General features: G+C 36.6%; 5 protein-coding genes and 1 long non-coding RNA gene across 17 annotated transcripts; 3 read left to right on the top strand and 3 right to left on the bottom strand.

The window, feature by feature from the left end:
- The first annotated feature begins 17,092 nt into the window (after nucleotides 1-17,092).
- On the top strand, nucleotides 17,093-17,881 carry LOC130048106 (uncharacterized). Its single transcript, XM_056144279.1, has one exon. The coding sequence runs from the start codon at nucleotides 17,093-17,095 to the stop codon at nucleotides 17,879-17,881; it is 789 nt and encodes a 262-aa protein (XP_056000254.1).
- A 1,921-nt stretch (nucleotides 17,882-19,802) lies between these two features.
- LOC125663389 (uncharacterized protein F54H12.2-like) lies at nucleotides 19,803-21,206 on the bottom strand. The gene is made up of 2 exons (XM_056144274.1): nucleotides 20,172-21,206; nucleotides 19,803-20,042 (listed from the first exon to the last, which is right to left on the bottom strand). The coding sequence occupies exons 1-2, from the start codon at nucleotides 21,204-21,206 to the stop codon at nucleotides 19,803-19,805; spliced, it is 1,275 nt and encodes a 424-aa protein (XP_056000249.1).
- Nucleotides 21,207-33,779: 12,573 nt separating this feature from the next.
- On the bottom strand, nucleotides 33,780-90,632 carry LOC125682827 (uncharacterized). 10 transcript variants are annotated; one of them, XM_056159321.1, is made up of 3 exons: nucleotides 90,548-90,632; nucleotides 84,267-84,349; nucleotides 33,780-44,844 (listed from the first exon to the last, which is right to left on the bottom strand). In XM_056159321.1, the coding sequence occupies exon 3, from the start codon at nucleotides 44,832-44,834 to the stop codon at nucleotides 36,951-36,953; it is 7,884 nt and encodes a 2,627-aa protein (XP_056015296.1). In that variant the 5' UTR covers nucleotides 44,835-44,844; nucleotides 84,267-84,349; nucleotides 90,548-90,632; the 3' UTR covers nucleotides 33,780-36,950. The 10 variants fall into 10 exon arrangements, 3 of the variants coding, with proteins under 3 accessions (XP_056015296.1, XP_056015301.1, XP_048779374.2); XM_056159326.1 differs by lacking the exon at nucleotides 90,548-90,632 and adding an exon at nucleotides 86,407-86,800; XR_008801386.1 differs by lacking the exon at nucleotides 33,780-44,844 and adding an exon at nucleotides 69,513-71,071 and having other exon boundaries at nucleotides 90,519-90,601.
- LOC130052973 (uncharacterized) lies at nucleotides 75,109-80,950 on the top strand. Its single transcript, XR_008801391.1, has 2 exons — nucleotides 75,109-79,777; nucleotides 80,434-80,950. It is a non-coding gene; the product is annotated as an uncharacterized LOC130052973 (long non-coding RNA).
- Nucleotides 90,633-98,444: 7,812 nt separating the features above from the next.
- LOC125676206 (uncharacterized protein K02A2.6-like) lies at nucleotides 98,445-103,352 on the top strand. Its single transcript, XM_056144255.1, has 4 exons — nucleotides 98,445-99,210; nucleotides 100,551-101,506; nucleotides 101,642-101,957; nucleotides 102,127-103,352. The coding sequence occupies exons 1-4, from the start codon at nucleotides 98,445-98,447 to the stop codon at nucleotides 103,350-103,352; spliced, it is 3,264 nt and encodes a 1,087-aa protein (XP_056000230.1).
- A 5,942-nt stretch (nucleotides 103,353-109,294) lies between these two features.
- On the bottom strand, nucleotides 109,295-136,343 carry LOC125676304 (uncharacterized). 3 transcript variants are annotated; one of them, XM_056159313.1, is made up of 3 exons: nucleotides 132,657-136,343; nucleotides 126,215-126,297; nucleotides 109,295-120,516 (listed from the first exon to the last, which is right to left on the bottom strand). In XM_056159313.1, exon 3 carries the CDS (start codon nucleotides 120,504-120,506, stop codon nucleotides 112,185-112,187), a length of 8,322 nt encoding a protein of 2,773 aa, XP_056015288.1. In that variant the 5' UTR covers nucleotides 120,507-120,516; nucleotides 126,215-126,297; nucleotides 132,657-136,343; the 3' UTR covers nucleotides 109,295-112,184. The 3 variants fall into 3 exon arrangements, with proteins under 3 accessions (XP_056015288.1, XP_056015286.1, XP_056015289.1); XM_056159311.1 differs by having other exon boundaries at nucleotides 132,717-136,343; XM_056159314.1 differs by lacking the exons at nucleotides 126,215-126,297; nucleotides 132,657-136,343 and having other exon boundaries at nucleotides 109,295-117,524; nucleotides 118,493-119,864.
- Nucleotides 136,344-136,677: the final 334 nt, after the last annotated feature.

Genomic DNA, 136,677 nt, shown 5'->3' with positions numbered 1-136,677 from the left:
ATCGAGCCGAGAACCCACAACAAAAGGACAAATATCAAACTTAAGAATTGAAACTCTTCAGAAAAAGAAAAATACTGCATTCTAGTTAAAACAATCAATCCATAGTTTCCAAAAATGCTTTTTTTATGTGTTCAATTCAAAGGAACATTGGAAAAAGTCCTATTTAAAATTACGTATACGTGAAAAACGCACAAAATAACAGTGAATTCGACTTTTCTAAGCAGATTTTCATATGGAGTGGGCCAAGTCTCCATTGTGGACTGAGCAAAATATGTTAGTACATGTTCAGATGTAAAACGTTTTGTAAATAAAAGTAAGGAGACTTGACCCACACTATGAAAAAAACTTACTTTTTGTGTATAACTTTTGTTGTATTATCAAGAAAATTTCTAAGTCCATGTCTGGTGGCTTTAGATAGCTTAAAATTAGAAACATTTACATGGGATGGATGGCCGGGGTGATAGAGCGACAGTCTCGTTAAGGCCCGAATGCATATCTGTGGTTCGAATACCAATTTTCCCACAATTTTTTTTTCCCGAATTACTAGACTTTCCATTTTTATTTGTCTTTGGCATTTTATGCTAAGTTTTACTCATAGCATGTAGTCTAAGTGACGATCACAAGTATAATTGATTCGAACATGCGGCTAGTGCATAAATGTAAACAAGTATGGGGCCTCCTGTGAAGTATGGATGTTGTGTATGTAAACGACAACTTAAAGGAAAGTTAAAGAGAACTATTTCAAAAACGCTAAAGGAGTTACTTGAAGAGAAAGGTATCGAAGTGCATGATAAAAGCCAAATATGCAATCAGTGTAGACTGTCTAAAAGGCATAACGAACTACAGTTCAGTTCAAAAACAAATCAACTGTCTGTTTCTGTTCGATTTGTATCTGTGGGAAAATCGAACAGCAAATGTGCGTTCTGTAGCTGTAAAACCGGCCTCAGAATTGTACCAAAAGAGGCGAGAACTGATGCCTTCATTATATTTGGTATTTTAGTACCGGTAGGTTGTAAATGCTGTCCAAAACATTTGTTGGGTAAACAAAATTAAACCAAATCAAAGCATCAATACTACATCGTACGGAAAACAATACTCCACTTTAACATCAGAGGAAATTCTAGACTTACGTCCAAGGCAATATTCAGTCCTACGCGTAGCAAAATTGACTTTGATGTGATGTGCGATGAGGATTATCACTGTTTATTAGGAATTTCTAAAGAAAGTTTTGAAGACATTGCCTCATCAATCATCTCGTTGAAAAAAACCAACAACAACAAAAAACCACAGATCAATAAAAAATGCAATGGGCATACTACTATTCAAGTTGAAATCGGGACTCTCGAATGGTGTGCTTGCAACGCTATGTGGATTGTCCAGCAGACGTCGGGTGTCCGAAATCGTCAAACCTGCTCGTGTAGCAATGGTTAAAGATTGTGCACCCCTAAATATTGGATTCGATCATTTGACAAGAGAGTATATAATCGATTGCCAACTGATATATCAAAACAACTGTTCTCCGACCCAATCTCTGATACTGTCATTCTTGTATTAGATGGCACGTACATCTATATTCAGAAGAGCTCCTCGTACAAGTTTCAAAGACTGACTTACTCAGTATATAAAGGTAGACCACTTGTGAAACCTTTTATCATAACGACGACCAGTGGTTACATTGTCGATGCTATTGGACCCTTCTTTTCCAATGGTCGTAATTTTAATTTAAACATATTTTATTGAGAAACTCAACGGGATTGGGCAACAGGCAGAGCCTATGTAGGCCCTCTCCCAAATACAAAGGTCAAGTACAAAGGTGTGATATAAATCGTAATAACGATGCATCTATTCTTTCGTATATTGTCAAAACAAATAACGGCAATTTTACACATTTTTGAAAGAACAAGATATTCTGATTGTGGATAGGGGTTTTTGGATTTTCTAAAGGATTGCGGATTTAAGGTTGAAATGCCTGCATACCTTCCAAAGTCAACAAAACAACATACTACGGAAGTGGCAAATGCTTCACGACTGGTCACTAAGGTACGATGGATAGTCGAAGCAGCCAACGGCAGAATAAAGAAATGGAAGTATCTCGATATTGTTGTTCACAATAGTCAAGTCCCATGTATTGGTGATTATGTCAGAATGGTGAGTAGCATAATAAACAAATACAGACCACCACTGAAATCAGGCTAATGATCGAAGCATTGGCTATCAAATGCTACTCAAATCCAAAGCTACAGCATTGCAACAACTATGTTTAGATGATGTATAGCCTCTCTAAAATACCGTACAAACTCTAAAACATGGAGGCGTATGGATGCCAAAAACACTGTTGTAGGATTTCCTGTTCTCACCGAGGACGGTGTCAGGCAAATAACATTTGGTGTTTATCAAGTGAAACAAGCAAATTCATACGTTGCAGAGCATCTTGAAAATGGACAGTACCACATAGACGTGTCCGAGATAGAGTCTAATTTACTTCATGCAAAAATCCAATCTCGGCACACAAGCAAAACTCTTTACAATTTGTGGATAAAATATTCATCTACAAATATTTGTGGTTGGTGTTGTCTATGCAAATGCGGAGCGTGTACTGTTGGATGTTGCACGTATATATGCAGTGTCATTTGGTACCTTGGGTACTCCAGCCATCAGTGTAATTATGTGTGTGTTAAAAACCACTTAATGTCTGATATACATGATGCTGCTAGTAAAAAAAAATTCTGATGATAATTCTGATTAAATATTTTTCTTTGAAGTATGATCTATATATTTGTTTTTATTCTTAAATATTTTGGACTGCATTTTAGTACAGTACTGTATCTATGCGGATTTTAAACTCCCGATTCACAATCGGTGCCCAGTCATGAATAGGTTTATTGTTCGCCAAGCTCACCCATCTTCAAATTTGAAAATTTAAGGGGGGGGGGGGGCGCCACACATGTAATCTCCGTTTTCTCTGATGGAGGACGAGGAGAAAAATACTCTCATGTCTGTTTGAGGAAAACAACTAAAGTTTGCAAGATTGTTTAATGAAAAAAGTTTGGCTCGTGTGCTTGTATACTTGAAGATATAACGATGGAACATAGGCTAATATTATTGCATCAGTTAGACTAGAAAATAAAACATATAATTCAAGCAGGTATTGTCATCATATCGTAATTTACATGTGATAAATACCGTAAGCATATTACTGAATTTTACAAATGTCAATCGTTGTTCTCAAGTACTCTATCTCTTCGGACAAATCCAGCTACAGCCTGATAAAACCTTTCGATGCAGCGGAAAGGCCATGTTAATACGGACTGTAAAGCAGCGATCGGGCGACCTGGTGGAACATCTATTGTTTCAGGAATAGGTTCATATTCAGGACCCTCTTCTTTCTTTTCTGCCCATTGTTTGACTGAAATAGAAATGTTCAGTATTTTAGTAAAGACAAATCTACTGAAAAACTAAAGATACCCAAAACATAAAACACTTCATTGCAGTTTTTGTCCCGAATTGTCCAGCGCTGCAGCTAGACTTCACCAACTCATGCAGGATAACGACTATAATAATAGGGAATATCATAACAGGATATAACGGTGTATAAATGTGTTTTACATACCTAGAAACTTATACAAGAGTTTATACTCTGCATCGTAGTTCCAGGGGGCGTGGCATATCCAGCTGGTTTTGTCCTTGAGATATGTAAACCTGTTATGTCTTTCCTCCCATCGGACGACATTGAAGGTTTTGCGGGAAATGGCAATCCATTTCCATTCAAAATTCACATTTGCATGAGGTTCTAGCGGAAGGATCCATTTTCCGGGTTGGTAGGGAGCTTTAACTGTAAAATTGAAAGATATTTGAATGAGAAATATCCAAGTGTCTGACATGAATCATCGGTTTCACAAAGGTTTTGCATTTGATTAATTGATTTACACTATATAGAATGATAATGAACTGAGAAGAGATTAAAACTCACAAAGTAATCATTAATGATGTGAGCGGAAGTGTTGCATATACATTGTGAACTAATACTAGTATAGATTTAATTAATCTGGTCGTCATACTACAGTGCAGTTCTGAATATAATCCACTAACTTCCTCGTTTTTTATTATTCGTAAAAGTAGGTAATATCAACCTTCTACGGAAGCATATTTGGGCCGCAGCAGTATCTTTTTTTAGTTTGTTATAATAAATTAGTAATTTGTTATAACAGATTAATAATTTGTTGTAACAGATTATTAATTTGTTATAACAAATTAGTAATCTGTTATAACAAATTGATAATTTGTTAAACAAATTAGTAATTTGTTATAACAATTGATAATTTGTTACAACAAATTAGTAATCTGTTATAACAGATTACTAATCTGTTATAACAGATTACTAATCTGTTATAACAAATTAATAATCTGTTATAACAAATTAGTAATATGTTATAACAAATTGATAATTTGTTAAACAAATTATTAATCTGGTATAACAAATTGATAATTTGTTAAACAAATTAGTAATTTGTTAAACAAATTAGTAATTTGTTATAACAATTGATAATTTGTTATTGATGATTTGTTATAACAAATTAGTAATTTGTTATTACAGATTACTAATCTGTTATAACAAATTAATAATCTGTTATAACAAATTAGTAATTTGTCATAACAAATTACTAATTTGTTATATGGCAAACTAAAAAAAGATACTGCTGCGGCCCTAATATGCTTCCGTAACCTTCAGATACCACCTATTAGAAATGCTGAATTTATATTCATTTTAGAGTGGTGATATCTCATGCTCGAATAAATGATATGATCAATTTGGTGATATTACAATATATGGCTTTACTTAATCGAATTGGAGAGATACAAAATTCGATTAAGGTTTACATTTTGTAAATAGGATATCATCATCGGAAACCCACGGTCGGTCGCACTTTTACCTCTAAAGTTACCTTTAAAAAGAAGTACGATTCTGACGATGCCATAATTAGGAGGCATGGGTATTTCCAATCTCTACCCAGAGTTATCGTTCTTTACACTAACATATCTCAAAATAAGCAATGCCAGTTATTCCACATGTAAATCCACTTCTTTTTTTTACGGCTAATAAACTACATGTACTTTATAAAATATTGGAAAAATGTAGGACATGAAACTATTTGTAGATTTTTTTTGCATTACTATATATTCTTCATGTACTATGTATAAGCCTGGTGCAATAGAACAACCCAATATCCACGTTTCAACCCAAATCAATGCTTCTTGTGTCACAAAAAGACTTGCCATCTGCTCAGTATTTATTTATTTACGTATATTTTTTGAACTGAAGTCAAAACCATACTTTATTTGAGCATACGTGCCATTTTACAAAAATCTTGTAAAACCCTTGAGACATTGACAGAGGTGCAAGTGAGAGCAAGGAACGACAACTCTGGGCAGATATTGGGGTATTTCTTGCTTACTTTAAAATCATCGGACCAATGTCTTTTCTTTTTTCTTTTTTTATCCATTTCAACTTAATTTTCTTTTGGGCTTTATTCGATTTAGTGTAGAAAGATAGTGGTGTTTCTATCGTTTTGTTTTATTTCAAATTTAATGAACTTTGAGCATTTGTCCTGAAGAAAGAACGAATCGTCCCAAAAACTGTCCATTTCATGGTTGGTGTCGATAGGTCATTTTAGTGGTTTATACAATTTCTCTCTTCATCCTATTGTTTTTTTAGTACTCTCTCTCTCTCTCTCTCTCTCTCTCTCTCTCTGTGTGTGTGTGTGTCTCTCTTTCTCTCTGTCTCTCTCTCTCTCTGCGATATAATCCAGAAAATAAAAATAAGAATAGTAATATCTACACAAGTAGTTGTATAATAAAATTCACAAAGCCGATTGAATATCACCTTTGCTAGCCAAGGGTGACGCTCCACGGTGGGTGAAAAGAGAAACACCGTGGAGCGTCACCCTTGGATAGCGAAGATGATTGAATATACTCCTAACACGACTAGTTTCATCAATACAGAACGTATATGGGCATAATCATGTTATTTGATTCGCAGATCTTTAATATACAGTTTATATGCTGTTTTATGTAGTGGGTCGAAAAATAAATTCTAACACAATTCTCTTGATCATCCATAGTAATCTTTTGCGGTTTTACTTAGGACTTAGGAAAGTTTGTAGAAACCGCAAAAACTCTTGATTAGATGATAACGACTTTGTTCTTCGTATATATGCACACTCTAGATTGATGAAAATACACTGGATTGATGATACTGCACCAAGCAAAATATGTATCATGACGTCACGCTATTGTTGGAAATCGTTTGTTTTCGTCACCGATTTTGAGTTTTGATTATGACGTCATAACAATCATTTAGTCAACCACTCATACACTTTTTGAAAAAAGAAAATGTCGATGTAAACTAATATCACCAGAAATATTTTGAAATATCTATTTTGGATGAAATCCTCCCAGCTCGGTTAAACAAGAATTGTTTAAATTATATAAATTTTAATCCCCGTCACTCTGTTTTTAAACTTGGGATGTAGGGGGACCAAACTAGGCTTTCATAACATTTTCAATACTGAAGAGTGTACATTTATTTTGTTTTTAAAGAAATCAAATTTTTCATTCATATTAATTATTCATGTTGAAGATAAATGAAGGCTGAATCCATACGTCTGATCGGATTTTATTAATAAGTATAAAAATTATCTAGGCATGTAGATTGGTGGTGTTTGTTGACAATGACAATTATTGTTAGTTTGTATTGTAAATTAAAGATATCATTGATTACTGCCTCCTTTCTCCACCCCCTCCATTTTTTGACAGTCGTTAGTTGTGAATAAGAAGAATATAAGCTTAGATGTTATGAGTACAAGGTAGTTAGCGAAGTATGAGCATGAATAACAAAGAAGACTCTGCTTCATACTTGAATATTTTATTGAAAGTAGATATTAACGGGAAACTAACAACTCAACTTTATGACAAACGGAATGATTTCAGCTTCTCCACCATCAACTTCCCATATTTATGTAGCAATATTCCATTATCACCTGCATATGGTGTTTACATCTCCCAACTGATTCGATACGCAAGAGCTTGTTAATTTCTGGTATGGTCAGGTATTTTTTAAATCGAAGCAGGCTACTGACAAACAAGTTGATTGTGCAGGAGTTCCAACAGTCTCGTTTAAATCAGCATTTCGCAAATTTTATGGTCGTTATAACGATCTAGTTTGCCAATACAACCTATCTGACGTGTTTCATGCCGATTGTTAGGCCGTTCTTGGCGTACTGTTTTTTTTTTACTACGAATAAATTCGTTTACCAGGTCAAGATATAGGGTTCACAGCGGGTGTGACCGGTCGACAGGGGGTGCTTACTCCTCCTAGGCACCTGATCCAATCTCTGGTATATCCAGGGGTCCGTGTTTGTCCAACTCTTTAATTTGCATTGCTTATAGGAGTTATGAGATTGATCACTGTTCGTTATCTTCGCCTTTCATGCACAACAGTGTGTTAATTAAAATCATATGAAGTGTTTATTTTCTCTAATATTGCATTTTTGGCCCTTTCCACCACCCATAATCTGTAACACTTTCGTGTACAGGTTCTTTATTATTATTTTGTGAAACCTTGATCTTGGAGTTGGACCTACCCGTTCAATATCTCCTGAGCTATTTAAGGTAGATCTTTTATATTTCATATAAAGGTTATGGCAAGACCTTTTATTTCATACTATGACCTTGAAATTTGACCTACTTTTAAGAAAACATAACCTTTTTAATATTTTCAGAACTATTCAAGGTAGGATTTTCACATTTTGTATATATCTTTCTTATGGCAAGACCTTGTGATACAATGGTATTTGATCTTGTGACCTTGACATACTTTCGTAAAAACCTAATGGATATCGCCATAACTACATCAGGTTAGATTTTTATATTTTGTATATAAATTCTTTATGGCAAGGTCTTGATATATTTCGGTGTTTCATCTTATGACCTTGACCTAGAAGTTTGACTTACTTTTAATAAAAATCTGACCTATTCAATACCTCCTGAACTATTTAAAGATTTCAGTATTTTGTATATATATTATATCATACCATGAACTTAATTTTATCCAGAACAGCAAGATCATGTTAGTCATATTGGTGTTGATGCATCTCTGTGTTAAATGTATTTCTGTTCAATATGATTATTACGAAATTAACATGACAGCCAACGTATACGTACGCCGGAAAACATGGATATTGGAGTTGTAGCGTAACGGAATATACTGAGCTGACCGGAGCTTGCAACGTTGCATGATGAGAAAACCAGTAAGTTCCGACGATACTTGACTGCACCGAGTATACCCCAAGATGCGGGGAGTAGGCTATGTTGTGACCGGGGTGTAGGCTACCGAAACGACAATATAGCAATCTAATTAAAATTAGATCCCATGATCCTCTCATCTCCTATCGCTACAAGTAGCATGTGTAGCGATAGTAGATGAGTGGATCGTAGCGATATTAGATGAGCGGATCATAGGATCTAATTCTAATTAGATTGGACAATAAAGGTTGTCTCAAATTCGGATATATTTCGTAGGAAAGCGTATGGTTACGGAAGAATTTAAGCATTAATTCAGCGTGTCTATGAACAAATATCAGGGCAACACTTCGTTTTAGCATCACCTTCACATGGCCATGAATTAAGTATAGATATACGTGTTATCTGTTTAAGTTGATGCATATACTGTCAATGAAGAAAACCAATCGTATTCTCAGATATCGACGAAGATTGAATTAATGTTGTGCACGGGGTGTGTGCTACCAGATTTCTTTTACAGATAATTAGCACAAGTGCCTGAGTTCCTACTTTCGTTTTCTTTATTATAATTTGGCAGGTCAATTGACAGGCGCGGATCTAAGATTGAGTTCACCCCCCCCCCCCTTGAATAACCTGCACGAGTTGATTTAAGGATATTTTTGCTGAAAATCTCTCTAAAGCATGTTAACAATGTCTTACATACCTCAAAAGTCCAAATCAACTGAAAATACATCACTTTTAACATACCCTCACTAGATCCAGTGCTTTCAGAGATCCATTCAATAAACTACTAGTATTTTACTTACGGTACATATAAAACAACAAATAGAAGTACTACTATAATCAATATACTTAAATATTGAATGACATATTCTGCACTTGTGCGTAAAACAAATCTAATAGCATACATTTCGTGAACAACATATGTGGCATACACCCCGTGCACATTATATTAATTTTTCGTCCATATCTTTGAATACGATTGGTTTTATTCACTGGCATTATATGCATAAACTCATAGATATAGATAAGTCATACAAAAGTGACGATAAAACAAAGCGTTGTCCTGATATTTGATCCTAGACACGCGGTAGTGCCAAACTTGCCCCGATCGTCGGAATTGTGTTGAGGTGTTGGATAAAACTAGAAAGAGCACAGTGGATATATTTGTTTCCATATATCTCTGAATTAATGATTTCTTCCGCAACCATATGGTTTCCTGCAAAATATATGTATGAATTGAGATATTTTGCAAAAACGAACCTCAACCATCTATATTTCCGCTTCGGTAGCCAACATCCCGGCCACAACATAGCCAATACCCCGCAAATTGGGGTATACTTGGTGATTAATATATAACAATTAGACCTGCCAATCTGACGAGTCTCTGAAAGAATGAAAATTGATATTCACAAACAAATACTGACAGTAAATATATATTTTTTTACTGTGATATCTTTATTACAAATTGTAATGAAAGGCATTTCCTCATGAACGCGTTTCAGCTGTAAACAATGCGCATATGAATACAGAACTACTTGACAAATTTACATAGTTCGCCTATTTTGACGGGGTGATGGTGGTGTTACAACAGAAATGAAAGAGGAGAACACGTTAGCCGACAGAAATTTTCAATTATTTAATCTCAAGGACGGCAATCGTAGCCAAGGATAATCCATTATCACCAGCAAACTTGTCAAAATCGAAAGAATCAGCCATTTCCGAAAAAATGTGAGCACACTGTCGCTCATAGCATAAAAACATGGTCATTCAAGCACTGATCAATATAATATACGAAAAGGTCACATGCCTACAGAGTGTTAAAAATTATCTCGTAAATTTAATTTAGATTACTAAGTCAATCTTCAGCTATATAGTGCGCCTATCTTAACGAGCGGGAATTCCAACAGAAATGAAAGTAGAATGTGAACATAAGAAATGAATTTTATGTTTACAAATACATGAGGATATGAACGACACCGCTTCACGCAGACATACTTTTAATAATGCACTAATACTCTTCATGGAGTAAGCCTATGTGAAGCGTCACAGTTCATACTCTCATGTATTTTCAATGTAAACGAGTTAGCTGGTAGTCTATATTTAATTCATTTCATTTATTCGCTCAAACCATTCACAATGACACACGAGGTACATAAGTTTGATTTTGTAATTATGTAATCAATATTTTCAAGGGTAAAAATATATGCATGATACATGCATATATATGTTCATTAGCGGCACAAAATAGAAGTGGGGCATAATCCACACAGAGAGCTTCGGATATTTAATGGATATACATGTTAGGGAGGACAGCAGACTAATTTCTGGATTTTAGAAATAAATATACATAGTTTTTTTTTTAATGTTTTGAAATTTAATGTTGTCATTAGTTCTCTAAATTTCAGTGCATTTGGTTGATGATAATATCTAGAAGCTGAAAACTATTTCCGTAAAGTGGATAGGGATTAACATTCTAAGATAAAGTGGTATTCGTCGGCTAATTTTACCCGTATTACAGAGTGTGCAATTTTTATCAATTGATGGAATTTCATACCACCTACTAATTTCTAACAGAGGTAAATGGCATTCTATAATTAGAGGTCGCGTCATCAAGCTAACACTTGATGTGGGTAGCACGTGACCTGTGTGTACACAATGAGGTAAATGGTGGTTTGTTCTGAATTTAATAAGAGGTTTCCATATTATTATTTTTTTCGAAAGAACGCTTTAAAAGTATTTCTCGAAGCCAAGGTTTAGCTTATGTTTTTTAAATATAGATTTGACTCTTTGACGAATTATTCATATCATTTGTCCACTTCTTTTAGGCTTTGTTTAATTACTGTATTATTACATGATTTGGCTTTCTTGCACTGAATAAATGTGTGTTGTATGCGAGCATTACGTACCCATGGACATAAACAGACTGACCAATAATTATATGCATGACTGGTTTTATCCAACACTACCTTACCGACCGGACACTCTCTGCTAGTCCCTTGGATAGGAGAGAACCTTATCAATTACTAATGAATATCTTCAGAACCTTCGTCCCGGTACACATAAACTACATTTGTATCGATTTCATGTGTTTAGTTTAGATGCACAAGAACATGCTACATTCATCAGGCAGTCTATAAATAGATAAATGAAATGAAACGCAATGCTTTAGGGACAATATTCCAAAGAAGTTTAGCGGGAAAATAGTGTACAGAATTAATAAGCGGGTTTTAGTCATGTACGTGATGCATGTTAATCATGGGTAGATGATTTCAGCCAATGAAAGTGCTTGAGGTACAGAGTGTTCGATTGTATGTCTCGGACATTCTCCAGTCGTCTTTCGAGCAGTTAACACAAGTTTTTCTTGTTTTTCTATTAGAATTACCAAATGATATACAACAGACTTAACAACCGAACAATAATTATGTGTACATGTATTACGTAACAGCAAGTTCATGATAAAAATATTAATTGAGGGACAAATAACTGCAGTAAATAGGGGGGGGGGGGGGACTACTCAACATTTCTGAAGAGGCTTGAAAATAGCGTCTAAAATAGTACATTTTGACCCATATGAACTTCACAAAATCATGTGTTTTGATCGATACATGTAAACCAGTAATCACGAAATATTTAGTTTTTACAAGAAAACCTTAACTCTTCATCTTATCCAGTATAACTTAAGTTAATTTAAAACACGAAATTGTAATGTATTAGATATTCTTAAAACATTATTATTTTCTAACAACTTTTAAGTTTGATATGCTAATGACAAATATCCATTGTGACTGGGAGATATAAATTGATGTATCTATAGTTTTACAGCTAACATATATCATTCTTCAGAGGCGAAGCAAAGTAATTCCTTAAGCTTACACTGTCTAAAATCTATGGTTTGTGTTAATCAGTTAAATATTACTTGTTCAATTTCTGAATGATAATTTACATTTATAAACGAGTTGTGTTTATCATTTCTATGACCATAGCATTTCCCACTCATCTTGAAAAAGTATTTGCATGTCCAACAAATATTTTAATTTCAAAGCATTTAAAACAGTTAACAATACCAGTTAATAATATATAATATTACTTGTTTTCTTGAAAGCTAGTCATAATCCGAGTTCAAGGTGACAATCTCAAAGGACATCATATGAAAGGTCTTGCCATAGGGATTCATTTACAACATATGAAAGATTGAATAGGTAAAATTTTCATCAAAAGTAGGTCAAACTTCCAGGTTACAAGAGCACACACCATTGGATCATATAAAAGATTTTACCATAAAGAATTTATACACAAAATGTGCAAGCCCGAGCTTAAATAGTTTGAATTTGATCCGCTATTGTGGCCAGTAGTATAACGCGTCCCGATAGGGAGGTCAACTGAGTGCACTTTTTATGCAAATGAGGTCAAGTAAGGGCGTTTTTGATTGGTCAAGCGGTGTTGGGGTCAACGGAGTGCACTAGGACGGGGTCAACCCCAGCAGGGGTTGTAGAGCGGGTGTCGGGTGAATAGACTGGCCTATGGCCCTAATTTTAGCATGCGGTACTTTCGCTTTGAGTTCCTGGAATGAGTTCCTGCTATTTTTCTGAAAATAAAATCCAGTGAAATCCTGTGTATTAAATCTAAAAGAATAACAGTGTATTAAATCTAAAAGAATAACACAAGGTTTTAAGTTGACATGTTTATTAAAGAACAATGGTACAAGCATAGAACAATGCAAAACAATTCAATAAGCATAAAAACAGTTCAATAAGCATAACAGTTCAAGCACAGTCCATTACTTTCTGCTGAGTTTCTTCTTCTTTTTTGGCCGTTCTTCAGTAGGTGCGGGTGGATTCCACATCTCTAACGGTGTGTATTCTCTCTTCACAGGGGGTTTTGAGCCAGGTACGGGTCCAATCATCGCATCTATCTCCGCTTGTTCTTCTGGACACTCACTAATCCAGTGTCCTATTTTTCCGCATTTGAAGCAAGGATCCTTTTGTTTGGTTTTCTTGCTGGTCTGTTGAGAATCTGCCGACCACGATTTCTTACTGGTCTGCGGATAATCTGTTTTCTGTGGGCAATCCGGCGACCAATGTCCTGTTTCTCCACACGTGTAGCACGGGTTAGCAGTGTAATCTGGAGTGTATTCCTTCCTAGGTTTTTTAGAAGTCAGGTCTTCCAGCTTCTTCAGTAGGATTGTGGTATGATTTCCAATCTCATTACTCAGCACATTAATGCGGTTAACGATCCCGTCGAGTGTCGTGGTAATGATGGCGAAATCGGTCCTGCTCATGGGGGAATCTTCTCCGCCGAAGGGGGGTTTATCGTATAAGCCCATCTCCAGTCCCGTAGCGTCCTGTGAATCGGGAAAATAGAAGCCTAATCCCGGGTCTGTCGGATTCTGGCTAGGGAGGTAATCCGAGGTCTGGGCCATCTTCACTTGTCGAGCAACGTGGTCTGAAGGCGTGAGATTGAAGCTCGTGGTCTGGTTCGAGGTCTGGGCCATCTTCTTCTCTTCTCTTCTTCTTTGAGCAACGTAGTCTGGAGACGTGAGCAAGAAGTTCGAGGTCTTCCCCAGTTCAGTCTTCTGATCGTCACTCTTAGCTTTCTTCAGTTCAATGTAGTCTTTCTGTGGCCCCATCTCCTTCTGTACCAGCTGATCTATTTTCTTCTGAGCTTTGTCCACAAATTCTAGTTGTTTCTGAGCCATGTCTTCTGGAAGGTGATTGAAGATCGAATGAGGACTGACACTGGGGCTCCGCTTTTATAGCCAGCAAAATGTCTAGACTATTCTGTCTCGTGAGGGGCACGTGGGGAGCACGTGGTTGCATCATCTTTTTCTGGAAAAACCGGTTTCAGCTAGAACATCGCGCGACCAGCGCGTGCTAGTGCACTAATTGAACTTGAAAAGCCGGTTTCTCGCGACCAGCGCGTGCTAGTGCCCATTGGTACACATTGACTTTAGTGGAATGGAACTTATATTGGTGTTTAAAGTAGCCCTAAAAAGGGCTGTGCATGAAGTTTTTATTTTTAAAAATGGCCGGCTTCATACGCAGGTTCTTCTATATACACGTGTAAGTCATGATCTTCGGATATAATGTGTTGTACTAATTGTCGAGCTCTTCTCCCGGGGAAACGTATCTCTTCGACGGTTTCCCACATCCAGTGTGCATCCCAAAACAATACCCATACACTTCTCCGGTAACGTGGTTTCTCCAGTCGAATAAATCCCGATACTTTTTGAGTGCCGTTCAATAACGTGTAAAACTGGTAAATCATGTACTGTATGAGGGGGGAATTTTTCAGGTACATGTCACTTAAACGCAGGTAAATATCCTCCACTGTTTCATGTGACCGCAATACATAGTCAAAACACCAATTTTTAGATCGGCCCCAGCGTAATCGATGGCGACATCTCTGTACTAAATTGGCCCAGATCTCCATCTCGTCTACATAATCTTCTACTATGGTTAAATTCTCCACTGGTTGTATTCCCTGGCCGCGGCGTCTCGGTCTTAAAATTCTCCGTGTATCCATGACTGAAGGTCAGACAAGAATGACTGTAGAAAAACCAGCTGACGTACAGGTGCTTGATCACGTGGTGCAGGTGTTTGATCACGTGATGCATAACCTTTACCTATAAATACAGGTGTTTTCTGAACGTTCGTTATTTACTATGGGGGGCAGTGCTACTACGAGAATAAATGGATATAGTTATGTACTACAATGTATGAACGTGGCCTTACATAATCCTCACATTCAAAATGCTCGTCAATTTGTACAACAGATGTCACCGGAGGTCAGAAATGTACATAGTTTTCAACGGATTGCTGATTCATTAGCGGAGAATACCAATACGGGACGTTTACTCATGATTTATTTGTATGCTGAGGAATTGAAACAGAATCTTCCAGACCAGATGAGTGACATTGATCGGATCTTACGCGATTGTCTACAAAAAGGATTCGTGGAACTGATTCGTATGAAAAGAATGGCTGCCCTGTTATAAAACAAGAACGTTTTAGAATTTTTTCATTTTGATCATCATGGCTGAATTGACCAACAACGTTCTTACCGCTGTATTACAGCATTTCGAGGACTACAAAGAATCGGTGAACAACGCTCGTAGCGCTGCATTACGGTGTATCAAGGACTGGAAAGAAAAACAGCCGTTGAGATATAAATTCGCCATGAAGTTGTTGATCTTTTGGGAATTTCCTATGACCTTATATGAATATTCCAGCGTTTGCAAGCATATAGCCGACAACCTGAACAGAGAGTCTGGATTGATCATGATTTATAACATGGACCAAGAATTTAGACGACGGGAACCTGAGAAGACTGGGGCGATTGTAGCGATTACCGATCACTGGCTGGAAAAGGTGTATAAAAAAACCTAACCGTTTTCTTTTCCTTTATTCCTGGAGGATGGCCAGCAGTGACAACATCGCAGAAAAAGCGCATAACCATGCATTAGAATGGGTGGAGAAAATGCAAGACGATACGGTGTTTCAAGCTGTTAAAAATTATCTGATAGCGGGGGTGTTTCCAATGACTCTGGACGAATATACAGATCTACGGAACCATGTGTACATCAATCTCTATAACGATGCGGGGTTGATGTTAATTTATGTCGCGGGGGAGGAATTCAAGAAACGCATGCCTGAAAAAACCGCCGAGATTGAAAGTATCACCAAGGACTGGCTTCGAGAAGTATACATAAAGTGTGAAGAACTTAATTCATTTCATTTATTCCCGGAGGATGGCCAGCAGTGACCACATCACAGAGAAAGCGATAGTTTATGTATTGGATTATCTCACAGACATTCATTCTGGGCAGTTTGAATTTGTGTTACACTATATGCGAGAAGAATTATTTCCCATCAGCTTAAAGGACTATCCATGTCTCTGTCAGTATTTGATCGAGAACCGGATCACCCCGCAAGCCTTAGTACTGATTCATTTAATGGGCCAGGAATTGAAACGAATTCGACCCACAGACAGAGCAGAAATCGAGAAAATCAGACTACGATGTCTTCGAGAGATGTACGTCAAGTTAAACGTGTGACTTTTAATCTGGATCAAAATGAAGTGCATCTGTTACCCGAAGAAGACCGGACAAGTATCTGGATGACTGTAGCCGCTGATCGCTATCGATTTCAACGCAGGATTCGAGAAATGGAAAAAATGTTGGACCCTATTTTAAAAAGACATGTGAATTGGTGTTGTGTGTGGGAGTTATGTATTTGAAATATGTGACATGAATAAAATTGTTTACACGAAAGCTGTGTTTGGTTGAGTCTCTCAGAGAAGGGTTTATTTGTTGAGGAATCCAGAAAATCCTAAAGGTAGAGTGAAAATCGAATCAAATAAGGTGTTTTCTATCGAATAGACCTTATGAGATGTTTTTAGGGATGTACATGGTCGAGAAATAAATTTTTAAAGAGGGGGTGAAGAAACATTGAACCTCGACTCGACCTCTTTAACTTCTGTTTCTTTGAAAACTATGCGACGTAGCAAAATAAAAATAAGTTTAACGCATTCGCCGTCTCAGAATCTATCAGATTAAATCTACCATACACAGATATCGAATGTCTAGAAAAAGACAATGAGAAAAAACTCTCTACTCGAAAGCACAAATCCGCCATTTTGACGGCCACCATCTTGGCTTCGTCTCCGAAGCGAGGGATGTTTTCGAGGAGGTCCGCGCTTTCCCGATATATACCGGCGCACTCGCCAGTTTGCTTCACTGGTGATCCAGCACAGTTATAGAAGATTTTTGAAGGATTTTAAAGAAGAAAGAAGAATGGCTACAAGAAGAGACCCGCTCTACAATTTTCAGACCTTGCCTGGATTCCGGTACCGGCTGGTAGTGGTGGCTGAGGAACGGGTAGGGGAGAATTGGGTCGTGCGTTCTGAGAACGACCTGAGCACCTTCTCCCCTTTCGACCAGAGTGGGGTCCGTGAGATCATCTGCCGGGTGCGGGCCGAGTATGAAGGGAGGGCACCCCGCCGCCGCACCGCCCGGATCTCCACGGCCACGAGACCGCGCCGACGGGCCCCACAGCCACCCTCACCACCACCACCTTACTCCCCGGCGACGCCTACAACACCACCACCAGCGATCCCATCGGCACCAGTGGAATACAGCCCGGTGCCGATGAGCGACTCACCAGCGTCACCGGTGGAGTATTCACCGCGGTCACCGTCCCCCGCACCACCTCCCAGTCCAGCCCAGAGTCCGTCGCTGCTGGTGGCAGCCACGTCATCACCACCGAGACCGGCAGCCCCTGCAAGACCCCCACCACCTACCATCCGGTTTGCAGGGAGGACTCCGCCACCGAGACCAACCCACGCACCGGTGGCAACTCATCCCCCGAGGAACCACCCTATGACTGTCCCTGGCTGGGCAGATAGGGCGGTTCCCATTTGGTTTAAGTGCCCTGTCTGCTGGCAAGACAGGGTACACTCTGGTATCACGTGCAGGGGATGTGGGCAGCGCCCAGCTTGCTGCTCGTGCGTGGAAGAGTTACAGGAGCGGCGACACACCCGGGGACGGTGCCCGTTATGCCGGTTTACCGGAACCAGGGAATGAAAGTCGGTCCTTAGGACCAAACGGCCCTTTTCAGGGCCACCAACTTTTTTGAAAAGACACTTTTTATGGCAAAAATCAAGAAACACACAAGTTTGTTTTAAAAAAGTTTTTATTAACACAAGTAATAGCTAGAATAAAGCTATAATAAAGTTACATTTTCTTGACAATGTACACATGTTTATGATACTGATAAGCAAAGTCACAAATCCATTGTCTATAATGAGTCCAATTGCCTCCGGCTAATCCATGAGGTTTCACCGTTAAACAGTTACATTGTTGTACAATAGCATCCACCCAAGGTAGAGATAATACATCTCCTCGTAGATCCGTCACCGACATGCTGGTTGACAGGTCTCACAGGTACACGTTGACCAGGGTTCTTGACTGTAAGGACAATGTTGAAACAGCCGGGGATCAAACTTTCTCTGAGTCCAGCGCTCTCTAAACTCCTGACAGATCTCACAGGTACAGTCCTTATGCACTATTTCTTCTTCAGGGGTGATGGTACAATGCTGCGGACACTTACACTCTAGCCAGGGTTCTCTAGTGTGACCACAACATTTATAGACAAAGGGATAATACGTCAGCTCTGCCAATCTCTCTATCCACTTCTGTTTGGCCAGGATGTTTTCTTTTTTATAATGAAAACAGCCACAAGTGCTCCAAGGTCCTCGGCAATACCCACACACTAGTACATCATTCTCATCATCCGCGTACCGTTCAAACGACATGATTGAGAAAAATGGTAACAAGTGACCTATGTATATAGTGTTTTTTTGATGAGTCATCAACATGACGTCAGCCATCTGAGGTAGGGGATGTTTTCGAGGACGTCCGCGCTCTCGCCTTTTTAAACCGAGCGCAACGTCAAAATCGGGCATTCCGATTTTTTAAAGGAACCAGAACCATGAGCCGCAGAGTAGGACCAGACCCTACGGTGAATGATTATTGTATCAAATGGGAGGAGGATTGGGAGCAAGAGATTGCCCCGCCGGCCTCACGGGAGGCTCTTCCCCCACCGCCCATGAGCCAGGATCTGCCCCCGCCAGAAGAAAACTGGGACGCAGAGTTAGAAGTGGTACAGCGGCCTCCGGGGAGATTGTTTTTTAAACACGGGTGGTTGCCCGTTTTTGTGTTTGACCACGAGCAACCCCCGGAGGAGCAGAAAAAGAAGAGAAGAAAGAAGAAGAAGAACAGACAGTGAGGGGGACCGAGAAGAAAAGAAGAAGAAGAGAAGGAGAAGAAGGAGAAGAGAGAAGAAGAAGAGAAAAGACCAAGAACAGAGAGAGAAAGAAAACAGCCCTTTTCAGGGCTACCCATTCTTTTTGAAAAGACATGGTTGATTACAATGACAAGAAATTTTTTTTTTCCAACGTTTTATTAAACTCCAACTATGAACAATAACAATAACATAGTTTACAATACATTCAGTCTTTGACATTGACAAGTTTGTCCTTGATGGGTTCTCGGTTTACGGAAGGTCTCTTTAAACCAATCCGCCACAAAACGATCGCGTTGTAAGGCCGTGCCTTTCCAGGGAAGTAACCATTCTCGTACGGTGCTTCTATGGCGATGGCGTTGATGTAAAAAATACACACAGTATTGTCCACAGACATCCGTATTCAAATCTTGATAACAATGGGTGTTATGAATCCAAGTCTCTCCGTGGCGTTGAATAAAGTCTTGGATGTCTTTATGGCTGGGAGGTAATCCGTAAGAATCAAAATATTCGACGGTAGGGCTACTCAAATACAAACAGACCCAATGCGCTCCAGGGCGATCGTGAGGGTCTGTATTCACCACGATGGCTTTGTGATGAGGTAACAGCTCAGGTATGACATCTCGAGGATACACACCGGCAAACGCCGGTCCTAAATCTCGTTGTAAAACATCTCTCAATTGCTGAGTATCCATCTCTCTCTTAGTAATCGATACTGACTTCTCGTTGTTTGTTGATTTCTAGCAGATTGTCGAACACGGCATACACCACACAGTTTAAGGTCCTGGCTACGTTGGCGGCAAATTGCACTTCCACTCTCAAGTTCCCCGTCTGTATGAGATGAAATTTATCCGTCTGGGCTTCTTGATCTTTCGTGAAATCCACACACCAGAGGGTGTAACCGTTTTTATACTCTTCCAGGGTAATGTCCGGAGCCCAGTCCTGACCTAATTTTCCCAAGCCTTTGTACAGACTCAAATACGATCTCAGGTACTGATCGTCGGTGAAATTAGGTTCCAAAGGTCGGGTTTCCATCATTTCTCCATTGATACTGATTTCTAATTTCTTGACTCTCTCATTTTGGAAATGAAAGGGGTTTCTGGTATTATCCCCATTAAAAGCCGCATTGTCCACAAAGCCCAACACGATCAGTTTAGGCATCTGTCCTTGAAACAGATGATCGGTGATTTTAGATTGGGTGCCACTAGGAATGGTGAAGGTTTTCACTTCCACTCGTCTCAATGGATATTTCGCCGTTTGAGTACTCAGTTGCTGATTGATGAGATTAATGATACTCGGCACAGGTTTGACTTTCCTCACCCACAAGATCATACTTTGAATGGCCACTTTCCCACTACTCCCGGCAGCGGTCATCATGTAGAACTGGGGTCGAGCGCGATTGAATCTGAGACGGACATCCAAGCCATTAGGGAGACATTTCTCTTGCTCAAACAAATCCAGATGTAATCGATCCATCAACACGATCTCCTTACTGTCTGTAATCTTCTCGTGACGTTTTCTCAACCCTACATTCTTGGAATCATCCGGATACTCGGGAGTCGGGATGACGGCCGCGATGTTGACTTTGTTAGACACTACTGCAAATTCCACAGGAGTTTGAGCCAGAGCTTCTAATTTGACCTCATCCATATGTCCTGCCGTATCTTTTTCCCACAAGCTACAGGCTCTCATCTGGGTTTCCAGAGTCTTGGGTGCATAAGACAACAATTTCTCCAGATACGCTTTGTAGGGATAAGTATCCGTCCCCGGGGTAATGACTTTTCCATTGAGACTGACATCGATTTCACTGAACAAGGAATGGAGAATGTTATTCACGGGGGTCGAGGTCGAATTGCCTCCTGCGAGATTCGTTCCATTGGCTTTCGTGAATTTACATACCATCTGGAGATAAGTTTGGGATAAATCCAGATATTCATCTCCTTGTCCTTTGATTTCAAATTCAATCGGAGCCGTATCCGAGTTGAGGGTACTGGAAATGGGATAATATTCCATCCATTTCGAATCTTCTAAAGTGACGTTGGTCGGGGGCACTTTAAACAGTTCTAAACTGCTGGTGCCACAAGCGCAAGATTCTCGGTGCATCATATTGGAACGATGTGTTACTCAGCGTGAACTGGCATCAAATGTGTTCTGGGCTCCTTCTCACTCCCTTTTTATAGGGTTCTCAGTCGAAAATATCCAGAGAGCGTTTTGGCTTACCCCTTTTCACTAGCTTCCTACCTCCCTTCCTAGATCGCTTCCTAGGTTGCTTCCTAGGTCTCTTATGAGGCCCTCCCCGAGCTAAGATACGTTGTTTTCTTTTAACAAATCCTTTTCCTTCCTGTATTCCCACCTGTTTTCCCACCTGTTTTCTTTTGAGGGTCGTGGTTCCAGGCTTCCTGAGTATTCCTGTGCGCGCTTTTCTTCCTCGTTTGGATGGGGCTTTTCGAGATCTTCGCCTACGGGCATACCCTGCTGTCTCTTTCAGGGCTTGGGCACCGTGTGTCTTGAGAGCGTCTTTGAGTGATCGTTTATTATCTAACACATCCATCCCTGTTTTAGCAGCAGCCTTTAAGGCACTTTTAGCCCCCGATTTGAGTAAATCGGTGAAAAATCCTTTTCCCTTCTGCTTTTCAGATTCTGGGTCATATTCTTCTGTTGGATGGCTTCTACGTCGTCTCCTCTGATAAGAGCGATAAGGGCGGTCGTAATCATAATATCTCTCTTGATAGACAGGACGCTGTTGTTGTTGCTGTTGTGCGGGGGATCCACCTAATAATCCGCTGATCAGGGGACCCGCCACTTTGCTGGCTATTCCCAACAGGGCTCCAAGCCCGTGACCCTGCTGCCGTATTAAACCTTTATGGTAGTGCATCTTGATGTAAATGAACTTCGTTAGGGGTTACACCCGCTTTTTATACTTTTTACGCCGTCTCTTTCTCTTCTTTCCTTGGCCCGCTTGACCCACAATGGCATTGGCAATCCACGGAATGAGAAACCAGATTCCGTGTCCTTTCTGGCGTCTGACTCCTCGATGGTACTTCATCTTTCAATACACTTTGCGGAAATGAAGTTTGACTAAGGAGCGCCCATTTAAAAACCCCATAGGACGCCCTAAAGAATTCATGATGTGTACCTCAATGGTATCGAAATATTTCTTACTCAGTTTCAAATATTCGGCTCGAATCGGTTCCCAACGGGCTTGTTGTCGATCGTCGTATTGACCCGTACAGGGGACGACTCTCAATAATTTCAATTTGTTGGTGCCCACCACTTGAGGATCCACAATGTCACAATACACATACATGGCTTTCAGATTGTCGTAGACATCCATGGTCGTGTTCCCCAAGTAATTCACGTTGATCCATTTCGTCATGGTTTCATCGCCCAGGATCATTTTGTCACTATCCAGACCTAGCTTGTACGCTAAGGGCGTAGGGAAACGAATGCACATGGGGGTGGTTCTCAGTGCTTTCCCATTAAACTGATACTCGACACGATCGTACTCGGGGTGATACACTAAGATCTGGTTGTTCCCCTCGTCGTTAGGATTCCCTAACTCACTCCATACTTTCCACAGGGTTCTCCTTAAGGCTGCGTTGATTTCATTGATTAACGCCAAAGGTTGTGTATAAGCTCCGGGTCGGAAGTGAATGCGAATGATATCGAAGGGAAATAAACTATCCCCTCCCGCAAAGAGATGGGACCATGGCGTCAGATCCCAGGGGACCACCACCTCACACCTGGCCATCGTGACTTTACCCATATTCTCTGTCTTAAATCTTTCCCATTTATAAGTGTTGGGATCTTGGACATGTTTCGTATACGGATCTGGAATGAGAACGTCCACATAAGCCTCGCTATCCGATACGTTTTGTAAGTTGGCCGAGTACATCATTTCGGTCAATCCGACTTCCCATGCTCCATCCGTTAAGTCCATGGTGTGTGGCAATAACGTTTTAAATTGAGCAGTCGTATTCGTCGGAAACGATTCCATCGAACCATCACTCAACAGAGTCATGTAAAACCCTTCTCCTCCTCCAGCCATGATGTCTTAAATGAGCCCCTGTCTCTGTTTCCTTCTCTATTTATACACAACACCGTTTTGTTTTTTCACAATTTTTTATTTGAAACAACATACAACATAATGTTAATACACAATTTTACATGTCATTCTTCTTGATCGCGGCCACCACCACCCCACATCAACGCATCCGAGTCTTCCAACTCTAGTGTTCGTCTCGGGACTAAGCGTCGTCGCATCACCAGATAGTGTCGGGTTCCCCAGCAATCGGCTACATCATAACCTTCATTGATCATGTCTTTGAAATGTCGGAGACAGTCCTCGGAATGGTCAAACCAAGGACTCTCATTTAAGGTCCAATCGGATTCGTCTTGTCGTCCCATCAATCCCCAGAAGGCTTTGACTTTCCAGCGAAACTCTTGATACTTGGTCTTCATGATAAAGGCTGACCATCCGTGAGGTATCAGTATACGTTTGTACAAGTACACAGGATGCGTGGACGTTTTGTGTTGTTTACAATGCATCAAACACATCTGCTTATCCGCAAACCATGCCGTTTTCTTTCCCTCTTGTTTCCAGGCGTACTGTGTGTTAGCCATGGTGAACTGATGAATCTGAAGAAGATCGTTCCTGTTTTATACTCGGGCTCGCTAACGTCATTTGTGGACTAGGCATGACGTAGCCCACCAAAGAACTTAAGGTCACCATCCAAAAATCGCGATTGGGATCGCCTAAGGCTAACATGACGACCGAAGTGATAATGATGGTTAAACACAGGAATAATTGTGCAAAATACACAATTTCTGCTCGAGGGACTTTTTCACCCAAGAAAGTCCACTGGTTGGTCATGGCCGAATGAGATCCGCTTGCGGAATCCATGAATCAAAACTGGGAGGATATCCTTTCCAACGCACTTTGACTTCTGAAATGACTTTTTTTCCCACACGCCGCTTTTTATACCCTAAGATTTCTTCCACTTCATAGACATCATCGTCTTTAATCACTTGTTGTAATTCCTTCTCGTAAAACGTTCCTTCTAATTCTTCCCCGTGATCATCTTGAATGCGATAGACGTTTCGTCCTGGCACTTTTCTAGAGATGGTAAACAGCTCTTTGGTCCAATTCGGTAAATATCCTTTTTCAAACGTACGTTTGGCTTTACTAATGCGTACACGATCCCCCACTTGCAAGCGACTCGTGGTATCGGCACTCTGTTTTCCATACAAGGTTTTCCATACGGTCAAGACATTCTTGGCATTGACTTGAGCAGGAGCTCGCCGGATACTGCGATGATAGGTATGATTGTAACCATACACCAGATCCCCCAAGACATCGACATACCGTCGTGTTTTATGACGTGTAAAATACCGCCACATGCGTGCTTTCAGCGTGCGTTGAAAACGTTCCACAATACTGGCTTTGGTTTCGGCATTACGGGTCGTAAAGAAATGAATGGATTTGAAGGCTTGACGAAATTCTTTATTGGTAAATTCTTTTCCTTGATCGGACTGAATGCGGACGGGGCGACGTCCCTCTCGAAAAATCCCTCGTAAGCCTCGTATCATTTCTTTCCCCGTTTTCTGTTTTAAAGGCACGACCCAGGCATATTTAGACAGCACGTCAATGGCACATAATAAAAACGTATACCCATTATTGTCTTGTTTCAAGCTGGAGACATCGGCTAAATCTAATTGCCATTGTTCATCCATATCCGTCACTCGTGTTTGTCGTCGCTTGAATTTCCTCCGTATCGGTTTATGCAAGGTATAGGTATCTTGAGCTTTCACCCATTCTCGAATTTGAGACAGGGTAATCTTGTGTCCTAATTGACGCACTTGACGATACAACGCCTGGACTCCCCCATACCCTGTCTTGGGATCGTAATACAGTCGCTGTAAGATCTGTTCTGCTTTCATGGTAGATTTAACCATTTTCCAATTTCACGTGATGTCTTTTTACTGGCCTCCCAGATATTTTTAGGGGTCATCATTCGTCTGGGAGTTTCATAGAACGATTGGTCAAAACCCGAGATTTCTTGAAATCCGCTCTCCTCTTCCTCTAGAGGTCTAGGCGTACTGATTTTCCCTGGTTTGTCCATGGCTTTTATAACATCCCGATTGTTCACATATCCTTTGGGAGCATGAGTCTCTTTTAACGCTTGAGCAAATTCCTCTAATCCCGTGGGGGGATCACGATGTCTTAAGGGTCTTTGTCGTTGGGCTTCGGTCATTAAATCCACAATATTGGAATCGGGAACCCTGCGTCCTCTATAGCTGATTTCTCCTTCTTTATTCCAAGTCACCACTTTGGATTTCTTGAGATGATCGAGTAATAAACCTGCTTTCTTTCGACCCGGTTTATTGACGCTTTTGATAATCTGTTCCTCCAAGTCATCGGGTGCTGCGGCGGCTGTGGGTGTTGAGGCGGCACTGGCTGCAGTGGTTGGGGAGGGCCGAGTGGCTGGGGTGGGATGTCGAGCTTGTTGTAAATATTGACGATAGCGATGAAGTTGATGACCGTACAACCCCACTTTTTCTTTCTCGGTTAAATCATCTCGATGTTCAATCTCGTCCAAATCACTGCGTAAACCAATAGTCGAGGTAAATTCGGGAGGTTTAGGTAATTTGCCTTTTAATTCGTTGAGCATCGCTTCCGGTACCAATACCATTTTTCGACTCATGATTTCTTACAAATCTTGCCACACACAAACGAACCCAATCCTTTTTGGTGGATGAGTATACCTCGTCGTTTTTTCACGGGTTGAGTCCGGACTAAGCGTCTTAAGATGTGTTTCTTTCGACCCAGTTGTCGCTTCTGAGTAGGATTGAGAGGAATCACCCCTTTTAATAGATTGTACACAATCTCACAAATCTTTAAAATGCAGTCATTGGAACAATGTTTCAACACCTCTGTCTTTAATTTGCTGGAATAGTGAGGAGCCGCTAACGTCTGCAAGAGCGGTAAATGAGGGCGTAATCGACATTCACACTTCTTCGTATGAGCCATGGTAATGAAGGGTGGGGCCCCTTCCCCCTCCTTTTTATACCTAGTCCAGGACAATGGCACTCGGATGTTTAGGATCAAAACGCTTGTGATGGACGGTCTCTTCGTGACGATTGCGGTTCTCTCTCGCATTGAAGACCAGAGGGCAAAATTTACATTTATATTTCTTTTGCACCTGAACCGGTGTTGAGGTGGTTAAGGGTTGAAATTTCATGCTTCCAAAGGTATGAGCAAAACTCGGTAGAGCAGTATCACTGGTTCTGGAACTTCCTATAGGCCCATGCATGGGTCGTTCCATTTTCTTTTGAGCTAATCCGGCTTTCAGATTGGCTAACGTTTTAGTGGCCTTGGGGGGAGTGGCCTTGGGAAACGGCATCTTCACAATGAGAGGGGTTTTCTTTGGAGCCCAATTGGGAAACGGATTCTTCATCCTGAGAGGTGTCTCCTTAGGGGATTTCTTAGGGGACTTCTTAGGTGTCTTCTTAGGTAAGCGAATAATGAGTTTAGGAATTCTCTGAGGTGATTTTTTAGCTTTCTTAGCCCGTGGTTTCTTGGTTTTCTTGGGTTGTCCCCCACGGGGCTTACGGCCTGTTTCCCATTTGAATAAATGACGGATAATGGTCCCTCCTAAGAATCCGGCGCCTCCTCGTTTCAAAATGGCTTTTTTACGCTCTTCTTCATTGGACTTCTTATCGGCAATGACACTCAAGTCTTGGCGATGGGATTGAATGAACCGCTGAGTGATTTTATTGCCTGGTAAGACGCCTCGCAATAAATTTCGAGCGCCCATCGCAAACCAGTTGAGTAAGGCTCTACGTCCTAATTCAATGAGATGGCTCCGTTGAACGGGATCCCGTTCCCGTTGTAAACGGCGTAACGTTTTGACTAATTTACTCTTCGCGGAAGGTCTACCCATGATGAAGACTGTCTTTCGAATGATACACCTGCCCATGATGTGACATTATTTATACTCTCGGGGGCATGTGCACAGCCAAGTTGGTAAAGAGTTGACTTCTTAATCTTAAATCGTCCGACGTCTGAGGACTCAAGTCCACTAGTAAATACCCGTGAGGTACACGGGTGGCGTCCTCATAGGCTGGAAGTAAATGCGGCATTTGTAATTGCCGACTTAACACCCCAATCTGAGATTTATCTCGAGGATTTTTAAACAGCACAAGATAGTGAGCATTCAGACTGATGGTACGATGTTGTACTGCTCGATCAAACAGATTTTGTGTGATATAAATGACACTGGTATTGCGATGATGCGCTTTGCGCGTAAACCAGTCGACAATCGATTCGATGGCTTTACCTCCCATCATATCATCAAAAATGAGTAGATGACGCGTACTGAGATCCGCCACTATCTGCTCATCGTCTTGAGGTATATTGTGGATAAAAGTGACCTTGTCCTGTAAGGATTCGTACGCGGACTGCCATTCTCGATAACACCATACTATCTTTTCGGGAGGTGGTGCAATCCACTGCGTATTTTGTACCAGTTGCTTCACAAATTCTGTTTTACCCGATTTAGAGGGTCCAGCCACCACCATGGTAAATTCATGTTTCAACTGAAAAGGCTCAAGTGTCTCGTAGGTATACATCTTGATAAATGACACAAGTTCATGGGATCATACATATTTATTAACAAATAAAAATACGTACAGCTTGCTCAACACTATGTCTACAAATAGGACATTGTTTCAGTCCCGTAGCACATATAGCACAAGTACATAAATGACCACAAGGTAAAAAAGCAATTCTCAAGTCTCGTTCTAAACAAATGTGACATTTCTGGGTACACATTGGATTCCCTGCCGCGTCTAAGGGTAAGCCTTCCCAATCGCAACCACTGTCTTTAGCGCGGGCATAGGCATTGAAGGCTTGTCGTACCCATTGTTTACCCTTATTACACTTCAGGTAAGGACAGTGAGGATACCAATAAGCATGTTGTATCCAAGGATTGTCGACAGCTCCCCAATGGTGAAGTCCAAAGTTGCAATAAAAACAGCACGTGTTATCCCCGTACCCTTTGTAAAAGTATCCCGCTTCTGCAATGGTAGGTAATAGCTTCTGCAAGTGTTCGGGAGCATTTTCAAACGACGTTACTCGATCTGACAGTAGAGCATAACGTGGTGTACCCGGGTTATGTAGTGATTCGTAGTCCGTCATTTTGCCGACTGATGGTTTTCTCTAGCATGTCCTTTTTAATACCCGTAAGGCAGCGTGTCATAGTTATGAATACGTTGACGTTTATCATACACCATGCGGTATTTCTTCACCAGAGGAATGGTTCGCACATCATGTTGGCGGGTTCGTTGAATAAAGTGCGGATAGTTGACATGGACTTCTTCTTCTTCTCCTTTTAACATTTTTTCCAACGTATCGAGAGACACGACTCTAGAGGCACGATAATTGAGTGTCAATCCTTTGACTTTGCAGACAGATTTTCCCCCCTGGGTCTCGTATGCATAATTTTTGGGCCCGCCCGACATGTACTTGATGATACGATCTCCACCCAATTCATCGGTCCAGCCGCCTAAACTGTTGATAATGGTCGGATTGAACTGGGTCTCGTCGTGCTGATAGATGATACTATCCGTGTCAAAGTATAAGACACGCTCTCCCAAAGGCTGTAACGTCTCGTACAAATGTAAACGAGCATGAGCTGTTGTAAAACACGCCAGCACCACGTTTCCAAAGGGGCAGTCTTCTAAAAATTCTTCTTTCTCCTGATAATTGATCAGCATCATATCACATTCGGGGCGTTCACGATTTTCTAAGAGTTCGATGCCTTTGACTTCTAAAGTGGCATCTTGTAATTTCTGTTGTAATTCTTCTTCTTCCGTGAGATACAGGGATTTGGGTAATTGTAATCGTTGAGCAAATTTTCCCCACAAGCAATTTAAAAAGAGTTTGGCAATGGTTCTTCGGACCGGATTTTTCTGGATGTCTGCCGGATTCATGGCAATGCCTTCTCGTTGCTGAATTTCCTCAATGTAATGTTGCTGCTGTTGGGCTGTTTGACAATCCTCGGGGAATCCGGAAGCTTCTTGTTTAATTTTCAAAAAGGTGTTGATATACGCTCGAAATAAGTGGTCACTGGTTTTCTCAAAATGCCAAACTTCGTAAATGCGGTCGAGACGATAGCCTAGATCTAATGCTTTGTGAAGTTCGGTGGTCACCCAGGTGCCCGTGAGACTGCGTTCAGAATCGGTGTGGTGGCACCGCTCGTCGGGTCCTAAGTTGCGCTGTTCCGCACAGGTGCGGCATAAGGGAAAGAGTAATTTGCCCCCGGTCTTGTAAGGTAATACGGGGTGATACAGCTCTCGGGGTGGGAGGACACGACAACGAATGAGCCCGAAATAGTCTCTGACATCGGTGAAATGGCTGGTGATGACTTGGGGATGGTCGACGGGAAATGGCTTGTATTTCAACACGTACGGGTACAGGGAACAGACATCCACGTATCGCATGTCACCCTCCTCACAATACAGTCGTGTAGCATTGGTCCGGCCTCCGTACAAAGCGTCACGGGGATTCAAAGGATCTTGTATATCGACTCCTTGTAAAAATTCCTGTAAGTCGGCATTGGTCTGGGTCTGACGATCAAACTCGTGTTCCCATATGCTCACGACTGTATAGCCTTGGTCTTCTAAAGCACTGGCTCGTTTTAAGGTGTCCAGGTAGAGGTCTTGATACGTATGCTGAACACGATGAGGATGCATGTCAGTCAACAGATTCGGGAAACAGGTGGGACAGCCGTGCCAGTAACAGCCATAGAATTCGTACACGATACGGGATTCCTCATCATACCCATCTACTGTATAGGGTCCAAGCGTGACTTCACCCCCATTTCTAGCATGTCGTATGCAGTGATGTTGATGTTCTAACCAGGCGAGCCATCGACAAGCTTTAGCTGAATATCGTCGTGCTGGCCGGTAGCCCATATTGGGAATGATGGCGATGGTATTTTCAACCATGAATCCTCGTCGGTAGGCTAAATTAGCCGTGCTGGCAAACGTGATGGATTCTTGAAAGGGGTCTACTTCCACCAGATCAAACAGGGTGGATTTGAAATGGGCACAACACCGGCGTAAAATATCCACGTCCGAGATGCAGTAAGCTAAGAATTCTTTCTGGAAATCAAAGACTTTGCCCTCTTGTTGATGGTACCAAGTATAGAAGGCTTCACGATTGGCGGTGGACATATCGTCAGGATTGTAGAAATGAGCGGCCGGGTAAGGACCCACATACTGCTGGTTCTCTGTCGTGTTGAAAAAGTGCGGGAAATAGCCTTTTTTCAATTCCGTTAATCCGAAAGCAGAGGGCATCTTGGCAAGAGCAAAGGGTAGAAAGTTGTAAGAATCGATGAATCTCAACCCCAAGACTTGCATGGATAAGATTTTACTCCCGTTCAGGATGACGGTGGGTTTGATACACGCCGTGTGCACCAGGTAATTCAAAATAAACTGCCCATCGTATCCTTTGAAATTGTGGGCAATGATGGTGGCTTCATCGTGTTTGAGTTCCACATGGCCTTGCTCATCGGTCTCGCTCTGTAAGAGCCATTCCATAAACTGTTTTAACGTGTCGGGGCCTTGAAATAGGAAGCGGCGTTGTGATCCGAATCCTTCACAATGAGAACAGGGCTTGTCGATATCCACACTGTCGCAATGTTGACACACACGTTCTGCCACGCATAAATTGGGGATGTGAATACCGTTTTCCTGACTGCATTCGAAATCGTAATAAATGTATATTTTCAACTCCTCTTCTTCTTTTTCTTTCTTAGGTTTGGGTTTCGTCTGTACAAAGCAGTGATGAGGCATGGTGACGACTTTGTGACAGATGCGGCATTCGGTTTGACCCCCACACGCGTGGCGTTTTAATAATTGCTTGGACATCCATTTCTGACACTGGTTACACCGCCCCATTAAACTGCAGACCGTGGTCGTTGTATTACTGCTGTAAGGTTTCAAGTGGGTCTGGTAACAAGCTGCATTTCTGAAAAATCCCTTACAATGAGGGCAATTCGTCTGAGTCCCGTCCGGGGTACAGGGGGTATCGGCTAAACAAAATGAGCATCGATGAGGACAGACGGTCCGATGATCTTCAATGTGACTGTAACCAACATCGCAATAATCGCAATAGTATCCGTTTTCCGTCACTCCAGGCATAGACACAATGGCATCGTAATGCTCGTTATCCAGCAGGATATTCAAACAAGTCCCGTGCCCCGGTCCTTTGTAAATAGGTTCCAGTCGTAAACGAGTTGTATTCGTTTTGAATTGAAATATTTTCAATCGATACTGTGGGGCGAGCGCGTGCTGTAATTGCTCCCATTCACGCGGCCCACACGACTGGTTCATAACACACCCAGCTTGTTCCATCAAGGCTATCGCTTCTCGTTTCTGGTCGAGCGTTTTGAAATCCCCTTTTCTCATGCGTAACCATTTCGTTTCCCATGCCGGGTCGTTTGATTTCTGGCTGTGTAGACGTGCTACCACAATAGCCCGGGACAAGCAGAGAGAATCCTCAGGATTTTGAATGCGAACGATCGCTCTCTTGGAGTTTTTGAATTTCTCCTTATCCACGTGTAGATGTTTTTTCTTAGTGCACCCGCTGCCTTGTGGATATTTGACATGGAAAAAATCCATCTGCACTGCCCCGTCGGTGATTAGGAATTCCTTTTTAGATTGCTGGACGGATTCTATTTTGTTCAGAATTTTGTCCTCGTTGAGCTGATTGGACTGCGTAAATTCGTACCAAATAGCTGAATCCAGAGACGGGTGCCGAATATTTAAACGTAGATAATCATTGGGATTGCACTGCATTTCCTGTTTCACATTTTTTAACATATCCCGGAAGAGCCGACTAATGAAGGCTGTATTTTCTTTCTCTGGAATAGGTTTGAAAGCAACATTGTAGACATTTTCCTTGACTTTAAATTTCCGTGATTGACGTCCTCGTTCCAGTTGAATTTTGTAATAATCCGAAATGAGTTTCTTTTTCCCCCCTCCCCGCTGTAAATACTGTAGTCGTCGTTGATTCTCTCTGCGGAGTTGTAATTCACGCTGCCGTTGTCTGTTCAGCTGATCATTCAAAAATCTCAATCGCTGTTCAATATAACTCCGTGGAAGTCCAGTAGGTAACTTGTCTGACATGATGTCGAAAGTGACACCCAATGCACCGCGCGCCGCTTTATATATATTACCTGTAGACAGCGCTGGGTAAAACTAGGGACCGTGCCAGCTCTGGGGATTGTACTATTGTTCTTTAATAAACATGTCAACTTAAAACCTTGTGTTATTCTTTTAGATTTAATACACTGTTATTCTTTTAGATTTAATACACAGGATTTCACTGGATTTTATACCGATTTTCAGAAAAATAGCAGGAACTCATTCCAGGAACTCAAAGCGAAAGTACCGCATCATAGACCAGCGGCCATAGGCCAGTCTATTCACCCGCTCTACAACCCCTGCTGGGGTTGACCCCGTCCTAGTGCACTCCGTTGACCCCAACACCGCTTGACCAATCAAAAACGCCCTTACTTGACCTCATTTGCATAAAAAGTGCACTCAGTTGACCTCCCTATCGGGACGCGTTATACTACTGTGGCCCCACCCTACCCAGGGGACCATGATTTGAACAAACTTGAATTTATTCTATGTCATAAAGCTTTCATGTAAATTTAAACTTTTCTGACCCAATGGTTCTAGAGAAGATCATCAAAAATTTTCCAATCGTATCTGAACATAAAACTTTGATCCCCTATTGTGGCCTCACCGTTTGTCCCGGGAACCATGCTTCTGGGATTTACTCTATATCAGGAAGCTTTCTTGTAAATTTTCCACTTTTCTGGCCCAGTGGTTTGGAGAAGATTTTCCCTATATTCGCATGTATAAATTTCATCCCTTATTCTGGTCCCACCCAACCCCTGGGGATCATGAATTAAATTTTAAAAAAACTTGAATCTGCACTATGTCAGGAAGGTTTCATGTAAATTTGAATTTTCTGGCCTAGTGGTTCATGAGATTTTTTCTCTATATTCCCATGTAAAATTTGATCCTCTATCGTGGTCCCACCCTTCCCTAATTCAGGGGTCATGGTTTTCAAAAACAAAACTTGAATCTACACTATTGTAAATTTCAACTTTTCTGGCCCAGTGGTTCTTGAGAAGATTTATAAAGATTCTCACTATATATTCGCATGTAAAACTTTGATCCCCTATTGTGCATCCCCTACCCCCCCCCCCCCCCCCCCCGAGGGCATGATTTTCAGAGACTTGAATGTGCACTATGCCAAGAAGCTTTCATGTAAATTTGCACTTTTCTGGCTCAGTGGTTCTAGAAAAAAAATTAATGACACCGCCCTATTTTTTCATGATTATCTCCCCCATTGAGAGGGGCATATTCCTTCCTTTGAACAAACTTGAATTCCCCTCACCCAAGGATGTTTTGTGGTAAGTTTGGCTGAAATTGATACAGCGGTTCTGTACAAGAGGTTGAAGTGAAAGGTCTACGCACGACGACGGACGAAAACGGATAGCAATAACTCACCTGACTGAAAATGTAATTGCTATTCTTCCATTTAATAAATTCTCTCATTTGCATTAATACTCGCCTTTCCAAAGCTATCAGACAACAAAAAATATAATGTTTTATTCATAACAGTGTACATACATGTACCTCAAAGGTGACAAAATCAAGAAATCAAAAGATAAACAATTCACACACTGTTTTGTACGCCAAAGTAATTTATATATATATCAGCCAAACTAGTATATAGTTTTTGGTCAATTGTATTACATGCAATTGGAATGTTAAAAAAACAAATGATACAAGCATTATAATCATCTTGAAGTTACTAACATTACAACATTATTAGCTCTTTTCCGCTTTCCAAAGACAAGCATATAAAATATAACAATACAATTTTTCCTATCTGAATGTGGTTTCATCCTGGCCCTGGTAATAGTTTAACAAATTTTACACATTTCAAATTCAAAATAAAATTGTACACTGCATGAGGACATTAGCATAATGATTTGATTGGCTGTACCCGTCATGTATACAAATAAAATACTTACGACAGACTGCAGACACATTTTGATAAGAACTATTGAGGCAATACCCCAGTTACACACAAAAAAAAAAGGATTTTTGCTACCAACAGTTTTTTAAGGATATCATAAAATTGAGTTTCAACACATAGCAACGTAACGATACAGAGAAAATACAGAATACATTAATTGCGTGCCGCATGGTGTATATAAATTGCGATTAAGTTACAGTATTGCAGTGAAATGGAACAAAACCAAAAATGAACAAATGAATAAAAAATAGCCATTGAAATCTCAAAGATTACTGGGATGAAATGTAACAAAAATATTTGATCGCATAATCCTTTTATTCAAACTATATTGATTTGTTATTATTTTATTTATTTATTATTGTACATGTATATCTATAGAGCGCTTTATCTAATTAACATAATTACCCTAAAGCTCTTTACATGTAAAGCAAACTGAAACAAAAGAAAAATACATGCATAAAGAAAAAGACATAAGATAATATTAAACTGAAGTAGCTAAGAATAGGTAAAACTAAATAATGTTTTTTCTTCTTTTTTTCTCTTTAAAATAACTGTATGCTTAAATACCAAATTACAAATTAAATTCAAATTTAAAAAGATATGTTTTAAGTTTATTTTTAAAAGCAGTTAATGAATCTTCGAATCAAAGATTCAGCGGGAGGCAGTTTCTCGGGGTTGATGGGGACACATCGAACCGTCTTTCTCTGTACAGTTTAGTATGAACACGTGACTTTAGAAGGGATAAGGAATCCACAGACCTACGTGTTCGCTGAGTGTGGTATATTTGAACTAGTTCCTGGATGCATGCTGGAGCTAATCCACGTAGAGCCTTGAAAGTATACAACAGGGTTTTATATTTGGTTTGATATGTCATAGGTAACCAGTGAAGCAATATGAGAATTGGTGTAATATGCTCATGTTTCCGTGAACGTGTCACTAGCCTAGCAGCAATGTTTTGAACTTTCAGTAACTTTTACAAAGATGCTGAATCAACCCCATAAAGAAGGGTGTAATCAGTTATCTATCATGTGTCCTGCACGCATCTTCCGTTATAAAAGATCTAATTCTACCGACATTACGAAGTCGGAAATACATGTAATATGATTTAGGCAGTGCATTTATTTGACATTTCATACTAAGTTTGCTGTCACCCCCCCCCAAGATTTTTGACACATGAAGCGCTTGTGACTACAGATCCACCGAAAGCCAGTTGATATCCTCAGAATTCACTAGCTTTACGTTTTGGGAGTAAAGATGACAAGTTCTGTCTTTTCTTGATTTAGCTTGAGAATGGTTTTTTTCATCCAGTTATTAACGTCAGAAAGACGCCGTTCAATTCTGTCTGTAATGCTGTCATTTGGATTTACAACCAGGTATATCCGAACCCGAGTGTCATCCGCGTAGCCATGATATCAGATGGTGGTTCTGACCGGTCGAGAGGGGATGCTTACTCCTCCTAGACACCTGATCCCTCCTCTGGTATATCCAGGGGTCCCTGTTTGCCCAACTCTCTATTTTATATTGCTTATAGGAGTTATGAGATTGATCACTGTTTCACCTTTCATGTTATGCCACCGGCAAATTTCTACGATTAATTTGGAAAGCATACAATATAGTTGAGGTATTAATACCGAGTCCTGCGGAACACCAAAGTGGAATAGGACAATGTAAATCCAGTAGCAATTTGTTGACTTCGACCAGAGAGATGGCTTTATCTATGATAGAGCCGATCCTGTGATGCCGAAACTCCATACGCCGGATCAGAATACTATGGTATATGACGTTGAATGCAACTGAAAGATCAAACATCACGAGTGCAACACATGAATTTCTGTTCAATGGAGAAGTAATATCATGGTAAACCCGTACGAAAGCCGTTTCTGTGGAGTGACAATTGCGGTAGGCAGATTGCACCTGGTCATGGATATGGTAAGCGTTTAGATGCTTTTCAAGTCAAGCTGCTGCTGCTTTTTCCAATATTTTAGAAAGGAAAGGTACGTTTGATACAGGTCTGTAATTTCTTAATTCATCTTTATCAAGTCCTTGGCGCTGGAGTGGTGGTTGTACTATAGCTTTTTCGAAATCCAAGAAATTTGTTGATGATTTCAGTGATGATTGGCAAAACACACTCCAAACATTGTTTCAGAACGTTTGAGGGTATTGGATCTAATTCGAAGGATTTTGCTGACGCACCATTTATAATATCACAGACCTAAGTGACACTGGCTCAAACACTGCCAAAAATATCATCAAATTTGATGTCACCCCAAGAACCTCTTCCATATAAGGGGACGTGCCCGAAGAACATAAACAATCTCTAAATGTTTTTATTTTTCCAAGCATTCACCGAATTTCGATGCAAGATCAATTTCGTTATCATGCACAGGCAAAATGTTGAATAGTACCTCTTGTTTAACAAGGCTTTCATTTCAAGCCAATCGTGAATCAAATGACGTTGAAAACGCGAATCAGAACAAAAAGTATACCATTTGACCAAATTCTTCTGAATTACATTCTAAGGTAGCAATTTTTCTTCTCTTTACTTATGAGCTTTTCTATGTAATGCCGTGTACTACTATATCAGATAAACTACATGCAAATTATTAGCAGTAGATGATGAACGTGACCAATAAAATAATTTCACACAATGAAAACAGCATTTCCAAATTCTTCAGGAGGCGGACACGTACTTTTCTACATCATTACCGAGTTTCCATACAACTTCAACCAAAAGTCCTATGTACTTTGTCCATGTGACCGTAACACTCACGGCTAGTGCTGAAAAACTTCATGCATGTCCAGCAAATGTTGCTCTTACAATTTCGACATTCCATACGCGGACAACCACCATTTTTCTCAATTCCTGCGAAACAATTTGGACAGAACCTCCTGTTCTTTGGGTCTCGACGCATCCATTTTTGAACTACAGATTCATCGTTTTGGTTTTCTATCTGGTACATCACACACGATATTCCACTGTGATACTCGACGTGACACTTACTGCACATACTCGTTCTACAAACATCGCAAACTATTCTTCCGCCGACGTCGCTGACTTTGTACACCATAGGACAGTCTGGCGTTATACAATATCGAACCTTATCTTTGTTTCCCATTACAAAACTGGACAGAGATGAATTCAGTATGTTTTGCAGGCTACAGAATCCAGATTTTGTCATATTCACAAAATCTTTCCACGCCCAAAGCATATCACATTTATCATGAAAACATTTGAGTGGAAACTCCTTGTTCCGAATGACAGCTTCTATGTTCAATTTCACACATTCCCTACAGTAGGGATGACCACATGATTCCAATCTGTAAATATCGCTTTCTTCGATTTCACAAAAACATATTCCACATTCTGGTTGATTCGAAGCTGCAATTCCGACATTTATTTGCATATGGTCCATAATTTCTTCGATGCTCTTAACAGCTTTGTCAACTGCATCATCTGATCCCATCATTTTTATTCTGTGATACCTGTGATCAAGTTCCACTGTTGATAAGTTTGACGAAGCTTTCAGGCCTCCAAGGTCCACCCCATGAGCCACAATAACAGTCTTCATCAATCCAGGTGGTTTGGATTCTCCTTTTAAATCAAATACTCGAATTCGTGACGACGATAATTTCTCGGCATACTTTCTAACTTTCCTTAATGCGATTTCACGATCGTCCTTTTCACCATGCACAGACATAGATGTATTTCTATAATCTAACAAAATTAATGTATTGGTCTTCTTCATAATTTTTTCGACTTTTGTTTGACCGTCTTGAGTAAACAGATATCGAAGTGTTGGAATCTTCTCCAGGTCGACTGTTTCACCTTGAAGCATTTTTTGTACTTTGTTTCTAGTGTGCACCATGCTTTGAATACTGTCTGCGTCAATGTCTATCACACATTTGTCATTGATCAGTTTCACATGCATTCGTCTACCACTATCTTCATTCTGTATTTTCTCACAATATGTTTCAATATTCCTTTCTACTCGTTTGTACACAGGCGCTAACACGAAGAGTCTCGTGTGTATTTCTGGAGTAACACAAACGACGTGTTCTCCAATTGACATTCTGTTGCGTAACCTAGAACATGCCTCAAATCCTTCCTCCGGGTCTTTAAACGTGACAAAAGCCTGATAAGTGAAGTCAGACATTTTGGGCTCCAAGATAGAAACCTTAAACTTATTTGGATGAACATACTTTTTGAACTCGCTTTCAAGTCGTATTTTCAAACTATGCAACATTTGAGGAGTTGTATTTACCTTTTCACGTATAATAGTCACTTTTCCGATGTCATTTTCAGAAATGTTAAAATTGTTTAAAATACTTTCACGCAAAACATCTTCATTGGCGAGTTCACCGATTCCCGAAACAAACAACTGTTTTGTTTCTGCATTTGGATGTTTGTCTTTATTGCCCCGTTTTATCCACGCTCGTTTTCCTCCAACTGTAACAGACTTAAGTAGACTTGACAAAATTATTTTGTCCATTTTATCTTTTTCACGAATTTCAACAAATCCAAACCCACGAGACTTTCTTCTACACCACGTAAGTCTTGCTCTGAGTAAATCACCTTCTGCACTTTTCCCGATCCCTTTTGGTGGTCTCGCAGAAATTTTAAAATTTCCGTTTTTTGTAGTAGTTACTGCAGCTTTTGCGAATTTCGACTCATCAAATATGATCTGTCCAAGATAACTTGAATTAGTGTTTTTTGGCGACTTTCGTATGAATGATTGAATTGATCCAAACCGTTTGAACCATTCCACCATTTCATCATTGGAATGAAATGCATTTGAATCCCCGAATACAAACACATTTTTGTATTCGTCCTGATCCAAAATATCTTGAACTTGTCCCCCTGGTCCTATTGATATCCTTACACTCGTAAACTCCGGGAGAAGAGGATGTTCGGCAGTTTCAGTTCTTACTTTCTCTCGGATAGGGTCTATTGCTGTTTTCAGGGTGTGCGAGGATATTTCTCTGTCATCGATTGGTGCATATATTGAAATTTCTCCTCTCTCGCGATCTGCATCGATTACAAACACAGAGTCTTTGCACATCATTGTAAGATTTTCTTGCATGGCTTTCACTTTACAGTAACGGGGACCAACAAACTCTCTGTGAACTTGAAAACCAACATATTCCGTTAACACTGGTGTAACCATCCTTCGTTTTACATCATCAATATCAAAATCTAAAGATCCTTCATTCAATGCTTCCTCGACGTCTTCATCTGCTACAGCTGTTATATTTACACCAAAATCACGAGAGGTTTGCATCACTCTTTCAACAATAACCCAGTTTGGGCAAGAAGCTAGCGACTGAAATGCTGATGAAGGATGCATAATGACCTGTTGATTTTTATCTATGAAAAAATAGCCAGCTTTTTCATGTCCCAGAAAAAGACAGAGATTGCTTTGAAAAGATTTGAACAGCAGCTTCTGCAAACTCCTTTCCACGTCTTCTGCATCTGAAAATTCAAATTTTATGTTGATGGAAAGATCTCTCTTCAGAACATACAAAATTTCTTTTGCAGCATCACGAATGCTTCGCATAGATTTTCCATTAATTGAATTATCTCTGCTCCATCTTCCTTTTTGCTTTTCATCAACTTTGTGCCATTCTTTATAAACATTTAGATTTGTAAAGTAATCACCATGTTTATGACAAAATGGAACCTTCAGCTTGTCTGACCTCTCTTTTTCTTTTTGTGTGCCTCCTCTATAAAACAAGGAGCTGGACACTGTGCAAGAGGCAGCAATAATAATTCCCTCCAATCCAACGTTATGGTCTATAGCATCATGAACAAGAACTCCTAGATTTGGTTCAAATGGGAGTTTAGCGATCCATTTACCCAATGGTGATATTTTTCCATCTTCAATAGCTCCTAGTTTACTTAGGTGTTGGAAAGCATTCTCCATTGACACTTTCTCTGGAGCTTGTACAAAGTCAAATTCCAGTGGATCTACTTCTAATTGCAAAAGCTTAAGAATTGCGTGACCCAAGTGTATTTTCAAAATTTCTGGAATAGAGGTAGGGCACATCATTTCGTAATCTTCCTTGGAGTAAAGTCTATAACATTTACCCGGGGCTGTTCTTCCTGCTCTGCCCTTTCTCTGGTCAGCAGAACTTTTGGTAACTTTCACAACTCGCAGTGCACTTATTTTTTTCCTTGAATCATACAACAATTCTTTCACAGCCCCTGTATCAATGACATATTTTATTCCAGGGATCGTAATTGATGTTTCAGCCACATTAGTTGCAAGTACGATTTTTCGTTTTCCTTTTGGTGACACTTTGAATACTAAATTCTGTTCCTCCGTTTGAAGTTTACCATGTAGTGGCAAAATCCAATGATCCTTTCCTCCTCTTAATAAAACTTCCAGTTTTGCTGCACACTGCTCAATTTCTGCTTGGGATGTTAAGAAAACTAAAATATCCCCTGGCGGCTCTTTTCTGTGAATTTCTACTGCTTTTTCAACACATTTCATTTCATAATCATCAACTACCTCGAGTCCTGAGGACGTTGTTAGCCATTCAATTTCAACTGGAAACATTCTTCCAGAGACTTTCACGACCGGACAAAGTTCAGGTCCTCCAAAGTAGCGTACAAAGACATCTGGATCTATCGTTGCAGAAGTCACTACAACATGAAGGGTTGGTCGCTGTGGCAAACACTTCTTAATCATTCCAAGCAATAATTCAGTATAAATACTCCTTTCGTGTGCTTCATCAATTACAACACAGGAAAATTCAGACAGCAAGGGGTCTTTCAAACACTCGTTCAAAAGCATGTGGTCAGTCATGTACAACACTTTAGTGTGATTGTTCAACTTTGACTTCATACCGGTTTGGTATCCAACAAGATCTCCAGCGTTTGACTCCATCTCTGATGCAACTCTTTGTGCAAGACTCACAGCCGCTACCTTACGTGGCTGTGTACAAATGATTTTCCCAAGGGAACTCAATTCAGACTCTAAAATGTACTGAGTTATTTGTGTACTTTTCCCAGATCCGGTTTCTCCTAGAATAATACAAACTTGATTATGAAGAATTGTATCAACAATTTGGGTTCTTCTTGCATATATTGGTAATGCTTGTTCCAACCGTGAACACTCTATATCAAATCGTTTCCTTAGGCAATCATATTCTTTTTGCTCAACATGTTTTCCTTTAAATGACTCAATTCTTTGTATAGTGTCAGACAGGTATGATTGAAATTCATCCTGTTGTTGTTTCAGTTCTAAGATTTTGTACTCTAAAGCTTTTTTCTGAGATTCTCTCTGTTTATGAAGCGAGATATCAATATATTTTGTCTTCTTGTTAGAAGTTGCGGATGCGTTGTTTAATTCTGCAAATTTACTTTCGATCTCCCTTATCTTTTCTATATGTTTCATTGAAACACCTTCAGTCCTTTTATCTATATACCGCAAAATTTTAATGTTTTCTTGCCTCGTTTTATTCGGGGCGTCTTTTTCATACTTTTGCAATTTGTATCTGAAATACAGTTTTTCCCTACTACGTGTCAGGCAACTTTGAAATCTTCTTGAATCGGCGTTGCTTTTGAAGTGTATTACTACAACAGTGGCATTGTTTTTAGAATCTTTTTTAAAGGAAGCAACTCGAAATCTAACATCTACAACAACACCAATGAGTAGTGTAAGTAGCTCATTTTCATCTTCTAATTGCTTTAAAATTGTAAAGACATATTTCACAATTTCCTTGTCTTCATCTACACTATAGGTTTTGAAAGATGAAACCTGCACTGAATTTTCTGAAGTTGTCACAATGAATGGATTTTCACTTTTTTTAGTTCTGTTTTCCCCAAAGCGCTCCTTATCCAATATGTCTCCCATTTTTGTGCCCCCTTCAACTTTTGTGCTAGCATTCTTTTGTTTTTTAGTTATTGTGGACTTCCAACAACTAGTACCTGGACATGAAACAATTCTACTATGTGAAAGCTCATCACGCTTTGTCTGATCTGTATGCTTTGGAATAGTGCCGTCCCTTTTCTTGTCTTCCATTCGTTTGCAAAAATTTCGCGTCATTGCTTCTTTTACTTTTGTTTCAGCAGCCAAATGGGTTGATGGCTTTTTCTTCAAATTAGAAATTGTCTTTTCAAATACTTCATCTTTACATTCATTCTCATTCAATTTGGTGCATTTCAAAGTATTGCATTTATCTTGTTGCTTGACATTATTTTCCATAATTTCCTTCACAGCACCATCTGTTCTGCTTGTAACTCCAGATCTTACTCTTAGTACTTCGTGTTTCCCCACAGTGGGGTATTTATCCAATCCTGAAATATCTTTTGATGGCAGTTTTTCTTTGGCCTTGTCCTTTGTTGGATCTAAAAGGTGAATTCCGTTACTTACATCTAGTTCTTTGCATTTTAAAGTCTCTTCTTGTGTGATCTTATAAACAGATGGAACTTTGTTTTTTGAGCATGTAGCAACAGAAGGAAAATTAGTTTCATCTTCAATTGTCAAAACATTTTCTCCCTTAGACTCCACTTCCTCCATTAGTTCTCTATTCTTTGACTTCAATGTGAGAGTTTCCTTCAAACATTGAATTTCACAGTGAAGGAAATCATCTAGGTCATCTTTCTTTTGTGAAACTGAAGCGGATTTCATTGATGCTAACATTTTTTCCTCTTGGTTTTTGGATCCCCAGCCATCTTCACTTTCAGATAGAGTAACAGAACAAAGTTGTTTTTCCACATTTCTGTGTCTCACCAAGTCATGACAATTCTGGACATCTCCAAGTTCACTTCTAGTTATCAGTTTGGCTTTTCTTCCCGTGATGTCTTGACTGCCACCAACACTACCATCTTTTGTTTGTGATAGTGACACATCAAGCATTGCAGGCTTCTCTTTTTGCAATTGTGATACACCAAACCGCACAGGTTTCTCTTGAGTTCGTGCCACATCGAACCTTGTAGGTTTTTCTTGTGATACTGACATACCAAAACCTGTGTATTTTTCTTTTGATACTGACATACCAAAACTTGCAGAATTTTCTTGGGATCGTGAAACATCAATCCTTGCAGGGTTTTTTCGTTGTGATAGTGCCACCCCAAAACTTTTAGGGTTGTCTTGTGTCAGTGATACACCTAAACTGGCAGGTGTTCCTTCTTCTGATAGTGATATACTAGAACTTGTAAGATTCTTTTTTGATGATGTCATAACAAGCTTTGCAGGTTTTTCTTCCTGTGCTATTAATCCTCCATGCTCTGCAGGTTTTTCTTGAAATTGTGACTCACGAAGGCTTGCAGGTTTTTCATGAGATTGTGATATTCCACACTTTGCATATTTCTCTTGTGATAGCGATGTACCATGCTTTGCATATTTTTTTTCTGACACCAACACACCATGCTTTGATGGTGTGTCTTGGGATTGAAACACATCTAACCTTGCAAGCTGGTTCTGTGATTGTGACTCACCAAGCATTGCTGGTTTTTCTTGAGATTGCAAACCATACTTTGCAGGTTTCCTTTGGGATCGAGACACACCAAAACTGGCAGGTTTTGCTTGTGGCAGTAACACACCACGCTTTGCATAGTTTTCATGTGATAGCGACACATCAACCTTGGCAGGTTTTTGTTGAGGTTTTGACATACGTACATGTATAATGGCAGTGTTTTCTTGAAATAACGACACACCAAGCTGTTCATGTGATAGTGACACACCAAGTCTTGCAGGGTTTTCTTCGGATTTCGACAAAACAAAACTAGCACGTTTTTCTTCTTGTGACATTGACACACCATGCTTTACATGTTTTTCTTGTGATAGTGATACACCACACTTTACACGTTTTTCTTGGGATTGAGACACAACAAAACTGGCAGGGTTTTCTTCTAGTGGCGACACACCAAGCTTTGCAGGTTTTTCCTGTGATAGTGATACATCAAGCATTGAAGATTTTTCTTGTGATTGCGACTCACCAAATCTTGCAGGCTGTTCTTGTGACTGTGACACATCAAGCCTAGTAGACTTTTCTCTGGATTGTAACACGCCTACACTGGTAGGTGTTTCTGATATTGACACACCAATCCTTGCAGAGGTTTTTTGTGATTGTGATAATCTAAGCCTTGTAGAATCTAATGAAGTTGCTTTTGTGGTATCCCTTTCAAACCTACCATTACATTTACTATGGAAGTTCTCTAGTTTGATAGATGACTTTTCAGGTATTTCCTTCTCCTTTTTCTGAGCATATGATTCATGCAATCTGTTTGTTGAGTGTTCTTTTCTTAAATGTATATCCAATAATTCCTTTTCCTGTTGGGAAGAAAATGTAGCCCATCTATTGATCAAATCATGGCATATTTGTTTTACATGTTCACTTTCATCAAACTTTGTAACCTCACCAGTTGTTTGATGTTTGTACCCCTGAAAACTGTTGTTAGGCACAATCCCCCTTTCCCTCGATGAATTATTTAGAGATCTTGATGTTGTATCATGTTGTTCAGTTGGTGAAATGGATGACGAGAATAGACTAACACCATCCCTTGCCACTGAGGAGGATTTCACACTAGATTTTTCCTTCCTATGAGTTTCTACTCTTTCTTTTGCTGGTTTGGCAGCCGTTTTCGTTGAACGTTGACCCATCCTATGTAATCTACAAAATTGATAAAAAACTGTTCTATTCTGTTTAATTCACTTTTACCAAGCTGTATGATTTTTTTTTTTCGTTTTGGGGATAGGAATTAAATAAGTTCTTTATTAGCAATATGCAAAGGGGGAAACTTATATTGCTAAACTCAAATAAATTTTCATATGTTTTGAATATACGTGTATTTGTAAAAACTTCCCCACTTATTCACAGAAGGATTGGGAATGTTATTGAATAATCTAAAATTAAAGTAACTTGAAATCACCTTATGATATATTCTGCATATTTCTGTTTCTGGTTCTATACATCACATTGTGAGAAAATAAAAGTTGGAGACTCTCTTTGAAGAAAAATTCATCTTGACCACATTTGAAACACGAGGCCCTTGGGCCTTATCAGTCACCTAAATATCTATCATGTGCCAACTTGCATATATATAGTAAATTGTTTCTTCAACATTTATTGTCGAAAATTGGTGAGAAGTTATGATGCAGATCTGAAAAATACCAAAATATCATCCGAAGTAAACCATAAGTTGCGCAAGGTAGGGTATATCCCCTAGTGTCTATGACGTCCAATAGTGATATTGACCTTTGATCCCAACATCAACAGGGTCCTTCCTCTCTTGATAACAAAGCTACAAGTGAAGTATCTTAATCAATCGAGCAAAATTGTTGCCTTTAGAGTGTTTACAGGGTTTATCTTTGAATTTTCCTTCACATAGAACTTTGATCCTAATGCTTATAATCGTTATGGTTATTTTTTTTTTTATAACAAAGCTACATGGGAAGTATTAAATCAGCTGAGCAAAAATGTGTTGCCTGTAAGGTGTCTACATGCCCAGCTTAAAGATACACACACACACACACATACGTGTAACGCGTGTCAAATGAACACCTTAACTTCCCACCTGCAACTGAACACTTCTACAGTTATTGGTATTTTAGTACGAAAATTTACTATTTGGTACTAAAAACAACATAGAAGACATTGCTGCGGTCGAAATTTGTGAAATATCGTTTTATTCACTCCTTGAATTTTTGCTTATCAAGTGAACACTTTCCTTTACACACGGTCAATTGAACACTTTCCTTTACACACGGGCAATTGAACACTTTCCTTTACACACGGGCAATTGAACACTTTCCTTTACACACAGGCAATTGAACACTTTCCTTTACACACAGGCAATTGAACACTCTGACACACACGGGCAAATGAACACTCTGACACACACGTGTAATTGAACACTCTGACGCACATGGCCAATTAAATACTCTGATACACGCAGCCAGTTAAACACTCTGATACACACAGGCAATCAAACACTCTGAAACATCCAAACAATCATTCTCACCACGCTAAATAAATAAGGCAAAATCTCTAAAGCTTACAAAAAAGCGTGAAACGATGATATAAATCGAAATTGGGATGGGATAGACAGGGAATCCACACATTTCGTTGAAATTATCGCCGCAAGAAAATAAAAAAAAAGGGGAGGGTAGTATTGATTGGATGATTGATTATATATTTTACGTCCCGTCGAAAATATTTTATTCATATTGAGACGTAACCAGCTTTAAGCGGAGTACCACGAATTTAGACCTATCCAATGTATCCATAGGGTTCAGGGTCGTAGCAGTGAGGGTTCTTTGAAATATCGTGCCAACACCTACTACATGCACGACAAGGGATATACGTTTATAAGGTCACATCCAAAAGATCCGTGATTCTCACTTCTAAACGTCGAGCGTTTGGCGAAGGAGCAATTAACACTACCAATTTTAACGTCTTAGGTTTGACGCATGAACGATGCTTGAACTCACGACCTCCCGGTTACGAAGCGAACGCTCTACCATTGAGCTACCGCGACCGGTCGGGGGGAGGGGTAGTAGTGTCCATAATGATGACTTTTAATGTAATAATAACTTATGATAATCATCATTATTATAAATATATATATACTTCTATGATTATAGACTCCCTCGTTTGCCAATGCATGCTGTACGGGCCAGACTCTGTAGTAATTCGACCAAAAAGTATGATAAATAAAATCAAAATTCTGTAATACAGTGCCTAAAGGATCTAAAACAAGTATTCATAATTATATACATTTTTTGTATCACTTTAAGTTTTTTGTTGACTTTTGACATGAATAAAAATTAGATATCTTTGTAAAGAAATGTTACGCGATATCTTAATTCCACTCTAAAAGGGAACATTTTCATGAACATTCTGTTTAAATATGTAACTACATAGATGTGACCTTACAGAAAACTTTAATCAAACGTTGCAAAAACCATAAATTCTTTGAAAATCCGGTTTATAACACCAGTTTATATAACATAACTTCAGAATCAGGATTTGTTCCCGGTTCCTTTATATACTGTTACAAAAATATCTACATGTTTATGATATGTACATGCACATTATGTCAATTTTGACTATCATCTCACCTTGAAATATGAGGACAAAATTGTAATAGAGAACCCCCAAAAATCACGATTTTGATTCATCTTAGATATTTTTGTTTAGAGATGTCGTGCCTTTGGCACTCATTACGCCCTTCCCTAAACGTGTTACGTGTTGGACACCCCCCCCCCCCCTCATTAACTACGTCTGAAACACACCGACAATTGAACCTGGTACATTGCGCATAAATTGAACTATTATAACGAAAGGTAAAATTCAAGTTACATATTTGTAAGTTTTATTGATGAACTTAGTCCAGTCTCGAAAGGCAAGTAGAGATTTAAAACATTTCCTGAGCATCGGCAATTCGCGCCTTCGAATGAGAAATAATCTCCCTCATAAAAGTGATTTGGACCCCCACTCCTTTCCCTGCCGATCTGAGGACAGAGATGACCAATTGCAAATTCAAGGGAATATATTACCTTCTGTTTTTGTTCAAAAACTGGACGTGTCCTCTCATGACCTTTATAATACAAATTCACCAGGTTGATTTTTAAAATCTTATTAATGTTTTACATAAGCTCAAATTAAAGTCCAATAATATACGCACATCAAATCAATTATCGCTCTCATTAATTCAATTGATGCGCACATCCATGGGGTGGAAATATTGCTCGCAAAAATTAATTTAGAGCTCTGTATGAATGACTTGATTATCTCTTTTAATTCAATGGAGGATCTTTTTAATTATATATACAAGGCTATTTCATAAGCAATTAATGCGCGCATCATTTTTTTTTTAAAAGAGCAACAATTCAATTAAAGAAATCATTCAATTGTGGATATCTTGAATTGAAGATTATATCTCAATTAGATAATCTCTCTAAAATAATTATTCCACGCATCAATTTAATTAATGATATCATTAATTCAATAGAAGAGAGCAATAATTCAATTATTGTGCACATTAAGTGATGTTAGCATTAATGAATTATTGCTCTCTTCAATTGAATTGTAGCCTGCATTAATTCTATTGTTGGTATCATTAAATTATAATTCATTTGAGGAGAGCAACAATTAAATTATTGCCTGCATCAATTCAGCAGAATAAATAATGTTATCAATAATTCAATTCATGCTCACAATATATATATAATGCAGAATTGAAGATATTAATTATTTGAAGAGATCTTTGATTGCAATGTTGGTGCATGAAATGAATTGATAATATCTTCAAATAATTAAAGATATCTTCAAATATTTGAGTTTGTTAATTTGGCGCTCCATAGATCTAAAACTATTCCTAGTGGATTCTGGTGCTTTCTGACTCAGACATCATGACAGCTCTTGCCACAAATGAATCTCACCATACAAGTGATAAAAACACACTTGAATATGTTGCAGAAAAATAAAGATCAGGTGGGTCGCATATACCTATAGCCACCTCTCTCTTAATTTCTTCATAGGATTCATATACTTAAAGGGATTTTTCTCCTTGAAAAGGTGATATTTAAAAATATGTCACTTTTCAAGGAATTTTATAATCCCCCAATAGTATGTACCGGGGTAATTTCTAAACTGTTTGGTGAAAATGTTGACAATTAAGAATCAGTCACTGGTTATCCATGTGGAATTTAGCTATCTCATATGAATAAACTTTTGATTATTTTACTACAATGTACCATATTAACCAATTTCGGAAATAATTCCTTATTTGTCTTAAATTTTGATTTGATATAAAGAGCAAACTGAAATGATAAACCAAAGTTCACATTCAACACCTGTGAGGCAATTGTATACAAATATCAAATTCATATATTACAGAATTCATTAAGATATTTGAATTATTCTAATCTTTTAATGTTCCATGGTAGCAATGAAAACAGCAGGTCTTTTATTCTCAGTCATATATTTTATTATATTACAGGAGATGTTATATGTACAATTAGTATATATATATATATACATTATATATGTAATTGCATGTGCCAAAAAAATGTATACATACATGAGTAATTCAACCACAGACATATCAATAAATTTGCATTTAATACATTGAATGTAGTCCTTTGATTAAATAATCAACACAGATGGATCCATATGATAATACATGTATTTGTAAAAGAAAAAAAAATAGTTCCATTTCTCATACAAATGATATCTGTACAAATATCAAAATCAACAAGAGGCCCAGGGGCCACATCGCTCACCTGAGTCACCTTGGCCCTGCTGTTTTGATTTTTAAATGCTATTTTATCAATCTTTATTCTCATGAATAATGTGACCCAAACCTACCTCTAAAGAACACAACATTACTAAAATGAAATCATATAACACAAAGATATGACAAGCATGATATTGCTGTTCTGGATAAGACCAAGGTATGAAGTCATAGGTCTTGGTATGATATGAAAGACTTTGCCATAAGTAATCTATATACAATACATGAAAGCCCTATCTAAAATAGTCCTGGATATACTTAATAAGTTATACTTTCTTAAAAGTAGGTCAAACTCAGAGTTCAGGGTCACAAGGTCAAAGAACATAATATGATTGATTGTTTTAGCTGTTTTCCGCCACACTCAACAATTTTTCAGTTATCTGGTGGTGCCCAGTTTTTATTGGTGGAAGAGAGAACCCAGATACAATGTACCTGGGAAGAGACCACTGACCTTCCGAGAGTAAACTGGGAAACTTTCTCACTTACCGGTGCAAGCAGGATTCGAACCCACGCCAACCACTGAAGAGACATTATTTGTCGAAATGCGCATCTGGTGCATCAAAATTGGTACCATATAAGTTTTACCTTAAACACAATGTAGTTCAGGACACACTGAATAGGTCAGATTTGTTTTGCCATAAAAATTGTATATACAAGATATGAAAGCTCTAGCTTAAATAGTTCAAGAGATATCTTTAAAGATTTTTCCTTTAAATATACATGTATCAGCATATAAAACTTTGATCCCCTATTGTTACCACACCATACCTCCCGGGAAATGATTTTAACAAACTTGAATATGCACTATGTCAGGAAGGTTTAATGTAAATTTGTGTGCTTCATACTAAATTTGAAAAGAATTCTGTTATTCGAATCGTAGATTGATCGCTGTTCGTTATCTTCACCTTTCAGTTATAGAATTTAGTTAAAAATATTCAATTGTTAACATCGACGGACTACAACGGACGCAGACCAATAGCAATATGTCATCTGAGTTTACTCAAGTGACCTAAAATTGTATAATTTTTCTAAAGCTTTTGAAAATTGATAATGCTATTAAAGCCTAGTCTGATCCCTTACACTCCATTTCAATAGTTAAGCGTAAAAACAGACTGGAGTGGATGGGGACCAAACTTAAGAAAGCTGTGAGATTAGTTCAATATTCAAACCTACAGTTTTTGAATAATAAGTATTTAACCCAACTGGGATGATTTCATCCAAAATATTTCACTAAAAATATTTGTGGGGATATTAGTTCACACAGACATTATGTTTCAAAATGAGTACGAGTATGGAAATGAACTGGGGTTCAAATTGACTGGCTACGTATACCTAACATGGCTACATCAACAAAGAAAATCACTTGAAGCTTTGAGTTTTTAGGTTATATGTGGGTTTAAGGAATATTTGAAAGTATGCTTGGAAACAAGTATAGTGGGAAAATATGTTAGGAATTATTTAATATTAAATTCATGAGACAGCGATGCAGGAATGCAGTGATAGAGGGACTTAACCATGCACTTTTTTTCTGTGCCGTAAATTGAAGATTTTTAATAAGGGGCTCATCTGAAGCTCTAGCACTCTGACTTGCCCCAATATCTTCTCAAAGAGCTACAATTTTGGGTTTAGTTCTGCATCTAGTTTTTTAGGAGAAGATTTTAAAAGATTTTCCTTGTATATATTTCACATATAAAACTTAGATCCCCTATTGTGACCCCACTCTACCCCTGTGAGCCATGACCTTTAACAAACTTGAATCTGTACTATATATGAATGTAAAACTTTGATCCTCGATTGTGACCTCACCCTACCCCCGGATACCATGATTTGCACAAAACAGGAACCTTTTATGTGAATTCAACTTTCCTGGTCCAGTGGTTCTTGAAAAGGTTTTTTAAATGACCCCATCCTATTTTTGCATACCCCTTATCTATTGATGATGCATACCAAGTTTGATTGAAACTGGCCCAGTGGTTCACTCTGGAGAAGAAAATGAAAATGTGAAAAGTTTACAGAGAGACAGACGACAGGCAAAGGTGATCAGAAAAGCTCATTTGAGCCTTTGGCTCAGGTGAGCTAAAAAAGTATATAAACATGTTCAATGTTAAACCTGTTTGTTGTATTGCTTAACAGCTCCATTGCCAGCATCTACCCTTACTGAGCTTACAGTGTCAGACCTTGATATCATCATCATCACTCATTTTGACTATCCAGGCCAAATTAATAGTTTTGCAAGGGTGAGGCCTGGCTGTCCTGTCGAGGTTGAAGTTTGTACTTCTACACTTGGCGACCCAGTGGATTGATCCTATCCAATCCTCTAAACTCTAGGTCTCGTTTTAGGATCTCATCCCATGTCAGCTTTGGTCTACCTGTGAAGTTCTTTTCTGCTGATCATGATGCATAACATTCTGACAAATCTGCAAAAATATTTAGAGAAGTAATTAGTAAAAGGTCTTCGTAAAAGGTAGCAAGAAATGTACAATTAGATAAAATCATAATTTCTATTTCTACAAAGTAAGTGTTTATCAAATGATCAGCTGTAAATATTAATTCACACATCAATTATCATTTTTAAAGATTCAAAGTGATACAGATATCATAAACATTTTATGACAAATATATCATAACTTCAGATTGTTTATATGAAAAACAAATGTATCCCCAGCTCCCCAAATTGGAAGTGCTCCAAATGAAACCTCCAACCCCTTAATGTACTGCATAGTATGGAAGATAAAGCATGAGCAGGAACAGAGACATTATGAACTCCAATAATTAAGCCACATAGGAGAAGGGTTCACAAACTATTTTACACCCTCCACCCCTACAATCCACTATATTAGGGACAACATTTGGATCTTTGATCTGTCCCTGCAATATGCACATCGCAAATGGCATTGAAGTATTCTACAAAATTTCAAGTCTATCGGATAAGCCGTATAGGAGAAGTATTCACAAGCTATTTTAACATCCTCCACACCTCTTAGATCTACTATTAACTTTAGTGATGAAACGATTGTCGCCGATGATCGATTGTCGGTCGTTCAGAGACCCACGATGCTACTAATCGATTACAAAATAAGAGTCGCCGACATTGTTGACCAAATAAAATCCGGAAATCACTTAAACTTTGTTCAAATTTTATTTTCTGTATGTCAAACCCGATCAAAAATAAGCAAAGAAAATGGCGGGAGATATGAAGGACGGTAACAACAATGACATTCGACAGTCAAAATAAAGGAGTCTATCTCTGATATCTTTGATACATTGATATTATAGATAAATTCCATTACTTGATATATTGGAATTCTGATTTATATACCAGTGAATAAATGAAACAAAGAAGAATTCAAATGTTGTTTCCATACATTTAATGATTCTGTTACATCTAATTTGAGGGGAAAACACTTAAATGCCAATTCCGATTATAATCGATTATTAATCGAGTACATGTGTTCGATTATTGCCGATAATCGATTGTTGTTTTAGGTCCGATTGCCCATCACTAATTAACTTTTAGAAAAATAATTGGACCCTCCTGTCCCGACAATATGCACATCTACAAATGGCAATGAAGCATTGTACAAAGTTTCAAATCTATCCAATAAGCCATATAGGAGGAGAAGTGTTGACAAGGTATTTTACATCCTCCACCCCTCTAAGATCTACTATTAACTTTTAGGAAAATAATTGGATCCTTCCATCCCACCAATATACACATCTACAAATGGCAATGAAGCATTGTACAAAGTTTAAAGTCTATCTGATAAGCCATATAGGAGAAGTGTTCACAGGATTTTGTGGCAGACGGACAGAAAGTACAAAAACAATATGTCTCCCCTGAAAGAGGGGAGACATAATTACAGTACTGCAGCAATATTTTCACTGTATTTCAGTTGGAGGCTGTCAAAATACGAATTATCAATATACTCTTAAGGTGTAAATCAAAACTTGTATATATATACCTTTTCTCAATACATTTTAATGCATTTTATTTCATCTCTAGTGGACTCTCTTTAGGACTGGCTCATTTTGCTGGGAATATGGGCATCTAGCTATCCTGGTGCCATGCTCTTTTTAATGAATATTGTATTTTCTAGGTTATGTCAAAGCCACTTTTTCTCTTTGATGCAAAATTATGTTTGACTGAAATTAAAGTGAAGGTTATTTAACAAGAAATCTAGTAGACACATTCAAGCAATACCTGTTCCCTACCACTACTAACTATATATTTATTCAACATATGTTCAAATTCAATGGAACCATTGGACTTCATATACTATTTTGTCAAAATGCACAGTATTAATGAAGAGGGTGTTACAACTTACATATACCAGATAAGACGTATCATCAATGTTCTACCTATTAATATCTGCTCTAGAACCTGATTTTCATGCACCCATGTTATGATGGACTGTATTATGGTATTTATCAAGCTCTTTCATCTGTCTGTTAGCTTTTATAAAAATTCAAAATCTTAGTTTATCAATCCTTATACCCACTCAGGTGATCTAATCAGTAATTAAAAAAACTGATTAATCTTTTTGAACATCATATCTAGCAAAGATACTTACGTACATATGTAACTTTAAAATGATACTTATGCCTTGTTCAAACAGCGGTTTTAATGCATATTTTGAATTAAAATTTTCAAACTTTAATGCGCATCAAATATACTTCGTAGAATAGATATAGGCCCCTGCATAATGACAAATTTGAGTCACATGCATCATACCCCTGGTTAGCTATAGATTTATATTTATGCTAATTTTGACTGAAAAACTAATTTTAAAAAACTTAATTGATCGCTAAAAATAGTGAACATTAAGTAATTAGAAAATGCCATATGTAGATCTGTGCTCTGCAGAGACATACTGGGTCATATATGCATAAAGAAGAAAAAAACTATAAAACAATTCTCTTTGATCCACTGTAAATTGTAGGAAAATATTCGATCCCTGGGTCAGAAGAACGTGAACAACATTAAATGATAATGAAGTATTGTACACAATGGCCTTCATTTTTGCAGTTACTGCCATTACACCGGAAGTAGGGGGCGTGCTTACTGATGGGTCCCCCCCCCCAATTGTGGCCCCATCCTACCCCCGGGGGCCATGATTTAAACAAACTTGAATCTGCACTATGTCAGAAAGTTTTCATGTAAAAATCAGTTTTTCTGGCTCAGTGGTTCTTGAGAAGAAGATGTTTAAAGATTTTTCATATATATTTGTATGTAAAACTTTGATCCCCTATTGTGGTCCCATCCAACCCCCGGGGCCCATGATTTGAACAAACTTGAATCTGCATTATGTCAGGTAGCTTTCATGTAAATCTCAGGCCATCATTAAAAATATTTTTGTTTGATGTACTCTGACTCACATTTTTCAAGGTGGGTCGGTAGGTAGGTTTTTTTTTTTTTTTGGTTTTTTTTTAACGTCATGAAAATTTGTAATATTTTCTTTTAGAATAAGGAGAATTTTCTATTTTTCAAGGGACCCCCCCCCCAAAAAAAAGTTTTAAATTGCTGGAAAAAATGGTCGGGTAGGAGCAAATTTGATTGGTCGGTCGGAGTACATCAAACAAATCAATGTTTATTTTTGACCTCAGCTTTTCTGGCTTAGTGGTTCTTGAGAAGAAGATTTTTAAAGTTTGTCCCTATATATTTGTATGTAAAACTTTGATCCCCCCTTGTGGCCCCATCCTACCCCCGGGGGCCATGATTTGAACAAACTTGAATCTGCAATATGTCAGGAAGCTTTCAGGTAAATTTCAGCTCTTCTGGCCCAGTGGTTCTTGAGAAGAAGATTTTTAAATGACCCCACCCTATTTTTGTGATTATCTCCCCTTTGAAAGGGACATGGCCCTTCATTTGAACAAACTTGAAAGCCCTTCACCCAAGGATGCTTTTGGCCAAGTTTGGTTGAAATTGGCCCTGTGGTTCTGGAGAAGAAGTCGAAAATGTGAAAAGTTTACAGACGGACAGACAGACGACAGACAAAATGTGAACAGAAAAGCTCACTTGAACCTTTGGTTCAGGTGAGCTAAAAATAAATTAAAATATGCAAATTCATTTTTGGGTTGAATGTATTAATTGTTACACAAATTTACTACATGTATATGTATCTATAGTTTACAAATCATTACATTTTGCTAAATGATATAATTATTCTACACATATCATCTAAGATTTTAATTATACAAAATAAGATCATATAAAATCTGTAAATAAATTATGGATCAACAAAATTGTTAAATACTAAGATCTGCTTTCATATTTACTGTACTTAAGGCCACATAGAATTTCATATTTACAGATTATCATCCACGCCCACCCCTCTCAAAATTATCCACCCCATTGTTTTTTATTCTACCTTTTTTTTTTTAAAAAAGAAGTTGAGAACAAATATTTGGCTTGTATATCAAACATTTAGAGCATTTCAATGACTGACCCTAACATTTTGGCATGTTGTGGTTATATTTGACATGTTTCTATTATAAGGGTACCCAAAGATGTGGTAGTTGTGAAGGACTGTTGCAGTGTGATATGCATTTGGTCAAGTGACTGCACATGTATGCCTTGTTAAAATTGATTAATGGAGATGCTATTGAATGTGAAATTATGCGATACCATGCCATTTCCCAATTCTGTGTTTGGAACTTTTATTATTGAGTGTGCGTGTCTTAGACTAGAAGAAGATGATGGCAAACTGAATTGAATAATGTTAAGCAAAAGAACTACAGTACAGTGACTGTTGCTTTGTGGTACAATGATGGTAATTATGACTCATTAATTAGCGGATACGGCAATGGCATATCCTGATCCTGCATAAACTGTATATTCAAACAAGAGGCCCATGGGCCACATCGCTCACCTGATTCACCTTGGCCCATATTTAAAGATTTGTTCTACATATTCGCTTCTAAAACTTTGATCCCTATTTAAGTATTGTGGCCCAACCTACTCACGGGGCCATGATTTCTCCTACCTAAAATCTAACTCCAAAAAACCCCACACAAACATAGCTTGTAAAGGGGATAGGAGGACGTGCCTGGTGTTTAATAATTCAATGTGTACAGGCATTAGAAAAATGTGTATATGCAAAAACATACTTTAAATTGTATGCAAACAGTCTATACGAAAGTTTTTTGGACCACACAGGACATTCGGTCCTGTGTAATCAATGAACACACCGGACCGAACCAAATTTTGTCAGACCGAAAAACCTAATGTAAAAAAGAGAAACACGTGAAAATGCAAAACCAAGGAAATCTTATTTTTTATACTAGTAATACTATACCAGGGATCCCTCCCGCATAATACTTTAGACGGTCCATGCGGTTTAATCACATTCATTTACGTATTTGGATTTGTGTGATATTTTTTACTTACAACAAACATTTAATTGACTCCGCGTCAAAATAATAAAGCTTAAAACCGAATACTGAGACATCGGACATTCCGGTCCGGTGTAAAAAATGACACATCGGACCTGAGGCACTGCACATCGGTCAGGTCCGACGGTCCGATGTCTTTCGCATAGACTGTGCAAAATGATACCCATGTCTAGTCCTATTATAACATTGGAAGGAAAATTTGATCTGGCCACCATTGCTACACGACATTTTAAGTTACGAAAAATAAAAAATTTACATATGAACACCTAGGCTGTGTCAAGCTGAGTGAGCAAGTTTGTGCAGAATGAACAAAAATTACACCAAACACAGCGACACCTTTTCGAAATTTTATTTTTACAAACTTGAATCTGCACTACAGAGCTGTATGTCAGGAAGCTTTCATGTAAATTATGTAAACTGCTCTGGCCTAATGGTTCTTGAGAAGAAGATTTTTATGGCCCCATTCTACCCCAGGGGGTCATGATTTTAACAAACCTGAATCTGCACTATGTCAGGAAGTTTGTATGTAAATTTGTACTTTCCTAGCCCAGTGTTTCTTGAGAAGATGATTTTTAAAGATTTTACCTTTATATTTGTATGTAAAATATTTGATCCCCTATTGTGGCCCCATCCTACCTATGGGGGTCATGATTTGAACAAACTTCAATCTACACTATGTCAGGAAGCTTTCATGTAAATTTCAGCTCTTCTGGCCCAGTGGTTCTTTAGGGGAAAATTTTTAAATGACCCAACCCTATTTTTGCAATTTTGTAATTCTATATTCCCTTTGAAAGGGGGTGTGGCCCTTTATTTGAACAAATTTGAAAGCCCTTCACAAAGGATGCTTTTTGTCAAGTTTGGTTGAAATTGGCCCAGTGGTTCTTGAGAAGAAGTCAGAAATGTGAAAGTTTACAGACAGACGGACAACAGGGGATTGGAAAAGCTCATTTAAACTTTCAGCTCAGGTGAGCTAAAAATTACTATTATTCAAAAAAGCGCAAAAGAATGTTCAACTTCAGTGTTACATGAAAATGTACTTCAAAATCACTTAAAAACAATTATAATATTGCTGTATGAAAATTTTCTGTCCAAAGAAAACAATGTAAAAAAAAAAATGAAGTAATCTACACTCTTCAGCAACATGCGAGTATAATGAATGGGAAATATATATTCTGAAAAATAAAAAAATACACCACCTGCCCCATTTTTTTCCAAGCAAGGATGGAAATCTAAAAAATAATTTTATGACTATGTGGCCTAAAATATTTTGTATACTTACTAATTTCAAAACTCGAAAAGGAAATGTTATCCATGTGAAGCACTCTGTTCATCCTCTGGGGAAGACAATCTTTGATTTGCAGTTTGTGTCATGACTACACCATGATATCTTCTAATCTCGTCATACTATCAGAAAGTAGTTTTGGCAGTTGGCAAGTGTATCAATGGTGTAACTTCTTCATGATCAGATCTTCTATACTGTGTCATATTCAGCATAAAGTAACAAGGGCTATCATCTAGTTCTGAGGTACTGAGGAAGGGCTGTTTTTCTCAACACAGCCTTTCTTCTGGTATTCTTATGGATACTTTATTCATCTTTTAATTACATTTCCTTCTTAGAGATTAAAAGTTGAAGACCACTGAAAGAAAAAGAAGTGATTTAATGAGTTCCATGTACAACTGTAGTTTATCGAATGTGCTGACCAGAATATTATCTAACTGTAGCCCTCCTCCCCGATCAAGCATGCAATGTCATACATGTATCTGAAATCAATACTTATAAAAATTAATTATAATTAAAATGTTCAAATCTACAATCTTGTTACACATCTCCTATATTTTTTACTTATCATAACTTTGAATTTTTAATAAGTGTGTCCTTTTGTCCACAAACTTTAACAACCCCTCATAAACAATTTACAAATATGATATCAGAAATAATAATCTAAAAACATTATCCTGTTGTTCATAGATGCCATCAACACTAAGAGTATAACAAATAACAAAAGCTCTCCTGACATTGTCCCATTCTGAAAGCCCAAAGGCAGGGGGTTACCCAGGATTGTGTCTAAAGAGAGGAATAATATTTATGGAATTAACCAAAAAATTAGTTATAAATTTTTAGCTATGAATTCATGTTAAAAAATTGGTAGCTCAGTGGTAACAGAGCATTTGCTTCATGATGAAGAAATCATGGTTTCGAGCCATGCTAATGTACTTTATTTAGGGTGTAAATGTAGGTAGTGAGGTGAATGCTCCATCGTCATATTTAGCATTCAAAAGAGAAAGTTGCTGGTCTTTCAGATGAGACCTTCAAACACCACATGCATGCGTCTAAATGTGTCGCACTTCATATTACTGAAATATTCTCTACAGGTATTATACTAAAATCAAACAAACACATATAATCATATACATGTTAAAAATCTTAATTTTAGAAATTTCTTCTTCTGACAAAATGATGCACAAGCATATAAATGGAAGCTATGCCACTATATGTCATGACACTGTACAGCTTGATCAGTTTATACATCACATAAACAATCACAGATGTAAACAATCAAGAAAAACTCAGTACACAACATCATCCCTTAATTTTGTATTGTAGCTGAAGATCATTCTTCCAAGATCGAAATGCAGCTTGGAAATGATTAGCGAGGGTTGAATTATTCTTAAAAAGTAGATTGAAAGCAAAGGGTAACTGCCAAAGTTACCAGGAGACAATAATCCATACATCGTTCGAATTTCCTCCACTGCCACCTAAAGTGCACGTGTAAACCACGCGTGTGACACCACAGCCCGACAGGCTACATTGTAAACAAGTAAAATGCATTCAGAGTAATAGTTTTGCATATCATATTCTGTTTGGTTTATAGTCTTAGTAGTTACATACCTATGCGGTACGCCTGTACCATGTGCGTACTGCAAGCAGTGCGGCGTAATGTACATTTTATTTTTGCATTTTTATTTATTTATCTATTTATTATTTATGTCATGGAGTTGGAAAAAACTTCAAAGTAGGGAGACAGATGTAAAGGGGTATACGTTCCAATCATCCAAAAAATGTGCCGTGTGGGGGGTGGGGTAGGGGGGTTGATTCCTAAGGACCTGGCGCATTTCTTTTTGTGAAATTCTATCCAAAATCAATATGAATTCTTAGTATACAGAGTACATTAACTGCAAAGATTATATTTCAAAAAGAAAAGAAAAACCAAACAGTTCACGCAGATTTATCACTTTTATCATCGAAATTTTCAGTAACTCGGGTACTCTGTCGCTTGTACATAACACGATCGGTATGAAACACCATTTAATCAGTCTATGTAATAAAAAAACCATTGATAACATGCAAAAAAATTCTTTCAACCGTGTTTACTTACCTCAGATGGGCCAACTTCTTTCCCTGGAAAACTCCATTATGATGATATCACAAATGACGTCATTTAAAACAGAGCATGCGCACTTCGAAAGTGTGTAAGCCATGCTCGCAAGGAAAAAAGATGGACGAGTGCTAAATCTTTACACACCTGTTACACACATCTCATAAATCCTGTTAAGTAAACACTTCAGGATTTTGATGGTAGATGACCTATTTAATGATTTTATGCTGATTTTTATAAAAATCCAACTGAACACCACCATTTCCGTGTTCCTTTGGCCGACCCCGTGTTGATTTACACGTGTGCCTTCTTATTCACTGGTTCAATTGACAGGGCTTACAAACACACACACACACACACACAGAGAGAGAGAGAGAGAGAGAGAGAGAGAGAGAGAGAGATGAGTCCATAACCTTGGAAATGAACGTTAAATCCTAAATCTTTTGTTTTTGAACAGCATTTTGAGAAAGATTTTTTTTAAAAGAGGATATCGGGGTAAGTTTTATATTGGCTTTTTACTTGTTAAATACTAATCATTTTTAATGTGTAAATAACCAGAGTTTATTTACAACAAACTTTTACTTATAATCGTATAATCAATTTCTAATTTAATATAATTCAATTTTTTTATATCCTTATCCGGTGAACATTTTGTACAGGCTAAATATAAAGGGATTGGTAAACACTGCTTTTTAAATATTCAAAGTTGAATTACACTGCTTTTTAAATATTCAAAGTTGAATTAATTTCTATCTAGGCAAAGATAATGGGATACGCATCAAAAACTATTTAAAAAGAAGATGGAGTAACTAAAATATTTGATGGCAGCAAGTCTAAGAAAATAAGAGAAAATAGCTCAAAAAGATAAGATGAAAAGGAAAAGTAGGAGATAATACTTTCATAAATCATTGCAGCAGCTTCATATTTTGAATTAAACTATTGATTTAGATAAATGAAGTAAAGTATATGTAATTGATTAGTCATTATGAGTATTTTTCATTTTGCAACTAATCCATTGTCTTTTGGAAACCAATAAAAACTTATGTGCAGAACCTATTGACCAACCTCAATCATCAACATCTAAGGAAACATGTAATTTGATGCATTTCTGTACTAAATGATTAACAGAGTTTTACAACCAAGGTCATTTCAGTTTGTTGCAATGCCATTATGGTGCAGGGGGTCAGATTGGATTATATTTTACCTACGATGTGTAATACTCTTTATTTAAGTCCCCCTTTTCTGACCCCCCCCCCCCTATTTATACTTGTTAACTATATTTTACTACTTTTCGTCATTTACTTCAATAAATGACAGTTTTCACTTTTACATGGTGTTACGTGTTGTTTGCCTGCTTTTAACAACAACAAAACCCAACAAGTTAAGTCGCTTGGTAGGAGAACTAAGGAACATAAAGGTCATTTCAATTCCCCCTGTGCAGTTAATCTTTCAAGTCTTAACATTTACGTGGCAATTACTGCAGGGTTGTAGTGATAATCAACTGATTTGTGCTGTATACAGTTTCACCTTGCAAAATTCTCTTGTAAACAGATGTACTAATAAATTTTAAAAAAGGAGAAGACTATCATGAAAAATAAACTCTTTGTTGTGTGAAATACATGTGCATCATGTACACACACTTTCTTGACAATTCATTATTTAAGTTATAAAGTAATTATTTCATTTCAATTTTATACTTTCAGCTCAATGAAAACATGAATATAACGGCAAATTGCACTGTATGCTTCCCAGGAAGCTGAGAAAGTTCTAGATCGATATAAGGTCTGTCGGGGTAATAATATATTGTAAAGCGCTTTGAGCAGCATACACTGGAAAAGCGCTATATAAAACCAATTATTATTATTATTATTAGTGACAAAAATATCCCACTCTCGATCCATACTTAAGTTAGATCAACTTTGTGCAACATATACAGATGTAATTGCCCAGTCATTGCATATGTACTAAGGAATGATTAAGTGAAGAATGAAGAAGTGAAGATAATGAACAATCCTATAAAGAATACAAAATTAAAACTAACCATCTCTATTCACTTATGTTTTCATTTGAAACTACAAATAATTCCTCTTCATTATAATCAGGTTCATATTGATATCCTTTGCAGTCAGACATGATCAGCTGCTTTCACTGAGAGGGGTACAGCCCGGTATATGTAATCAGCAGATGAGGTTGTGGGAAATATCTTAAACAGCGATAAATTTATCTTGCAAAATGGCAGCCTCCAGCAGCTGATGTGTAGTTATATTTAATAGCTGATTTCTACACATCATATTACAATCAAATGGAAATAACCAGTGGAATTAAGTACTAAATATTTAGTATTTGAAATGTGAAAATATTTTTGAATAACTTATGTTCCCTTTAATCATTTCTCATTTGTAATCATACAACTCTACATTATTTTCAATTTTTTAAACTGATAACTGAAATAAACAAACACATTTTATATGATTGCTACAAGTCATCACTTGCAAACATGCACAAATGATGTCCTCCATTGTGATGCAGGTGCCCCTATATTATCGCCAAGTACTTTTTCCTTCAATGTCAAGAAATATTACAGAAGAAACCAACGACTAGTTTAAAGTTATTTAAATGTTTCACTACAATATCATATTGCCAACTGAAAGACCCTGAACAATGCTACTACACCAATTGCACAGAACCGTAGAAACGATTCTTGCAAGGAACGCTGAACGGTTTGCATGGAACACTGCTCATTTTGTGAACAATCATCACGAAATGATAGGTGTGTTTTGCATACTTTATAAATGGTCCGCATGAAACGGTCAGCATGACCTACAAGCTTCCGTTTTGGCATTATTTGATCATAAATTGGTTCTTGATATGGAAAGTTTTTTTTAAAAAAAAAAGTAATAATTTCAATATAATACCAAATATTCTTGCTGTTAAAAAATGTTTGAAAAGAAATTATAATGATTCACTTTAAAATGAATTATTCAAATATGCCATAGTATGAGAGGTGAAGATAACGAACAGTAATCAATCTCATAAATCCTATAAGCAATACAAAATAGAGAGTTGGGCAAACATGGACATTTTTAATCATCAATTTTCATAAACAAATCATTAAATATATCAAAACTTTCATTTATTAAATAAATCAAAACTTTCATTTTACCAATTATTTCAATGAATTATGAAGTCAAGTAATAATACACGTCAAAATAAACAAATGGTTAGATTTTTAACTACAGAAATAAAAGGAAAAAATGCAAAAATTGTATTGTCATGGAATGATGATTACTCATAATCATATGACATTACATATTTAAAATGACTGTAATTCTGTTATTATTGATTTTATACTATATTAAGTTAATTCAAACTGAAAATGTCTGTTTCATTGTATTTTCACATTAAATTGTCGTTAAAATGCAGGTACAACTGTATATACTAGGCCACATTAAAAAAAACCCAAAAAACCCAGAGGAAAACGTATCTTCTCAAGACAAGATTAAATAAAGACGACATGTTGTCTAAGGGGGAGGGGGTTTGGTAAGTTAAATTTATGCATAGACATCGCACTAACCAGTCGATAAAAATCACAAGTGATAAGGGCTATAAAATCTAGTAGAATGCAAAACTTATACGGTACCAATTTTGATGCACCTGATGCGCATTTAGACAATTAATGTCTCTTCAGTGATGCTCGAGCCGAAATTAATAAATTTCCTGCTCTGCATATCTAACTAAATTTTGATATTTAGCAACACTATAAAACAAGATATGTTCTTAAAACCTAAATGTCCATGAAAGTGCCTATACTGATGTAAGACTTCACATAATATAAAATATGTAACATGAAGACGATGCGACTAATTTGGGACTGTCCTAGAGTCAAACCCTAAGGTTCATAATCTTGGTACATCCTTTCCTGCTTTTCCTAAATATGCTCTTAGTTTTTATTCCGTATCATAAAAACATAAAGAAGTCTTTCAAAATCACTATAATAATTTTGGCCCCACCCTGGAACTAAAACCGTTACCCCATGCGATCATGAAATTTACAATTTTAGTAAAGGACGATCTACTCCTAATTACCTATCTAATTTCAGTTTAGTATCAATAGCATTAAAGAAGATATTATTTAGATATTTTACACATATACACTATATAATACTAACTTTTGGTCCCACCCTGGAGTTAAAATCTCTACCCCAGGGATCATGAAATTTACATTTTTATAGAGGCATACTTACTATACACCACTATGCATTTATTTTTTCTTGCACATGCATTTTTAAACATTGGTCAATTTTTGGCAGTTTTCCCCCTTCCCTAAGTCCTCAGGGATGCAGGAATCCTAGAATTTATAATTTAGGTCCCCTTTGTCAAAAACATGTTTCATGCTAAATTCAAAAAAATAAATAAAGGGTAGTTATCACGAAGTTAGAAATGTTCTTGGCCCCACCCCGATACCAAAACCCCTAAAAATTAGAAGTGTCCAAAACGAGACTAATACCCACACAAAGCACATTGGATGGTGGGAAATCGTGAATTTGTGCTCAATATAGAAAAAAAATATTCTTTTCACATGAAGAGGAGCTCTGTTTTCCTGAGGTCAATAAATGTAAATGCAAGACTATATATTATAAAGTAGAACATTACTCAGAATATATAAGATGTGCTTAATATGACTTCTGTATATTCTTTCATGGATAATGCTTCAACATGCATGAGTCAGTAAACAACACTGTGAAATCTTTTATTAATAAAATCATATCAACAAACAGATTAATTGGCAGACAGGAAAATGGACTGATGATTTCATTATACTCTCTCCTAAACGTATCTGTTTCTGTGAGAGAACATATCGTTACAAAAAGAAAATGACTAAGTCCATAAAATTGAAAAAAAAACAACCCAAAAAACCAAATATAAAATGAAAATATCTACAATTTCCTTGAATATTAAAGAATCTCAATAACATTACAGGTGCAAAACTTCATTATATTCATGATATATACACTAGGTTTGAATCAAGTCTGTGAAATTGGTTTTTAAGATCTGGTGTTGCACCCTCTCAGAATGGGAAAAAATACCCATTACATCCTTGAATGTTAAAATTCTCAATCAAAATAGCATATGCACAACTTCATTATTCATATGAGATATACATTAAGTTTTAATAAAATCTATTCATTCGTGTTAAAGATATATTCTGAACAAATGACGTCTACGGATGGACGGCCGAATGGACAAGGTGATTCCAGTACATATACATATGCAGTGTTTTTCTACTAATGGGCAATACTTAAACAGATTCTTAGTATTTTGACCCAAAACTGATGCTAAAAACATAAAAAGATAAAATTTCAATCGTTATTCTATTTCTTGGAGCAATATCAGTCAGACTAGATTGTTTAGAACATATTTCTAGCCATTATGAACATGAAAAGTGAACATATTACTTTTTGGTATCATTGTAATTGTCTCAATGACCTAAAGAAAATATTTACATATGTCGAGAAAAAAATTATATACACCTCTTTTGTTATGCCCCTATTGCCTGGGCCAATTTTCACACCTTCTGCAAGAAGTCTAAACCTGTTTTTAATTTCAAATACCCGGATTAGCCGACCTCTGTTGAGGTAAAAAAAAAAAAGAAACAACCTTGAAATATGCATAAACAAGATACACACTGTCCATGGTGTTATCATTTCAGCTCCCATAAACAAGATACACACTGGCCATGGTGTTATCATTTCAGCTCCCATAAACAAGTTACACACTGGCCAGGTTATTATCATTTCAGCTCCCATAAACAAGTTACACACTGGCGAGGTTGTTATAATGTCAGTTCCCATAAATAATTTTGATATAAAGAAATCGTATTGCATAATGAAACGTGATCAAACAAGTTCATCGAGACAGATTATTTTGATATAGCTGACTTTTGATGGCTCAAACTTTGATCTTTCAAAGTTCTTGATCTCTTCCATTTTTTCTCTATATAACTAGTAATCAAATTTACTCTTAATCTCTCGAAGTGAAATCACAGTCCTAATTGTTTCTCTGTATACTAGTAACTGGTTTTACTATCCATCTCGAGAAGTTCTTGATCTCTCAAAGTGCAATCTAAGTCTCATAAAACATACTTCAATTGTTTTTCACTCTCTATCTCTTGTAGTGGTGGTTTCATATACACACCATCAAACAAGCGTATTTTATTTGCACTTGAATTTTACTTGGATATTGGTGAATTCCTGTGGCTAGCGTGGTCATGTTAACATAGGTACATAGGTGACGCATTATATGGGCTTTTGGGGCGTGGGTGGAAAGTTCATTGTTAATTGGTCAGTTTTAACCTTACACCCGTGCTTTGTTTTTTCCTATGTACCTGATCCCACCTCTGGTATATCCACGGGTCCGTGTTTGCCCAACTTTCTATTTTTTTTTTTATTGTTTATAGGAGTTATGAGATTGATCATTGTTCGTACCCTCATGAAAATTTTAGTCTGAAATTTTCCTGAAACATTTCTGAAATTTTCCTGAAACATTCCAGAATTGTCTATCTGAATCAAGTCTGAAACAAAAGTCTGAAACATGCCTGTAATTGGAACATTCCAGGCATGTTTCAGACTTGGTGTTTCAGCCAATTGCGAGTGATGTTTCAGCCAAAATTTCAGCAATGTTTCATACAGTTTTCAAACTGTTAGTAAGCAAGGTTTCAGAAATATTCAGCAATTATTCAGTGCCGTTTCAGCAATTATTCAGCACTGTTTCAGAAATTATTCAGCACTGTTTCAGCAAATATTAAGTACTGTTTCAGCAAATATTAAGTACTGTTTCAGCAATTATTCAGTGCTGTTTCAGCAAATATTAAGTACTGTTTCAGCAATTATTCAGTGCTGTTTCAGCAAATATTCAGTGCCGTTTCAGCAATTATTCAGTGCCGTTTCAGCAATAATACCCCACCTATTCAGCAATGTTACAGCACTTATTCAGCAAGTATATGCTAGTTTTTCATCCTGCAATATACTTTAAAAAATAATCGAGACAAATATATTTCAATTTTTATTTTTCATTCAAAATATCAAAGTCTTAAATTGTCTTTTTTCAGGCACTACCTTTTTTATAATTTAAATTTCCATTTACTGTTTACTTGGTATTACATCCTACCGGGTCTTCCCACCTCTCTGATTAGAAATAGCTAGCTGTTGTAGGCCTTATAGTCCACTATGAGGTAATCATTCTGATTGTCATATAGATCTATGGGCCTTGTCTGTATCCAACGAATTTTTAGGATAATCCACTTCTTAATTTGCTTGAATCCATCTGAAATTATACTAGCATACATGTACATTGTAAACTTAACAATGTGTTTAATCTTATAAATAATGATCGAAGTTCATATAAATTCATGATCTTAATTAATTCAACATGGAATGATTCAAATTTATGTGATCGAAAGTTCTGATTTTTACATAGTACAGGCACTTAATAGGACTATTAGGTTAACATTAACACAAAAATTCATACCTCGAACTGCTAACAAAATGGCGTCGAAGATTCAGGCCAGGGAAACCAAGATCTGGAGGTTTTCATGCTTATGCATTCTCCCGCAAGGTATTTACTAAAATCTTTTCTTGGATCCTTTATACAGGAGAGTGGAATCGCATTAAATTTATCTTCACCCACTCATACAACGATGGCGTTATGATTTCAAGACATGGCTGTTGATCAAACGAATTTTTTCCCGCGTGCAATACTTCCGTCTGCGATGAATATTAAACTGGCACCCTTATCGACCTCGCCTATTTCGTATGAATGTGCTACACGGGCAGATGAAAACAAGCGGTATTCTCGCGAGATTATACTTACTTGGGTGAAACGTCACCAATAGATAATATATTTCCGGAATAATTGTTGGCGTATAATACGCCATATTCAAATTCGAAAAATTAATCTTAATAAAATATTTTCTAATAGATATAAAATACCTTACATATCCAATTACATGACAAATTTGGCTAGGTACATTTGGAATGAAATTACACGGTATTTTTGGTAGGCTTCATATCAGAGACATATATTATTTTAGGGCTAATATTGACTATAAATCAAAATTATTTTTTTTTCAATACAATATGCAAGAAAGTTGCCAGAAATTTTACTGAACTTCCATTTTTGTTGCACATAAGAATCTTAAGAGCATCAGACAGACAGATGGCGTGGGTTTTTTTTTCTGAAGGGGGGGGGGTAGCAGAGGATAACTCGCGGTCGTCTAAAATTCTTGACTATCAAACGAAAATAAAAAGGGGTCCAAAAAATCCATAACAGATGTTCTCTATTCCAAACTTCAACACCATACATGTAAAGAAGGGGGCGGATTCATCCTACCATGCAATGTAAGGGGGGGGGGTGTGTGTCAGCCAGTATATCATAATTCGCAAGGGATGATAATTTACTATGCTTGTGAATATAATGGAAAATTCAACTTTATCAAAGTTAAAAGTATCCCGTCTCTGATTTAAAGCGCATGAGAGTAAAGGATATCAAATTGGAATGGGACGGTGGTAAAACGGATTTCTTTTAGATCCAGTGGTACGGTATGTATTAATATCTCACCAGAGCTCATAGAATGTAGAACTGACTTCATAATGACTTATGAAGATGATCGGTGGGGAAATAACATATTCTGGTGATATTACTGGTTATACAGGTATATATTTTGTAGACAGTGGAGGGGTGGTGGTGTGTACACAACATCTGTACACGTACACTACCCACTTCACGTGTCTGTGCATTATGCAAGCACTAGTGTTTGCAAACCTTTATAAGACACATGAAAGACTGCATTGAAGATAATGGCAAGGATGTCACTTAGGATCAACAAGCTCCACTTTTAATTTGGTGTCTGTGCATCAAATAAAGTATTTCTCATCTCCCACAAAATCTTTAAAGAAGAACACTATAACAAGAAATGGGAGATGTCTCTCATTATTCCATGGAAATAATTGTCATTAACACTATATTCTTTTAGCCCCTTAACTGGCCCTGTGAAATGCAGAACCTCTACCCTTGCCCTTGGTGACTAGGTATACAGACTGTTGAATAGCAGTTGACCTTTGCTGTTCACTACAACAACCTTTTTCAAGACCACCAATTCTTTTAACACAACTTCCAAGAAATGCAATAAAATGGGAAAGTCTAACAGATTGAAACACACAAGAGTCAATGTACTATAATCATGATTTTATGCTTGTTTATAAGGAACTCCTTGAAAGAAATTAAAAATATTTTTAATATTTATGATCAAGATTCCTTATAGCCAATATTCTTTCAAGCTTAACAAGGTTATTATGATGTGCATTGAAAATAGTTATTCTTAAAGGGGCATTAGCTGCCATTTTGATACCAAAAAATTAATTAAATGGCTCCATATCATACATGTATATTTCAGTGATAACACCAGTATTTAATTATTTCCAACACCTTTTAACCCCAAAACAGGCACATTAATGTGTATGAATATCACATGAATTTTGGTAATTAAATGATTATTGTCTTGCAAGACAATAATTCGTCCTTATGTATTTCTATACACTAAAAGTGACAATCTATTGTCGTTTTATTAGGTTTCTCATGTTTTTGTACAAAATAAATATTATTATTAGGCATTAATATATATTCTTATTGAGAGATTTTGAATAAAAAGGTTGCCATCACTTTCACAGCTAATGCCCCTTTGACAAACTACATAGCATATCATAATTAACTTGCTGTTAATGAATATGTAACTCTTAAATTAGGTTAAGAGAATTTGATACCAAAGTGCAGAATATTATATTGTAAAATGTACAAAGGTGCAGCCTTGAAATTTATTAAACATAACAATATGATTTCACAAAGTGTATTAATCAGTAATGGACAGTATCACTTATACCCTTCATAAATGTATTTTAACATAATGCATTTAGTACTACTGTGTGCTTGATTATTTTTCAACCCCATGTAAATAATGAATTACATTCAAGGGCAACAACTCTTCTAGACACATATTCTGTTCTGAACACAATCTCTTCCATAGTCATAAGATATACATCATCATTTAAACTAATGTGTTAACATGTGCATACCATAGGAAAAGATTTCACACACATACATCATAACCTATTATCCAATGTGGAGATGTACATGGACTCCAAAGTTTAGATATTGTATGTCTAAAAATATGTTCATTTGAAATATTAATAAGTACAAATGTACAATGTCAGCTACAATATGAGTTGAGGATTTTTTTCAAGTTTTTCATAGCAAAATCATGATGGTATGTAAATCTATCCAAATACATAAGGGTCTTAGTACAGTTTCCAGCACATCCATTCATATTCCTGGTCATCCTATCTCCAACAATCTAGACATTACTTAGTTCTCTCCATGCCAAAAACACATAGGACCGAGACTCTCTCCAATCCACTCTGTTCTATTGCTACCATCTTGATCTCATTCAAGTTTCTCCATTCTGCAATCTTTCTTTCTGCTTCTACTGTTCCTCTCCAGGTTGTTTTCGGTCTCTTAAATGCCCTCTTCCCTTCTGGTGTCCAACCCAACGCCATCTCACTGTCATTGTCACCTCCCCTCCATAGCACGTGTCCTATATAGTTCCATCACCGTCTCCTCAGCTCATTGTTTATTGCATTGATGTCAGTCCTGGCTGCCACTTCCTGTTTTCCATAATTTTCTGCTACTTTATCCCCAGAATCCTCTGCAAGCATCTGATATGGTAAGCATCTATTGACTTTTCACCTATTCACCTTCCAAGACATGGACATGCAAAATTTCTGAAAAAATAAATGCAAATATACCCTATGATAAATTTTAAATACATGCGTCTTAAACAGTACAAGAGGCCAAAGAGCCACATCGCTCAACGGAGTCACCTTGGCCCTGTCATTGTACAGCTGTTGTGATTTTAAAAAGATTTCAGTCTTTATTCCTATGAAAAATGTTGATCCCATATTGTGGCCCCAGCCTACATGAGCCCCAAAGGATCACAACATTACTGAAAATGAATTCACATTACACAGAAATGCCCCAACACCGCCTCAACACCAATATGATCGACAAGATCTTGCTGTTCTGGATAAGACCAAGGTCACAAGGTTAATCATGGTACATGCATGATACAAAAGATCTTGACATAAGAAATCTATATACAAAATATGAAAGCTCTGTCTTAAATAGTTGAGATATTGAATAGGTCAGATTTTTATTAAAAGTAGGTCAAACTTCCAGGTCAAAGTCACAAGATCGAACACTGTTGCATCACATGAAAGAACTTTTCGTAAAAAATGTATATACAAAATATAACAGCCCTAGCTTAAATAGTTAATATTTTTCATTAGATAATCAAATGTAATTTCATAAGTTTAATATATTTGGTTTGCTAAAACTGACCGAAATATCTTCAGTACCTACCAGAGGGTCACAGTTCTATAACATAGCTTGATTATTGGAGACAGACCTCTTAATACAAATACCTGGACAGATTAAGAATAAAAGGTAGCTGGACATTACCTGAGCCCAGGAAGCAGAGTGGACAGGTGTTAATAAGCATAGGCAGGGACCAGAGATGACCAGTGTACCTGTTATTGTTATGAAAACATCACTAACCCACTCTCAAATGTTTATTCAACAGTTAAAATGAAGATTGATGAAACAATACTTATACTAAGGTAGTTCTTGTTAAATTAAGGAATTTGAACAGAAACTTTTACATCTCCCCAATATTCAACAGTCATTTGTACATTATTTATGTAATATGACTTATAAGTATATTATATATACCAAACAATTTTCAATCGACCAGTATTAACCAGTTTCAACCAGTATTGACCACCAATCTGATTAAAATAAGATCTTTGATCCGCTCCGTTACATAACAATAACGGAGCGGATCAAAGATCTTATTTTAATCAGATTGATAAATAGTCCCACTGATTTTCAAATCTTTAGATAATAGACTGGGATACCAACGTCCGGTAAGTCGTGTTTGTTTGGGTGTAAAATGGTAATAGTTGTGAATGAGTTGTTTGGTTGCTTGTTTTACGTCCCATCGACATTTTTTTAAAAAATCTTACTGAGACGTTAATAACTGTAGTTGAAGTATAATAAGTTTTCACATTTTTTAGTATTTAAGCATTGAGCATCAATCACCAGTAACATTATAATACACTCCCACACATTATTATATACTCCTACACATTGTAATATACACCCACACAATATTATATACTCCAACACATTATAATATACTCCCACACATTGCAATATACTCCCACACATTGCAATATACTCCCACACATTGCAATATACTCCCACACATTGCAATATACTCCCACACATTATAATATACTCCCACACAATATAATATACTCCCACACAATATAATATACTCCCACACATTATAATATACTCCCACACATTATAATATACTCCCACACATTATAATATACTCCCACACATTATAATATACTCCCACACAATATAATATACTCCCACACATTATAATATACACCCACACAATATAATATACTCCCACACATTATAATATACTCCCACACATTATAATATACTCCCACACATTATAATATACTCCCACACAATATAATATACTCCCACACATTGTAATATAAGCCCACACATTATAATATACTCCCACACATTATAATATACTCCCACACATTATAATATACTCCCACACATTATAATATACTCCCACACATTATAATATACTCCCACACATTATAATATACACCCACACATTATAATATACTCCCACACAATATAATATACACCCACACATTGTAATATACTCCCACACATTATAATATACTCCCACACATTATAATATACTCCCACACATTATAATATACACCCACACATTATAATATACTCCCACACAATATAATATACTCCCACACATTGTAATATACTCCCACACATTGTAATATACTCCCACACATTATAATATACTCCCACACATTATAATATACTCCCACACATTATAATATACACCCACATATTATTATATACTCCCACACATTATAATATACTCCCACACATTGTACTATGCTCCCACACATTATAGTATACTCCCACACAATATAACATACTCCCACACATTATAACATACTCCCACACATTGTAATATACTCCCACACAATATAACATACTCCCACACATTATAACATACTCCCACACATTATAGTATACACCCACACATTATAACATACTCCCACACAGTATAGTATACACCCACACATTATAATATACACCCACACATTATAATATACTCCCACACATTATAATATACTCCCACACATTATAGTATACTCCCACACATTATAATATACTCCCACACATTGTAATATACTCCCACACAATATAACATACTCCCACACATTATAAAATACTCCCACACATCATAATATACTCCCACACATTATAATATACTCCCACACATTATAATATACTCCCACACAATATAATATACTCCCACATATTATAATATACTCCAACACAATATAACATACTCCCACACATTATAAAATACTCCCACACATCATAACATACACCCACACATTATAATATTCTCCCACACATTATAATATACACCCACACAATATAATATACACCCACACATTATAATATACTCCCACACATCAACATCTATCTCGCCTTTTGTGTTTCATCCAAACATTTATAAGCAATTATCCTAGAAATATAACGTTCTGTAGGTTGTTACACATAGAACAGGCGGTGAATGAGTTTAATAATATAACGTTCTGTAGGTTGTTACAGATAGAACAGGTGGTGAATGAGTTTAATAATATAACGTTCTGTAGGTTGTTACACATAGAACAGGTGGTGAATGAGTTTAATAATATAACGTTCTGTAGGTTGTTACACATAGAACAGGTGGTGAATGAGTTTAATAATATAACGTTCTGTAGGTTGTTACACATAGAACAGGTGGTGAATGAGTTTAATAATATAACGTTCTGTAGGTTGTTACACATAGAACAGGTGGTGAATGAGTTTAATAATATAACGTTCTGTAGGTTGTTACACATAGAACAGGTGGTGAATGAGTTTAATAATATAACCTTCTTTAGGTTGTTCCACATACAACAGGTGGGGGATGAGTTTAATAATATAACCTTCTTTAGGTTGTTACACATAGAACAGGTGGTGAATGAGTTTAATAATATAACGTTCTGTAGGTTGTTACACATAGAACAGGTGGTGAATGAGTTTAATAATATAACGTTCTTTAGGTTGTTCCACATACAACAGGTGGGGGTGAGTTTAATAATATAACCTTCTTTAGGTTGTTCCACATACAACAGGTGGGGGATGAGTTTAATAATATAACCTTCTTTAGGTTGTTACACATAGAACAGGTGGTGAATGAGTTTAATAATATAACGTTCTGTAGGTTGTTACACATAGAACAGGTGGTGAATGAGTTTAATAATATAACGTTCTGTAGGTTGTTACACATAGAACAGGTGGTGAATGAGTTTAATAATATAACGTTCTTTAGGTTGTTCCACATACAACAGGTGGGGGTGAGTTTAATAATATAACCTTCTTTAGGTTGTTCCACATACAACAGGTGGGGGATGAGTTTAATAATATAACCTTCTTTAGGTTGTTACACATAGAACAGGTGGTGAATGAGTTTAATAATATAACGTTCTGTAGGTTGTTACACATAGAACAGGCTGTGAATGAGTTTAATAATATAACGTTCTGTAGGTTGTTACACATAGAACAGGTGGTGAAAGAGTTTAATAATATAACCTTCTTTAGGTTGTTACACATAGAACAGGTGGTGAATGAGTTTAATAATATAACGTTCTGTAGGTTGTTACACATAGAACAGGTGGTGAATGAGTTTAATAATATAACGTTCTGTAGGTTGTTACACATAGAACAGGTGGTGAATGAGTTTAATGGTGGCTGTGAATCTGTTCAAACTCATTTCAATTTGAATCATTGAAAAGAAAGGGAATTACAAATGAGGCCATAAACTACATATAATTTCAACTCATCGCAAATCTAAAACCTATCCTTTTTTTCTCTTTATTTCCCTTACCCAACAGTGTTTATGTCACTATAGACCTTGCGAATGTAATGTGTACAAAGTTATTTGTTAAAAAAGACAACGCATGTGCATTGTACTATTACATACAAGTTCAATCTTGTTCCCTTTGCAAATGCGCATTTCTACTTCGACAAATGGAATGGCGGACACATAATGGGGAGAAGAAAGAAGTTCAATAAATAGCACGTGTTTCTTGATATACAATGCATTGAATCAGTATCAAGACTCAGAACTTCAGGAAGGCAGTCGTTCTCCTGGTTACAAATATCAAATAATAAACATATATTAAAGTAAAACAACATGAAATGCTGACTCGACATAGTCTGCAAATTATAGGTAGCTTATTCCACAAAGCTACATAGTCTCGTGGCATCTGGTAACTACTAGAGGACTGACTTCAATATGTAATGGTCTTCGTGCTGTAAACTGTCATTAATTCTGTCAAATAGGATAAAATGTGTCATCATGTAAACTAATAGGAAATTCCTTAATGCCGATTTCATAAAACTTTGAGACACAGCATTCGCCGTTATGGAGAAGGTTGGGGGTCTATAACAAAACATAGCAGCTATTTAGATCAACGCAGTCTTGAATATCATTTGATCAGAGTTTTAACACCTCCTGGGATAAACTATTTGATAGTCAGGGTATTGAATCAGAGCAGTCGATCATAATACAGTTATCAGATATCGAGATCATTTTGTACATTGTCATAAAAAGTTTGCTCATGATAAAGCCCTCGGATTTAAATACAGTGTTTCTTACTGAATGGTTAACCATAAGGTTCTTTTTGTGTATCGTACTGCTGTTAAAAGTCCGATCCAAAACAACCGACACTGAGAGATAGAGTTGAAATGGTTTGTTATTGTAAATTATGGGTGAAACAGGAAAGTCACTGGAAATAATAGTTTGCTCAATGACTTTAAATGTTTTGTGAATGTTGTTCTTAAATTTCACCCTAATAATACTACTGGAGTTTCATGATTCTATGGATACAGCACAGATAATCAGGAAAAGCTGTAAAAAGTACCATGATCCACATTGAAGTTTCGTAATTAATTTATGTAACACAAAAATCTGAAACAGGTGTATAAAGTATTCTTGTCTAAATTGTAATTCCGTGAAATTGATACAATGCAATGTATGCTCTATTTTGTATTGCTTATTGGAGTTATGAGATTGATCACTGTTAGTTATCTTCAACTGTCCTACTAAAACTAATTGTGGGCATGTGTGTATCAGAATTTAAATTGTAAATGTTTCATTTATGCCATTAGTATGAGACTAGTTCTCAAACGCAACATATTCTTTAAGATCCCATATTCCAGAATGAATCCAGAGGGGTGGGTGCCCTAGAGGAGTGAACATCCTCTGTTGACCAGTTACACCCTTCAGTATGTAAAACAGTCTAACAATTGGCATGAAGCACATCAGATAACATGTCACCTTACGACAAATCATTTTTTGTAAATGAATTATCTAACTACCACCGAATTTGCCAGAGATGGGATGTTGACATATATAGCTATACAGGGCAAATGGGTGTGACCGATCAACATTTTGATGATCTTTGGCGACATAGTATTCCATAAATTTCAATATACTGTGTTCGTTTACAATTTACCATTTTCAAATGTTCATTTTATGTTTAATTAAAATCCCTTCAAATCAGACATACATTTCACATTTATATTAAAGAATCGAAGGCAATATAACTCTCACAATGAAATGTATTCAGAAGGATATTTTTATCAGACTCCTAAACATTGGTATTGATATTTCTTTAGTTTGGAGTCCAAACTTTAATCAATGAGTCTAAAGTTTGTGTCTTCAATAGTAATACCCCCCCCCCCCCGTTCAATGACGTCTGAAATCAGTTCTCTCATTACAATAGAGAACCTGTCTGTCACTAAACTAATTAATATTAATTAACAATTTAACAAGGAACAGTCATGCAATACTGTTATCAGATGTCGATGTCATCTTGTGCGCTGTGAACAATGAACTCAGTTGTCATGACATTTAATTAAGCAATACCCAGGTCTATCCCATAGTTCTCTTTGTTTTATCAGTTTAAATACACATGCCAACATCGAAATAACTTCATTGGGTGCCTGTACTTTAACAGAGTATCTTAACAGTTCTAAGGAGAAGAACTAAAAAGCCAGGTAAGATCTGACTTATCTATAGCTATGTCTTACGTATTTGTGTTATTTTATGCCATTCTCATGTTCCCCAGTAAGCGTATAAGATTTGACATTGATATAGTGTGTATACTAGTATAAATGGAGATGTAATACTGCGAAGTAAAACTATTCCATTCAATCTGAGATTGTAGAACATTTAAACTTGCATTTTCTGTAAACGAGTGATTATCGGCATTTACTTTAGATACTCGTGAACCAGTGTACAGCGAATAATTTTGTAAATTTATCTCCTGAATTTAATTTCCTTTGAAAATAAACAGTTTCCAAAGTCCGGCAAGTCATGTTTGTGTAAAATGCTCATGGTAGTGATTGACTTGGTTGTCTGTGCGTGTGTAAATTGGTGATATAAGTTTTTTTGTTTTTTTTTGTTTTTTTTTTACGTCCCATCAATATTTTGTTTTCAATCTTAATGAGTAGCTACCAAGTGTAGTTTAAATACCAGAAGTGTAGACCTTTCTAAGTATTTAAGTACTGAGTCCCAATCACCAGTAACATTGTAATATACTCCCACACATTATAATATACTCCCACACATTATAATATACTCTCACACATTGTCATATACTCCCACACAAAATAATATACTCCCACACATTGTAATATACTCCCACACATTGTAATATACTCCCACATATTATAATATACTCCCACACAATATAATATACCCCCACACATTATAATATACTCCCACACAATATAGTATACTCCCACACAATATAATATACTCCCACATATTATAATATACTCCCACACATTGTAATATACTCCCACATAGTATAATATACTCCACACATTATAATATACTCCCACACATTATAATATACACCCACACATTATAAGATACACCCACACAATATAATATACTCCTACACAATGTAATATACTCTCACACATTATAATATACTCCCACACAATATGATATATTCCCACACATTATAATATACTCCCACACATTGTAATATACTCCCACACATTGTAATATACTCCCACACAATATAATATACTCCCACACATTATAATATTTTAATCATTCGCCGTTATAGGGGAGGCTGGTGGTTTAAAAAAAAAAACCCAGGTATTTAGATCAACGCATTCTGATTAAAATAAGATCTTTGATCCGCTCCGTTATTGTTATGTCGCTACACAATAACGGAGCGGATCAAAGATCTTATTTTAATCAGATTGTATTGACCACCGGCCTCATATCGACCACTTTTTTGCCAACCCTGCCCCGGGCATAGACATATAACAGATATGTTATCCGTTATATGTCTATGTGAATACATACTGCAACTTTGCATTCTGAACAATTAAACATACACATTATATAATTATACAAGTCCATATTGCTCTTTTTCCAGCCAATTGTGCATTTACTAGTTCTGGTATACATGTTATAACTGATGAATTTGATTACATCCCTCGGGCCCCCCATTTTCATCTTAACACTTTAGCTCCCCTCTACCCCCCCCCCCCTTGATGTCCACTCCCCCAAATCAATGTCTACTTTCCGATTATTTGTTGGGGGTTGGACGAAAATACAATGATCATTTCGATGTAATGGAATTGTGAAACCAGTAGGATAATTTGGTTCAGACAGTGAGTTTTGCATTTCATTCATAGAATAGCCCTACTTACCTGATCTCACCTCTGATATGTCCAGGGATCTATGTTTGCCCTACTTTCAGTTTTCTATTCTTCATGGGATTTATGCGATTAATCGTTGTACATTATTTTCACTGGTCTACATAACGGTAAGAAATAAATAAAGAAGTTTTTCCTTCAACGTATCCGCTTCGTTTGTTTATTGCCGCCATTGTGCACTAGCATTCCGGATAAATACTAACTACCGGATACGTCTCTTTCATTTCGCTCATTTCCGCGCGAGACCATGGGTTGTTTTCATCTGCCCGTGTAGCACATTCATTTCGTATGTAGGTAGCATCAATCAGCGGGGAACCAGTTTACAAATATTTAAAAAAAATATTGTCAAAAGTATTATAGCTCTTAAAATAAAGGATATATTCCAATATTTCTCCTATAAATTTTTTTATCGATTTTTTTAATACTTTGTAATTGATTGACAACTTCCGTCAACATCGGATGAAAACACAGAAAATGGAGGCCGGAGGGGCAGTGCAGTGAGAAGATTCTGCCTTACTTAACATGTAAGTTTCAAAACCAAAATAGTATAGGCTTAAATTATGATTGAAAATGACAGTCATATAAATAAATGGCACTTGGTTTCAATTTTGAAGTAGAGGTGACTGACTAATGAAAGTCGCCGATTTTTTTAAATTTATTTTTTTACACTTACGATTTTTGTTAGGCCTAGGACACCCATGTTTTCTTATGTAACAGTGTGTAAAGATTTCAAGCTAAATGCACAAATGAATTTCACTGCCCACAGTTATAACAAGTAGGGATTACACACGTTGTAATTGTAAAACGACAAAGTTACGACGACCCGAATTTTCTCAACACAATTTCACAATCTCTTGCTAGTGCCATTCTTCCATACTTTCACAACGTCTCGTAGGTTGAAAAATTCAGAAAATGCTTAATGCAGTTTTGTATTTGATTCCAATTGCAAAAATATACTATGGTAAAGCAGTTTAAGTATATCTATGACACAAAATGCTCTTGAATTCATACATTGAAATATTACGTCATTAGAACTGAATTACGATTATAAATCAAATATACAGCATGAGTAATACAGCAATAGATACTCAAGAATTTGCTTGAAATGTAGGACTGTGTGATTGTATTGTTATGGAGCCTCTAATTAATATATTCATATATTGTTATTGTATTTTTTCAGTAAGTCATTCTTAGGAGAACTTCTTAGTAGATAATAAGCAGGCTGACTCTTTATAAATTGGGAAGAGGAAGGAGTCGGAACTGAACATTCTGGAGGGAGTGGCTTGTGCTGAGTTTTATTTTTTAAGGAAACTTCCATTCAACATGTTCAACAACAGAAAATCTGTGAATTAACCCACTGTAGAGTGCCAAAATCTGTTGCAACAGAATAGTTGCAGATTAATCTAATAGATCTGCCTGTGATGACCATGATTGGAACTATATCTTGTTTAGTAAATGGACTTAAATAATGATCAACTCCAAAAAGTACCCAAAACTGTTTCAACAGAATTGCTACAGTATAGATGCCTGTGATGACCATGATCGAGACTAATATATTTTTGATGAAGTGTTAAAGTGTATACACAGACACAAACATGGGCATAGTTAATTTGTTTTGTATTATATAATGTCCATTATGGGTTGATTTCATTGTCATGTCATATATTATGATTATAGTTTAAATAATTTATCTCCAAGGAATTTGTCTTTTCTCAGAATGATAAGTTGTCGCAATATTGCAGAGTTTCAGACAGTTTCAGCAATTTGAATGTTTCAGATGGAACTCAGCAATTTTAATTGATGTTTCAGACTGTCTCAGCAACTTGTCTGAATGTTTCAGTAATTAAGAAATGTTTCAGCAATGCTCAAGGTGTTTCAGCATATGTACTGAAACATGTTCAGCATTGATTCAGCAAGAAACATTTCAGTAAGCAATGTTTCAGTAATTAAGAAATGTTTCAGCAATGCTCAAGGTGTTTCAGCATATATGCTGAAACATGTTCAGCATTGATTCAGCAAGAAAAATTTCAGTAAGCAATGTTTCAGATTTGTTTCAGATATCTTTCAGCAAATTTTCAGCAAAATATTTTCATGAGGGTTATCTTCGCCTTTCATTATATATAATCCAACTATCAATAAAATTTATGATTGCATGGTTTTGACTTCACAAATAGATAGCAATTTCGAAAAGTAACTTAAAACATTCTAATGAAAGATCATCATCTACAATAATTATAATTTGTGCTTTGTGTAAAACGACGGAAAAGTTTAACAATAGTGCTCCGTTTAGTCGGTGTCTGCGAAACTTTAGTTCTTTTTATAAAATTTGTACTTCAAATATTTACACATGTGTCTATTTTTGCATGAAAAAACAACGAATAAACAATTTAACCTTAAAAAGATTTTTTTGTATATTATTCAAAATAAGACTCTGTGTTGTTGAAATCAAGTCAATTACCTAGGAATATGAAGTAAATCAGGAAGTTGTAAATATGTAATCCAGTCACTATAAAATCTTAACCATAATAGCTAAACCTTTAATTTCCAGATTTGACGCCACCATCTATCTCTCGAACTCTTGAAGTTTTTTCAAGGTCCCTTGAACTTTGAGTTAACGAGAGTCACTTTTATGGGGGAAAACTACCAAGGGTATTGAAATTGCTTTGAGTGTTACTAGTGTATCAGGTTTTCCTCTGGCTACTGGTTCTAATATCATTATTTTGTTTAAATTATTTGCCGTTAAAAGTCCATATGGACTGTAGATAGTTCAGTAGTTAGAGCACCTGACTAATAAAGCAGGGGGTCCAAGGTTCAATACCCGGTCCAGTCATAGATTTCTCCTTTCCTATATATATTACATGTGGTGTCATTGACCACCCTGGACTACAGGTGACAATATTTCCAGGGGCAAAAGATTCTGGGCTGTGTTTTTGAGACATCTTGAGGAGGGAGGAATGAACCGTGAATATCGGCCTGGATAGCTCAGAAACAATATCGATACACAGCACAAAGCACACACTTTGCTACGAAGAGCCTTGTTTTATCACTTGAAATATTGAACCTGAGCTTAATTCAAACCCGATCATAAAAGTAAATTACAAGTGAAATGTGTTTCATATCATACCTATGTCAACAAACGTGGGTTTGCATCATGCAATTCACCTGCATATTACTGAGGTAAACTAATACATTGTATGCTGTTTTATTTTACTACGTCATATGTTTCTAGCTTATGCACTCTTATTGCTAACTTTGGATTCATATTTAAGCCCACCCTACCCCAAGGGACTATGATTAGAAAAAACTTGAATCTACTGTATGTCAGAAAGTTTTCATATAAGTTTATTCTGCCCGAGTGGTTCTTGAGAAGAAGCATTTCAGATGATCATACCCCATTATTGCCTTTTCCTGATTATCTCCCCTTGGAAGGGGCACTGTCCTTCTTTTGAATAATCTTGAATTCAAGATAGGTCACAAAACAGATACTAAGAGGTCACTAAAGGACTAGGTGACCCAAACACACAAATTGATTAAAAACAAGATTACCAAAAACGGTACATGTTACGCCCATTACAAGCTTATATACGGCGTTTTTTCTAAAGCCATGAGTTATAAAACTTTACTCAAGGTGGTATCAGCCAAAATCAAGCTGAAACATTCGTTGTTTTGCATCGTATGAATAAAATGTCCTAGCTTAAAAACTGTCACATAACGTAGATCGAGAAACCAAGAGTTCTGCGTTGAAAATATTTCCCCAAATTTGACCGTCTTCAACAGTCTGTAAATACATGTATTCTAAACATCAAAGAAAATCAAAATCCTTGCACCATGCACATCTTCAAGTTTATATTTACAAAGGCCCTAGATTCAAAACTGTGAGGAGTTAAAAGGACAAACCATCTCCTTTATTTAATATGATATTTCCTCAAAACGAACTAAGTTCAACAACCTGTAATTTTCTTTAAAAATTGACTAAAGTCAAAATCTTTGCCACATGCATATCTTTCATACCCTGACAAATACTCTGTAGAATAAGAAGGTCCTTACTAGAAGATTGTGGAAGGAGAGACAGACAAATCATATACTATCTATGTACTATTTTATCAATATTGACTAAGTTCAACAACCAGTATACCTTTCCAAAATTGAGGAAAATCAAAATCCATGCACACATTGAATACCCATATAAATTTTCTGTAAAATAAGGTCCTCACTTGAAAACTGTGAAGGAGTTAGACAGACAAATTATGTACTTTCAATGTAATATTTCCTTAAACCTGATTAAGTTCAACAACTTGTAATTTTCTCAAAAATCCTAAACCAGGGGTCAAAATTTAAACACCCTTTAATATATACTTGCATATTAACATGACAGATCATGATCCTATTGTTCTTGCTAAAAATTTAAAGATATGAATGTTTTAAAACTTTGATACCGTGTTGATCACCACAACCCCAGAGGTTTGAACAAACTTTCATCTACTTTATTTCAGGAAGCTTTCATACAAATTTCAACTTTTCTGGAACAGTGAATCTTGATCACATTTTTTAAAATTCCTATAACTCACCATGTGAAAAACTCTGATCCCTTATTGTAGCCTCACTCAACCCCCAGAGACCATGATTTAAACAAACTTCAATCTACACTATAGACTTTTAAATGACCCTATCCTATCTATGCCTTTCCTAATTATATCACCTTTGAAGAGGACATGACACTTTAATCGAATAAACTTGAATTCCCTTCTCTCAAGGGTGATTTGTGTCAAGATTGATTGCAATTGACCTAGTTGTTCTGGAGAAGAATATGTAAATATGAAAATGACAACAATAAACAGATGCCGGACAATTTTTTTTTATCAGAAAAGCTCACTTGAACCTTCAGCTCAGGTGAGCTACAATACTACACAATCACCATTATAAAAGCTATTGGCATTAATACATTGATAAGATTATGAGAAATTGGTAAGTTATCATCATATCCCTACTGGATGCAATCAATGCCAAACTTACTATACTGCAACAGTGTATCCAGCTTTAGAAGAAAACAGGAACATTATTGGACTGGATCATTCTGAACTTCCTTGTCTTCACACCTGAAATTAAATTACACATCCCTAATCATTTCATCTTACTTCTTTAGGAAAAGTATGAAAAAGACAGTTTAGTACACGACAGGAGAATATATTTACCTCCCAAAAACATAAGACTCACACTTACTGGAATTCCATGAAAGATTTCATTTACAAACAAGAGGCCCATGGGCCACATCGCTCACCTGAGAAAAGAGTGTTTATGTTTCCAAACCCAACATGGCAGGTGTGACCAGAAAATCAATAGGGGTCATACACGCTGTAAATATGTGCATTAAGTGTGTAATTATAACAATTGAATGCCCTTCACTCAAAGATTTTTGGTGCCAAGATTAATGATATTCACCAAGTTGTTCAAAAGGAATCGACGGCGAGTTATTTTCTTCTTAATTTATAAATGAAGACAAAAATGAAATTATATCACTAGATTTATTTGGATGCAAAATTAACAAGAGCAGAAAAAATTGAAAATTTATCTACATTTACAAACATGTAGGTCAAAATTGTTTTTGTAAAGTGATCTATTGGAACAGCTGAGCCTTTGAGTTTACAAGTGTATATTAATAGTGGTGATCAGTCCACAGGCTTACAACTGAAAAAATATTTGTTTTTTAATTTTTTGGAAGTTTACCCAGTATATTTGAATGAAAAATGGAGATCAACAAAATTCAGTACATAGATGCTTTGAATAGAAATGATAATCATAAACAAGAAATTGTTTTGAAAATAAAAAATGAGCATAAATGGATTTAAGTGTATCATCCTAAGTTTGTATCTTAACATAGAGGGTACCTTGGACATTAATATTTTTAATCAAGTGGTTGTGCATGAGCTTACAAGTATTCCAGTAAAAATTACGTGGTTGGGGTATATTGCTGGGATTTTTTTTCTGTGGGTGGGGTTTTGTTTATATTTTTGTTGTAGAGGGTGGGGTTAGATGATTTAATGTTTTACTGTTAGTGGAAGGTTCCAATGTGAAGCCCAAATGAAATTATAATGAAGTTTAATAAAATATGTATCTTCATGAAATAAAGAGTCTGATTTTTAATACTTTGTTGTTTTTCTTCAAAACACATTAGGAGTTGATGTTATCATGGAAGTGAGAGAGGTTTGAAAAGTGTCATTATTAATCTCTTGGAAAGTTGACTGATTTTCTGCTTGTGTAAATGAAGTGGATTTGGTTGTAGTACCCCCTGGGGGCATGACTTGAACAAACTTGAATTTACACTACTTGAAGATGCTTCCATATAAATATGACTAATCACAACTTTGCTATTCTTGAGAAGAAGATTTTTAAAGATTTTTTCCTATATATTCCTATGTAAAACTTTGAATCCCCATTGTGGCCCCATCCTACATTCGGGGGTCATGATTTGAACAAATTTGAATCTACACTATGTTATGAAACTTTCACATAAGTTTCAGCTTACCTGGCCCACTGGTTCTTGAGAAGAAGATTTTTAAAAGATGCCAACAAATTTTCACTAATTCTTGATTATCCCCCCTTGGAAAAGAGTGTGGCCCTTCATTTGAACAAACTTGAATCCCCTACATCTAAGGATGCTTTTTGGCGAGTTTGGTTGAAATTGCCCAGGTGGTTCATGAGAAGAAGATGAAAATGTGAAAAGTTTACAGACAGACGGACGCCGGATAAAATGTGATCAGAAAACCTCACTTGAGCCTTCGGCTCAGGTGAGCTAAAAATGAACAGGTCATGGGGCACATTGTTTATATGTGCTGTGTGTTTTCTTTCTTCATACTGAACAAATGGACTTGTACTGATTATGTACATTTCTTAATTACATAACATTACAGGAGTACCTTTGCAATTTTATTTCCACTTGTAGTATTCGAGAAAAAAGTCACACCCATTTGAAAACTTTTCGCTCATACATGTCACCAGTTGTGGGTAAAATGCCACAAAATTTGACCTATGCAGAACACTCAAGGCGTAGCAGTATAGATTTTCATATCATGTCCATGCATACCACAGCATAGGACCTCCATATTGAAGATCCCTTTCAACCCTTATCCTCCCATCAACCAGTAATTTGAATTACCTCCCCCATTGCAAGGTCTTCCAGGGTGTTTTTTTTTTCTTTTTCGCCCTACGAAACACGAGAGATTATATTGTGAATTACAGCCAAGTTTTTATACATTGAAGTTTATGGGTTGCCCCACCATGGGGCATTATAGTGGTTGACTACAATTGTTCAAAAGATAACAAATGTCAAAGCTACAGATCAGAAAATTACAAAAAAGGCAAACGTAGGGAAATAAGATTTTTTACTGCAAGATAGCGGACAAGGTATGTAACTTGCAGATAAGTGTTGATACTTGTATTATACCCTTATATTTCACCTTATTCACCATGTACATATATGTTTGGGGTATCTTTTCATCCCATGAGAATTTGTCACTCATGCAGAAATATCAACAGCTTCAATGTAATGCAGTCACAAATCATCCCGTTTCAAAAACAAAAGCCTCATGGGCCACATTGCTCACCTTGGCCCTGCCATTGTTCAGCTGTTGTGATTTTAAAAGACTTTTTTCATCACTATTCGAATGAAAAATGTTGATTCCATATTGTGGCCCCAAAGGATCACAACATAACTGAATATGAATTCACATAACACATAGATGCATCAACACCAATATGACTAACATGATTTGGTTGTTCTGGATAACCAAGGACGATATGAAAGACCTTACCATAAGAAATCTATTTACAAATATATGAAAGCTCTACCTTAAATAGTTCAGGAGATATTAAATAGGTCAGATTTTTATCAAAAGGAAGTCAAACGTCGACGTCAAGGTCACAAGATCAAACACCAAAGGTTTTTCTATGAAGAATGTATACCAGTTATACAAAATATAAAACCTTTACATCATATTGATTAGGTTTTAAAGAAAGTATGTCAAAGTCACAAGATCAAATATGGTCTTGTCATGAAGAATCTATAGATACAAAGTATAAAAGCCCTATCTTGAATACTTCTGAAATTTTTAACAGGTTATGTTTTCTTAAAGGTAGGCCAAAATTCAAGGCGACAAGGCCAAAGGTCATATTATGAAATATAATGTCTTGCCATAACAAGTCTAGATACAAATTATGAAAGATCTACCTTAAATAGTTCAGGATATATAGAATGGGTCAGAGATTTAAAATGGAAGTCCAATTCAAACTTCACGAAATAATAACGTTTTGCCATAAAGAACCTATCTATACAAAATATGAAAGTCCCATCTTAAATAATTTAGGATATATTCAATAGGTCATGGCTTTTTTATAAAGTAGGTCAAACTCCAGGGTCAAAAGATCAAACATCAGGTACAAGGTCTTGCCATAAAGAATCTATATACAAAATATGAATGCCCCACCTAAAATACTTCTAGATATATTTAACAGGTTACTTTTTCTTAAAAGTAGAGCAACTCCAAGTTCAAGGTCACATACTCAAAGGTCATGATAGGAAACGAAAGGCCCTACCATAAGAAATATATATATATATATATATATATATATATATATATAAAATATGAAAGATGTACCATAAATAGTTCTGGACATATATAGGTAAGATTTTTATCAAAAGTAGGTCAATTTTCCAGGTCATTGTCTCAATATCATATACCATTACATTGCATGAAAGGTTTTACCATAAAGAATGTATATACAAATTATGAAAGACCTAGAGTAAATAGCTCAAGATATATTTTTAAAGATTTTTCATATATATATATATATATATATATATATATATATCAGCATATAATACTTAGGTCCCCTATATGTGGCCTGGCCTGACCCCATCCCTGGGAACCATGATTTGCATAAACTTGGATCTACTCTATGTCAGGAAGCTTTCATGTAAATTTGAACTTTTCTGGTCAAGTAGTTCTTGAGGGAAGAGTTGTAAAGATTTCTCGTATATACTCCCAAGTAAAACTTTAATCCCTATTGTGGCTCCAACTTACATGTACCCCCCCCCCCCCGGGGGGGGGGGGGGCATGATTTGAACAAACTTGAACCTGCACTATGTCAGGAAGCTTTCGTGAAAATTTCAACTTTCCTGGCCTAGTGGTTCTTCAAAAAGATTTTTAATGACCACAACCTGTTTTTGCATTTTCATGATTATCTTCCCTTGGAGAAAGGCGTTGTCCTTCATTTGAACAAACGTGAATCCCCTGCACCTAAGGATGTATTTTGCTATGTTCGGTTGAAATTGGTCCAGTGGTTCTGGAGAGGAAGTGGAAATGTGAAAAGTTTACACAGAAGGAGGATGGGTAATCAAAGAAGCTCGCTTGAACTTTTAGCTCAGATGAACTAAAGAAAGGGGTATTCTTATGCCTAATAAGAGTATTTACATATACAATGTACAACAATAGGCTAACAGGTACATGTATTATCAGTTATATGAGTATTTTGAAATGCACAGGTGTATACAGGTGTCACGAGCCTTTGCAAAGCATATTTTACAGCACATAAATTTTCTGATCTACCTATAATCTATGGCTCTTGTCAATTTGATTTAATAAAAACAATACATAACTAGGAAGAATCGCACGTTATCACTGATTTCTCCCCTTCCATTTTCCAAGTTTTTAAAAAAAACATTTTAGGGACTATCTGTGAAGTGGAAAATTAAGAGTTACGGTACATATAACATTCGTCTATATATACAGAAAATAGATACGTGTATGTACTTCAAACAAGGAACGGTATTGTGAACATTTGACAGTAAATTAAATTTAGTACTAACATACCAAATATCGAAGGCCTATGTCAAAAGATAAAATACTTTTTGTCCAGACAACACAAATGCCCGAAAAGTCTATTATTTGACCTTTACATAAACGTTCAAGGTAACAGATCATCACAAAATGGCTTGCGACACTCTTTCTGATTATGGTATACCAACATATCAAATATCAAAAGCCCAGTTCTATTATTTGACCTTTACATAAAAGTTCAATGTCAAATGTCATCAAAAATGGCACGTGACTTACTGTCTTATCATGGTATATACACATACCAAATATCAAAGGCCTACTGTCAATAGACAAAAAAATTATAGTCTGGAAAACAAAATTGTCCTAAATATTCTACTATTTGACCGTTACTTAAAAGGTCAAAAGTAATCAAAAATGTTACATGACACACTGTCTTATCATGATATACCCACATACCAAATATCAACGGCCTTTATCAGAAGACAAAAATGTTATGGTCCGAACAAAAATGTTTTTAAAAATTCTATTAATTGACCTTTACATAAAAGGTCAAGGTCATCAAAATTAGTATGTGACACACTGCCTTATCATGGTATATCCACATACCAAATATCAAAGGTCTATGTCAAAAGACAAAAAAGTTATGGCCCGGACAATCTTTGTATCAGAAGCGGGAGAAGAAGAATTCACACTAAAACAATATGTCTCCTTCTGGGAAGGAGAGACATAATTACTATGAATGGGTTTTTTCTTGTTTGATATTTAAACAATAAAATGCTTTAATTTTTTCTGCAATGATTGCTACCTTCATCACCCGATGAAACAACAAATACATTTCATTGTTTATATTTATATTTTCATGCATTATTCAAAAATTTAAACTAAAATATCATATGGTTGATCCATTTGTTACGTTATTAACGTTAAATGGATCAGCCAATGCGCCCTTTGACATTGATTACGCTCCATATTTGGTAATGATTTTGCAGACAGGTGGTACTAGAAAACCGGATCGAACTAGTTTGCAGCAAACATGTATTTACTGCATGATGAAAGCAATGTCAATTTCAAAAGAAATAATATTATAAGAGAAAAGATTAAGTGAATGTAAATATATAATAATACATGCCTTAGTTAGCATGGTCATAATGTGATTAATTGATTGATTGTACATGTATATTGTTTAACGTCCCGCTCGAGTGGTTACAAGGAGTTAATCAACTGACAAAAAGATTGAAATCGAAACCATACATAATTTTAATTTAGGTCGCCGTTTAGCTCCCTGTACCTGTTGCACACTTATATGACATGCAGTAGAAATCACGGGTAGTTAATGACAAGCCCTGTGTATATAAAAATAAATTTACGAGGCCCCCTATATAAAAGTTAGATTAACTTCAAGTGCCTACCCGTGGTATAAATTATCATTTACCCCATATTGGATATAAGCTTTAACCAAACCTTGTACAAATATCCGGAATCATAATGAAGTCCTTCAATGGTTGTGTCTATATATCACGAGCCTGAGGTAAACATGAATATTTATGAGATACGTCTAAGATATAAAAGGAATCTGATGCATTATTTTATTCCCGGAATTATTATACAAATTCATTCTGACATATATATGTAACGTTAAATGATGCATGGTATTTTTATTTAGTCCTTTAAAAAATGTAAAAAGGTTAAAGTAAATATAAACGAATTGCACAATGTAACAATGGTGCAAACTAGGCCAAGTTGTTCATTTATATGTGGAATGTAAGGAATTTCATTGTATTTAGAATAATTTATTTATCGTTATTGATTGTATATACCCTAATCGTATAATCAAATCTGTTAACACAGCAATGCTTTCAACATATTTATCCGACTATTTAATTGTCCGAGGTATCTTGACGTTCGCGTGCGTTTCCAAGGTAAACATACCACACCCATCATGCCGCTTGTTACATTTACTCAGTACCAAGAAGTGAATTTGTTTATTGAAAACTTAGAGCGGGATACAACATCACGATACATCACACAAAGAATAAGTAACAAAAGACACTTCAGTTTGCGACCAAGTGGTAAGTACTTGCATTACAGACTGTATTACTAGACGGTATTGATCAATTGATAGTCTATCGGATACTCCCTGTCAATATGACAATCATACCCTAGGCTATTGATAAGGTCTATCGGATACTGCTGTTCAATATGACAATCATACCCTAGGCTGTAGAACTCAGTGGAGTGTATCAATAGCCTAGGGTACTGGTTTCCGACTGGTCCTGTAGAACTCAGTGGAGCGTATCAATAGTCTAGGGTACTGCCCACCATTGTTGTAGAACACATTGGAGCCTATCAATTCAATAGCCTAGGGTACTGGTTTTCTACTATTGAAGTAATCTACAGTGTAAATATTTATTGAAATGGTTCTTTAAATCAATGAATACCTGACAAATTTCACTTTTGTAATTCTCTCTCTCTCTCTCTCTCTCTCTCTCTCTCTCTCTCTCTCTCTCTCTCCTTATAATCAACATTATAAAAGGTATGAATTAAAAAGTACTTAGTGTCATTTCATTTTGGTAACTGTGCACAAGAAGGAAATACATTCCGGGAATAAAATAATGCATCGGATTCCTTTTAATTGTTAGACGTATCTCATAAATATTCATGTGTACCTCAGGCTCGTGATATATAGACACAACCGAAGTGTGGGGATCAAAAACTAGGTGACATCGTTTCCCGTTCGTGGAAAAAAACAATTTAGTTCTACTTTCGTTTCCTTTAATTATTATAATGTGACAGGTAAATTGACAGGCGCGGATCTGATTGTATGTATGGAATTCCAATATTGTTGGCCTCAGTTTCTAGTACGCTTATCTAGGTGTGTGTGTTGTTGTTTTTGTTGTTGTTTATTTTTTAATCATTATTTCTGTTCAATATATCATGAAATTTTATTGTAACTTGGCAGCCAACATACGTACGTCGGCACACACGGGTTTTTTCTCCATTACACTGGCATTCAACAATAAAAGTTGAGAAAAGCCGTGGATTCTGACGATGCTTGCCAGCTTAATTAAAATTAGCGTATAACCGAGAAATTATATGATGCAATTATAAACAAAAGGCATGTAAATAATGGCCTATCTTAAACGTGGCAAAGCTTCAACAAAGGACATAACATCATATAGACCATAGGCACATCTTGACAGGTTCAGTATAGTAGACCGGCTGCTGGACAGGTAGGTGGACAAAGCTGTTTGAGCTGGAGCTCCAGGTCAAGGGTTAGGGATAGGACAGACCAGGTTCAAGGATCATTTATTAGAGTATTCATAGGTACATAAATACGATTTACCACATCCCTCCCCGTTTTATAAGAAAAAGTATGACATATTGAGAAATGTCACTCATGTACAACAATGCACCAATAAAATCTCCATTTTATAAAAAGGGATAAATATAGAAAATGTAGACATACAAAAGGAAACATCAACCAACATAAATAGCAATTTTAACAATGCTGTATGTATACAACTCATAAAGCACTGAAAAGGTAACTTACCACCAGACCTGTAAAACATGCAGGAAGATGCCATACAACAAAGCAGCCTCACTGACATGAAATATTCCACAACATGAACAAGGACGGTATCTTAATTCCAGGCCATCGCTTGTGCAGGAACTATTACAGTTCAGTTAAAGGCTTGACCTTGTTAAGGTGGTGATCACTCCTGAGTTTCTTTTAGCAGGTTATATGTAACTTAGGTTGGGATGCCTCCTATAAATACAGAGGTATTAGTGTTTTTTACTTAGTTTCATATCATTATAAAAATTAACATTGTGATCACCCACAATCTCTATCAAGATATAATTACTAATGATGTGGACGTATGATGGATACATACATTCTAGATGATAGCCAATTAAAACTAAGTTTCAAAATAATACAATTTCATAAATACATGTACATGTAATTATATCCGTGTTTGATAATCGTATTGTTCAATCTAGTGATATTTTCTCAAAACGGATTTCAAAGCCTATTACACTCTGCAACTCACAGCTGTCTTATACTGTATATCCTGTTCTGATATATTACATTGCATGAAATCACTTTCAAACGCTTCAACAATTTACATTTACCAACATTACTGATGCTCATGAACGACATTACTGATAACAATAAAGTGCTTCACAACCTTTTACATCATTTGCGTGATTTTCTATAATATGCACCTCAGTCATATAAGGTGTGCTTGAACAAGGTGCTAATGATTTAAATATATACCATCACATTTCATACCATCAATCCACCATCACCACTTGCACTCAAAGCCGACCAGTTTAACTTCATTATATCACACATAATTATGCATACATCAAATGAGCAGAATGACTATCTACATGTATGTAACAAATTACACAATTATAAATATACACTGTACAGTATTTACATATCAACTTATTGCAAAATGCTTAAATGTACATAACATTTTATATCATAGTCGCAATTACACTTCCATAATAATTAGAATCTCTTCCTTAGCTTACTCAGCAAATTTGCATGTAACACGCATTTATACAACTATTACAGATTTAGTCTAGGTATTACTTTAGAACAATATAAAGGATTTCAAATGAAAGTCAGCACATTTGAATTACACAAAATATCAACAACAAATCTCCAAATAAAACACTGTACAATTACACGTAGAAAAAACAAACATCAAGTTTAACCTACATTAACGTCACTGCATCAGTATACTGTTCTTGCACGGCAAAAATACAAAACAATGCCAGTTCAAAGCATCACTATGTTATAACAATAAATGTTATGAAAAACAAGATGCAATTTACATGTAACAATTCACGAGATTTCTGTTGCTATATAATACAGATAGTTCTCTTTGTTCTCACGTTTGATTCCTTACAATTTATGTCTACATTACATTTCACAAACAATTAGTGTAAAAACACATACATTTCAAATGTACATTACATTTCAAAAACAAATGATGAACAAACAAACATATACATTAATTCTAACATTAAAAATCATAATACTAATACATAATTTTTATTATTAATATTAACCGTTGTTTAATTATGTAGATAACATATGCTTAAATTAGTAGCCAAGTCAATTTCGTCGTGTTTGGTTCAAAGAGGTGCTGGTTGAATTAGGTTTCCGGGAACGTCCCATTGGTCAACATACAATCCTTTTCTGTGAGTTTGTTTTTTATTCCTTCGAAACAACCTGGACACATAGTCACATACCCAACCTTTGGTTTCTGTTGTTGTGGTTGTGGTATTTGCTGTTGACTATCTTGACGACAGGCACATAGTGCTTCCTGGCCAGTCAACGATAATGAACCGCTATTTGACACAGGAATTAATTCAGACCCAGATTGAACTGGGTTCAACCCTTGAACATTCAACGATGGTGAACCGCTTGAATTGCGGGTTGAAACACCAATGAAAGGTGGATAACAGCAAACACTGGTGGTACAAGAACCAGTACAATCAGTACCAGATAGACAGATATGAATATGGTCCCAAAGGTGACAAACAATATGGCATAATTTAGGCGAGCAGGGTGGGAACTGATCCCATTGTAGAGGTACTTCATTATATGACACACCCATCTGTGGATGATAGCTATTTAAGGCACTCATCTTGTTTTCTCTATCTCTCATCCCCCTCCCTCTATTATTGAATGCTACTAAATATAAAACTTATACGGTACCAATTTTGATGCACCAGATGCGCATTTCGACAAATAATGTCTCTTCTGTGATGCTCAAATGTTTGTGTTCTTAGAAGAAAGCAAGAATGATAGTATAAAAATACTGTGTCAAAAGAAAATTGCAACTGACTGGGGAAAACAGTGACTGTCGTGATTCCTGCTTTAAATTGAAAGCTAGCAAGGACACCTTTCAAATATGTTGTCAATTAAAACAAAAAACAAAAAATCAATTTATACAAAAAAAGAGCAAGTGGATTGCTTTATCTAGAGAAAAGCTAATCACTAAAGGAACGAAGGAAAAATAATACTAAATCTTGATATTGATAATTAAATCAAGATAGAAAAAGAAAAAATACAAACAATGAATCAAAATTGCAAAGTAAACCTTGGCAAAAAAAGGAAACGTATTTCAAGAAAAACATTTATCTCTCTTTATTATATCGATTTAGTTTGAAATATAAATAATCAAAATTCAAAGAGAGAGAACAAGTTGCAATCAACTTTAAACTGGATACTCTATAAAATTACAATGAAAACAAACATGTGTTTCTATGGCATGTAAAACGTTGCTATATTCGATAATCTTGTGATGTATATTCAATATCTTGTGATGTATATTCGATAATCTTCTGATGTATGTTCAATATCTTGTGATGTATGTTCAATATTTTGTGATGTATATTCTATATCTTGTGATGTATGTTCGATAATCTTGTGAAGTATGTGCAATAATTGCATTATGGGTAATTTGATGCAACAGCGTACTATTAAAGTAAGGACGATTTTCATTGGTTGTAAATAACGAAAGTATCCGGTGATGCAAAATATGAGTATGGTAAATATAACACTGTATGACTTCTTAGGATCTGTCCCAGACAAAGGCCAGACATCTGAAGTATGGATACTGCTTAATCCCCCTCCCTTTTTTGATATTTTTGCGGCGATAATTTCTCCGAAATGTGTGGATTCCCTGCCCATCTCATTACTCTTTCGATTTTTGTAATTGTTTCACGCTTTTTCTAAGCTATAGAGATTGGCCTTCTACCGGTATACACATTCCAGAGAAATCATCACCGCAACAAAACAAAGAAATTATTTAAAAAGGGGGGGGGGTAGTATCCATACTTCAGATGCATGTCTGTGGTTCAGAGTCAGAACTCTGAGGGTTAAATTCAAAATTCTGGTTCATTCCTTCCTTTTTTTCTATATATGCATAAATTTAGCTTTTGTCAAAGTTTCATATGTCTCTGTTTCTTTTTTCTTTTCTTTTTTTGTTTTGTACAGTATCAGATTAATTAAAGGACACAACGCATGTTTCTAAACTTTTTCATTTTGTCAGCAAAATTAACTCTTTTTATGCCTAAAACTACTTTAAATGTGTTTTAAATGAAATATTTTGCGTAGTTTTCGAGTTTGAAAGCGATGAAATTCAAATCTTGTGATATGCATATTTTCTTTCGCTAGTTTACGCGCCATTTTGTGTGACGTCATATGCGCCCTCGGGTTTGAAAACATCTATTAGCCATTTCATAAACAGATTAGATTTAATCGACAAAAAACCAATTGTCACGTTAACGGCTTGTAAATAATAATGCATTAAGATGTTTTGTGCCGTGCTTGGGTGTACTAGTTGTCGGTAGAAAGGATTTAGACTGAGTATTTTTAAATTTTTCGAAGGAAGGTACGAGAAAAAAGACGTGGATAATTTTTTTGTTGGAGCAAGAACTTTACCTTAAAAAACACACCCAGTCACCTTTTCAAACATCGCTTGGACAGAGACCCTGATAAACTGCGAGAAAATGGATATATCGAAGCTATAAGCACTGGTAGGCCTACAGCATACATTCTGTTTTGCTCTCCAAATTCAATACACACTCCGAATCAACTGACCTTCACCTTGTAACAACATATATCGACGATACAATGTAACTTCTACCAACTGGTAGATTTACAACGACAAAAAATAAAGATACAAAATAATTGAACTTTTAATAATACAAATAATAGAATATTGTATTTCCTAACTTTAAATTGAATTATTAAATTTTTTCTTTATTGAACTCGTAGGATATTGAGTGCGTCAGTAGGCTATAACGCCGTGCTCCCACTTTGTACTTCCTAAAGACGTGCAGATCACAATTCAAAAATAGTAATAAGATTGCTTTATCAAAATAAAATAATGTGATTACCACTTTAAATTTGAATATTTCTATTGATTTGTGTGTGTGTTGTCTTTTTCTTTCTTTCCGAAATACACGCGTGATAATAGCTTGGCATAGGGCCTAGTTGTCAACAATTTAACGTATCATAATTTGTCTAATCCAAAAATAAATAATGATTGCACTGTTTATTTTAGAAAAACAGCGTCAATTACAGATGTATAAAGGAATAACACCCCCAAACAGTTTGTAGACAGCGGCCCATATAAACATTATTTACTCACAATTTTGCCGGTTTCATACACGCTTTACTCGCTATATTTGGCTATTTACATCGTTATATGTGTGCACTGGTGGCGAACACATATAAAACTCGGACAATTTATCAACATCGATTTAAATGTTGCCCATGGTAAATTAATTAGGCCCCTAAAAGTTGAGTTTTTAATAATATCTCGCAGTACTTTCACAATCCGAAGGGCGCATGTGACGTCACTGTACCACGTGACTACCTACCTAATTAACTTGACTTTTTGAAATCGGGGCTTAGATTTAAGTCTGTATTGTGGTTAAATATCGCAAAATTTCGGCGAACGAAATATTAGAATTAATTACTATAAGCATAAAGAAGACAAAATGCATGTAATATTGTATACTTTGAAAACATGAGATGTGTCCTTTAAAGAAGTCCTTCAAATGATAAAGACATTTAATCACTATGACAATTTTGGTCCCACCCTGGTACCAATTTTAAAAATCCTACTCTACGATCATGAAATTTAGAATTTTGGCTAAGGGTTGCCTGCTTCATCCAGTGTCAATTTCACATCATTAATATTAAAGAAGATGTTACTCTTGCATCACCGGATACTTTCGTTATTTCCAACCAATGAAAATTGTTCTTACTGTAATAGAACGTTGTTGTGTCGTATTACCCATAATGCAATTATTGCACATGCATCACAATACTTTGAACATACATCACAAGATTATCGAACATACATCACAAGATATAGAACATACATCACAAGATATAGAATATACATCACAAGATATTGAACACACACCACAAGATATTGAACATACATCACAAGATTATCGAACATATATCACAAGATATTGAACATACATCACAAGATATTAAACATACATCACAAGATATTGAACATACATCATAAGATTATCGAATATAGCAACGTTTTACACGCCATATGTATTTAGTATAAGCACACGCCTATGTTTACCCAACCCTTCGTTCCTAGTTTTATACAACACTGGTAACGTGTGTATTGTGTATTACGTCATGTTTTATGTTGTAGTTTATAGTAATGGCTAGATAAAGCACGTGTTGAATTTACCCACCGACTTTTTTTATTTCCTAACGAAACATGGTGTCAGAAGTGGGATCCTTCAGTGTGATCAAAAGGATCTAGGACTTATACACATACCTAGTTAGTTCAGCATCATGGGATTGCGATTTAATCCACCGGAAAGCTTCAACTTTGGAAATCCTTCGGAGTGGCCCGAATGGAAGCAGCGATTTCTACGATTTCAAGAAGCTACCAAGTTAGGGAAAGAAGCTGAAGGCGTACAGATAAGTACCTTGATTTATGTGATGGGCAAAGAGGCTGAGCATGTATTTAAATCGTTCGTATTTGATGATGAAGAGGATGCTAAAAAGTTTGCACCAGTCCTCATGAAATTTGATGACTATTTTGTGCCAAAGCGCAACATAATTCATGAACGTGCTAAGTTTCATCAGTGTAGACAGAATCCAGGTGAGAACGTTGAAACTTTCGTTAGGAATCTATACGAGATTGCTGAACATTGTGATTTTAAAGATAGGGATGACCAAATCAGAGACAGAATAGTGCTAGGGATTCTAGATCGTGAACTTTCTGAGAAACTTCAGCTTACAGCAGATTTAAAGCTTGAAGGAGCTATTGAGAGAGCGAGACAGAGCGAGATGGTAAAATCACAAATTAAGGATCAGTCCTTATCCCACAAACACGTAAAAGGAGTCCGTAAAAGTACAGATGGTACTAGCCATAACAATCACAGTCAACAACAAAATCGGAGACGTCGTGGTCCACCCAAAAACACACGTCACCCTCCTAGTACAAACAACAGCACAGACCAGTTCCAATCACAGAGCCGATGTTCAAAGTGCAACTTGCGACACAACAAAGATAAATGTTTCGCCAAAGGGAAGCAATGCCGCCGCTGCCATGGTTACAACCACTTCGCAGTTTGTTGTACTCGACAGGCAGTGCTCCCACTGGACCAGAATTCCCTTTCGCCACTTTTTCGGGGAGTGGCGCGGCACAAATAATCACATGCTTTACAATTATTTCCATCATATTATATATTATTTTATTCATTACACTTATTTTAGCATTTTGAATCAGTTACATTACTTAATCATATCCAGCTACCATACCTAAACATTTCTTTCTGAAATAATAAGAAGTTGATTTGTTTGATAAATTCTATTATGGAAATCAAAATTCAGATAATAAATCATATAAATATAAACTTCATGATGCTACACCCCTCCGTGAAAACAGTGTGTACATTGCCCGAAATGCAGATGTCACAAAACATCAAGCCCAATTTAGAGTCGTATCTCAACCATTCCCTATTAAATTTCCGTTTTTGTATGGAAGATTTTGCAATTTGGAGAGAATCAGATGTTTGAGGAGGTGGGGTTGACTGTAAAGCCAAACATAGATATTTTTTTTAAATTTTAGACTGACTAGGGTCAGAACCTACAAGTTTAGTGTCAAAATAGAATGGAGTGCATAGTCTTATGAGATTAGCATTTTTATACTGTTGCGCACCGAACTTCAAAGAAAATTATTTATTAAAATTGCTATGTCCATATCAATGGTGACCGACCACATTGTTTATGAAATATTCGAACGAAAATCAAACACATCAAAATCAAAATCTTGTAATCAACGAGCTTAGCCGCAAAAACAAACAATTGATGTATTCATATATACATTATACACAATAATACGGCCAATTTAATTACCGGACGGTTCTCTGGTTAAGAATTGACATTAATGTGGAGATGATAACACGATAATGAATAAGACTTTAAATGTTAAACAATTGACCACAGCAGGGTAAACAGCTGTCCGATGTACTTTATTACATAATCACCCACTTTTTTGCAGCCATAAATTACCTGAGGCTGTAACCAGCTCTGTGTGCACTGGAGCGACGCGAGATTTCCGGTCGCACGCGTGGACTGAATAAACAGATTTTGATTGCATAAACAAACAGGCGATAATGTGTCACTAACAAAGGATTAAAAATACAATTTATTGCAAAAAGGGATTTTCGCCACTTTCAAATTTTTTTCGCCATTGTTGAAAAAAATTCGCCATTGGCGAAAATGGCGAAGCCCAGCTCGAGCACTGTCGACAGGCCGTGGACGATGTGCACCACTCACCTGCAGCAGGGGATCCACTTTTCCTAGGAGCAGTGACCGGTTGCAAGGATGATGACGAGCCCTGGAACGTAAACCTGAAACTGTGTGACAAAGTTGTAACTTTCAAAATAGACACAGGGGCTGACACCTCAGTAATCAGTGAAGGCACTTTTCGTCAACTGAACCATTCGGGACCACTTGAAAAAGCAGAACCTCTTTTTGGACCAGGAGGAAGATTCCAATGTTTAGGGAAGTTCGATGCTGAAACTACCCATAAGGACAAACATTACTTTTCCCCTGTGCACGTCATCAGAGGTAACAGTAACCTGCTAGGAAGATGTACAGCTAGTACCATGGGTCTGATTCTGAAAGTTAATAATGTACAGATTAATATACCAGTGTTTGGGAGCTTTGGACTAGTCAAGTGTGACCCAGTTAAAATTACACTCAAAAGAGATTATAAACCACATTGCCTTACTACAGCTCGAAGGGTTGCATTCCCCTTATTAACCAAAGTAGAAGCTGAGCTCCGTCGTCTGGAGAGTGAAGGAATCATAGAGAAAGTGGAGAAACCTACAGACTGGTGTTCACCAGTGGTTCCGGTTGTCAAGAAAAATGGAAACCTACGAATATGTGTTGATTTAAAAAGACTGAATGATGCAGTAAAGAGAGAACACTATATGCTACCCAATCTGGACGACATAGCACCAAAACTTACAGGAGCACAATATTTCTCAAAGTTAGATGCATCCAGTGGCTTTTACCAAATACCACTTGATTCGGACAGTTGTGAACTTACCACTTTTATAACTCCAATGGGGCGTTATTGTTTTAAAAGTGTTCCATTTGGAATTACGAGTGCTCCCGAGATCTTTCAGAGGAAAATGACCGAACTTCTTAAAAATCTTAAAGGAACAGAAGTCATAATTGATGACATTATAATTTATGGCACCAGTAAAGAGGAACATGATGCTCGCCTAGATTCAGTATTGCAGACAATTTATCACAGTGGTTTAAAGCTAAACCGTGAGAAATGTGAATTCTGTAAACCAGAAATCGAATATTTTGGACATATTTCAGTGCTAAGGGTATCCAACCTAGTGCCGACAGAATAAAGGCTATCAAAGATATGCCATCACCAAACAATGTTGCTGAGTTACGCCGTGTCGTAGGGATGATAAACTATTTGGGCAGATTTCTACCTAACCTAGACCTGTTATTAGTCCGATGAAGATTTGCTTAAGACACATATTGCATGGACATGGGACTATGCTCAAGAAGAAGCATTCAACAGAGTGAAAGAACTACTCACCAACACACCTGTTCTTACCTTCTATGACCAATCGAAACTGATAGTTGTATGTGCTGACGCCAGCAGCTACGGACTTGGGGCTGCATTATTTCAGGAGGAGAATGGAGAACTCAAACCAATAGCATATTGTTCCCGCAAGCTTACAACAGCTGAGGAAAGATATGCTCAGATAGAAAAAAGAGTGTTTAGCTGGACTCTGGGCCTGTCAAAAGTTTTCACGCTACTTAGTAGGTCTTCCCTCGTTTAGACTTTTCACTGACCATAAACCATTAGTGTCTTTAATCAACACCCAAGATCTTGACAGAGCACCACTTAGATGTCAAAGGATGTTGATGTGATTGCGAGGATACAACCTTAAAGCAGAACATGTGCCTGGGAAGCTACTCATTGTACCAGATACATTATCAAGGAGCCCAGTGAGCAGTGAGGACACAAAAAAGTCCAGCATAGTGGAGGAAATTGAGTGTTACTCCGTTGCAGTTGATTCATTACGTCCAATATCTGACCGACTATTGGGAAAGATTCGTACAGCATTAGAATGTGATCCTATCCTACAGGAAGCTATGAACTACACCAGGTTTGGATGGCCAAGTCATGTGACCTCAGTAAGAAATGAACCGAGAGACTTCTTTTCATCTCGTGGTGAATTGTCCATTTCCCAAGGGTTATTGTTATATCGTAACCGCATTGTTATTCCAGTCCATCTTAGACGAGAAACTCTTGAAGGTATTCATGAGGTACATCTTGGATTGAATAAGTATCGAGCTAGAGCACAAGCATCAGTATGGTGGCCAGGAATCTCAAATGATATTAAGAGCAAAGTCGCTTCATGTAACTTTTGCCAGGAACATAGACCCTCTCAGCCAAGGGAACCACTTAAGACTACTCCACTACCAGCAAGGCCTTGGCAGAAGATCGCAGCAGACATATGTGACCTAGACGGGAAACAGTACCTCATTGTGACTGACTACTATTCCAGATTCCTTGAAATTGCTTACCTGTCAAACTTAACCAGTTCAGAAGTTATCGTAAGAGTCAAGAATATGTTCTCACGTTGGGGTATCCCAGAGGAGCTAGTCTCAGATAATGGAAGACAGTTCACCTCAGCTGAGTTTCATTCATTCGCAGAGAGGTACCATATTGTACAGACATTTTCAAGCCCATACTATCCGCAATCTAACAGAGCAGCAGAAAATGCAGTGAAAATTGCTAAGATATTGCGCCAAGATGACATCTTCCTTGCTTTGATGTCATACAGAGCAACACCCATCGAAGCTACAGGGATGAGCCCAGCAGAGATGCTTATGGGAAGGAAAATCGGTACTCTGTTACCTGCTTTGCCAGAAACCTTGGATCCTGCCTGGCCAGAAACTGATGATATTCGTCTTCGCGATGCATTGTACAAGGATCGCACAAAGAATTCTTATGATCGTCATTTCAATACTCGTCCTTTGACAGAAATGGAAGAAGGAAATCAAGTAAGGATGAAAACTGATCAGGAAAAAGCATGGTCCACTACTGGGACAGTTCGTCAATGTGATTATGATAATCGCTCGTACGTGGTCGAAACAAGGGAGTGTACCGCAGAAATAGGAGACACTTGCAACTTAACAATGATTTAAATTCACCTGCTGTCAACAAAACAGTTAATCGTGAACTGCCGTCAGAATCAGTCGCCCAAAATGTCGATCATTCTGATTTGTAAACAACGCCAAAACTGTCATCTTCAGGGCCAGAACCTACATATAATCCAAATCAAACGCGTTCGGGACGATGTGTCATCAAACCAAAGAGATTTGAGGACTTTAATATGTATTAATTGTGTTAAATTTTATCAAATTTCAGTTGACTGGTGTAGTTCCATTTCAAGATGAACTCTCTCAATGTATGCATTTGTAATCTGACTTATTAGGTTTAATTGACTTGCTTTACTTAAAAGGGGAGATGTTTAGTATAAGCACACGCCTATGTTTACCCAACCCTTCGTTCCTAGTTTTATACACCACTGGTAACGTGTGTATTGTGTATTACATCATGTTTTATGTTGTAGTTTATAGTAATGGCTAGATAAAACACGTGTTGAATTTACCCACCGACTTTTCTTATTTCCTAACGAAATAATATGTTTCCCCAAAACGGAAATAAATATACATGTCGCAGAAAACTGTGCTGTGTCTATTTGGCGCAAAAAGTCGAACAAGACGACAAAAATATTTCACTATATGACAAAAACGAAAATGCATTCCGAAAATGAACAATACAATGATTTATCAATTTAACGTTTTAAGAAAAGCTCAAAATCGATAAAAATGACAAGATTCAAGTAGTCGCACTAATACTCAATTAGAAAGAAGTATAAACTATCACAACGTGCTATTTGTCAACACATATGAGGGTGACAACTCTAAGAAAACGTTGAACTGCTAGAATCACGTACATAAATGTTTCAAAATTAAACGCTCAATACGACAATTTTTACTAGCAAAATAGTTCAAATGTTTGCATATTTCGTGAATAGACGTTTTAAACGCTGAACACGACGAATTCAAATGTTCAAATGTTGCAACATGGTAAATACAGGTTTATATAAAAACGCTCAACACGACATTTTCTAAGAATGACAAAAAATTGTGTTGTAAATACAGCCGTACCCATAAACGCCATAATAAAGATATAAGTATTCATATATTTATTTTTTGTTCATTAACACATTGTTCTGAGATAAAGGTTTATATATCAAACGCTCAACACGACATTTTCTAAGAATGACAAAAATTATACGGTGATAATGAAAGGTGAAGATAACGAACAGTGATCAATCTTATAACTCCTATTAGCAATACAAAATAGAGAGTTGAGTAAACACGAACTCCTGGATATACCAGAGGTGGGATCAATGGCCCTATTCACAAATCATCTTACGACTGAGATCAAACTTTACAAACTCTGTAATTTTCTTATTTTTCATTTCTTGTAGACTTTCTTAATTGATATGTAAAGTACACTCATGGTTTATAAAACCTGAATACCTACTTCTGATCTTGTAGTCGGTATTTGATTATCAGACAGAATTGTGTTTTCAGCTTAGTCGTATATTTTGTGAATTAGGAGTTGGGCAAACACGGACCCCTGGACACACCAGAAGTGGGATCTGGTGCCTAGGAGGAGTAAACATTCCCTATCAACCGGTCACACCCGCCGTGAGTCCTATGTCTTGATCAGGTAAACGGAGTAATCCGTAGTCAAAATCAGTATGCCAAGAATGACCTAACAATCGATATGAAACACATCAAACAGCATTTGACCCAATAAAAGTTTGCTGACTTAAAACGATACTGTTGTAACCCCTACATAAATATAGCAAGTTGACGATGGAGAAGCTGAAATCATCCCATTTGTCAGAAAGGTGAGTCGTTAATTTGCCTTTGATATTCGTTTTCAATAAAATATCTAAGTACGAAGTAGATGTGGAGGACTGTGCTGTCTTTTATCTCGATTTCACATGGATATATCGAATCAACATATGAATGAAAATGATTATTGTTTATAGAAAGCACATCGATATAATATTATCTAAATGTCGGGTTGAAGGCCACAACAAGAGATTTTTTCTTCTCGTGTAGAAGGTGTTAAATAAACTCTGCTTTATAAGAATATACAAACAGGTCAGCTAAAACACCAAACGATAACAGACATGAATTTGATCAGATAGACTCTGTTAAGCCTCTGATTCAAGTGAGCTAAAAAGTCAATGTTGAGAACTATTTATAAATGAATTCTCTTTGTTACATTAGTATTTCACGGGTCAGCCTCCTGGAATTACATCCATTGAATCACAAATTTAAATATGCGTTTTGTAATATATTTTATTTCAATATTAGTAAAAAATGATTATGCTTGCATGTATTATTTGTCTGTGGATAACAAAATAAGCTTCTTCACAGCCAATCAAACTAACACCCACAGACAAGTGTATAATCTGAAAAAGGACTATGATGTTTTTTATCTTTATACATTATAGTACATCATTCAGGCAATTGTTCATCCATAGTATTGCCTCTTCAACAGAAAACGATATTCAGAAGGAAGGGTATCTGGGGTATTTGATTTTGTGATTACAAACGTCATTTATATCAGTCCACAGGATGCGGTTAGTGAAAAGGGACATTTTTAAAGAATGTTTCAAAACGGTACTCAGAAAAAAAAAAATCTGTAAATACGCAAGCTTTGAGATACGAATTCTTCTATATAGAAGGTACATTTAGTGCTACAGGGACAGCGTGGACCTACAGGCAGCGAGAAAGGCAATAAATATACGAAAGGCGTCATCTGTGTAGTAAATACAAAAAGAAAGGCTTTACGAAAATTAATACATGACATAATTACAAGACTGTCATCATTAGTTATATATCTTAGATATGGTGAGTACAAACAACGGAATAACGTGATAATAATAATTCCAGTGATTTCATATTAATATTGCACTAAAATTGTACTTATTACAACCAAACTAAGCCCAAAAACTGTATAGCAATATTGAGACGTCACTAGGTGTAAGTAAAGTACCAGATTTACACCTATGCTTTGTGCTCAGGGCCGTAATAGTGAGGGTTGTCACCACACAGGATCTCCGTCTTTTAGGGTCATATCCGAAAGACCCGTAATTCTCACTTATAATTGTCGAGTGTTTGGAGATGGGGCAATCATTACCTACATGTATGCTTACGTCTAAATATTGGACGACCATGGCTTGAACGAACTCCAATACCTTTGATGCCAAAGGAAAGGTTTTGTCCCAAGGAATACAAATATAAAAGTCCCATCACTCACCATTCAAGTTATGAGCAAGTTTCACGTTTCAGAAAGACAGGACAAAAACAATATGCTACGAAAGCCTATTAGTATCATATAAAAAATAAATTTACATTCCCCTATCTCGTAATGACGAGAAAAGATCTCGATAATTATCTCGTAATTACAAGAAAAGATCTCGTAATTACGAGAAAAGATCTCGTAATTACGAGAAAGATATCGTAATTACGAGAAAAGATATCGTAATTACGAGAAAAGATATCGTTATTACGAAATAATTATCTCGTTATTACGAGAAAAGATCTCGTTATTACGAGATAATTATCTCGTAATTACGAGAAAAGATCTTGTAATTACGAGAAAATATATGTATATAAAGTCCAGTTACACAACTTATGGATAGTCTTGAAAGCTTTTGATACTATTTCCCTCTATATTGCTTGGTCAGCAAATCGAAATGAACTTATTCAAAGTGTGTGTGACGGTACAAATTATCGTCCGGTGTTGCATTCATGTACATTAGTTACGCATAGTTTAGAGTTTACGTTCCGGTCCGCATAAGTTTAGTTCCAGTCATAATCCCACTTTTAGAAATGTGAAATGCATATGTTTACGCACATTTCTTGTAGATTTTGTTTCTATTATCGGATTATACAGTTATCAAAGACTAATATCATTAGAGCCGAATTATTTATACACTGTACATCTATTTTTGTGTTTTCAAAAAGCCAAAAATTGTCAAATCAACGGGTGTTTATTTTTGTTTTATTACGGAGATTTGATCTCCAATTCAAAGGATTGTAAACTGGAGGTGTGAAACCTGTATAGATACATGTAGGGTTGTTATGTGACTCCTGCAATATGTACTGATACAAACCCTCACCATTATTAGATGTACATGTACATGTAGCATCAGGTGCTGATCCGCATATCTCGAGTAGGAATGAGACTGAGAGAGCGAGAGAGAGAGAGAGAGAGAGAGCGAGAGCAAGAGAGTCCTGTACATGCATGCTACTAAGAAAGTAAAAACAAAAGATGCATACACTTAAAGCACTAGATAGTGGTTTGTTAAAATAATGATATTTTCATATTATAAATATATATTTTAAATTGAAATGTATCAATATATAAAATGAAACAAGTCATACACGTAATCATAAAATGAGGTTAACAAAAGGGCGATCACGGCCTCCATTGAAAATGGTATTGGAATCGCCCAAAAAATTCCAAATATTTATTCGCATTAAACAATTCAGCATCTAACCACAGCTAAATATTCTCTACAGCGATACCTATAGTTATCTTACTCCTCCCCCCTTCCCATCTATCGCGGCCAGTGACAGTATATTCCAATGATCTATCGTTTTCGACGACAGTATGTACCGTGATGCAAAAAATATGCCTTCTCTAGGCAATTATCAGATGATAATTATCTCGTGATAACGAGATCTTTTCTCGTAATAACGAGATAATTATCTATAATTACGAGATCTTCTCTCGTAATAACGAGATAATTATCTCATGATAACGAGATTTTTTTCTCGTAGTTACGAGATCTTTTCTTGTAACTACGAGATAGTGGAAGATGAATTTATTTTTGTACATGATACTAATAGGCTTTCGTAATATGCCCCTCCCTCATTTTAGTCATGGGGCATAAAAATTTATTAACACACCTTAGAAACATTTGCATTTTGAAGTGATTTAGGATGGCCCTGCTTATCTTCCTATATATGAAGTGATTTAGGATGGCCCTGCTTATCTTCCTATATATTCCCATATCAGATTTTGATCTCCTATTATGACCTCACCCCAACTCTGGGGCCCTCAATTGAACAAACTTAAATTTGCTTGCATTTCAATATGACTAATCATGACCGGCCCTGCTGTTCTTGGGATTTTTAAAGATGTTCTCATATAAAACTTTCATCCCCTACTGTGGCCCCATCCTTCCTCCGTGGGTAAGGATTTGAACTAACTTGAATCTACACTATTTCATGAAGCTGTCGTGTATCTTTCAATTTTTCTCGCCTAGTGGTTCTTGAGCTGTTCGCCTTATGTTTAAGTAACTTGCCTCATTTTCTTGATTATGTCCCCTTTGGGGAGACCATGGCCCTCCATTTGAACAAACTTGAATCCCCAAGAATGATTTGTGCCAAGTTTGTTTGAAATTGGCGCAGAGTTTTTGAGAATATTTTTATAATAATCTAAAAAAAATAATGAAATTTATATGCGCATCTGGTGCGTCAAAATTGGTACCGTATAAGTTTTATATTATGACCCCTGGGTCGAGACCTCTGCTGGTGGACTGTTAGTCCCCGAGGGTCTCTACAGCCCATTAGCTAAGTACTTCGTTACTAGCTTGAAAATACGAATGTATATATTTAATTCATTTCAAAATTAAGGATTATCTTCCTCATGCATAGCTCCTATCCTTAGACGAATTTGACTCCACTTTTTGGCACTCTGTTTTAAGCTAAAATAGCTCTAGCAAGTTTATTGTTATTTCGGATTTCAAACATTTCGGTTGAGCATCACTGAAGAGACATTATTTGTCGAAATGCGCATCTGGTGCATCAAAATTGGTACCGTATAAGTTTTACATATTGCACGTTATATAAAACAAATTACTCTATGGCGCTTTACAAGGGTAAGAAGAGGAATAAAACAATAAAATACAATCAAATGAAAGTAAATGGCATAAGATCCTATATATGTAAAATTACCAAAATAAAACACTATAATTAAGATCAATAGCCAAGTTTTTTATTACTATTTTTGTATATCAATCACTATGCAAAGTATTAGAAATCAACGAAATAAAACATTAATAAGATTTAGAAATTTGCATTAAAACGGTCATAAAAAAAAACTTGCACTGTGTAAGAAGCTGAAAATTCAAATTTTCTAAACGATGTCACAAATGTATCTCCACTCCAAAAAGTACAAAGTGCTTCATTTGAACAAGAAATGTTTATAAAACATATATGCGCACATGGTGCATAATTGAAAAGGGTTATACACATGCATCATTTAATTGTTAGTAATGCCACAGCAATTCAAGATATTGAGCAGACAATATCGTCCTATGTCCAGAGTGGATTGACCATGTGACCCAAAAATCAATAGGGGTCATCTACTCTTAATGCTGTACCAGTATACCAAGTTTGGTGTCAATCAAGCAAATGATTCTAGAATATAGAAGATGATATATCATTATGTCCAGTTTTACCCTTGACCTTTGATCATATGACGAGAAATTTCATACGGCTCATCTACCGCTTAAGGTGTACCAGTGTACCAAGTTTCATGTCTGTCAAGCAAAAGGTTCTCAAGATATTGTGCAGACAGTATTTTAATATATCCAGTTTAACCATTAACCTTTGACCGTTTGACTTAACATCAATAGGGTTCATCTACTTAAGATGTGCCAGTGCACCAAGTTTGATGTCTATCAAGGAAAGAGTTCTCAAGATCTTGAGCGGACAGTATCTTCCTATGTCCAGTTTGATCCTTGACATTTTGCTCTCAAAATCGGTAGGAATCGTCTATTCTTGAAGATGTACCAGTGTACCAAGTTTGATGTCAAGTAAAGGTTTCTCAAGATATTGTGCAGACAGTATTTTACTATATCCAGTTAAAACGGCCTCGGTATATCTAAATGTCGAATTGAAGGCTACAAAAGAGATTTTTTTGTTCTCTCGTAGAAGTTTTTGAATAAATTCTGCTTCATAAGAATAGAAAAACAGGTCAGCTAACAAAGGAGATCAATTAGTGTCCATGGGAATTCTAACAGACTGTTGGAAGACCTGATCACCAAAGGACACGAAGATATTGTCAATGAGGAATTCCAGCATATTTTTAATTTCGACATCAGAGTACTTGTGCGTGGAACCAGAGTGGTGTTTAATAACAAAGTAAATTTTTGGTTGACTAATCACTAGATTATGAATATTTCCGTTTTTCACTTTTGTTGAAGCAATTGTCTATAATCTCAAAGACTCTAGTCTTTAATTTATCTTGAGGAATGTCTTGAAAAGTCATACGTTTTAAATGATGTTGTTGATTTGACAAAAACTTTGCGATTTCAAGTTTACTAAAAGTTCTTTAGAAGTTTTTAGAATCCACATTTGATTTACACCACTTCTGGCATATGTAGTGGCACAGTATGTTTGAAGTTTCTCCTTCAAAGCTGTTAATATTTTCACGAGGAGCAAAGATAGAGGCTTGGTAGAACATATACTCGATCCAGCAATGCATCTTTGTTTCTAAGGGTTTTTATGAAATTTAGGAATCCATTATAGGTACGGTAACTTATAGTCATCCGAGCCATTGACTGGGATATTAAATTCGTCTAAAACTGAAGCATGGTTTTGAAGAATCTCTTCTTTTGAAAGGGCAGTTGAGGTATAAGTACGATTACCAAAAGTGGAATTAATGCCATATTCGTTTTAAATACAGTTGTAATAATGAGGCTTACAAACAACGTCAATGTTGTTACAAGCTTTGTCAGCTGAAACCAAAACATACTCCTCATGTAACCTATCGAATTCTTTTGTCACTTCTGGTTTATCAAACAGAGGATAGGTCGTAGGTACTTTTGTTTTGATGTGTCTAATGCGGGATTATTATATTCCTCTTATACCTTTAATCAATTCTGACAATGTATCGAGTCTTTCTTTGTCATATATAGCCCATCGTCTAGCATAATCTTCGTCAGAATTCATAATAGAGATGAAGTTCTGTCTCCAATTTAAAGACTGATGTTCTCTATATTTAGGACCTTTTAGAATAAGTGATTAGAGGTCCTCATTTTCAACTATATCAACATCACCAGTAATGACATGACCCGCTGGACTATAGTTGAAAGACGACGAAGAACAAGAACATCTAGGTGTACTAAGTATAAGATGGTCTATATCTAGGCACTGCAAAGTTTGTTTATCATTAAAAAGTTTGGATGCAATAGTAGAAGTATATTTGTAGGAAATACAAGGTGTAGACCTGAACTTGAAATAAGTAGGAATTCACGACTGAACTCTTTAATGACGAAGAATGTTGCTTATATTGACGGTATCTATTCCTTTGTTTGTAAATTAGAGCTTAAGGAACTGGCGGCATGATTCGGAAGGAATATCAATAACACATGGTACTTTAAAGAGCATTTGATTGCCAACATCCATAATCATAGAGTTCAGTCTATATTGAGGTGTTGAAAAATACAAGTATAGAGTCCCATCACATTCATTTTATTTCCTTGTGGACTAGTCAAATTTCCTACATCATGTACATTATCATTGCATCCATATGGAAATGCAGTACCTAGAGTCCTGATCCAGTGATCCTCTCGAATCAAATGACATTTGAAACGCGAATCATAACAAAAAGTAAACTAGTACCTTACATGAAAATGGTTATATTAGAAATACATTTGCAATTTTTTCCGATTTATATTCTAAGGAAGAAATTTTTCTTTCCATTATTCTCAAACTTTTCAATATACTAGATAAATTACATGAAAATGATTAAAAGTAGGTAATGAATGTGTACGAAGAATTAATTTCACACAATCAGAACGTTTCCAAATTCTTCAGCAAGCTGACACGTACTTTTCTACATCATTACCGACTTTCTTTATAACTTCAAACAAAAGTTCCATGTCCTTTGTGCATGTGGCCGTAACACGCATGGCTAGTGCTGAAAAACTTCATGCATATCCAGCAAATGTGGCTCTTACAATCTCGACATTCCATATGCTGACAACCACCATTTTTCTCAATTCCTGCGAAACAATTTGGACATAACCTCCTGTTATTTGGGTCTTGATGCATCCATTTTTTAAGTCCTGTTTCATCATTACTGTTTTCCATCTGATACATCACACACGATATTCCATTGTGATACTCGACGTGACACTTACTGCACATACTCGTTCTACAAACATCGCAAACTATTCTTCCGCCGACATCGCTGACTTTGTACACCATAGGACAGTCTGGCATTATACAATATCGAACTTTATCTTTGTTTCCCATTACAAAACAGGACAGAGATGAATTCAATATGTTCTGCAGGCTACAGAATCCAGATTTTGTCATATTCACAAAATCTTTCCATGCCCAAAGCACATCACATTTATCATGAAAACATTTGAGTGGAAACTCCTTGTTTCGAATGGCAGATTCTATGTTCATTTTTATACAGTCCCTACAGTAGGGATGACCACATGATTCCAATCTGTAAATATCGCTTTCTTCAATTTCACAAAAACATATTCCACATTCTGGTCGATTCGAAGCTGCAATTCCGACATTTATTTGCATATGGTCGATAATTTCCTCTATGCTTTTAACAGCTCTGTCAACTGCATCGTCTGATCCTATCATTTTTATTCTGTGATACCTGTGATCAAGTTCCACTGTTGATAAGTTTGACAAAGCTTTCAGGCCTCCAAGGTCCACCCCATGAGCCACAATAACAGCCTTCATCAATCCAGGTGGTTTGGATTCTCCTTTTAAATCAAATACTCGAATTCGTGACGACGATAATTTCTCGACATACTTTCTAACCTTTCTAAAAGAGATTTCACGATCGTCCTTTTGGCCATGCACAGACATGGATGTATTTCTATAATCTAACAAAATTAATGTATTGGTCTTCTTCATAATTTTTTCGATTTTTGCTTGACCGTCTTGAGTAAACAGATATCGAAGTGTTGGAATCTTTTCCAAGTCGAACGTTTCACCTTGAAGCATTTTTTGTACTTTGTTTCTAGTGTGCACCATGCTTTGAATACTGTCTGCATCAATGTCTATCACATATTTGTCATTGATCAGCTTCACATGCATTCGTCTACCACTATCTTCATTCTGTATTTTCTCACAATATGTTTCAATATTCCTTTCTACTCGTTTGTACACAGGCGCTAACACGAGAAGTCTAGTATGTATTTCTGGAGTAACACAAACGACGTGTTCTCCAATTGACATTCTGTTGCGTAACCTAGAACATGCCTCAAAGCCTTCCTCTGGGTCTTTAAACGTAACAAAAGCCTGATAAGTAAAGTCTGACAATTTGGGCTCCAAGATAGAAACCTTAAACTTATTTGGATGAACATACTTTTTGAACTCGCTTTCAAGTCGTATTTTTAAACTATCCAACATTTGAGGAGTTGTATTTACCTTTTCACGTATAACAGTCACTTTTCCAATCTCATTTTCAGAAATATTAAAGTTGTTTAAAATACTTTCACGCAAAACATCTTCATTGGCGAGTTCACTGATCCCAGAAACAAACAACTCGTTTTTTTCTTCATTCAGATGTTTGTCTTTATTGCTCCGATTTATCCTCGTTCTTTTTCCTCCAACTGTAACAGAGTTAAGCTGATGTGACAAAAGTATTTCGTCCATTTTATCTTGGTCACAAATTTCAACAAATCCAAACCCTCGAGACTTTCGTCTACACCATGTAAGTCTTGCTCTGAGTAAATCACCTTCCGCACTTTTCCCGATCCCTTTTGGTGGTTTTGCAGAAATTTCGAAATTTCCTTTTTTAGTAGCAATAACTGCAGCTTTTGCGAATTTTGACTTATCAAATATGATCTGTCCAAGATAACTTGAATTAGTGTTCTTTGGAGACTTTCGTATGAATGATCGAATTGATCCAAACCGTCTGAACCATTCCACCATTTCATCATTGGAATGAAATGCATTTGGATCCCCGAATACAAACACATTTTTGTATTCGTCCTGAGTCAAAATATCTTGAACTTGTCCCCCTGGTCCTATTGATATCCTTACACTCGTAAACTCCGGAAGAATAGGATGCTCGGCAATTTCAGTTCTGACTTTCTCTCGGATAGGGTCTATTGCTTTTTTCAGGGTGTGCGAGGATATTTCTCTGTCATCTATTGGTGCATATATTGAAATTTCTCCTCTGTCGCGATCTGCATCGATTACAAACACAGAGTCTTTGCATACCATCGTAAGATTTTCTTGCATGGCTTTCACTTTACTGTAACGGGGACCAACAAACTCTCTGTGAACTTGAAAACCAACATATTCCGTTAACACTGGTGTAACTTTTCTTCTTTTTACATCATCAATATCAAAATCTAAAGATCCTTCATTCAATGCTTCCTCGACGTCTTCATCTGCTACAGCTGTTATATTTACACCAAAATCACGAGAGGTTTGCATCACTCTTTCAACAATAACCCAGTTTGGGTAAGAAGCTAGCGATTGAAATGCTGATGAAGGATGCATAATGACCTGTTGATTTTTATCTATGAAAAAATAGCCAGCTTTTTCATGTCCGAGAAAATGACAGAGATTGCTTTGAAAAGACTTGAACAGCAGCTTCTGCAAACTCCTTTCCACGTTTTCAGCATCTGAAAATTCAAATTTGATGTTAATGGAAAGATCTCTTTTCAGAACATACAAAATTTCTTTTGTGGCATCACGAATGCTTCGCATAGATTTTCCATTAATTGAATTATCTCTGCTCCATCTTCCTTTTTGCTTTTCGTCAACTTTGTGCCATTCTTTATAAACACTTAAGTTTGTAAAGTGGTCACCATGTTTATGACAAAATGGAATCTTCAGCTTGTCTGACCTCTCTTTTTCTTTTTGTGTGCCTCCTCTATAAAACAATGAGCTGGAAACTGTGCAAGAGGCAGCAATGATAATTCCCTCCAAACCAACGTTATGGTCTATAGCATCATGGACAAGAACTCCTAGATTTGGTTCAAATGGGAGTTTAGCGATCCATTTACCCAATGGTGATATTTTCCCATCTTCAATAGCTCCGAGTTTACTTAAGTGTTGGAAAGCATTCTCTATTGAGACTTTCTCTGGAGCTTGTACAAAGTCAAATTCCAGTGGATCTACGTCTAATTGCAAAAGCTTAAGAATTGCATGACCCAAGTGTATTTTCAAAATTTCTGGAATAGATGTAGGGCACATCATTTCGTAATCTTCCTTGGAGTAAAGTCTATAACATTTACCCGGTTCTGTTCTACCTGCCCTACCTTTTCTCTGGTCCGCGGAACTTTTGGTAACTTTCACAACTCGCAGTGCACTTACTTTTTTCCTTGAATCATACAACAATTCTTTCACAGCTCCTGTATCAATTACATATTTTATTTCAGGGATTGTTACTGATGTTTCAGCCACATTAGTTGCAAGTACGATTTTTCGTTTTCCTTTTGGTGATTTTTTGAATACTAAATTCTGTTCCTCCGTTTGAAGTTTACCATGTAGTGGCAAAATCCAGTGATCCTTTCCTCCTCTTAATAAAACTTGCAGTTTTTCTGCACACTGTTCAATTTCTGCTTGGGATGTTAAAAAAATTAAAATATCTCCTGGCGGCTCTGTTCTGTGAACTTCTACTGCTTTTTCAACACATTTCATTTCGTAATCATCAACTACCTCAAGTCCTGAGGAAGTTGTTAGCCATTCAATTTCAACTGGAAACATTCTTCCAGAGACTTTCACAACCGGACAAATTTCAGGTCCTCCAAAGTATCGTACAAAGACATCCGGATCTATCGTTGCAGAAGTCACTACAACATGAAGTGTTGGTCGCTGTGGCAAACACTTCTTAATCATTCCAAGCAATAAATCGGTATAAATACTCCTTTCGTGTGCTTCATCAATCACAACACAGGAAAATTCAGACAGCAAGGGGTCTTTCAAACACTCGTTCAAAAGCATATGGTCAGTCATGTAGCACACTTTAGTGTGACTGTTCATTTTTGACTTCATACCGGTTTGATATCCAACAAGATCTCCAGCGTTTGACTCAATCTCTGATGCAACTCTTTGTGCAAGACTCACCGCCGCTACCTTACGTGGCTGTGTACAAATGATTTTCCCAAGCGAACTCAATTCAGACTCTAAAATGTACTGAGTTATCTGTGTACTTTTCCCAGATCCGGTTTCTCCTAGAATAATACAAACTTGATTATGAAGAATTGTATCAACAATTTGAGTTCTTCTTGCATATATTGGTAATGCTTGCTCCAACCGTGAACACTCTATATCAAATCGTTTCAATAAGTAATCATATTCTTTTTCCTCAACGTGTTCTCCTTTAAAAGACTCAATTCTTTGTATAGTATGGGACAGGTATGATTGAAATTCACTCTGTTGTTGTTTCAGTTCTACGATTTTGTAATTTAAAGCTTTCTTCTGAGATTTTTTCTGTTCGTGAAGCGAGATAGCAATATATTTTATCTTCTTTTTTGAAGTTGCAGTTGTCTTGTTTAATTTTGCAGATTTATTCTTAGTCTCCCTTATCTTTTCTATATGTTTCCCTAAAACGTCTTTAGTCCTCTCATATATATACTGCGAAATTTTTATGCTTTTTCGTCTCGTTTCAAATAGAGCTCCTTTTTCATGCTTTTGGAATTTGTCTTGTGTTGGTAACACGCCTAAACTGGCACGTGTCCCTTCCTGGGATAGAGACACACTATGCTCTGCAGTTTTTTCTTGTGCTAATGATAAACTAAAACTTGTTAGATTCTCTTGTGGTGATGACATAACAAGCTTTGTGGGGTTTTCTTCCTGTGGTAGTAATATTACATGCTTTGCAGAATTTTCTTGTGATTGTGACATACCACGTTTTGCAGGTTTGTCTTCGGATTGTGAAACACAATGGTTTGCAGATTTTTCTTCGGATTGTGATATCCCATGCTTTGTTGATTGTTCTTGGAATTGTGAAACACCATGCTTTGCGGGTTTCTCTTGAGATTGTGAAACACACTGCTTTGCAGGTTTCTCTTGGCATTGTGAAACACCATGTTTTGCAGGTTTTTCTTGTAATTTGTACACATCACGCTTTGCAGGTTTTTCTTGGGATTGTGGCACACCATGTTTTGCAGGTTTTTCTTGGGATTGTGACACACCATGCGTTGCAGGTTTTTCTTGGGATTGTGACACACCACGCTTTGCAGATTTTTCTTGGGATTGTAACACACCACGCTTTGCAGGTTTTTCTTGGCATTGTGAAACACCATGCTTTGCAGGTGTTTCTTGGGATTGTGACACACCACGCTTTGCAGGTTTTTCTTGCCATTGTGAAACACCATGCTTTGTAGATTTTTCTTGGGATTGTGACATGACACACTTTGCAGATTTTTCTTGGGATTGTGACACACCATGCTTTGCAGGTTTTTCTTGGGATTGTGACACACCATACTTTGTAGATCTTTCTTGGGATTGTGACACACCAAGCGTTGCAGGTTTTTTTGGGGATTGTGACATGCCAAGCTTTGTGCACTTTTCTTGGGATTGTGACACACCATGCGTTGCAGGTTTTTCTTGGGATTGTGACACACCATGCATTGCAGGTTTTTCTTGGGATTGTGACACACCATGCTTTGCAGGTTTTTCTTGGGATTGTGACACACCATGCTTTGCAGGTTTTTCTTGGGATTGTGACACACCATGCGTTGCTGGTTTTTCTTGGGATTGTGACACACCATGCGTTGCAGGTTTTTCTCGGGATTGTGACACACCATGCGTTGCAGGTTTTTCTTGGGATTGTGACACACCATGCATTGCAGGTTTTTCTTGGGATTGTGACACACCATGCGTTGCAGGTTTTTCTTGGGATTGTGACACACCACGCTTTGCAGATTTTTCTTGAGATTGTGACACACCACGCTTTGCAGGTTTTTCTTGGCATTGTGACACCCCATGATTTGCAGGTGTTTCTTGGGATTGTGACACACCACGCGTTGCAGGTTTATCTTGGGATTGTGACACACCACGCTTTGCAGGTTTTTCTTGGCATTGTGAAACACCATGTTTTGCATGTTGTTCTTGGGATTGTGATATGACACACTTTGCAGATTTTTCTTGGGATTGTGACACACCATGCTTTGCAGGTTTTTCTTGGGATTGTGACACACCATGCTTTGTAGATTTTTCTTGGGATTGTGACACACCATGCGTTGCAGGTTTTTCTTGGGATTGTGACACACCATGCATTGCAGGTTTTTCTTGGGATTGTGACACACCATGCTTTGCAGGTTTTTCTTGGGATTGTGACACACCATGCTTTGCAGGTTTTTCTTGGGATTGTGACACACCATGCGTTGCTGGTTTTTCTTGGGATTGTGACACACCATGCGTTGCAGGTTTTTCTCGGGATTGTGACACACCATGCGTTGCAGGTTGTTCTTGGGATTGTGACATGCCAAGCTTTGTGCACTTTTCTTGGGATTGTGACACACCATGCGTTGCAGGTTTTTCTTGGGATTGTGACACACCACGCTTTGCAGATTTTTCTTGAGATTGTGACACACCACGCTTTGCAGGTTTTTCTTGGCATTGTGACACCCCATGATTTGCAGGTGTTTCTTGGGATTGTGACACACCACGCGTTGCAGGTTTTTCTTGGCATTGTGAAACACCATGCTTTGCAGGTTTATCTTGGGATTGTGACACACCACGCTTTGCAGGTTTTTCTTGCCATTGTGAAACACCATGCTTTGCATGTTGTTCTTGGGATTGTGATATGACACACTTTGCAGATTTTTCTTGGGATTGTGACACACCATGCTTTGCAGATTTTTCTTGGGATTGTGACACACCATGCTTTGTAGATTTTTCTTGGGATTGTGACACACCATGCGTTGCAGGTTTTTCTTGGGATTGTGACATGCCAAGCTTTGTGCACTTTTCTTGGGATTGTGACACACCATGCGTTGCAGGTTTTTCTTGGGATTGTGACACACCATGCATTGCAGGTTTTTCTTGGGATTGTGACACACCATGCTTTGCAGGTTTTTCTTGGGATTGTGACACACCATGCGTTGCAGGTTTTTCTTGGGATTGTGACACACCATGCGTTGCAAGTTTTTCTTCGGATTGTGACATGCCAAGCTTTGTGCGCCTTTCTTGGGATTGTGACACACCATGCTTTGCAGGTTTTTCTTGGGATTGTGACACACCATGCTTTGCAGGTTTTTCTTGGGATTGTGACACACCATGCTTTGTAGATTTTTCTTGGGATTGTGACATGCCAAGCTTTGTGCGCTTTTCTTGGGATTGTGACACACCATGCGTTGCAGGTTTCTCTTGAGATTGTGGCACACCATGTTTTGCAGGGTTTTTTTGGGATTGTGACACACCATGCTTTGCAGGTTTTTCTTGGCATTGTGAAACACCATGTTTTGCAGGTTTATCTTGGCATTGTGACACACCATGCTTTGCAGGTTTTTCTTGTGATGATGACACGCCAAGTTCTGTGGGTTTCTCTTGTGGTGATGACACGCCAAGCTTTGTAGGTTTTTCTTCAGATTGTGACACACCATGCTGTGCATATTTTTTTAGGGATCTTGATACACCAATCTTGGCAGGTTTTTCTTGTGATGATGACACGCCAAGCTTTGTAGATTTTTCTTTGGATTGTGATACACCTAAACTGGCAGTTTTGTTTTCTTGTGACATTCTCACACTATGTTTTGCAGGTTTTTCTTGGGATTTTGATACATCATCTCTAGCAAGTATATTTTGTGATGGTGTCACTCCACACTTTTCATATTTCTCCTGTGGTAGCAAGACACCATGTTTTAAATATTTTTCTTCTGGTAGTGACACACCATGCTTTGTATGTTTCTCTTCGGACTGATACACATCTATCCTTGCAGGCTGGTTTTGTGATAGTGATTCACCCGACCTTGCAGTTTTTTCTTGGGATTGTGACCCAAAATTTATAACCTCATCGGTTGTTTGATGTTTGCACCCCTGGAAACTGTTGATAGCGACAAACTCTCTTTCCCTCGATGAATTATTTAGATATCTTAAAGTTGTACTATGTTGTTCAATTGGTGAGGAAAATAGAGTAACGCCATTTCTTGCCACTGAGGAAGATTTCACACTAGATTCTTCCTTCCTATGAGTTTCTACTCTTTCTTTTGCTGGATTAGCTGCCTCTTTTGTTAAACTTTGATCCATCTTATGTAATCTACAAAAATCGACAAAAACATTATATTCTGTAATAAAACTTTGCAAAATTCATCTTAATACAATCAATCATTAGTTCAAATGCTGTCTGACGTATTTCATACCGATTGTTAGGCTGTTCTTGGCATACTGATTTTGACTATGGATTACTTTGTTTACCTTATCAAGATATAGGGCTTAAGGCGGGTGTGACCGGTCGACAGAGGATGCTTCTTCCTCATAGGCACCTGATCCCACCTCTGATGTGTCCAGGGTTCCGTGTTTGAACAACTTTCTATTTTGTATTCCCTATAGGAGTTATGAGATTGATCACTGTTCATTATCTTCACCTTTCATTTAAAGGTCAATGTGGCAGAAAGTTTATTATATCTTGATTCACTTTTACTAAGCTGTAGCATGATTTACTTTTCTTTTTGGGGGCAGGAATCAAATGAATTCTTTATCAGCAATATACCAATATGAAACAAACCTGTATTCCTAAGCTTGAATAAATTGCCAACGTTTTTAGTACATTTGTAAAAACTTCTCCACTTATTCATAGAAACATTATGGATGTTTTTGATAGTCTGAAATTACTCACCTGAATTAATCTATAATACGGTCTGTATTAAAGGTGAAGATAACAAACAGTGATCAATCTCATAACTCATATAAGCGATACAAAATAAAAAGTTGCGCAGACACAGGCCCCTGGATATACTAGAGATGCGATCAGGTGCCAAACAGGAGTAAGCATCCCCTGTTTACTAGTCATACCCGCGCTGAGCCCTATATCTTGATCAGGTAAACGGAGTTATGCGTAGTCAAAATCAGTCTGTAAAGAACGGTTTAACAAGCTGTATGAAAGAAGTCAGACAGCATTTGACACAATGATAGGTTGTATTGGCAAACTAAATTGATAATAGCTTAACATTAATTTGTTTCTCAGTAGTCTGTCTCGATTTGACAACTGAGCATACGCAAAACAACCTCTTGCATACTGAATCAGTTGAGAGATATAAACAGCATGTACAGGTGATAATGGAATATTACTACATAAATATGGGAAGACGACAATGAAGAAGCTGAAATAATCCCGTTAGTCATAAAGTTGAGATGTTAATTTGCCGTTAATATTTATTTTCAATGAAACATACAAGTATGAAGCAGAAGTGAATTTATGATGTGTTTATAAACGAGTCTAGCGCAGGCAATTTATGAGGATTCATCTGAGATCTTTTACGGAGATCGTAAGAGGAGTTTGTTCTCTACCCGAATCTTGCTTGGGAAAAATGTGTGATGGCTTTGTTTGAATATAAATTACCCTCAGATGTGTAGGTAAATGTGTCGGTAAGTTGAACTCTTCATGAAATACGTGTATTTTGTATGTAAGTAATACTACCATTTTCCCCAAGCACATTTCAGGTACACAAGGATACGGTGAGTTCATTTATCAAACAAAAAGTTATAAATAATTGTTATATCAGCTGCTCTGAAGCGATTTACATGAAACACTTCAAACAATTATAAATGATCATCACGTGATCAACGAAGTCATGTGATATCATAACAGATATGCTACTATATAGCCGAGAGAACCTTCTATATAAACTGTCTATACTAAAGTATATAAATTACAAGTGGAAATCAAACACCGACCTCGCAATGCATGTTTTGAACGCATTTCAAACTCCGGGAAGTCTTAACATAGCTGCGTGTGTCTAAAACTGAAGCATGGCTTTGAACAATTTCATCTTTTGAATGGGCAGTTGGAGTATAAGTACGATTACCAAAAGTGAAATTAATGCCTTTTCGTTTAATTAATGTTTTCTGCCACACTGAACAATTTTTCAGTTATATGGTGGCGCCCAGTTTGTATTGGTGGAAGAGAACCCAGATACAATGTACCTGGGAAGAGATCACGGACCTTCCGAAAGTAAACTGGGAAACTTTCTTACTTACCGGCGCGAGCGTGATTCCAACCCGCGCCGACAGAGGTGAGATGCCGTGTGATTTTGAGCGTGATGCTCTAACCACTCGGCCATGGAGCCCCCCGTCCCTCCCCATTTCGTTTAAATCGTTGTAATAATGGGCCTTACAAAGACATGTTGTTTCACGCTTTGTCAGCTGAAACCAAAAGATTCCTCGAGTAACATATTTAATTTTTCCCCACTGATTTATTAATCACCGAAGGATAGATGGTACGTATTTTTGTTTTGATGCGTGAATTTTAATGTTTCTCTTACATTTTCAATCCATTCTGACAATGCATCACATTCTTATTTCATTTTGTGGTTCTATGGAACACATTGTGAGAAAATAAAAGTTGGAGACTCTCTTTTTGAAGAAAGAAAAAATTATCTTGGCTACATTTGAAACAAACAGCCCATGGGGTCTTATTAGTCACCTGGATATCTATCATGTGCCATTTTCCATATATATAGTAAATTGGTCAAAAGTTCTTCAAAATTCATTGTCAAACAATGGTGAGAAGTTCTAGTGCAGATGCTCTGAAAAATATCAAAACATCATTCCATGTATAAAAAAAAGAAATTCGCAAGGTGGGTATATACCATAGTGTCTACAAGCTTTGTCTATGAAGTGCCATTGTGACCTTGACCTTTGGTCCCATTATCAATAGGGTTCTTACTCTCTTGATAACAAAGCTACACGTGAAGTATCTAATCAATCAAGCAAAAAATTTGGCTTGCAGAGTGGCTGCATTCTTTTTCTTTAGATACCCGTAGTCACCTTGCACTTTGGCCTTTTGACCCTAAAATCATTATGGTTCTATTTTGATAACAAAAGTATCAATACGCAATTTCCGAGTTGTCCAATAGTTCTTTCCCTTTGTGGAACTCTTACGCACAGTGAGACGCAAAACATACTATCATCCACACGCGGTAGGTGCAAATGCTTATCGCTGCCATCCTATATTACCTAAACCCCGATTATCAGACATCATGCAACCACCCAAACTGCAGGTACACACAATATTATTAACTTTATTAGTACTTAATAATAAAATATCTCAAAACAAAAATCAATTTTCTTTGATTAAATATCACTCGTGCAGAAGAGGAAATAAAAAATAATTCCATGTTTGATTTAATGGCCTAATTCAATCAAATATTATTCTTGATATGGTCAGTTTAATGTATACCAACGGCTGATATAAACAAAATTTACACTTTCATTACTTTTATCCATATTTACATAGCTAGTCTATAGTATATGTATACATCTTGTGCCCACCCAAGCGTTCAACAGAACACTGAACGTACCTCTATCACAGAAGAGTTGATATCTCGGAAGTTACATCTACGTATCAAACTGAGCAAACAATGTTGCTCATTTTAAACACACACGAACAGTCCCGTTATAATATCGCCTCTTGTAATGAATAGCAATTGCAATTCGTAATGAAAAACAAAATTAAAACCCCGTATGTGTTTCCTCTTAGCTCTTCAATTGAACCCCTTAATCATTTATTGTTTGCAATCACAGAACGCCTTGCTACAAGTCATCGCTTGCATACATACAACAAGAGTACCACAAGCGGTACAACATACGCCCGTTAGACCTTCAGTGCAATATCTGTATCCATGATGGAAAACGAACTCCAGAAAACTCTTTGACCTACTTTTTGCCCTAAACTAGATCACGGTGCACCAATCAAGTTGAAATGTAAAGTGATTATGTATTTCTGTGAGAGGGAGGTTCTGACAAAATTCCAGCGCATACCTGACGCTCATAGTCCAATATTTCCTATTAAGTAATACTACGACATTGACCTTTAAAAACAATAGGCATAAGGTAATCAAATGCACCAAGTTGTAAAATCCTGGAGCTTACGGTTTATTTTGCATTTTGCCTACAAGGTCCAGAAAGACTGACAGACGGATGGACAGACAGATGCCCCTATATTCTTGTCATGTGCCTTTTCCTTCTATGTCAAGAAATATTACAGAAGAAACCAAAAGCTAATTTATTCTACTAGAAAAAGTACTAGATCAAAATTATTTACATGTTTCACTAAAATATCATGTTGTCAACTCAAAGACCGTGAAAAATGATTCTTGCAAGGGACGCTGAACGGTTTGTATGGAACACTGCCCATTTTGTGAACCGTCTGCATGAAATGATAGTTGTGGCTTGTATGCTTTATGAATGGTCCGCACGAAGCGGTAGGCATGGCCTGCAAGCTTTAGGGTTTTTGGCATTATTTGATTATAAAAGAACAAGGGGGAAGTTTAAACTGGTAATAATTTTGGTCAAGGTCAAACTTCACAAATAAGGTCTTACCATAAAGAATATATATACAAAAAGAAAATGAAAGCCCCACCTATAATATCTCCGGGTATATTTAATAGGCTATGTTTCCTTAAAAGTAGGTCGAATTCTAAGTTCAAGGTCAAAGGTCATGATATGAAATGAACAGTTTTGCCAAAAGAAATACACATACAAAATATGAAAAATCTACGTTCAGGACATATTGAACAGGTCAGATTCTTCTTAAAGTGCGTCAAACTTCCAGGTCAAGGTCACAAGATAACACACTATTGAATCACAGTTAAGAATGTTTATACAAAGTATAAAAGCCGTAGTTTAAATAGTTCAAGAGATATCTTAAAAGATGTTTCCTATACATTAGCATATAACACATTGATCTCCTATTGTGGTCCCATCCTATACCCGGGGACTATGACTTACACAAATTTTAATCTACTTGATGTCAGGAAGCTTTCATGTACATTTTCTTTTTAAAAGATTTTCCTTATATACTCGTGCGTAAAACGTTGATCTCCTATTGTGGTCCAACCTTCGTCTGGAGGCCATGATTTTAACAAACTTGAATCTGCACTATGTCAGAAAGCTGCCATGTAAATTTGAACTTCCCTGGCCTAGTGGTTCTTGAGGAGATTTCCTTATATATTCCAATGTGAAATTTTGATCCCCTATTGTGGCTCCATCCTAACCCCAATGCCATGATTTTAACAAACTTGAATCTGCACTATATCAGGAAGCTTTCATGTAAATATAAACATTTCTGGTCTAGTGGTTCATGAGTAAATTTTTAAAAATTTCCCCTATATATTCCCATGTGAAAATGTGATCTCCTATCGTGGCCTTACCCTAATTTACAATTTTGGTAGAGGCTTCCCTGCTCTACATCACTATGCATTTAGTTTTTCTTACACATATGAGGTTGTGGAGAAGAAACATTTTGCAAATTTGTCAATTTTTGGCAGTTTTTGCCCCACCCCTAAGGCCTAAAGGGTGCAGGAGTCCTGAAATTTACAATTTTCGTCCTCCTTGTCCCAATGATGCTTCATACCAAAATTGAAAAAAAAGGACTAGTGGTTATCAAGAAGAAGTTAAAATATTTCTTTTGTTAACACATGACGCACGACGACTGACGCAGACCAATTGTAATAAATCACCTGAGTTTACTCCGCTGGCCTAAAAACAATCTTCAAGCTACACTATATCAGGAAGCTTTCGTGTAAATTTCAACTTCACTGGCTCAGTAATTCTTAAGATTTTTAAATGACCAGTGGTTCTGGAGAAAAAGATGTCAACGTGAAGAGGTAATAACAGATGCTAGAAAACGTTTGATCAGAAAAGCTCACATGAGCCTTATATTTCCATATTACACCTCTAACGAATAATATCCCTACTGCTACTTGTATGCAAAAGGTAATAAATGCTAAACTTACTATAATGCAACAGTGTTTCCAGCTTAAGAAGAAAACAGAGGCATTATAGGGCTAGATCATTCTGAACTTCCTTGTCTTCACACCTGAAATTAAATTACACTTCCTTAATCATTTCATTTTACTTATAGGAACATAATAGAAAAGACACTTAGTTTAGTACATGACAGGAGAATATATTTACCTCCCAAGAAACATAACTCTCACACTGATTGTAATTCCATGAAAGATTTACAAAAAATGCATTACAAACAAGAGGCCTATGGAGTACATTGTTTGATCAGTGAGTTTTCTTTTCTTCATATATATATGATGCTGTAATGAACGGATTATGTAGATTTGTTAATTAATCAACATTACAAGACTGCCTTTGCCATTCTATTTCGACTTGTAGTTTTTCGTGGGGGAAATTGTCAAATATTATTCAATTTCATATAACCCCATTCAAACATTTTTTTCTCATAGATGTCATCAGTTGTAGGCGAAATGCCACAAATGTTGACCTATGTCTCAAGGCCGTAACAGTATGAGTTTTTATATCATATCAATGCATACCACAGGATGGGACCTCCACATTTAAGATCCTTTTCAACCCGTGTCCTCCCATCAACCAGTAACTTGAATTAAGGTGGGTCCTTAGTCCTGGATTTTTGGGGTTTAGGTAGCATTTTTTGTTTGGAATCAATAGATTAACATTCAGAGTAATGAGAAAAGGCAAATTAGTTAAGGATTTCCAGATTTATTTTCATTACAGACACTACTGAAGTAATGTACCCCTATGTAGATTTTTATGAAATTCATTGGAAACAGTTATCTGTTGTTATTTTAAAATAAAAACAACAACAAAAATTTTAAATTGCATTTATTTATCAGGAAACATGTCAAGAACTAAAACACATGTCATTTTCACTATGTTCATTAAGTTTTAGTATAATAAGTGCAAAATTATTGAATTAGCCTTACTCTCCAAAATGTTAAAAAACAAACAAATATGGACACAATTTCCTTATAGCATGGTTTACATATCATTTTTTCTGGTTATATTAGTAGATGTACATCTGTTATAGTTATTTATGAAAAAAAATCCATACCTTTCCTGAATAATTTCAAATCTATAGCTTCCAGAGTATGTATACCCCCATAAAAACCCTAAGTCTGGCACCATACAACTGAGCTATTCAAAACCACTCATGGATTAAAATTTTATGTAATTTCATGAAAAGACACAGATAATAATTCCTTATCACCTTGGTAAAATGTTTGTGAAAAATATAGGAAATCTATTGCATAATGGACTTGATAAATAATTCAATGAAAACAGAGTTATTGTCCTTGGATTCAATATTTTGAAACGCATAATTGACTATTCAAATATAACTAAGACTTTTGAAATCGTTTATGGCTAACAAGATTTTTTACAATAACTATTGAAAAAGACTCCAACAAAATTTATGTTCCAGTCATTAAATTATTGACTTTGCACAATCTTATGACGTCACAGGAGTGTGGAACTACGTTAACCCCCTTTGCAGGGTCAGTCAAGTTTTTTTTTTTTTGTCAAACCAAATGCAAGAGATCATCAGTGTGAATCATAGTTAATTAGGTTTTCATATATTGCAGTTTATGGGTTGCCCCCATCTTGGGGCATTATAGTGGTTGACTACATTTGTTAAAAAAAATAGCAAATGCCAAAGTCACAGATAAGAAAATTACAAAGGCCAACATAGGGAAATGAGATCTTTTTACTGCTAGATGGCTGAAAAGGGATGTAACTTGCAAATTTGTGATGATACCTGTATTGTACCGGTACTCTCATATTTCACCTCATTCAACATATCATATTTTTAAGGGTGTCTTTTCATCTCATGAGAATTTTTCACTCATGCAGGAATGTCAACAGTTTCAATGTAATGCAGTCACAAATCATCCAGTGTCAAAAACAAGAGCCCCACGGATCACATTGCTCACCTTTGCCCTGTCATTGTTCAGTTATTGTGATTTTAAAAGACTTTTTTCATTAATCTTTATTCCCATGAAAAATGTTGACCTTATATTGTGGCCACAAAAGATCACAACATACATGTACCTGGAAATGAATTCACATAACACAGAGATGGATCAACATCAATATGACTAACATGAGCTTGCTGTTCTGGATACCTTGTAACAAGACATTTACATACAGATTATGAAATCTCTGCCGTAAATAGTTCAGGAGATATTAAATAGGTCAGATTTTTATTAAAAGGAAGTCAAACGACAAAGTCAAGGTCACAAGATCAAACCTCAAAGCATATTGATCAAGGTCTTGCCCTGAAGAATTATACAAGATATAATAGCTTTACTTTATATTGATTATGTCAGGTGCTTTAAGAAAGTGTGTCAAGGTCACAAGATCAATTATGGTCTTGTCATAAAGAATATATGTATACAAAATATGAAACCCTACCTTGAGTAGTTCTGAAGACATTTAACGTGTTATGTTTTCTTAAAAGTTGGTCAAATTTCAAGGCTACAGGGTCTTGCCGTTACAAATATATATACAAATTATGAAAGATTTACCTTAAATAGTTCAGGAGATATTGAATGAGTCAGAGACTTAAAAAGTAAGTCCAACTCCTAGGCCAAACTTCACGAAATAATAAAGTCTTGCCATAAAGAACATATATACAAAATATGAAAACCCCATCTTAAAAAGTTCAGGAGATATTGAATAGGTCATGGTTTGTTTGGGTTTTTTTATAAAGTAGGTCAAATTTCACGGTCAAAAGATCAAATACCATTGTGTACAAGGTCTTGCCATAAAGCATCTATATACAAAATATGAAAGTCCGAGCCAAAATACTTCTAGATATATTCAACAGGATACTTTTTCTTGAAAGTACGTCACACTCCAAGTTCAAGGAAACAAAGTCAAAGGTCATGATATAAAATGAAAGGTATTGCCATAAGAAATATGAATATACCAGATATGCAAGATCTACCATAAATAGTTCAGGACATATTGTATAGGTCAAAGATTTATCAAAAGTAAGTCAAACTTCCAGGTCAAGCTTTCAATGACACACACACACACACACTTGCGTTGCATCAAAGGTCTTACCATAAAAAATGTATATACAAAATATAAAAGCCCTAGTTTAAATAGTTCAAGAGATATTTTCAAAGATTTTTTCATTTAAGAAATGAACAACACTTTTGAGCTGTTCATGGTCAATATGAACGGATTTGGATTTGAGGCAAATTCTGTGAATCATCGACCATGAATAGCTCAAAAGTACTGTTCATTTCTTATATTTATATTTATTTACTAAATCACCATTGTTTGTTTACATTGCTTGTATCAGTCAGGAAATATTTTCTTGAATATTTTAACGAACTCCTAAGATCCACCTATGTCACTGTCGTTTTGTGACGTACGTCAAAACATAGACATGACGTCACACTTTACCCTGTTTTTTATCAACATTGCACGGTGCACTGTATTTTGAAGCTTGGAGACCACAATCTACGTAAGTTCACAAGTGTGACTTTGCGAGATCTTGTATTTTTTCAAATCATTACGCTCTCTGTGTCGTGCTTTATACTAGTCCATAGTCCGTTCATAGTCAATAGCGTGCTGAAATTGGTTGGTTCATAGGGGAAAATGCGTGCGATTTGTAATATATATATATATATATATATATATATATATATATATATATATATATATAAATAAAATATCCATTGATGACTAAGTAAACATGATCCACATTTAATTAATCACACTTAACGCTTTCGCCGTGTAGTTCGGCTCTTCAGAGTGTAACAATTTTTACAAAAAGAGTACATTATTGCAGATGGTCAGCAGACGTAAATTGTACCCACCGTAGTGAATGACGCTACACTTATTCGCCTCCAAACGCGGGAGTCGCATTTACAGGAAGTAACTACCGCAGAACTCGGAACTTCCGTCTTGTTATGACAATGTAGTTAAGACGTCGTTATTGTGACGTCACAAAGAGCATACTAAATTGGCGCAAGTTAAAGTCAATAAGGCGCCAAAAATAAAGCAATGACTTGAAATATTATATACTTTCAATTTCATCTCTACATATATCACACGATATAAGCCCGGAAACATTCCGGCCCACAAACATTACGTCACAATCAATACACAAGCCGGAACTACGCCGTTAATTTTCAAATTTTTCGTGTTTTTCATCTTTTACTCAGTTAAACCAATAGAATAAAATTATTGTTAGTTTCTAAATGAAATTGAAAGTATATAATAAAAAGGTTATAGACTTTGTATGGGAAAATATGACGACCTAGTTTTTTTTATTGCAGACGGTACGCGCCAAAAAAAAAAATCGGTCGTCATATTTTCCCATACAAAGTTTATAACCTATAAATATAACATCCAAATTATAATAATTAATTTACATTCAATTTAGGTTTGAATAACTTTACAAAATAGACCTCTTTTGCTCTCCGTAAGTGTTCATTATTTTCTAAAACTTTATAAAACGGAAATATTAAAAAGTTTCCATTGGCGCATTAATCGAAATGTTCACTGCATGGTGTATTCCTGACGGACGGGTCCCGTATTTGTTGTTTGTGGACCCTCACACGGTCTGCTAGTTTGGTTCCGGTCTGTCCTATATATATATATATATATATATATATATATATATATATATATATATGCCCAACCCTACCCTTGGGGACCATGAATTACTCAAACTTGGATCTACTCTGTCAGGAAGCTTTCCTGCAAATTTGAACATTTCTGGCCCATCAGTGGTTCTTGAGCTGAAGGTTTTTAAAGATTTGTCCCTTTATATTTGCTTGTGAAACTTTGATCCCCTGTGGTGGCCCCACCTCCGGGGGAGGGGGGGGGCATGATTTGAGCAAACTTGAATCTGCACTATGTCGGAAAGCTTTCATGTAAATTTCAACTTCCCTGGCCTATTGGTTCTTCAAAAGAAAAATTTAAAGACCCAATTTTAAGTTAACACCCCCAAATTATAAGCTGCCTGTCAATCAAATATTTAACAATAGATCTCAGGTGGAGTGACATCTGCAGACACTGTGGTCTGGAGCTACCCCAGAGAGGTGTTTTAATAACAATAACTGCTAGTAGCTACAGGCATTGGTTAGATCTTGAGGAGGCCCAGTATAACTGAGTTTTGATAGCATTGACCTGTCCACAACTGCTATTTTCTTGTAATTCAATTGTTTTTAAAAAAGACCCCTGAACAATGCAATTTCAATATAATTGTAATTTTCTCCCCTCTATGTACATGTATTATAAATTCCACAATCAGAAATCAAACAATAATTTGCACAATAATTTCTAAAACTTGTAACTTATCGAAATAATTTATGTCATCAATTTATGATACCTCTATATTTATGACAGAAATTATTCATTGAGTCAATGACTGAGAGAAAGAGGGGGTGGGTGTAGAATGTGTGTCAGCTACCCTTAGGAATACAACCATTATTCAAACACTATGACCACAGAAACTCTGCAGAGGTCCCTGAGACAGGTCCTGTGGATAGAAAAGCATGGACAGGTAGATTTCTACCATGTTCTGTCTCTGTGTATTTCTTTGAGTGCCATGGGATATAGCAATTAACACCTTTGTAGACCCTGGCCACTCCAGGTAAATAACATCTGTTTAGATTAGGCTCCACCTACATTAGTTGTATTGTTAGAATAGAATATTGAGACATGATTAAACTATATGAAATTGAAAAACTAACTCTAATGGGATTCAAAAATAAAAATTACACCATTATATTAGTTTATTTATTGTTACTGCGATCATAAATTTCAAGTATTAGCCGCGCAACTTAAGATATATAGCGCAATACATGTACACATTTATATACATATTAAGAAATTTTGCAATATATGTATTTTGTAAATAATTGATTATTTTGTCCACGCATATTTGATTTCCCCTTCAAAACTAGGAATCAATAACGTTGTTTTGAGATCTTTTTGAAGTGATGCATGGAAAGTACATAACGTTATCAATTATACGAGCATTTTAAAATGCACAGGTGTATACAGGTGTCACCAGCCTTTGAAAAGCATATTTTACAGCACATACATTTTCTGATTTACCTATAATCCATGGCCCTTGTCAAATTACTTTTTTAAAAATACATATATAATATATCATAATACATATGGTTGTTTGGTTTTTCTTCTTGTTTTGATAGTAAATGATAATACATGATTTAGTAACGATGTGTGTTGATTAAACTGACAAAAAGCTTGAAATCTAAACCAAAAATAATTTTCAGTCGCCCTAAGTTACATGTGTAGCTGATATACTTATATGAAATGCCGTATAAATCACGTGGACTGGAGGTTAATGTCGAGCCCTGTGTATATAAAAATCAATTCACTAGCCCCTATATAAAATTTTAATTAACTTCAAGTGCCTACCCGTGATATAAATTATCCTTTAAACCATATTGGATACAAGCTCTAATAAACTAACCAAACCTTGTACAAATCATTATGAAGTCAATCAAATACTAGGCCTAGGTGACATCGTCAGCTGTGCAGTCCGACACGTATTTTCCTGTTCGTGGAAAAAGACAAGTCCTACTTTCGTTTTGTTTATTATAATTGGGCGGATAAATCAATACCAAAAAGAAACATACTTTTGGGAGCTTTTACACCGACATCGGAAGGCCTCGGTGTTCACACGGAGATTCTAATGCGCATTAGTTTACTTCAAATTAAAATTTGTACGTTGCAATTTAATGCAAATCTAATTTACTTCGCATTAGCTCCGTGTGAACGCAAAGCGAAGCTAATGCGAATTAAATGTAAACGCAAGCGTAATGACAAATTTGGGTCACATGCATCATACCCGTGGTCAGCTATAGATATTAATGTTATTTTTGAGCGAAAAAACTATATCAAAATGATAGTAATCACTAAAAAAACAAAACATGCACAAACAGCATGTCAGTAGACGTAGCCTAAATCTGAAGCCTGTTCAGCACTTGCGGGCGCACACAAGTTCACGCCTCTAGCACCAAAGGATTATATTAGGAATATTCGCGGGCTGAATAGGCTTTAGGCATACTAAGTAATACATACGGAAGGAATTGCTTTTAAATATGATAAAAATGTTTCAAAATGATGATTTGGTTTTTTTTTTTTTTGGTTTTTTTGGTTGTTTTTTTTTTTTTTTTTGTTTGTTTGTTTTTTGGGTTTTTTTACATTTTTACAAATATGCCGCTCATTGTTTAAACTTTATACCATAAGACGTCATAGTAGACTTGTAATATGTATTCGTAATGGTGAAAAAGAAGTTCCGAGGTTTTAAAACTGGGTTCATGAAGAAGCAATACATTGTCTTGATTGAATGCTGGTCATTTGAAAAAAAATAACAAGTAATATCTTGAGAACATATAAAAACAAACACGACAAAACTCCTGGTGTGCAGATCAGTTACATGTACATTGTAAACATGTACCGGTAGTACACTGTATATATATGGTGTTTTGAACAATGAATTCTGTATAACTATACACAATAATCATTAAATTATCTATAAAAATAATTTTCAATGATATAGTCTAATCTTTTATTTATTTCCCACACCCGTTATATTAAAGTTTATCTACTCAGGATAAACTAGGTTATTTTGAGCACATTATTTCATATTATTATAGCAAGAATGATAACTCCTAGTATTTTTAGACTTAGATGCGATTGAAGATGTAATCCAGTAGGTTTATTACCTAAAAAACAAGGTGGATGGCGCATGATCACCAACCTGTCCCATCCCTATGGTGATAGTGGTAATGATTACATAGACCAGCAATCTTGTTCTGTTAGCTATGCTTTATTAGATGATGCAATTAAGATAATTCAAACCAAAGGAAAAGGGGCTCTAATGGCAAAGATGGACATTTCTAGTGCATTTAGGCTTTTACCAATAAATCCTCAGGAATTTTGTCTGGTAGGTTTTAAGTTTAACAATTCATACTATATTGACAAGTGTTTACCAATGGGATGTTCAGTATCTTGTTCATTGTTTGAAAAAATTTCATCTTCTTTACATTAGGAGTTGGAACAGAGGTCGCAAAAGGATGGGATTGTACATTACTTAAATGGTTTCTTATTTGCTGGATCAGCTAACTCTGGTGAATGCACAGAACTGATGCATCATTTTCAAGAACTGGGTAATTTTTAGGAGTTCCAATTGCACCAGAAAAAACCCACAAGGTCCTTGTACAAGGTTGTCATTTTTAGGCTTGGGAATAGATTCTGTGCAAGGTACCATTTTTGTTCCAACAGAAAAAGTTGATGAATTGCTGGCTAAGATAAATTACATTTTGGTTAGTAAAAAAGTAACAAAGAAAGAATTGGAATCACTTGTTGGTTCACTTGCTCTTGTTGTAAAAGCATTACCTGCTGGTAGGGCATTTTGTAGGAGAATTTACGGGGCATTACAAGGTGTTAGTAGATCTTTTCATTTGATTAGAGTATCTAATGAGATAAAGTTGGACCTTCAAATGTGGGTTGTATTTCTGAAAAATTTTAATGGCCTTACTCGGTTTCCATCTGCAGATTGGTCAAGTAGTGATACGTTAGAAATTTTACACAGATAGTTCAAGAGCTTATGGGTGTGGGGTTGTTTTTTGGTGATAAATGGAGTGGGTTGGGTTGGCCAGCAAGTTGGTCTCAGGAGATAAGAAGGATATTACTTTGCTGGAACTTGTTCCAATAGTATTAGGCATTGTTACTTGGGCAGACAAACTAGCTTCCAACAAATTGTTATTGCATGTAGATAATTTAGCACTAGTTCACATAATTAACAACAAAACATCAAAAAATAAGAGAGTAATAGTTCTATTAAGAGCTTTGGTCCTCAACACCTTGCAGAATAACATTCAGATCAAATGTCAACATATTGAAGGTATTAAGAATGGTAAGGCAGATGCTATTTCTCGTTTCCAGTTTCCGGGGTTCCATCAGCTGGCTCCTGGGGCTCGGCCTTATCCCTGTCCAGTTCCTATGCAATTTTGGCAATTGTAGAGGACCTTGTAGATGCTAGTGTTTCAGAAAATACAAGTAAAGTTTATAAGCAAGGCATTCAAGCCTTTATTAAATTTAGGGTAGATTATTCTTTCCCTCAATTATGGCCTTCTCCTATTGGCCATGTCATCAATTTTGTTGCATACATGTCGGAGAAGAAATGTGCATTTTCGACTGCCAAGTGTTATTTGTCAGGTTTGAGCTTTATTATAAATATTCATGGCTGGACAAATTACGTGGAATCCTTTTTGATTAAAAAATTGCTAACTGGTTAAAAAAGGCTGACACTGTCTAGGGATATCAGAAGGCCTATAACATTGCAGCTATTGTTTCATATTATTAATAACTTGCCACATGCAGCACATTCTTTATATAAGGCAACATTATTTCAATGTGCCTTTTTGTTAGCATTTTTTGCCTTGCTTAGAATCAGTGAAGTGGTGGGCCTTCAATCGGATTGTGTTCAATTGTTAGAAAACCATGTTAGTCTCCTCATCAAAAGTTCCAAAACTGATAAAATACATAAGGGCTCAGTAATAAGAGTACCAAAGCATGCCCAGTCATTAATTTTGTTTACATTACTGCAAAAATTTCTTGCAATGAAACAGACAATTTTATCCAATAACTTTTTTGTTCATTTAAACTCCAAACCTTTGACTCAGTATCAGTTTTCAACAATGCTCAATAAATGTTTATCATTTTTGAATATCAACACATCTGTTTTTGAATCTCATTCTTTTAGAATTGGTGGGGCCACATACCTCTATTTAAACGGTATGAATGAAAATAAAATCAAAACCATTGGCAGGTGGAATTCCTCAGCCTATAAATCATACATAAGACCAATTGTTTAAAAGTCTGATTGAATTTACCTGTTCCAAAATTGTTTCATATTGCATTTGGATCATTATTAATTTATTGGGCTCAGAAATATGCTCAACAGAAAATGAATAACAACCTAAGACTTGCATCTCATAGGATAATTTGGCATGGAATAAGAGGTATGGTTTGGTCTCAGTTATATCCAACCATCCAAAAAAAGTTAAAAAATAATAACCCTCCAACAATCCTTGTAATACATTGTGGTGGCAATGATATTAGCAACCCACATAATACTTTGAAGGGCTTACAGATGTTCATGAAGTTTACTGTGGTTAATATTTCACAATTAATGCCAAAGACGGTTATTGTTTGGTCTCATATTTTACCACGAAGTAATTGGACCTTGTGCCTTTCCAATAAAGATGGAGAAAATTAGAGAACTAGAATTAATTTAGATCTTGCTACATTTCTTGTAAAGAATACATGTGGGGCCTCCATTAAATATCCAGATATTTCAAATAGGCATATATCTCTTTTCCGCAAAGATGGTGTACACTTGTCAAATTTGGGTAACGATTTATTTATC

This window comes from Ostrea edulis, chromosome 1, assembly GCF_947568905.1.
Source record: "Ostrea edulis chromosome 1, xbOstEdul1.1, whole genome shotgun sequence".
NCBI lineage: Eukaryota > Metazoa > Mollusca > Bivalvia > Ostreida > Ostreidae > Ostrea > Ostrea edulis.
Note: the sequence above shows the minus strand (reverse complement) of the source record. Positions and strands in the feature narration are given on the sequence as shown.

Coding starts and splice junctions, on each gene's coding strand:
- LOC125682827 (XM_056159321.1), bottom strand. CDS start 44,834: ATGGGTCAACGTTCAACGAAAACGGCTGCCAAACCAGCAAAAGAAAGA.
- LOC125676304 (XM_056159313.1), bottom strand. CDS start 120,506: ATGGATCAAAGTTTAACAAAAGAGGCAGCTAATCCAGCAAAAGAAAGA.
- LOC125663389 (XM_056144274.1), bottom strand. CDS start 21,206: ATGATGCACCGAGAATCTTGCGCTTGTGGCACCAGCAGTTTAGAACTG. Junction 20,043..20,171: donor TTCATTTCCAAAATGAGAGA/GTCAAGAAATTA, acceptor AAATTAGGTCAG/GACTGGGCTCCGGACATTAC.
- LOC125676206 (XM_056144255.1), top strand. CDS start 98,445: ATGGGATTGCGATTTAATCCACCGGAAAGCTTCAACTTTGGAAATCCT. Junction 99,211..100,550: donor GCAATGCCGCCGCTGCCATG/GTTACAACCACT, acceptor CTTTCAAAATAG/ACACAGGGGCTGACACCTCA. Junction 101,958..102,126: donor AAAAGTTTTCACGCTACTTA/GTAGGTCTTCCC, acceptor TCATTGTACCAG/ATACATTATCAAGGAGCCCA.
- LOC130048106 (XM_056144279.1), top strand. CDS start 17,093: ATGGCTACAAGAAGAGACCCGCTCTACAATTTTCAGACCTTGCCTGGA.